Source organism: Mangifera indica, chromosome 4 (assembly GCF_011075055.1).
Source record: "Mangifera indica cultivar Alphonso chromosome 4, CATAS_Mindica_2.1, whole genome shotgun sequence".
Taxonomy (NCBI): Eukaryota; Viridiplantae; Streptophyta; class Magnoliopsida; order Sapindales; family Anacardiaceae; genus Mangifera; species Mangifera indica.
The window spans coordinates 2554655-2698833 of record NC_058140.1 but is presented as its reverse complement, the minus strand read 5'-3'; the positions used below and the strand labels follow the sequence as shown (position 1 = coordinate 2698833).

Below are 144179 nucleotides of genomic sequence, written 5' to 3'. Positions count from 1 at the left end.
AAGTATAATAAGATAAATGATATAATATAATAAGAGGAAAGTATAATAAAAAGAAGAGGAAAGTATAATAAGAGGAAAGTGTGAAGTATTGTTAGTTTTAACTTTTATTAATCTTACAATTTTCTCTTTAAAAGACCTTATAAGGGAGAGAGAGACACAATATATTTATATTAATAAAAAATCTTTCAACTCTTACTGATTATAAGATTTTTAGTATCAACACCGCCTTCCAATTAAGAGGTTTTGTTTCAATCTATATATAATAGTTAAACTACTTAAAGTCACGAGATATTATCTCTTTTGTTTTGTCATTAAAAAAACGTTTTGTGAGAAAAAGAAAAATAATAAATTTATATTAATCCAAAACCCGTTACTTGTATATGACATAGAATTTTTGTTATCAACATATATAATTAAAAAATTGGATATTATAACTTTTATTAGTAATGTGCCCGATTTTTCGGCTATGTACATTTTTAATATAATAAATCCTTGGGTGTGTTTGTTACTTTCTTCAAACTTTGAAGAGGAAAATTGTTGTAAACCCTCAAGAGCCATGCATTTGCTTTGTTTGTTCTTCAAGCCAATGTAAATTATTACTTTCTGTTAGAGATGAACAATCAACTGAATTGCCAATTAATTGGAAGTTCCTTCATGACTTCTTAGAAAATGATGGATTGACAATTAACAAGAGAAAATTAGTGGCAGCTTGTTATTTGTATTTCATCGGCCAAAATGACTTAAATGTCCTTGCATGGTTTGGAAACAACTGCAAGGAATAGTAAGTAGCTTTCAATAATCTTAGCTAGATCGCCATTAGCTTCACTGATTTGTGGTTCTTATCTTTATTAATTAAAGAGGGCACACAATATTAAAGAGGAGTGTCCTTCGGCATATTCAAATGGGCGCTAGATGAAGGAGCTGTAGGTGCCGAGTTTTAATCCAAGGATTTGACTTCTTTCAGAGCAGTCTACCATACTCAAATGGGCAATGGATCAACTATCGTTGAGCCTTTACAACTTTGATACCTATCTGATTACATAATAGTCTTTGTCTCTTACTCTATGAATAGTAGAATTGTACAAAATAAAGAGACATTTTTGTAACTTATATTGTTATTCTGCCAAAAATTTTCTATATTATTAGCAACATAGCAATGGAAGTAAGATTTGATTCATAAACTGAATCACTTCAAAAATCTCGTAACGTTTTTTATTCTTTACATAAGATTACACATTTATTTTATGTATCTTTGTTGATGAAACTTTTACCATCAATCAACGTAAATGATCAATCATTAATTAGATATTATATATTATTAGTCTTTGTGTATTTTAACAAAACAAATTGAAAAAAAAATTATAATTAAATTAATTTTTTTAAAACATGACTTACGTTATCACTTATACAGTCAAACTCTTCGTTAATCAAATTCATGAAAATAATAGCAAAGATTAGATCAGACAATAGTCAGGCAAGCAACATCAAATTTAGGATGTAAACTCATTTGATTTCTTATAGTTTTGCATTGAATTGTATATAATTAAATAGTGATTCATGATGGAAACCCTTCTAATTTTTTTCATAGTAATGAAAAACTTTTCTAACACTTTTTTTTTACTTTTTTGGATTTTGGTCAATAATTGTTTGACAATAAGCTTGTGAAAATTAATGATTAAAGAGACAAATATGGGATAACTCTGTTCTTCAAAAGATTGATTTTACGTTTAATATATTACATGAGAAGCCATATCATCAACAATTAAAGGCCAAAGCACTATTTCCCACCCAAAGTATGTGCATTTAGCAAGTTTCCCCCTATTAACTTTGAAAATATCATTTATCCACCCATGAGCTGTTAAAATTAACTAAGTCCGTTAGTTATATCATTTCCATTTTCTAAACTCTAAAAACTAATAATTTCTTCCAACCCAAGTTTTCAAAAATAACATTTTTCTCCTTAGGGTTTTTAATTTTTCAGATTCAAATTTCTGACACCGTTTCTTTCTCTCTGACGGCTCTCTTGGGCATGGTAGTCGACGAAGACGATTCGGCTTCGTTGACCATTATGCCCAAGAGAGCCATTGGAAGGAGGCCGCGCCAGAGAGGAAGAAACAGTGTCAAAATTTTGAATATGAAAAATTGAAAACCCTAGGGGGAAAAATGTTATTTTTGAAAACTTGGGTTGGGGGAAATTATTAGTTTTTAGGGTTTAAGGAGGGAAATAAAATCAAATTTAAGTTTTTTTTTATAACACAGACAAAATAACGATTTTGCCTTTGAAACCGTTAATTTTAACTACTCACAGGTGGATAAATGAGATTTTCAAAGTTAACAGAGAGAAACTTGAGAAAACAACATACCTTGGGTGGAAAATAGTCCTTTTTGGCCTCATTTAAATTGTATATTTGGAATGATGTAACTCTTAATTTAAATTATTAGTTATGAAATATGTCACAAAGTTTTTCTAATGGTAGGGTCAACTGAACCTAGCATTATTTGAACGTTCGGATGTCATGTCAAAACGTGTAATCTCAATCAATAAAACTATATATACATATTTTAGATATATAAATATATACACACTTATATGTATTATCATATAATTTGGTGATAATGAATAAAAGATAAAAGAACACTTAATAATGTGATAATACATATAAGTGTGTACATATTTATGTATCCAAAGTAAGTACACATAATATTACTTTATTATATGCACAAATAATGAACACACCCTTATGCACTCAATTGTATGATGACTTATTATTAGTGTACATAGTTTTTATGTATTTAATTAGGTAGATTGCATGCTACATAAGCAATAAAATTCAAATTTTATACTCAATTTGAAATTTAGAAAAATATGTTTGTAATTTTTATTAATTTCCCAATATAATTTTTGCATATAATCATATTTGAAATTGATTAATTTTCTTTTTTTTTTTTCTCATAAATAATGAAATTGACTAATTGTCCTAAATTTTAAATTATTATTTTTAAATAAAAGCATAACCATGCATATTTCTTCCCTTATCATGAACATGAATGGCTCTCATAATTAGAAAAATTAAGTTAAAAAAATAAAGTTCCCCGTTATTCACGATAAGGGCGAAGTTTAGAGGAAGAACTTTATTAATTGCTATCATTCAAACAGTATCCAAATAAAATCCCCATTCAATGCTACCGAATTAAAAATTGAGAGAACCCCAAAACACGCTTTGGTGGGCTCAAATAGCTATTAAATTAGGGTTCCATTTAATCTAAATCTAATTTAAATAATATTTAATCTAACCTCGGTTCTTATTTAATGAATTGATATTCACATTCGATTTAAAAATAATTTAATTATGAATTCGATTTAAATTAGTTTAAATTAAAATATTCAGATCAATAAGAATTTGGTTCGTTTTATAAAAATAAACTTAATCCTTAGTTTGAACTTCATGCAAGGGAGCTAAGGATTGACCAGAGAGCAACGCATAACCCTATCATATGCAGACTAGTTATATGGAAAAAGAACTATCTTGAGTAATGAATTAAATTCTTTTAGATAAATAAACTAACTTAATATTAATAACTAATATAAAAATCATTTCAAAAGTATTACATAACAAAGAAGATATATGCATTCACCGTATGTAAAACAATAGGTTAAAATGTAGAATCTCTGATGTAAAATGTGAGAATTCAGGTTTGACTCTATACTTCTGTAAATAAGTTTAAATTTACATACTAACACTTTCTTTTTTGTCCAATTATAGATTGTTAAACTAGTTTTTTTGAAATTATCAGTTTGATGGTTGGATTCTATCAAATGAGATTCTTCGTAAAAAAAAATCTTAATTATTTTTATACATACCCCAAATTTATTTCAATATCTTATTAAACACTTGTGGATTTTCTTTTATAAAACCGATCGGTGGGCTAGCAAATTAATTTTTTTTAAGTTTACTAATTTGATTGTTAGACTCTAGTAAATAAGATTATCTGTAAATATAAACAAAATGTCTAGATTGTTTTCACGTACGTGAATAAACTCAAATTTATTTTAATATTTTATCAAAAAATTACATATTTCTTTTATGAGATTTAAGAAAAAAACATTAATACACTTATATCTCTATCATACATTATATATATATATATATATATATATATATATAGAAGAATAAAAAGTTTGATAAAAACTTGCCCTTGAGCCCTATTGGTAAGGAGTAAGGACAAAACAAGGCCACCTTTTACCGTTTAGATTGATTGGCTCTTAGCTTTGATATTGAAATTGGGTCACCACGTCAGCCATGAAAGAGATTTTTTAAATTTAGGTCTTCATTAAATCGGTCTATTAAACTTTTTGGGACAGTATGTGGCTGTAATCCTCATTCCAATCCACTGTGTTGTGACCCTCAAACACCCAATTTAATTTACGAGGAAGATACTTATTGGGAGGTTGAGAAGTTGAGTTTGTGAGTAGTTTAGGATAAGCCAGTTTTGTTTAGGGATTACGACTGTTTTCCATCTTTTTTTATTTTTAATAAATTTTTTTTTTTTGCAAATTGAATTTTAAAAATGACATTTTCTCATTTTTTTTCCTAGGTTTTATTCATAAAATTCATTATTTTTTAGGATAAACATATTAAAAGACAAAAATAGACTTTATTATTATTTCCACAGTTTAATAAAGTTAAATAACATTTTGTCATCAAAACTTTATTAAATATATTTTCACCCCTAGCTTATATTAATTTTAGGATTAACAGTAATAATAAATAAATTTATAATTTAAAAACATTAGAATCGTACAATTTTTGTGTGATTCACGTGAAATTTCATCAAGAATGTGGGACTACGATGAGAATCGATAATCCTGATGCAATTTTAACAGTAATTCAAATGTAGTCGATGTAATTGTTAGTTTTAAACTGATCAGAGTTAAGTTAAAGTTTTGATTTATTTTTCAAATGAAAATAGAGATTTAAGATAGTTTTTTAAGTTAGTAAAAAAAAAAAATTACAATTTGTTAATATTATAATATTTTATATTTTACAAATTGACGAATATGTCTTTTAACTGTTAAAATTTACGTTTGAATTTTGATTAAAGTGGGAAAATGTCATTTTTAATTTGTTCAAAATTAACTAATTTTTCATACAAATTAACACTACTTTCAATATATGTTAATAATTAAAATAGAAATATATATACATTGATTCTCTAATGAGGATGTGTGCAATTTTAAAAGTTGAAGTATAATATTGTAGCTAATAGATTCTTATCATCAATAAATTCTAAAAGATAAATTTTTTTTAGTTAAAATATTTATATGGAAAACTGTAATTTTCTTTTTTTAATATTTAGTGAAGCAAGAAAAAATAAAATTTAAAACAAATATCATATTAGCAAATAAGTCAAAATGTTATAAATATGACAAAGACTTAAACCCAAATATTATCTTTACAAATTATAATAATTTATTAGTTTTGTTAACCCTTTAAGTCAATTAATTACTTTTTTTAAGTGACGTAGAAATAAATTTGATTAAAAAAAAGTTTTACACTGTATACACATACACGCCCGCCTGTGTGTGTATATATATATATATGAAAAACGAAAGGGAGAGTTCAAAACGAAGCTTACCCCAATTAGGATATCTCAATCTCAATGAAAAATGTCATAGGTAACAGCTGAAAAAGAAAAACAATCACATGAGTAATCAAATTGAACCAGTAACTTTTAGGTAGTGATGATTTTGATATGAAAAAATCATTTTGCAAATAGTAAGCATCAGGAGATGAGGTATGGCCAGACACTTGTTCATTTGTTGAAACAAACAAAAAAAATTAGTTGAAGAAGACAATTACTTAATACAAAAAATCATGTGTATCCGTTCGGTTGTACATATTTAATTGAAGAAGATAATATAATTAATACATATTTAATTATATTATCATATATTCAATTAAATATTTAAAACGGATTGTACGTAATCTTGTAAAGCATGCGGCATGACAAGAACATGTATTTGGACTCACCGACAACTTCATTTAGAGCTCATTTTTTATGATGATCACCAAATTCGACACATAAAAAAAGATATTATTATGGATAAGCTTGATTTTCCAGTCGCTAAGGCCGAAGCTTCACGAGCCATTTCGTGAGTGTTTGGGAATTAGAGTTCGACTAAGAAGGTTTCATTCAATGATCAAGACTGTTCTTTGATTTGGAAGATTGATTAATTATAATTCATGGGAAACTTATAAAAACTTGATTAGAAATTTAACTTCTATGCATACTTTAGAATAAGAATATCGATTAGAGTATATTCAAACCGAATCAAATTTTAATAAAGATTAATTCAAGTTTGAAATATAAAACTTTAAACTCAAGTTTAAATTCATCCAGTTTAAATAGTAAACATTGAAAAAGAAGAAAAAGAGAAAAAAATTCAATTTTTTTCGAGTTTCTTTTTTAGTATTTGAATCAAATGTTCTTATCAAATCCGATCCAATCTTCAATTATTTATATCCCAAATAAAGTCAAAATTTTATATTATTATAGTTTGTAATACCGGCTGATAACTAAGATAATTAAATTGTGTTCTTGTCAAATTAAAAATTCCAAGAGAATTAGCACACCAAATAAATTTTAAAAAATTTAAAAAGGGAAACAAGAAGTCAATAACTTCAAATTTTGGCAATAGTTTTGGATTAAAAAAGACCAAATAATATTTCGCCCACAATATTTGATGAAATGACAAATTTTTACATTTTATGTTTTAGAAAACCGAATTCTTAATTTACCTCTTTTAGTAAACTTTGTTTTATTTTCTTGAAAATGATTGATTTACTTTTTTATTGAAGTTATTAAATTATTATTAACATTTAATATAAATATCAAATTAGTAAAACTGTATTACTTAAACTCTTAAAAATATCATAACTCTTACCATTCTGATTAGTAAAAATTGTATGACAATTGAAAATACGAAATTTTAAACCTTAAAAGTTGGGAATTTCAGCCAACCTTAAGTTAAAAAATAGTTGTTTTGGAAAATTTAAAAAAAAAAAAAAAAAAGGAAGAAGGTTAATGTAAAGCCATGACTCCAACCCCAAGAACGAAGTAATGACAGCCACCCAAAGTGGTGCAAGAAAAATAGGTCATTTTGTTGTTTATAGCTGACCAATATTAAGTCATTCCACAAGTGCAGAAGACTTATGGGCGTCATTGTTGAATCCTAATCCTGTAGCTAATGATATATCTATTTACACATTGGAAATAAATTCGTATGTGCCCACAAATCCAATGGCGTGCAATAGCCGGCTTAATCTAAAACCTGTAGCTAATGTCATTCAAAATCAACAGACACAGCTGTTCTCCGATTCCTTTGTAGAAAAATGTAAAACTTCGCCGTCTATTGTCAATTATCTATAATTAATTAAAAGAGGTCCAAACTTTAAAATATTTCGAAATCCAGCACACCATGATATTCATACGTACCTTAAAGTCGCACCCGTTTTAGAATCCTTTGAACAAATGGTTTTGTTTTTAAAAGACAACTGGCGAGAAAACGAGAGATGATGACTAGGGGTGGATGCTGACATGGGTCGAATTCAGTCACTCTTTCGCTCGAGTTAACTCGATGTAAACCGTATCGTTTTATTCAAATAATATATAAAATTATTTATTTGAATTATATGTTTAAATTAAATTGAATCATAAATTTGAACGATGAATTCGAATTAATCCAAACTATGAATTCAAACTATCAATTCAAGTTATAAACTCAAGTTTAATTCAATTTAAAAAATAAGTCAAATCTTTTAACTTAGATTCAATTTAAATTTGAATAAAATAAATTCAAACATAACTAAATCGAATTGAGTTAGCTTTCGAGACTGAAGTTTATTGATATAAAAATCTTGCTCTTATTTATATATAAAATTATATATATAATATTATTATTAGTAATATATATTAGTCCACTACATGTAAACTTAAACAACACGGGGAAGATTCTTATTTCAAGCAAGCATCATGCATTGGCCCAAGAGTGTTGAAAAAAAAAAAAAACCCTAATGTGTGCCAAATATGTATATTTTTTAAATAATCAAAATTTTATTTATATTTTTTGAATAAATAAATTTAAAATATAATAATTGAACTTATAATTATTATATAATCAAATGAAAATTTCATAAATGTAATAAAATTATAGTCCATATTTTGGCTTTAAAAATTTTAATGCCCCACCTATATTAATAACCTTGAATTCGTGTCCCAACGATCTTTGAAACACCATCTACCGTCTAAAAATAAAATAGTAGTACCACAAAAGTACACCAAATGTGCGGCCTATATAAACACCCTTTTCTTTTGGCCATCTTTTCATGTTCATAACAAAGTTGATATCAGAGCTTCAAGTTTTGCTCTAATGGATATTCGATTCCTCCCAATCTTTATTTCTTTTTTCCTATTTTCTTCTCTGAAACTTGTGCCTGCAATCACAATAACTTCTTGCAGCAAAACCCCATATCCCAAAACATGCGACTACTACATGGAGAATAATTTCTTAGCCACCCTCAAGCTCGACCAAACCAAATTATCCTTTCACAACTTGATCCTCAAGGTCACCTTGGACCAATCCGTTAAAGCTCACGAGCACATTTCATCAATGAACTTAAGCTCTTTCAACAAGCTAGCCAAATTGGCTTGGAAGGATTGTTTGGAGCTCTATGAAGATACAGTCGACAATCTAAACCGTTCGATGAGCTCTTCAAATCCTGTTGATTCCGTAACATGGCTAAGCGCCGCCATTGCAAATCAACAGACGTGCGAAAACGGGTTTACTGATTTTAACTTGGGGCATTATCTTGAATCATTACCATTGATGTTGACTAACTTCTCCCAATTGGTTAGCAATTCCTTGGCAGTGACTCAATCCACTGTCCAATCGGACACAACTGTGAAAGTTGGCGGTCGACGCTTGCTTGTGGATGAATTTCCGTCATGGCTTTCCGCGGCTGACAGGAAACTGTTGCAATCAGCCCCACCGAAAGGTGACATTGTGGTGGCGCAAGATGGAACCGGTGAATATAAGACCATTTCTGAGGCTGTGGCAGCTGCAGCTAAGAGAGGTGGCGGGAGACGAATGGTGATCTATGTTAAAAAAGGAATTTACAGAGAAAATGTGGAGATTAAAAGAACAGTGAAAAATATAATGTTATTGGGAGATGGAATTGATGCTACAATTGTTACTGCTAGTAAGAATGCCAATGGGGGCACCACAACTTTTCGCTCGGCCACTTTTGGTAAGCTCTTTATAATAGAAGATAACATATACTAATATTCATGATGATATAATTAAATAATTTTGAAATTAAAAAATTAAATTAAATTACACTTCATTGATAAGTATATTATTAAAAATTAAAAATTTATTTAATTTTAATAAATAATTATTAAAATCCTAAAAAAGATATTTATAATGATCAAATATTATTTCTTCTTTTCTTTGCAGTGATACGTAAGATTTCGCATGATATTTTATAATAATAACAAGAATAAGATAGGGATGAACATATTATTATCAAATTATTAAACTTGCACCCTTTCTTCACATCATGCTGTCGATATTTTGGCAACGATAAAGCAAACATTATTTTCATAATGATAATCTAATAATTATTTTATTATTAACTCATTCTGATTTTCAAATTCTTGTAGCTGTTACTGGAGAAGGCTTCATAGCTAAAGGCGTGACTTTTGAGAATACAGCAGGACCTCAGAACCATCAAGCTGTGGCTCTCCGGTCAGGCTCCGACTTCTCTGTCTTTTATGGTTGCAGCTTCAAAGGCTACCAGGACACTTTATATGTCTATGCTAAACGACAATTCTATCGCAACTGCGACGTTTATGGAACCCAAGACTTCATATTCGGCGACGCTGTGGTGGTGCTTCAAAACTGCAATATTTACATCAGAAAAAGCAACCAGAAGAACACTGTCACAGCGCAGGGAAGAAAAGATCCAAACGAAAACACGGGTATAATTATTCACAACTCTCGTATCACAGGTGAAGGCTCCGGTGAAAACTACCTGGGTCGACCGTGGAAACAGTATTCTCGAACAGTGATCATGAAATCTACGATCGACAGTTTGATTAATCCCGCCGGTTGGTTGCCGTGGAGCGGCAGTTTTGCTTTGAACACTCTTTATTATGGAGAGTATATGAACACTGGAGGTGGGGCAAGTACTAGTGGGAGAGTGAAGTGGCCAGGCTATCATGTGATAACTAGCCCAACGGAGGCCGGAAAGTTCACCGTGGGGAGCTTTTTAGCTGGGAATTCGTGGCTTCCGTCCACCGGAGTACCGTACGATGCTGGTTTATGAAGCAGGAAATAATGCAAAAATGGGAAAGATCAAGAATTTGTTAATAAAAACAATACGCCAAATGTGCGTATTAATTTATAGAATATTATTATATGTATAATTTTTATATACAAATAATAATATATCATCATGTGATTAAATAATTAAAAATTGAAAATAAAATAATATTTAATTATATGATGATATATCATTATTTATATATAAAATTATGTATATAATTTTATTGTTTGATTGAAAGCAAAATCATGTTAAGTTGTCAACTTGTACGTACTCTTAATTGTAATAATAATACAAGTCGTGGTACGTTGTTTCATTTTAGCTCCTTCAATCAAAATTTAATCAGAATGTTGCAATTGAAAGAGAAAGGAAAACTTACCTAAAAATTAAAAAAAGAAAAGAAAGGATAAAAATCAAAATGAAAGTAATATTATATATATAAATAAATTATATAATATTTTATGTATAATTTGATGTTTTAGTATTTGATTAAATTATTTTAAAATAAGAAAAAAAATAAAAAATCATATCGTCAAATCATAATTTACCATATTAAATTTTACAAAAAAAGTTATATAATTTTGTTAGTAGATAAAAATTGTACAATTTGATTGTACACATAGTTTTATTCCTTTTATAGTAACATCCCAAAACTCGAAGTAGCATAATGGGAAAACTTATTTTTAGAGGAGAGCAATGCTATGTAGACCCTTTTTTATATGTAATTTATATACACATATGATATATCATTATGTGATTAGATGTTATTTTATCTTTGTTTTAAAATTACTTAATCACATGACGATATATTATCTGTAATATGAATTATATACTAAAAATAGATACACATAATTTTATTATTTATATTGTAATTATAATAAGTATAAATGTTGACGTGTCATCTTTATTTATACAAATTTTTAATACATGTAATATTACTTAAATATAATAATAGAAAAATCAAATGTATATTGGCCTTCTGGAAATTAATAATCTATTTAATAATATAATATTATGATTTAAATTGTTGACCTTGTAATCGTATTAACATTATAAAATTATGTGTATAATTTTATTTATAAATAATAATATATTCTTATATAATTAAATATTATTTTATCTCTAATTTTAAATTACTTAATTATATCATAATACATTATTATTTATATATAAATTATTTATGCATATGACACTTCTCTTAACATTATTATTACACTTTATTGAAAGGTACACGCCAACGAGAATTGCATGCATCAAGCACTCTTCATGCATTAATTAATCACAACTAAGTTGTGATAATCCATTGGTGATGGACTTGACAAGGCTAAGAAAAAAGGGTCATGAAATTGCAAGCCAAACTAATTCATGTTTTAGTGTACAGAAGTGACATAAACGGTGTAAAGGACAATAAAAATTGGACGTATGGGTAGAGTTGGAGGCATCATGAAAATTGGAGGCACGGGAAATAAAGATTAATAAGTCCTAAATAGTCAATTCGTTGTTGATTAAATGGCAAGTTGTGGTTATACAGCAGGTGGCTGGCTAGATTCTGGAATGCCATGTAAAATACTTGAATTAAAAAACCGATACTTACCAATCAAAGTCGCCGCCAGACGCTGACTGCCCTTCAATCGGCCTGCACCACTCCTATTCCTTTCCACACCGTTCTACCAAAGGCTCAAATAGACTTTTTCTTATATTTGACACCAGGTTTGATCGAGCTCTATGTCCACTTCACTGTTCTGGACCATGCCAGCTATATTTTGAAAACAAGAGCATCCTTCAACCGCACACCTTAAAGTGTCCTTAATTGAAGACCATTTAAAACAACTGGCTTCCACTAGAAAAATAGAATGCCGTCCACATCGTTAAAACTGAGCATTAATTTCATGTATAACAATTAAGTAACCAAAGAGAAAATATATGAATAAAGCACATTCAAATTATTTGGAACAACAAAACTTTTGATCAGGAAATGATCTGAGTCACAACACTCTTCATCTGTTTATAATGAGGCAGCAGCAAAACCACAAACAACAAATATAACAGATATAACTGGGTAATGAACAAGTATGAGTTTCGGTTAAGTTTCCGATTGTTCTGCACCTGAAATCGACACAAACAGAATTTTTATTGTAACTGGAGATGACTTTCAAACTTCTTGTGTATGTTAACACTCTGCATTTATGTAATAACAGTAGGTGCCGAGCGGCCGGTGAATTCCTGCATCTTGGATAGTTTTAAAGCAACCTCCACCTGTAATGCCATCAAATCTTTTAAGTTGGCTTGATGATTGAATCTGAAAAATGTCTGGTCACATCGAGAAAGGAAAAGTAATCTTACCAGAGGAGCAAGTGCCTCTTGAGAATCTCTCCCAGTTTTTGAAGGATCCTCCTCGTATTGTTCGATATAGACACGGATAGTTGCACCTTCGGAGCCAGTTCCTGAGAGGCGGAAAACCTGCACAACAGTATCCAGATGGATAAGAAAGAAGGCATACTTCATTCCAGTTCTAAGAAGTTTAATCCTCTACAAACAATTTCAAGAAGAAATTCTCCCAATGGTTACGGTATTTGCATGATATTTGTAACAGTGAGAAATGGATTGAAATCAAATCGGCAGTTCTTAAGAACAATTCCTTCAGGAAACCTCCATTTCACAGTGAAATCAAATCAACTGAGGTTTTGTAAACCCAAATTCTATTTGGTTTCATTTTTTGTAGCATCCCAAAATTTAAGATCCTGATAGATAAGTTTTGCTTTGCTGAGGTTATTTAATTAGCAATGAAGAGTATAAGGCAGTCCACTTACCAATCGTGATCCATCCTCAAACAAGTATCGGATACCCTGGTGCTTTGAGATGGAACCATCAACAGGATCTTTGTATTCAAATTCATCAGCACTGGCAACATTTGACACATCTGATCGTATCCCCTTCACAAGTCTGAATGAAAGACAGTTTAAGCGCTTCAGAAGAAACACGCAAATGTCACCAACAAAAATATTGTGCTACATAGTTGTAACTTTCATTGCTAATTTAAGGATTCTGACAAGATCAGATATTTTAGGATTGTTTTGAGGATTATCTATAAAAAATTTGTAACATCCTACTGACCATGATCAAAATTACATTTATTCTTTAAGGATTACACTGAGTCACATACATCTAGAACTAGAAGTTAGAACCAATTTAGAAAGTTTAGAATTCACTATAGGCATAAAATTTTGAAATTTAAAAGTCACCCAGATTGAACAGATGACCATTCATGAGAAAAAAAAAATTATACTAAATTAATATTCATCATACAAAAGAGTTATTGCTTTCAAAGATGTACTTATTAACGTCAGGAATGGAAGATTGCAATTTAACCAAATGTGCCATTAATTCCTTTGCTGCACCTGCATCCACATTCTTCAGCAACAATTTGAGTAAATTAGATAATAATGAAGATATTGATAGCAGATGATAACCTAAACTGAAGAAATTATATCATACCTCATAGTCATATCGAGTATAATAGTGGCGACCATAAGTTTCCCAATGCTTGCGAACTATATTTTCAACAGTCACAAGCTTATCCCCATTGAGGTTTTCCTTGTTCTTATAAGCAAGTATGGATAGCCAGGCTAGAACAGCCCAGATTCCATCTTTCTCACGTATATGGTCAGAGCCTGTTCACAAATGTTCCAAAATAAACAGCTTTATTCAAGTATCTAGTGATTTTATATTTAAATTGTTTTTGCTACTTAAATTTAAAAAGGAAAAAGGCCAACCACTAACCAGTTCCAAAACTTTCTTCTCCACATATTGAACATAATCCAGCATCCATCAAATTACCAAAAAATTTCCACCCAGTAGGTACCTGGTACATATAAATGTTCAAATTATGTGCCTTCCAATACATGCAAAATTCATTAAAAAATCTTGTAACACATGATACCTCAAAAAACTTCAAATTCAAGTGCTTGGCTACAACATCGAGGGCAGCTGATGTTGGCATGCTCCTGCAAATAGCAAACCAAAATACAATTTTAGATATAAGCAAAAACACAAAGTGGCTTAGCAAAAATAAATAAATAAATAAAAACACCACAGAATACATCAGACAATGAAATGCCAAGACAGTCCAAGACAGAATCAGGAAGTTCAGGGATGGAACATAGCTTAGTTTGAGAGAAGGCAAGTAACTAGTTTCTAAACAAGTTCAGAACACAGAAAATGCAAGTTACACTGCCCTACAATGCACAAAGATGTCAAAAACTTTTAGTACATAACCGACCATATCACAGAAACTTAATTCATTTTCCAAAGTTTTTATGAAATTAACTGGTTTCTCATACATAAAACTTGCATTCTCAAAATCACAGAAAGTGTACTAGTGAATATAAATATCAGTGTGCATAAACATTAACTATGATGATACATTAAAATAAGCTAAGAATATAGATGTCAGCACTCAGTATGCATAAACGTTCAGTGAATAAAAGATTCAAAAGTTACCAAAAATTTCAGAGAAATAACGAAACCTAAAGTCCCATCATCAAGAAGTCATTTGTTATGCAATTCTCTGTGCCCAATACTTTTATCACAAGCCTCTTAAGAGTATAATTGTTTTCCTTAAGTAGTGAGACCTATCACCAATAATAAGAATTTGAAATAAATAAAAAAATACTCTGTATTTTTTTATCCTAGATGATTCACTAAATATTGCATTGATTGAGAATCACTGCTCTAAACAGATAGAGATCAACACAGCACATGCACAAATGAATACAAACCGATACAAAAGAATCTAAGCAGAACAATATCAAACCTGGCAACTCCCTTCAAACCAGCAGAAAAATAGGGTATGGATTCAACTGCATTTGCAGCAATGATGGCAACTGAATCTGAGGGAGTAACAAAAAACCTAGCAAAGATTTTTTTTACATGTTTTAGTGGTAAATTACCATTAAAGTGAACTCTCTCACAAAGAAACCAAGTGAAAACGCTACCTTTTACCAAGGACCATGTTACGATCTGCATCACCATCAGCAGCAGCACCAAATTCTGGTGGATCTTGAGAGGGAGTTTTGCCCAGGCCCATACGAGCAACCAATTCCTTGGCATAAGTCAAATTTGGATCTGGATGCCCACCACCAAAGTCCTCCTGTTTATTATGAGGCAATGCATAAAAATAAGATCATAAATAAATAGGTGAGAGCTGATAAAATATCAATGTAATTATCTGACAAAGAACTTTACTAGACCTTGGGTACACAGTTTAATAATGAACTTTCTTTTGCACCAAGCTCTTCCACAAAAATACGTTTTGCATAGGCACCAGCAACTCCATGAAGTGCATCATAGCTTTAAATGACAGTCAAAGAAGTTTCAGCATTTAAGAGATAGTGAAATAAATATATCAGAAAAAGAATATTATGCACCATAGACACAATTGAGAGGATTCATACCAGAATGTAAATTTAGGGGATGAAAGCAGCTTCTTAATAGACTCAAAATCAAATATTGACCTGGAAAGGTGTTTTAAAAAGAAGATAAATACAACAAAAATAATAGACACTTTGCAAAGTTCTCACAATAATATTGTAGAACTACAATAAAAGAAATGCAAACGTACTGCAATGGATCAATATGACCAATATCAAATTAATTATATCAACAAGAGCAAAATAATATACAACTTCAATATAGACTTAAAAGGAGGCAACATGCAAGAGTACATTCTTTCCAACAAAACAAGGTTTATAAAAATGATAATGTCAATCACAAGTTTTTTAAGGTAATATATAATTTTAAATAAGTATATCTAGTTTCAAATAGCGATGCCTCAATCTTGTCACAATCCCATTAGAAAAGTAAGATCCTGCTGATTTATATAATCAGTAAAAAGCTATGTATCACAAACACATTTGATTTCAGAATTTGTGTTTTGCATAGGGAGAAATTCAACATAAATATTAACCAAACAAGAGCTAAATAAATTGGAAAGAAGTCAACCTAAAACATATACTTTCTGTCATTATTCTAATGGAGCGTTGTATATCAGTAGAGGGTCAGGCAGTCCAGTGAACATTCTTTTTCCTCACTAATTCGAGAGCATGAGCGTATGCTCATTAATTCTCTTATCAAGTAGTAAATATTTTACAGTTGGCAGAAATCAAATCAAGTCTCCTATTTTATGCTCTGTAGCACCACAGCAACCAAATATTATCAGGTAAGAAAAGACTAGATCAGAGAGTGTAAGTGAGAAATATTATTTAAAAATGGTTCCCAGTTCAGAAAAAGACAAGACATGTAAATATTTGATGTAAACAAACAACTTACTTCATCAATTTCACATAATCACTGGCTGAATCGAAAACCTCAACATCAAATTGTCCCTCAGGTCCTCCAAAGCTGGTTACACCTATGGCTGAGATATTTACCTGGGATGGATGCATACAGAAGATTTTAACAAAGAAACAAATCTGAAAGAAACACTAAAGACAAAGAACTACAGATGGGGTAAAGGGAATAAATTGTGACAGGAGTGGAGTCATACATCTGGTAAATCTTCAGCAACCAAGTACTCCTTAATTGTTTTTGTATTCTCAAAGATCTTGTCAGTGATTCCCTCAGGAGCAGGTCCACCATTTTCCATGTTGTATTTAATACCAAAATCCTGCAATATAAACAAAATTTAAAAAGAATCAAATGATTAGAATCCAAGCATATAGCAAACAAAATGTTCAAACACTTTAATACATTAATGTCTATAGTAATTTTATATTATCCAAATGAAATATCATATAATAATTCTCTTAATTCACCTATCTCAATTGTAAAGAGGACTTGGGTATATTGTCTATTTATATTATTATTTCCAACATGTCTGGTCCATTTCATTCATCCAGTACATTTGAAGTGAGACAGGGCAACAAGTGACCAATGTTGACTTTTATTCTACACAAAAGAGTAATATGGAAACAAAAAATAGAAAAATAAAAAAGCTTAACTGACCTCAAGAGGACCACCTGGATTGTGACTTGCAGTCAGTATAAATGCCCCTGTTGCCTTGCATCCCTGATATTGAAACTTAGAAGTCAACTTACTGTCATTAAACATTTTCAAACAGGTTTGCAAGAAAAACAAAAATTGAAAGATGAATGAAAGAAAATAGATTAATGTTGAACTTCAGAGCACTATAACTCACATCAGCCCCAACCCTTTCGCGTATTACAGCTGATACAGCAGGAGTTGAAAGCAATCCATTTTGACCAACCCACACTCGCCGTACTCCATTTGCAGCTGACATTTTAATTATAATCTGTAAATCAGATAAACAGGTTAGAAATACTGAGCATGAAGTTCTCATTAGAAATCAAGGAAAAAACTATAAGCCAGAGAAATGAGTATAATTAGCACAACCACCCATCCATAATAAATACCAACAAAGCAAAATCTAAGCATAGAAAAATTCTTGATTGCAGTAGCATAGACCATAATGCTTCACTTAGGTTGCAAGAAATGCTTTTTTTTGTAATAACACATATTCTCCAGCAGCTCAAGTTAACAAATATCACCATCTACATCTTTGTCTAGTGGTGGATATAGAACACCCTTAACAACAACACAAGAACCATATTCAAAAGTAAACATTTTGCAAACTAACTGCTCACGGAAAATAAAGTAATAAACAAACTGGTGATTGAAGGACACTTTGAATCTGATTTTATTCAAGAACAAGAAAATATATTACACCTCTTTCTAGTACTAGACACTTTCCATGATTGAAGCACTTAATGTCTAACACAAAGTGTTAGTAGAACAGTTAAATATCATGTTTTTTGATTCGCAGGTAAGCTCAGCCATCACTTCACTTTGTCAAAGGCGTTTCCATATGGTCAAAAGTTTTTTTTTTTCCATCACTTATTTTGTGATGCAAGGCTACAGAAACAAAAGCACTTCCACAGAACCATCATTTGGTAATTTGAGAAGTGTTAACAAGTGATCTTGCAAGAAGTACTACCAAACAAAAGCCCATCATGTAAAGCCCTCCCAACCGCACCCTTAGGGTCAGTTAGCCTTCTACTACATCCAAAAGTGTTTTTCATTGACCAATTACATATAGGGTTGGATTCAAGCCAAGTCTTTTTTAGCTTAAAACGAGCTTGAATTCAAGTTCAAGTTTTAGAGGTGTTTGCCTGGCCAAGCTTGCGAGCCTATAAAATTTCAATAAAATCGACTAAAATGACATCGTTTTGACCAATTTGTATCAAAACAACGTCGTTTTAGTTTTTTTTGGCTCGGCTACAATACTGAGCCAAGCTTAAAGCTCAATTCGAGCTTGAATTTGAGCTCAACTCCCCTTAAGCAAGCAAAACAAAAACAACTTTGAGACAAGCTCAGCTCAGCTTGAATCTAGCCCTAATTACATGTCACTTAATTTCAAAAATAATAAAAACACCATCAAAGATAAAATTGTATTGGATTGCATTGCATCACATGATTGAGTAGAGAGAGAGGAAAACAGGCACTACAAGGATAATCCAAAAACAAACAACAAACCAAAAGGAAATGGAATTTCAAATGCTGTGTCTGTTTTGACATAAGATGTACAGGTACCTGAATGGCATCCTTTGAGTAATATCTGCCATCACCAGAAACAACAAGTGTAGCACCTATACACATGAACAATAGCTTACTAGTTATCATCATTCACTGAAATAACATATAATCAGTTTATCTGAATGCACATACACATAATTATACACATATTCAAAATGAAGAAGTGATAATAATGAATGGTGACATTATTTATAAATCAAAAACTAGATACTGAAGTACAATCTTCTAAAGAAGCAGATAATATATTCTCTAAATTGAGTAATTTACAAAGAATAACATACAAAAATATCAAAGAACCATTACACTTAATGATGCATTTCTGGAACTGGAATACACAACTAATTGTACATTATCATTAGGCTAACATAAGCATTTTTGTTAAGAAAAAAGAACAGAGCAAAAGAAGAAAAAAGTGATCAGTGTTAAATGCCCAGCCTGAGCCTGACTTCCAGGTCTAGGCTTCCTTATTCAGACTATAGATCTGTACACACACAAACATACATACATGCATGCATACATACATACATATACATAGCACAATGAGAAATTTGAACATGAACAGAAAAACAAGAATCTTAATTAAGAATTGAAAGCCCATTCAGGATAGAAACTCTACCTTTAACTTTTGCTGGTGTAAGGGCATTGAATGTACATTGAACAAAATTTTGCAGGTAATTTGGTTGCATAAACACTTTCACCTAAAACATCCGGCCAACATAATAAGAAATTATGCAATTAAAATATCCATGTAATTGGGCCACATAAACACTTTCACCTATACATCCAGCCAACACAAGAAAAAGCAATCTTAACGACCACAGGCATTTTACAGAGAACACTCTTGGAAAAGAAATAGGCTACAACAAAAATAATTCAGCTGTATTATCTCTATATATAAACTAATCACGTTGGTTCCTTTAATATATAATGTTAAATAGTATGATCCAGGGACACCAGTAAAGACACTATCCCCGAGTATCTCAGTCTAATGCATCAATGCGTTTCAAAATGCATCAGATAAAATCAGATTCTTAACTTTTTATGACTCTCAGCAATCAATGATCACCATCACGATCACGCATAGCAACAAGATCCAGTACAACAATTAAAGAAAAAAATCTAGCTAAGTGACAATTTTTTATTTTCAATCTTTAACTTAAAATTCTTGCTCCGTCAACAGTTAAAACCTATAACATCTTTATGTTACTGGTCAAACCTATCAAATGCGATAATTAATCACTAAATTTCATTATATAAGTGATATCTCTACGCTTAAATGATTCGGTCCACTGTCAGATCTACATCAATCAGGAGTCATAATGTAACACTTAGAACTCTTCAACTTCAAGCAAGCTAACTTCAAAGAATGTTATATTAAAATAAAAACAGACGAGATTTGATTCAATTCGAACTAAACAGAACCGATCACCGAAAAGCATATTTAACGATTTGATGATGATGATCAAAAAAAGAACAAGATCCGATACGAAATCGAGAGTCGAAAAGAAAAAAAGAGAACTAACCTTCTTGCGGAGGCCAGAAGTGCCAGGCTTCTGGCCTTCGATAGGCGAAGTATCCTTGCGGATGACTTTAAAGTTCACCATTTTTGTCCAGAGAATCTGAGACTCTTAGAGAAGTTCGCAACAGAAGTATGAAGATGGCATCTATGGGCGAGGGGGTTTTATAGGGAAAAAAAAAAGGATTATCAATGCAAGGTGGCAAGATTAGAGGAGGACGCGTGTGAGAGATAAAATGAAGAAAAAAGAGAAAGAGACGGAGCAAGAATAGGATTGCAAACATGAGATCGGCAGATTAAAAGGGCACGTAGAGTGTAAGAATTTGTATAAGAGAAAAATTTAACGATTCCTGCGGATATGGATCTTCGTGCACTCGAGTCATTTGTTCACTTGGGATTGGATTCCAACTTAGTCCATAATACCGCCTGCTTTAAGTTCTGTTTAAATATTAAATTATGGCCGAAGGATTTATTCCCATCCCCAGTATACTAAATCCTAAAGTTTTGAAAAGTGGCATTTTCTCTCAAATCTAGTTTTTTTACTCTTTTTTTCTCTAACCGCCGATAACTTTCTCTTCTTTCTCTACTACAAACAAACAAAAATCTACAAATCGAGACATTGATAATGATGAACGACAACAAAGAATGAAAATGATGAATATTCATCTTCGTTAAATCGGTATCGGATGACGTCAATTAGCTTCATTTTTTATTGATTTGGTTTCAACAGGAGATGAGTTAAAAATAGAAGCTTCGTTTGAAGCCAATTCTCTTCGTTCAATAAGATTTGATAAAGACAAAGATTCATTACCTTCATTCTTTGCCCTAGTTCATTGGTCATCAGTGTCTCGATTTGTAAGTTTTCCTTCATCAATGGCAAAGAAAAAAGAGTAAATTGTCGATAATTGAAGGAAGAAAAAGGAAAAAACCCTAAGTTTATGGGGGAAATGACCACTTTTTAAAAGTTGGAAACTTTAGATGTGGGGAATGTGATATTTTTAAACTCATGGAGGAAAATATAATAAAACTTTGATTTTTTTAATAAATGATAATTTTACCTTTAACCTTAATTAATATTTTTAACAGAAAATAACACATAGGTGGGTGTTTAGGTTTTTAAAAGTTAGATAATAGAATTTTGAGATTTCACTATACCTTGAATAAGAACAAGTCTTTTGGTTTTAAATTATTAGTTTGAGTTCGAATTTATTCAAATAGATTATCAATTAGATAAATAATATTATTGATAGGATAAATAAATCATCGATGGGTTAAATAGAATCACTAATTGAATTGAACAACATCACAAGAGGCGAGATTAGAGCTAAACTCAAGATAAGCTATTAAGCTGAAACTTCAATTCAAACTGAGCTGAACATCATATTAAGAAGGGTTAATTTGATTCGAATCTAACCCTATTAATACTGTTGAAATTGATACAATATTGTAAAATTAATAGTAGTATGCAAATTGAATCAACACCATTTTAAATTAAATTCAGAAGAATAAATTATAACTTTTTGCACTATATGATTTAACCAAAAAAAAGTTTTCGTAATTCAATAACATTAATATTTTTTTTTTACCAATATCAAACTTCGTTAACTTAAAAGAATTTTCATACCGTATAAAGAAGTTAAATTTGTTAATGCTCATTATATTGTTTATATGTGAAATAAACATATTATCTATACGTAGGTTGATTAAAGATACAGGTAGAAATTATTTTGTATATTCAAAATTAGGTATATATAATGCTAGTTTTTTTCTTAATTTGCCCCAAACAAAATCTATTATAATAACAATGGGTGTTTAAAACTGAATTGAATTTTTAGTTTAGAGAAAATCATAAATCAAAACAAAATCGATGCTAATTAATCAAACTGAATTTTAAGTTAATCAGTTTTGAACTGAATTTTATAGGATTATCCAATTTTATTTTTTTTTTCAAATTTTTGAAAATATGTTTAATACTTTGTCATTTCTTATTTAATTTTTTAAAAATTAGTTTGGTTCGGTTAACCAATTTTAAAAAATAGAAGAATTGACACCAAATTGAAAAATTGGTTTTTTTTTATATTCTTAAACCAGTGTTCGAATAATTTTTTTTTTAATAACTTATTTTTTGATTTAATTTTTTATTTAAAAATCTGTTCGATCCAGTTATCAAACACATTTGAACACTCCTAATAGTATCAATTCTCTAAATATTCATATTAGTTCAAGATTATATTAAAAATTGTTAACTCTGCACATACTTACATAGGTCTTCTATAACGTTGATAACACATTATATTCTTTTAATTTGTATAATGTCTTAAACATTAGTTATTTTAATTAATTATCATATATATATATATATATATATATATATATATATATATATATATATATATATATATGTTTATAACAAATTTAATATTTTATTATTGATAAATTAAGTCTCAAATGGATAATTTGAATAATAAAAGTTTGAGATTTTAAATATGAGAGCAAAAATTTAAATCCTTTTAGTGCAATAGTGTTGGGGCCTAAACATATATTGGCCTTTCTTTTGCATCTTTGTATATTTATCTGATTTGACTTGGAATTTTTAGTGAATAATAATACTATATCAATAAATAAAAGTAAAAATCGTATCACATAAACGATAAACATATATTTTTATGTTAATTAACATGAATAAATTAGTAAAAATATTTGTAAATATAATTTTATTTTTTATTGAAAGAAAAAATATAATTGATTCATTATATTTACCGGAGTTTTTTATTTAGTATTTATGAGACTAATCAGGTTTTATTTTTTTAATATGATTGATTGAATTCTAAAAGGATAATTTAACTAAAGTAAAGTTTTCTCGTTTGAACGAAAAAGGGCTCATGACCGTATCTTGGCCCTGACTTAGGATCAAAGGAAGGCTACTAAAGAGTTAAAGATGTGGTATTTAGAGATACTCTTAGCTTTTTTGCAACTTTGTATGCACATCTTTTTTCCCTTGCAATTTTTAGTGAAAAATAATATTATATTAATAAATAAAAAGTAAAAAATCATATCACATCAATATTTATTTTTTTATTAATTAATATAAATAAATTAATAAAAACATTTATATATATAATTGTTATTCTTTATTTCTTTATTCAAATAATTATTATTCAAAATATTTTTAACCAAAAAAATTGAAAGGTAAGTAATTTTTCCTTCATAGTTTTTTATTTGGTATTTGTATTTTCGATGTATCAATAATTGAATTAGTTGCAACTGAAATTTTGGTGAGTTCTTTTTTAAAATTTATTGTTACTACTAAATGAGTTATACGTATATATTTTTTTATATAAATACGTATATATTTATATGTGTTATCACATAATTGAATGTTATTTTATTTTTAATTTAAAATCTTCTAATCATATAATAACATATATAAGTGTATATACATTTATGTACCTAAAATTGATATATATAATTTTATCGTTATTAAATATATATTTAACAAAAAAATTTTAATGGATTTTTGAATTGAAGGAGGAAAAAACATTTAATATTATGTGCACTTATAATTATACTAATTTGAATACCAAGGTTAATATTAAAATAAAAAATTATAATGAGTACAGGTTTGGACATTCTTGATAATATATGATTATGTAACTATGGGGGCGTTTGGTTGGGAGATTTTAAGATTACCTTGATAATCTATCTTTTATTCCCTTGTTTGGTTTGTCAATAATAAAATATTACAGTAATATTCTATTACCAATGCTGATGTGGTAGGTAATATAGGTGGTAATCTGATTACCACATTTACCTTAGGTATTTAAAGATTACTGAGGTAATCTTGAGTTTATTATAATTATATTATTATTTATTAATTTTTTTAGATAAAAATAAATTTATTTTTAATTAATATGACAAATAATTTTAAAATAATTATATTTAAGGGCATTTAAGTAAAATAATTTACTAGTAATCTTTTATTACTTTTAACCAAACACAATAATTATTTATACTTATCAAATTTTATCAAACATAGTAATCATTTATACCCAGTAATCTTTTAAGTAATCTATCTTCAAGGTAATCTTTCTATTTTGGTAATAAAACATTACCCAAACCAAACACCCCCTAAGTATTATTTTATCTTTGATTCAAAATATTTAAATCACATGATAACACGTTATCATTAGTACTCAAACCAAAAAAAGATATGCCTTAGAAAGCAATTAATTAATGTTATATGCAATATTAATTTGTGTATTACTGATGATGTATTATCATATGATTAAGTATTATTTTATCTCTATTTCAAAATCACACAATCACCTCAAATATTATAACCGAAAACTAATGTTTTTTTTTCATATATTGCCATTAGGATAGTAATATAATATTAGAAAAATATTTCTATTATCTAACAAAATCTAATTGGCAATAAAGGCTTACTCTTCTGGGGCGTTTGGTTTGGATTTTTTAAGATTACCTTGGTAATCTATCTTTTATTTCCTTATTTAGTTTGTCAGTAATAAAATATTACAGTAATATTCTATTACCAATGTTGACGTGACAGGTAATATAGATAGTAATCTAATTACCATCTTTATCTTAGATATTTAAAGATTACCGAGATAATCTTGATTTTTTATAATTATATTATTACTTATGAATTTTTTTAGACAAAAATAAATTTATTTTTAATTAATATGACAAATAATTTAAAAATAATTTAAAAATAATTATATTCAAGGGCATTTAAGTAAAATAATTTACTAATAATCTTTTATTACCTTTAACCAAACACAATAATTATTTATACCTATCAAATTTTATCAAACATAGTAATCATTTATACTCAATAATCTTCTAAGTAATCTATCTTCAAGATAATTTTTCTATTTTGATAATAAAACATTACCCAAACCAAACACCCCCTTTCAGGTGTGTTTGGTTTAAATAATCTTTTATTATTGAAAATGAAAAATAATCACAAAGATAGATTATTTGAAAAATTATTAGGTATAAATTTATTATTATGTTTGATAAAGTTTATATATATAAATAATTATTATGTTTAGTTGAAAGAAATAAAAAATACTAATATATTATTTATTTATTATATGAAATATTAATAAGTATAAAAATATTTTGTATATTACTTATTAGTTTAATTGAAAATTAAAAACTTTTCTATCATAAAAATTTAATAAATGAAGATAAAATAGTGATAAAATTAAGATTATTTCGGTAATATTTTAAAATTGAAAAACTTATTCCTACACAAGGTTTAGCACAAATCTAAACTTATATTTACTAATTTTTGAAAGTTCAAATACCCTCTCGTCTGTAAATTTTGGTTGTTACTATCAGAGGTAAAACTGTTATTTAGAGAATTTATTTGAAAAATATAAAAATTATCTCCTTTTTCCCACCTTAATTTTGAAAACTAATAGTTTCTCATAATTTTTTTAAGTTTAAAAACTAACAATTTTCCCCCAAGTCTAGGGTTTCAACATATAATATTTTTCCTATTTAAGTTGCCCCAACCTTCTGAAAAATTTCATTTTTACCCTCTCTTTAGCTTCAACTTCTAGATCACCGTTAGTGTTCTTCTCCCTCCATCTTTGGCATCCAAGATGAAGCCACAGGGGCATCCCCTTCACCTTCTTCCATTTTATCTTCCGTCCAATGCAAAATCCAATCGAAATTTAGCGAGATGTCAATGACGACATTCTTTTGCCTCTGTCTCCTTTCATTTCAACGAATCGGAGGAAGAAGATGTCACACTATCATCAACCACAGAAGGAGAGGTTGATGACGATGCAAAATTTGTTGACAAATCCAAAATGAACAAAACCCTGATAGCTTTGTGTTCAACCCTCGTCATCCATCTGTTGATTCGGGAGTGAGAGAGAGCCTACAGAATGAAAAACAACACCAAAAAGTGAAAGACAACCAGAGAAGAGAAAAGGGAGAAATGTGAGTTTTGTAAACTTGAAAAAAAAATTAAAACAAACTGGGGAGAATTATTAGTTTTCAAAATTAAGGTGAAAAAAATAAGATAATTTTTATATTCTTTAAATAAATTCTCTAAATGATGATTTTACCATTGACAATAATAATCAAAATTAATAGAAGAGTGAGTATTCAGATTTTTGAAAGTTAATAAGTATGAGTTTGAGTTGAGTTTGAGTTTGTACTTAACCATGGGTAGGAGTAAGTTTTTCAGTCATATTTTAATATAAAAATTATGACTATCAGAGGTAAAACTGTTATTTAGAGAATTTATTTGAAAAATATAAAAATTATCTCCTTTTTCCCACCTTAATTTTGAAAACTAATAGTTTCTCATAATTTTTTTAAGTTTAAAAACTAACAATTTTCCCCCAAGTCTAGGGTTTCAACATATAATATTTTTCCTATTTAAGTTGCCCCAACCTTCTGAAAAATTTCATTTTTACCCTCTCTTTAGCTTCAACTTCTAGATCACCGTTAGTGTTCTTCTCCCTCCATCTTTGGCATCCAAGATGAAGCCACAGGGGCATCCCCTTCACCTTCTTCCATTTTATCTTCCGTCCAATGCAAAATCCAATCGAAATTTAGCGAGATGTCAATGACGACATTCTTTTGCCTCTGTCTCCTTTCATTTCAACGAATCGGAGGAAGAAGATGTCACACTATCATCAACCACAGAAGGAGAGGTTGATGACGATGCAAAATTTGTTGACAAATCCAAAATGAACAAAACCCTGATAGCTTTGTGTTCAACCCTCGTCATCCATCTGTTGATTCGGGAGTGAGAGAGAGCCTACAGAATGAAAAACAACACCAAAAAGTGAAAGACAACCAGAGAAGAGAAAAGGGAGAAATGTGAGTTTTGTAAACTTGAAAAAAAAATTAAAACAAACTGGGGAGAATTATTAGTTTTCAAAATTAAGGTGAAAAAAATAAGATAATTTTTATATTCTTTAAATAAATTCTCTAAATGATGATTTTACCGTTGACAATAATAATCAAAATTAATAGAAGAGTGAGTATTCAGATTTTTGAAAGTTAATAAGTATGAGTTTGAGTTGAGTTTGAGTTTGTACTTAACCATGGGTAGGAGTAAGTTTTTCAGTCATATTTTAATACTTAAAGTAAAATAATAATATATCCTGTATTACTTATTATATCATCATTAATAATAAAAAATTATCAGAATCTTTTTTCACTTTACAAATCAAACAAGCCAATGAATGTAATAAAAGATGATAACTCTAATCAAATGCACCCTTTAAGTAATGTAAATAATTAAAACGTAAATAAATGCCAACAGCCATTTATTATAAATAATAAAAATAATAAAGTGTCTGTCATAATCAGTAATGTTATCGAGTCAATTCAGTTTTATGAATTTTAAATAAATAAATAAGAAGTTGCCTTACAACCTTAATAAAGCAGCATTCCCCCATAATTAAATACAAGACTTCATATGTCTATCTTATAAAATAAAGAAAAAAGTTGCCCTTAAGAATGAAATGGGCTTTGGATTCCTCTAATGAACTGTGCCTTTAGCTAGCCTCCACTAATCTAGTCTTACCAACAAACAAATTGTTTAAAAATTTAACTCATACTTTTAGGGAAAAAATTATTTTAAAATAGTAATATTATATATACTAATAATATTTAATTAGATAATGATATATCATCTTTTATACTGGTGTTTTTTATACATTGTTAATGTATAAAAAAATATTGAATTTCAAAAGTAAATGTTTAAAATCACACACACACACACACACATATATATATATAAATCTGGGTATCGATAATTATATGTCATCAACTGATTAGATAATTATGAATTAGAGATAATATAATACTCAATTATTTAGTATCAAATTAATACTTATTATATGGGAAATTATATTAAATACCCATTTTACCCTTTTATTAAGCAAAAATGCCCTAATTTTTTTAAAATACCAAAATTACCCTTCATCACATCTATATAAATCATCTCACCCTCACTCTCACTCTCACTCTCATTACATACACTTCTTATATCACTTAAACACTCACTCTCACTTTCATTTTTACTTAATATCGATTACTACGAGTTCGTTCGGTAGGAAGAAGTTTATATTTCTGAATTCAAGTAAAAAAAATCAATTCGTGAAAAAAAGTATTTATATGAGTCTTAACTCAAAACTTAATTTTATTTGTTAAATCTAGTTTGTATGTCATGTAAAGAGGGCATTTGGATATTCGATAATAATTTAGGGATTAAAAAAATGTTAGAAAAATATGAGGGCATTTTGATATTATACAATATATAAAGGATTTCAATAACATGTTAAGAATAAATAGATATATTGAAATACCCTAAAATGTCAACAATAAAAAAATCACTCGAAAATCTAAAAAAACATATTTGAATTTCAAAAACTACACGTTCAAATAGCTTAGAAATGAGAAAACCGAAAAATCAATCTGAAATTTCATAATTACATCATAAAACGTGTCTAGAAAAGCACAAAACTAAAGAGATAGATGTCAATTTGAAAACTACATATTAAAAAAGTCTAGCCCGGTCACAAACAAGCTCAAAATCATGAAAACCGAAAATCCTAAATTTGGTAAAACAAAAAAACTGCATAATACACACAGAAACAGTTTTATTTGGGCCTCCAAATTTGTATATTATAGGCCCCGTAACTCCTCCTGGATCAAAAGTTATAGTTGTGCAAAGTTTATCTCCTACAGGTCCTATAGTTTAAAAAAAATTAATTTCCACTCAACCCATGATTTTCACTGTTCAGTGTAAAATTTCTCATGGACCCTCATGGATCTCCCCCCCTTCCCCTAAAATTTTGAAAACGCTAAATTTTTCCCCTACCCCATGAGCGCCCGTGAGAGATTATCGTAACACTAACAGATCTAACCCATTTTTTGGTCAAAAATCATCATTTCAACCTCTAATTTCAACACAAATCAAATCTACACATCCAATAACACAAAACCCCTCAAGAAATTCAATAAAACAACCAAAAATCAAAACATTTTATGCATTGTTTAAAATCAGAACCCTAAACATTCAAACCTCAAAATCTCCCTCAAATCTCAATACTCCTAACAATAAATTGATTCAAAAAAGAAGTGGGATGATGTACTATCCTTATTTGTCATTTTTTATTGTCGAAAAACATGAAAAGGCGACAGAAAAGACCAAAACCCGTTGTGCCCGTGGGAGATCTGAATTTCTTTCTGAATTTGAATAGTAAATCCATGGGAAATGTGGGGTTTATGGATAAGGGTAGTTTAGTCATTTTCCAAATTGAGGGCATTTTTGCTTAATCCAAAGTTTTGGATAATTTCACTTAACACCCTTTCTTTTTAGACATTTATTATAATTTCTTTATTATAAATATGAATATCATTATTTATCTACGATAATGAGATTTTTTAACTTGAATTTTTTGTTTTATTTTTTTAACTTAAATTTTCAATTTAGTTTTGATACAATCTAAATGGTGTAAGCATTATTGAGGTTGCAAATAAAACAACTACTTCCAATTTTTTCCTCTCATCCATTAGATTGCAAAAGATCAAGTATTTGTAATTTGTATTTCAGTTTTAGTAAAAGAAAAAAATCTTGTCCTATACATATTGTCACGGCTCGATGTAAAATCATCTTGACATAGGAAGCGATATGAGAAGAACATACAAGATTTATTGGTTTCATGTTAAGACCATGGTAGGCAGTTGCTCCATAAGATGGGAGTGCAAAAATAGAGCAATATGCATTATTGAAGAAAATATTAGGCCATCTTTACACAAATCGTTCAAAAGTTAGAATTGCTCTCCTGGTGTAATGATCATAAGGCATAAAAAAACTACTTACCCTAAATCCGCAATGAGTGTATGCGTGCAAGGCTAAATCGGGGAGAGTGGTTATTTAGGAGTATTGCATGGGCAATTTTGATGTGTTAGACCTTTAAACCTGCAACAATTAGGACTGGACTCGAATCGAGTCTGTTTGAGCTCGATTCGAATGAATTCGAAACGAGCTAGCCCTATACGAGCTCGAGCTCGAGCTATTTACTAAATTTTTCAATTAAAAATTTTAAAACAAAACGAAGTTGTTTTAATCAATATATACTAAAACGACATCAATTTAATAACAAAAAACAAGTCGAATGAAATTCAAACAGAGTTCGAGTTTGACTTTTATGAGCCGATTTCGAGTTTAACTTTCACGAGCTCGAACTCGAGCTAAGCTATATGTAAATTGAGCTGAGCTCGAGCTTGAGCTCAGTTCGGCTTGAATCTAGCGCTAACAACAATACATGAGACCTCTAAACCATGGTAGTCAAATTTTATATCTTATTGTGTATCAAAAATTAAATTTTTGGTATCGTATATCAAGTATCATTTTGTATTGTATTGTATAATATTGTTTTTAAAAGATAAAATAATAAAATATTAATGAAATAATAAAAAAATCTATTTGACTTATCATTATTCTGGAAAAAATCACAAACACCTTTGAAAATTTAAAATTTCTTATATTTACCTTACTAAATTATCATTTTCTTTAAAAAGTGTATATATTTATACGATATGTGTATTGTATCATATTAATTTAAAACACTCTATGATTTGTATTATTTTCTCTCTATATCATATCGTATTATAAAATACGTATCATATATTATAGGATATTGATAACTATACTCTAAAACCGAAGCAATATATAATAAAATCAGAAATATTAATTGATGCAAACTGCCAAATGTAAAAATTAATTATTTATTGGAATTAGTCAACAGTTTGAGGTCTTTAATGTCATCACATGGGAAGTTAGTGCTGATTTAAAACTCGAATTTTTAACCAATCATTGAAAGGTCAAAGGAAATGTCTCATTCACATTTCAGTTAAAGAGAATAAACTTTGCTTAAATACTTTAAGTTTTAGCTATTTATCAATTTATGGAGAGTAACAAGAATTTATAACTAATAAAATTATGTATATATATTTTTTATATATAATTTAAATATACAGATAATATATCATTACATGATTGAATGATTTTAAATTAAAGATAAAATAATATCTAATCACATGATGATATATCATTTATATACTCTAATTATGTATATATATAACAGTGCTCTTTTATAATTGTATGTCTTGTTTTACTGGTAAAATTTACATTTTCACCCTTTACTAACTTAGCTAAATAATGGATTTTAAAATTTTAACAAATTTATTAGTTATATTTTAATCATATTTACATCTTAGAAAGAGAATATTATCAGTTTATGTCGGAGATTAGTTGGTGCACCTTCACTCATTCTCATTTAATATAAATTAACATGTAATTAATTATACACTTTTACGTGTGATAATTTGATTTGTTTATTTTAAATTAAAAAATAAAGATATATTTGATTACACGATAATACTCATTAATAGATATTATCGGGGTTGTTTTAACTTTTTTTTTTATTATTTATAAGTGCAATCATATAATTATTTATTTTTTCTTTTAATGAAATATACATATATATAATAATTTAACATATTTTTTTAGAGAATGGACATTTAAGTAGTAAAATGATTAAAATGAGTTGTTACGCAATGGCACGGATGACAATAAGAGTGAATTTGATGTGAATTATCCGAGTTCAAAATAATATTTAGCTTGGTTCGAAACCTTTCACTATGTTGTGTTGTTACAATGGAAAACTAGTTGAAAATTTTGTTCCTTTCTTTTTAAAGATATTTTTTCTCCACTACTGCGTGAACAAATCAAACTCGATTTTAAATTGGTTATTTTATATTCAAGTTAAGGCTCCAACCAACTTTTATTTGAATTTTGCTCAATTTGAATCCATCTTAAAGCTATACAACTAAAAACAAACAACTCTCAAAGGGTGGCTTTCTAAGGTGGAGATTTTGAGTTCAAATCTCTTTAACAATATATTAAAATAAAATTTTTTATTTACCTAATTTAATAATTACGACTCTAGTTAAGTTATTAGACCTAAAATTTGACTTATTTAGTATGATTAATCTTATCTCAAAAGAACAATTTCACTCAAGTGATATTCCTCGTTATCGAAAAAGAAACTAACAATAAACATTGTTTGGATGGAATAAATCCGAAAAGTCGTGGCCAAATATTTTAGACATGCATAATAATGACATTTGAAAATAATCTTATGATTCTTATCCATTTATTATAAGGCCAAATGACTTATTCCCACCCAAGGTATGGTGAAATCTCAAACTCTTACTTTTTAATTTTCAAAAACCCAAACACTCACCCACAATCAAATTTTCGTTAAAAATTTTAGTTAAAGTTAAGAATAAAACTGTTATTTAGCAAAAAAATAAAAATTTTATCACATTTTCCTCTCTCATATTTAAAAACTTACATTTTCCCCCATCCCAAAATTTGAAAAGTGACAAAAACCCTCCTATGGTTTGTTCCTATTCCTCTGACACCAATTTCTCTTTCTCCGACCGTCGGTCATTCTCCATTTCCCCTTTATCTCTCCTTCAATCTCTCTCCCTTGCCTCTCTGACCATCTTCAATTGAAGATGAAGACATGTTGTCTTTGTCTCTTTGACAAAGACTTGTCGTTTTCGTCTAAGAGACGAAGACGGCAGGAGAGACAAAAGAGAGACCAGAGGAGAGATAAGAGAGAAAGGAAGACGATCGACGATCAGGGAAGGAGAAATCGATGTCGGAGGAAGAAGAACAAACCCTAAAAGATTTTTATCACTTTTCAAACTTTGGGTTGAGAGAAAATGTAAGTTATTAAATATAAAGAAAAATGTGATGAAACTTTTATTTTTTTGCTAAATAATAATTTTATTCTTAACCTTAACCAAAATTTTTAACAAAAATTTAGTTATAGGTGAGTATTTAAGTTTTTAAAAGTTAAAGGGTATAAATTTAACATTTTATTATACTTTAGGTGGGAATAAGTCTTTTGGCCTTGTTATGAAACCCACTACAAAATAAATCAAACAATTCATACGGTATTAGAATACGGATACGGTACAATATAACACTGTACAATCACCTGCGATTATTATAGTATCCCCCCGTACCAACTCCGTACGTACCAAATTTATCTTCAGCTTGAGTACTAAATGCAAATTTGAACCAGAAAACTGGCCAAAACTGCGCCCCTCTCAGCCAAGCTTTTCAAATTGAATGAATTCAAATTTAATTTAATTTAAAAAAAAACTGAGTTCTCTTTGAATTAGTTTGAATTTAACTTATTTAAATTTAACTTAAATATTAAATTAAAATCCAAATTAAAAACAACAAAAAAATTTTATTTTATATATATTAATTTAAATAATATCATTTTAATTAACTTAAATCAAATTTATAAGCTTCACAAATCAAATATTCTTTAAATTTAAACTTAATAATATTCTTTAAATAAATTTTTTCAAATTTTTTTATCTTAAACAAATTCAATTCATATTCAGCCATCCAAAAACAAAAAAAAAAACTAACCCGGTGGAAAACGTGTTCGCACTGCCGTACAAATTAAATACCCTCAAAAGGTTCTTCAGAATTTTTTAACAAAGAAAAAGCTACTCTGCAGCACCACCCTTTTTTTATTTAAAAAAACAAAAAGCAAAAGTTAAAAAAAAATAATAAAGAAAGAAAGCTACTCAAGAGGAAAAGACGAAAAAGCCTAAACAGCCGCTGAACAATTTTTACATGCGAATTACGGTCACATTACATAAATTAAAATTTAATTAAATATTAATTGAAGATAAACACCAATTAGTAGAAACTAAACTACCACACTAAACACCCTAAACGTCTCTCTCTCTATCACTCGCTTGCTTATTAACTTTTTTTTTTCTGTCAGCCGGCCACCGGCGCCACTGCCGGTTTCACCTTCGGCGGCCGTCCTCTGCCTCTGGGTGCGCCGGTGGTGTTCGGCGCGGCTGAGGGCGTCGCAGCGGGAGTTGTCTTGGCCTTCTTTGGAGGTCTTCCACGTGGCCTTCCGCTCCCGGTTGAGCTCTTCTTTTTAGGTGGAGCTGGTGGAGCGAAGGGATCTCTTGGCTTGGGTGGACGTCCACGTGGCCTGGGTGGGGAAATTACGGTGCCAGGTGGCAACGGGGTCTTCGGCTTCGGCGGACGACCTCGGCCCCGCTTAGGCGGCGCGTTTGGGTCCGGCTTCATGTAGTTGTTCTTCACCATAACAAGCTGGCCGCTTTCTTTCAACTTGTTTAGGTGATGAGAGAGCAGTGTAGAGTGAGCCGCTGACAGATCCGAGTATGCTAACTCCATTTGCTTCGAGATCGCCGCTTTAGACGAGCCGGTCTTCTCATTCAACGCCTCAATTGCAGCCATAATCATCTAATGTGAACAAATATTGAAAATTACTACCACCACTTAAAAAAATACCCAATTATCTCAAATGAAACCAAAAAAGTGTGTAAATTTATTATACCTCTGGATACTGCGCCAGAGAAGACGGTTGTTGCTGCGGCGGCGGCTGTATAATCGGCTGTTGTTGCGACGGAAGCGGGTTGATGGAATCTTCAGTGGAAGCCATAAGGGTGCCTTGAGAGTGAGACTGTTTGGTGTAAGTTGAAGAAGGGTAAAGTGTGGGGATTTAAAAGTTTGAAGAAGTGCTTGGATCACTAATCCAACGGCTGGGGATAATATTTTATGAAGCAATCTGACGGCTTCTGTTAGTTTAAAGTATTTTCACACGGATTGATGACGTGGCCTCGGACACACATGGAATTTGCGGGTTTGGTCATGCTGATTTGACGCTTTTGGACATGTTTTTGAATTGATCCCTTATCGCTAGCTTTCAAAATTTTTTTCAGAAATGTTTCCGTGTCAAGAAGCAGTGTGAGATCTTCGTCGTGGCGTTTTCTTATTGGGTTGTTGAGAAGAAGAGAAAATTTGGTGTGTTTGATGAACGGTTAAGATAAAGCCACGTTGTGAACGCATGTGGGCTGTGGATCATCTGATTTTCGAATTTAAGGAACCCAGATCCAGCATCCAAGTGCGGAAATAGTGGGGTCCATGCTTGGACAGTGTAAGCTGACGAACTACTAAGAGCTATGATCACATGTGACTGAGGCTTACTTACGAAACTACCATGTAGGAGCGTGGAGAGCCTACAAGGCATTGAATAGTTAGTCAGCTCGGAGTTGACTTTTTACAATAGTACGGTAGGCTTCATTGTACGCCATCACAGCTCTCTGCCTGAAATTCAAAGGTCTCCGACCGTACAAGTATTTGTATCTCGACGATGTTCTGTCGATAGACATGTATTGACTTGTGGGCGCTAATAAATCCAGCTGTAAAATTCGAAGGCCTTCCAGGATTGGGGTCTTTTTCATTTTGAAAATTTGAGATCAGTTTAATGGAGATCTATTGACATGGTCAATTATTGCGCTGGATTGAAACCAAAATATCCGTCATAGATAGGTGTGGATTCAAACCGGACAGACTCGAGTTCAACTCATTATTCAAATTGAATAAGTTGAGCTTGAGCTCTAAAAAAATTTGTTTGTTAAACTGAGTAAAGTTAAAGTCGAATTGAGAAAAACTTGAGCTAGTGAGTCAAGTATGAACTTAAACCAACTCAAGCTCCTCTTTACTCGTAAGAATCGAGCTCCAACTTAATGAACTCTCTTCAAATATATCTTGAGTTTGACTTAATTTGAGAAAAATCAACTATAAACAAGTAGAACAATATCGCTTTGATAAGTAATCAGTCAAGATGACATTATTTTAGCTTTCAAATTAAACTTGACCGCATAACACCCCTAGGCTCAAGCTAGCCTAAGAGAAGCTTGTTTTAAACTTGATTAACCAAAGCTTATAATCAAGTTTAAGTAAACTCAAATCAAATCCAAACTTAACCTTTGAGTTTCTAAATCCTTCACCAGTCAAACTTCTCAATTTTTCAACTCAATTAAATTTCACTATTTTTTTCCCGATAAAAGATTTATTCATTCATTTGGACACTCATCTTCTATACAAAATAAATATAAATCACAATTCAATGAAACAATTAAGAGTCTTAAAGCTATTGCTTTATGAACTATATATTTCCTCATTTTCATTTCAATAAAACTATATATATTAATAATGAGTATTAATTTGTGTATTCACAATTATATGTCATCATGTGATTATGTTTAATCACACAGTGACATGTCATAGTTAATACACAGATTAATACTAATTATTAATATATACAGTTTACCATTTTCGTCTACAAAATACTACATAAAAAAAAATAAATAACACTATTCACAAAAAGAAATGAGCAAAATCTCCTATATTGCTAAGCCTAGCCCTCCATCGGTCGTTTTCCATGAGGGTCTTTTATGGAGCTTCTTGTATGCGTAGACGTTGAAGCAGTAGCTGTATGGGAATAGCTTGAATCATACGAACCTGAATGAGAAGAACTTCTGGTTTCACCACCAGATGACAACAATGCAGCTGGTCTGCGAGCTCTTCTGTATCTTGAGCCAGGTACCCCGGGCCTCGTTGGTTCATCTAGATTGCCAGGTCCTGGTTTCTTCGATAGCATCACCACAACACGTCCCATTTCTGGTCGTAATTGTGGATCACCTTGTGTGCACAGCAATGCTATTTGTATGCACAATGCTATTTGGTCAGCAGCTTGTGATTCTGCTAATACCGCGTCAACAATCTCCAAGCTCCGGCCTTTCTTGTAGAGTTTGTAAGTCTGCAATGACCAAAATACTGCAAAACTAAGACATAAAGACAATGAACCGTAATTGAAGCCACTTATGTCATATTGAATAGAATATGAAGTTCATCTGGTCAAAATATTGCACGAGTGATGACGAGGCATTTCAAAATGCAGCATTCTCAGCTTCAACATACAATTTTTTAGGCCAAGTCCATGATTTTTACAACCAATTTAACCTAGCTAAAATCTTACCCAATCAAGTAGATTTTGTGCATCCACATCCAAATTGAAGTTTGAATTCCTCTCAGCACTGATTAACTCCAAAACGACAACCCCAAAGCTGAACACGTCAGCCTTAACTGATAAATGTCCATGCATGACATACTCTGGTGCCATATATCCACTATATTCAAACATTTGAGAGTTAAAAAAACGACCCCATATTAAACTAATACCAATAAGTCAAACTTAGACTCTAGTTTACACAAAATTATATTCAATGCTTGACAACATACTTGGTACCAGCCACACGGGTGTTAACATGTGTTTCGTCCTCGGGAAAGAGGCGGGCCATGCCAAAATCAGCAATCTTTGGTGTCCACTTTTCATCAAGTAATATGTTGCTGGCTTTTATATCTCTATGGATGATGTGTTTGTGTGCATCTTCGTGAAGGTAAAGCAATCCCCGAGCAACTCCAGTGATAATGTCAAACCTTCGCTTCCAGTCAAGCTCTTTACGTCTATTGGATTCTGTATATAGAGATCATCACATCAGAATCAATATGACTATATAGCAAATCAATCCATTGTATTGGAGCCTATAAAAGTAACAAGTAAAATGACCGTAACTATTTTGTTTTAGTGGCTTTATCCCTTGAACCACAATGTTTCGGCTAGAATCAGTGAAAGAGTTGAAAAGTTCAGACATTTCATTGCTTGGGGCATACACATCCAAATTTTAACTTTACAGAGAGACAAGTCAAAGTCTTCTGAAATATCTCTCAGAAACTTTCAAACAAGGGAAAAAGGTTTTAGATGACAAAATAGGAAATAAATAAATATTTACAAATAGATTTTGATGGCATTGGTCAAGATTTTTTGGTACATGGAATAAACATAAGAAAGCGCTTCAAGGTATCACTGACAACTAGAAAGATGGAAGTACTCAAGCTGGAATGAACTGGGTTAATGCCATCACAATTAATCATGCGAAAAAATTTTCATTCGACGGGAGTTTTGAAGAAATTATACATTTCTAAAGGCCAAAACTGGTTATCCACCCTAAATTACACAAATCAAGTTATTAAGAAATTGAATTCCAAGATTAGAAAATAAATGTAGTAATCAAGATATTAAAACTGCGCATAACACCATAACTAAGCTTTAGATCGTCACATCTAGTTGGGTAAATAAGCATAAGTTCTGTTAAAAAACATTCTAAAATGGCAAAATATAGGAATCTCATCATGGCAAAGTATAGCTTCCTACATCTATCCCAAAACTTTAACCAAAAAAAAAGTTATTGACTTAATAGCAGAATGCTCATTTGCAACTTTATAGGAAAATTTTAAGATACAAACATTCAAGGCTTTCTTGGAATTTTCATCTGTTGTAAGGTTTTATTATACTTAATCATTCACAATTTTTACATAATTGCATCTAAGACTCATCATAATCTAGCAAAATATATGAATTTCAAAAACTAGCTGAATATACTAGCTTAATTCAGAGATGATATAGGATCTAATCTGAGGACATTTTTTAGTACTATTTTTTAGAAATCTTATTAACCTTGATTCATTTTTGAAGAACATCAAAACAAACCCTACAAAGATTTTCTGTAGTCTGCATTAACATCAGTAGGAAGTATTAAGGAGTGCTCAGTTACTCAATGGAAATATCTAATTTCTATTTAATACGAAATCCAACCCCTCTAGATAGATGTTAGGTTAGGACTGAGTCGGCATCGTGGCACAACACAAACGCAGAGAGGAAAACAAGTCAGAACCACTTGGAAAAGGGAGGACACGTGGAAGATGAAATATTGGGTAGTAAGAGGAGTAATAGAATAAAATGGGAATATGAGGCTTAGAGGAGGGGGATTGTTTTCTGAGGATTTTGGGCAGCTTCGACTGATTGGGGGAGAAAGTTTAGCCTCTCGAAGGCCAACTGACTCTGGGAGAGATTTCGGTCTCTCAAACAGCTGGATTAGGGAGTGTCTTTGCTATTTTCTTTCTCTGTAACTTGTGGTGATTCTTAAACACAGCCACAATCAATATGAACTTCGATTATTTCCTTAATATTTCTATTGTTGACTTTGTTGAAATTGTTTGAAGATTTTTAATTGCTGAGTTTCCTAACAAAAGATAAGTGCAGAATACTTACTGAATAGAATCTTGTCGAGACTTTCATTTGCGATATATTCATAAACCAATAGCTTCTCAGTGCCATGGACACAATAACCCAATAGATTAACAATATTCCGATGCTGCACACGAGCCAGCAACTTTGCCTCATTCTCAAATTCCTTCTTCCCTTGAGTTGATCTAGCAGACAGTTTCTTAACTGCAATCTCTCGACCATCATCTAGCTTCCCCTGTAAAGAAAAATCACATAAACTTTTAATGCCTAATTTAATAACCAAGAAAACAATTAAAATCTACCTCTTGAAGATCACAATAGTGGAACATTCATAAATGAGATGTAAATACAAACAAAGAAAAAATCAAATGCACTAGCTGCTCATTTAGCTTCCGACACCAAAATTTTTGAAAAATCAAACGATTCTTTTTAAACAAGATGAGTAATGCCAACATTAACACCAAAGAAAAAATTATTAAATTGTTACTAGAATCATTTCTACCATTAAGCTTAAATATTCATCAATCCTTATACCTTGTTTCAGCTCTTGATGTGATGAAAAAGAGAAAATAAGGGAAAAAAAACTTCTAAAATGGGTCTATGTGAAAACTTCTTAGGTAAAGTTATTCCTTTCCAGAAGGCATATCTAGACTTTTCAAATCTAAATTCTCAAAATAATTCATAAGCGAAAAAGCACTTCAACTGCAAAGAAAGAAATCCATGAGAACAATTAAAAAACTGTAAAAACTAGAGGCTGAACAGGAAATGTAAAATTCACAATTGCTTCCAGCAATTTTTCTCAGCAGCCAAAAATAACTTGAAATTCCAAGCAAGTACTAAAAGAGCAGAACTTTTGACCTTGAAAACAGGTCCAAAACCTCCCTCACCAAGCTTGTGATTAGGATGAAAATTTTTGGTAGCAGAAACTAAAGTTTCATAAGAAAAGTTCCTCTGTTCCTTTTGAGCAATCTTCCCCAAGTCCTCTTCATTCTGTTCAGCTACTCAAATCACACAATTCAAGAACAAAAAAAATTAATCATAAAAACACATCAATCATAAGATATATCTGAAGAAATGAAGTGGGATGATTGACTTTTCTTCATTACCTTTACGAGAGCCGAAATTGAACTTCATTAGATTCTGAAAGAACTTCTTGGGTTTGGACATGGAGAAGCTCTGCTCATATAAACTCGAAAAAAGAGCCTATGCTTTCTTCAAATCTGGGAAATAATTAAGAACTGTTGAAAAAGTCAAAAATGGAGGAGGATGTTGATTGTTGTGTTTTTTTTTTTTTGGTTTTGTGATTTTTTTTTCCTATATTTTGATTTATCTGAAGGCAGAATTTGCTCGGAAAATTTGCAGTGTTGACCTTCCCGGGGCCATCGTTGACTATTGGGTTTCGTGTTCTAGTTTCGTACATCCGGTGAGAACATAGAAAGTGCATGTACCCACCTAAAGTTTATAATTTTTATTATTTTACAATAAAAACCCCTTTTATATATTTTTCCTCAAAGATTTAATATTTTATAGGTGTAGGAACTTAAAATTCAATTCTTATAATTCTAACTTTTGAAAACCTTAGTTGTCATTAGCTTAGCACCGATCCCTTTCATTATATCTTTGATCGTGTTTAATCTATTGGCTTTAATCAAAATGTTTAATAAGTTTATTGTATCTAGATATAGATAGAGATATCAATTAGATTAGGTAAATGTAAGATCCGATTATTCCTCCCTAAAAATTTAGTTTCAATATAAACAAAATTTGGGTCTTAAAAGAGCTTGAACAAAACAATTTGTCCACTAAATTATCGAGTTTAGGCTTAAACAGAAATTATTCAGACACAAGGCTTGATAGGTTAAAAAATTTATTATAGAAAATGTTGTATGTGTTAAATTTTCAAACTTACGAGTGTTTTTACAAACTTTTAAAGTTACGAAAATGGTTTGAAATAGGCCTTAAGCCCAAAAGAATTGATGAACAGGGCCTAACAAAAAATTTGAGGCCCAAAGCCTAGACCCGAAATATTTTTATAAACTTGAATTTGAATAAATTGAATCTGATTTAGTATGCATGATTAACAACCTGACTGCATCATGAATGACTTGGAGATATCGTTGATGATTGATGTTTCTTTTTAGGATTCATGGAGAAGTTGGGCAAACAAGTCTAAGATTGACTCATTGGTGAAGATCTTATCAATCTATTCGATGTTGGCATTGGAGTTGAGGGTGTTGTTGGATTTGGCCATTGTGCCGAGGGCAGTGGCATAGCTTCCACTATTATGGCTAAAATTTTGATATTGAGCAAGCTGTGGGCACAGGCTGGAGACCTTGATGATGGATGGGTCTCCTCAAAAAGGTGGCTTGCAAAAAGTAGGTCAAAGTTAATAGCTTGTCAAGGTAAAGGGTGGCAGATTGATCTCACCAAAAGTGGTGGTGGCGGTTGACCAGACAACCTAAGAAGAAAGGATGGGAGTGAAAAAAAAAATGATGTTAAGCAAAACAATTTGATATCCAAAAGGATTTAAAAAAAAAAATTAATTTAAGATGATATAATAATTTTGACAAATAAAATAATTAGAAATAGCACATAATTTTAACTTTCTAATACTGTGTCAAGTCCTTTTTTGTTAATAAAATTAGTTTTGGATGAAAAAATATAATTTATATAGGTGGGTGAAAAAGTGGTTTTGTCAAACTTTACGTAGCAAAATACTGATCACTTTTTGGGAAATACCTTGTTAATAAATTCCTAAATTATTTAGGTATGATTTGTGTTCTTGTATTATTTGTGTTTTCATATTATTCGTGTATTAAACATGTTTTAAAGAATTTTTGAACTAAAAAAATATTGAACACGTATTTTACGTCTTTCCAATTTGAACATTAATTATATGTCATATATTTGTAGTATTTTTGAATTTTTTACTAAACTTAAAATATAAAATTATTTTTTCTATTTTTAATTATTTACAAAAATGTCACTATCATTTAAAAAAACCCTAATAACATTTCTTTCTTAATTCTCAATTATAATTTTGTATTTTCCTCCCTTATAACTTATACAAAGATTTACTCTGATTTGAGTTTAGAATTCAAACTGATTAGTTTGTTTATTTTTTTAATTGATTAGTATATTACTTATTATACAAAAAATTTTGATTATGTATTATATTATATTATGTTTAATAGTTAATTAATTTTTTTACATTTTAATTGTGATATTAATTTTTCAATACGAGATTCGTAAAAAGTACTAAAATTATTATGATATTACCGTATTTTTATAAACATATTATTGACAATGTGCCGTATTAAATTTATATATATACGTTTCATACTTTTTTTATATAAAAATTTTAGAAACCTTTTTTAAAACGTGTTTTTCATTATTTATTATATTATATCTATATAATTCGTATATGATTTTTTCCATTCTCATAATTACTAACTAGGGGGAAATATAGGTCACCCCTATAATATAATTATTGAAATAACAGAAAAATCCAAATGTTTCATTGGCAATGAGATTCTGCTACGACAATGAAAGGCATAAATTTTGTGGAGTAACTTGTACTATTCACCATTAGATATCAACATTATTTCTAAATAATTTCCAACTAAACAAATATGTAAAATTCACACATCAATCCTAGAACAAAAACTTAGTGAATGTAAACCCATTTGTTGATAGACTAGTTTGAATTTTAATAATTTGATATTAAGACGATGGATAATCGAATGGTTTTTTTTTTTTTTTGTAAAAAGGCTATCAGTTTATGAATATTTAAATATATAAAAATTATTTGAAAAATAAATAAATATTAAAAGGCTTTTTAGGCCTGTATAGTTTTTTTTTAATTTTTATAACTAGATAAATTTATCTGAATTAGTTAAAAGAATAAAATTTAAGATATAATAATCAAATCTATAATTATTATATTGAATAAATAAAGATTTTACTTTGATAAAGGTTTAAATTTAAATCTTTTTTTTTTAAATTACAGTGCTTTACGGGTCAATTTTGCTTGTTGTCGTTAACTATATTGTCAAATTTTGAAATGTTTGGAGGAAAAAAATTTTACCTACCAAACATTGGGTAGATAATGAAATTTTGTATTTAGTAAGTTGATAACACCACAGGAAGAGCCCATGCGTCAAAGCTCTTATCTAATGCGGTGTAGTGATGACGTCATTGCTTCGGTGGACCGGAGAAATAAATAATGTGAAAGGAAGAAATGTGGCAATTATTTCAATTTTCAACCTTAACAAAACAAAAAAAAGAAAACAGTTCTTTTTAATTGTGAACGTGATGATGACAAAAATCACCGCGAAGCATGATGGTTGAATGGCAGGATGAGAAAATAAAATGTTGTTCTTTTGTTTGTATGCAGAACGAGTCAATCCTGTAAGTAATGTTACCGTATAATTTGAGTATATAATTAAGTATTATTTTATTTTTAATTTAAAATTATTTAATTATATAATAATATATTATTTATATATTTAAATTATATATATATAATTATATTGATTAAGTAATTATAAATATGAATATAAACTATATTCATATCTTTATACATTGAAGTAAAATGTTTAAATAAATTTTGTTTGTCGTATTATCCTATAAAAATATAAGATAAAAAAGGAATGTCACTAACCAAATTATGGAATCAACTCATCCTTCATATTATTTTTAGATAAAAAGATTTTTGCTTGCATTTTTAGTTAATTTGTATGTAGATAATTTGTCCAATTACAAATGACATTAGCGCAACATTATAAGAGAAACTTTTTTTGTTTTGTCTTTGTTATGAAAATGATAGAGAATTACTGTCCTTTCCTATTGAGGATACTTCCTTTCCCATCCTCGTTGGAAAAGTTCTCCTCTCCGTCTTTTTCTCATTCACATAAAAAAATAATAAAATATTTACTAGATATTAGAACATATTCATAATAATTTAAATTTTTTTAATGATAATTCAATATTTAAGAATTAAGGAGTCATATAAGGAGTAAACAAGTTTGAAATATATTTATCTTCATCTTCACTTTCTTTTTGATTGTCAGAATTTTAGTTGTTTTTATTTTCATCTTTATTCTTATTGAAAAATCTCTTATTTATTTAGAGAGAAAACTCAGTTTGAAAAATTGAATTGTTACCGTATATCTAATCACTATATATTGGCACCCCATATTTTTGCAACCTTCCATTATTGCCTTTTCTCCATAGATTGTTAATCTCTCACCGGCCGCCAACATCCTCCATCTTTCGACAAACATCATAATTCTCTTCTCCTGCAATTGAACTTGTGTTTGGCAAAGTCACGCATGTTAGTAGTTCTTCTTCTTTGATTTTACAAACACTCTTCTTTTTCACTTTGAACGAATGAAGCCCTTTGTTGGGCATGAACAAACGAAGGTTATCATCCAAATCGAAGAGAACTGGTTGGACATAAACGAACGAAGGTCATCAACACTTGTTCTTCTTTCTTCAATTTGAATGAAAGAAGCCCTTCATTGGACACAAATGAACCAAGAAGAACAAGTGATGACACGCGTAACTTCACCGGAGAAGAGAATTGGGATGCTGGTCAGAGACGAAAGATGCTGGTCACCGAAGAGAGATCGATAATTTATGGAGAAGAGGCAACTGTGAAAGGTTGCAAACATATGGGGTGCAAAAACATGTGAGGATGAGTTGTTAACTCTAAAATATTAAAATCCTAATAACCATAAATGGTGGGGGTGAAAAGTAACTTTTTAAAATTAAGTTAGAGATAAAATTATTAATTTTTAAAACTAAAATGAGAAATTGAAATAAATTATTTTTTCTCTCAACGAGATCTCAAAATAATGATTTTTTTTAACAATAACAATAAAATTTAATATATAAATAGATATTTAAATTTTTAAAAAATAATATATAAATTTTTTTTTTAAAAAGTAAACTTTAGATAAGAATAAATCGTTTAACCTTTTCAAAATATCTAATTAATTTCGTTGGACACGGTTCAAGAAGACTTCTTCTTTTGACTCACCAAATATGAATGCACCAAAGTTCGGATAAATATAAAATAACATAATTGTTTCTCTAGATTATACTTTAATTATTATTTGACCAAGCGAACTGACATTTATTTAAAAATTGTTTGGATAAATCCAAACGTCATTGACACCTTTTGTTCACACTAAGATATTATATATATATATATATATATTTTATTTAATTTATTTTCATAACCATAACATAAAAAATAAATTTATAATTAGTTAAACATAAAATATGATAAAAATTTTGTTAAAATTTGATAAAAGAAAATTATGGCAAAAAATTATAATATTTATAATTAATAAAATCAATAGTAAAATATTTTTAGTATAATATTATATAATAATAAATTAATATTGTTACATAATTGAATAATTTTTAAAGGCTTTTTGTCTTGCTAGGCGAAATGTCACAATGATTCTATAGATGATTGATGTTTAACAACCTCTCCACTGGCTAGTTCTAAAATTTATTTTATAAATTATAAATTATATTATTTATTTCATAAAATTTTTTTATAAAAAAATAGAATTTATGTTAATTGTAGGGTGTTTTTAGTCTATCTATTCAAAAGCAGCTTTGAATTTTAAAGCTAAAATTTACAACTTTTCGCAATCCTTTAAAGCACTTTTTAAATTAATTCACCAAAACACTTTTTGGGTTTTAAATTATGAAATAATTAATATGGGTCAAGTTAGGGCTACCCCCAATCCAACCTTTATTTAATGGGCCTAATAGCTTTTTTATATATATAAATAATATATTTAAATTTATATATAAATAATAATATATTATCATATAATAAAATAATTTTAAATTAAAAATAAATTAATATTAAATCATTTATTGACATGTGATTATTTGTATACAAGTTTGTATATTATTATTCGGGTGAAAATCTTATCATTTGTACGTAAGTTTTGCATCGTGCGATCGTATCTCTCTTTAATCAAGTTTGTAAATATGATACATGAGAAATAACTAGCTGTATAAATTACACGTAACGTCTAATCACATCATTTATCCAAAAAATAACTCAAAATATGAATAGAAACTTTTCATCTAAAAAGATCGAGAAATGCAAATTTTGGTTATTCCACAGCTCGCACTATATTTTTTCAATTTTTATATCTTGCCAAGTCGTTGCTACTATCATAACACTATCTTCTTTGTTATTAATTACTACAACCATAATTCATTGAAAACTGCCATGGCATTAAATGTTTATGTAAACGAAATAATAATAATTAGAGATATTGAACTATCACAATCTTCTTAGGGAGTAGATGAAAATTTTTAATTTTCCGACTGAAGGCAACCGACTTGTATCTTGTAACACAAAAGAGTCTGACTTTGAACGCTAATAAAAATTTATTTACATAGATTTTTGTTTTAATTCATAAATGATGAGCTTCGTAATTTTTTGTTGATCTGAACAGTTTTATGGTGATATGGACAATCACAACCAACAAAAATACCAAATTAACCCTTTTCCTCAAATTGATTTTCACGAAAACCGTAAAACCAACCTAAAATAAATAAAACCTATACAAAATAAGCAAAATTCAACGAGAATTAATTTGTTAAGTGTTTTGATACATAATAGAGAAGTGGTCGAAAAGACATAATGTGCAATATCTATATCATCACGCAAATTGTCCATATCATCATATAAAATATACACATCAATGCACCAAAATGATTGTATCAATGTTTTTAACGGAAAAAAACATTATTTTTATTTGACATATTGGAAGCTAGGTGATAGTTTGATATTTTAATAAAAAATAGTGAAAGTTAATTTGATTTCTTCAAAAAGGAAATATTAAAATTACATTTTTTTCAATTTAAAGAAAAAAAAGATAAATCTCTTCAATAAAAAAATATTGATAATTTGATATCTTGAAATATTGATCATATATATAATCTAACATACATTAGACACCATCTTGTTTATGATGTATTCCTTTTTATATATTAATATATATTGAGATGGTGAAACCTTTCGTGTCTATTTAGTAAATTCGTGTATTATGCGTGTTTGATATATTTTACTATTTTAAATACGAGCAATTATATATTCGAACAAAAAATGTACAAAACGTGTATTTTATATACTTTTTGTACTAAACCTATATTAAACATCTAAATTATACGTTGTCATATTTTTTTATTTTTTCTTTGATGAATAATAAAACAATATCGTTTTACAAGATATAAAAAAAAATCATTTTACATAAAATATATAAAACCAAATCCAAACAATAACAAGTTGCATCCTTTTTGTTTCAAAATAAAAAATCTCTAACAATTTCATGTTCTTTCTTTTTTTATTTATATTTCTCATTATCAACTTATCATTCAAAACAACATTTTGCATAAGTAGTCTAATCAAGGTAAGAAACTTATTACTTTGTCAAATATATACTGGAATACTCTTACAATGATAAGTTTTGACCTTCATTATTTTGGTTATAAAGAAAACTTGAACGTGATAATAATGGTTTGATAATTTTTTTTTTATCTCAATATATTATTTGGCATTAGATCCCAAATCCATAAATGAAAAAAATTTAAATATAGATGCCTAATTAATCTCATTTTGTAACCTAATCATTAAGAGTAAACAAGTTTGAAATATATTTATCTTCATCTCTACCTTATTTTCAATTTTCAGGATTTTAGTTGTTCTTATCTTCATCTTCATTTTTGGTGAAAAATCTCTTATTTATTTAAAGAGAAAGCTTAGTTAGAAAAATTAAATTGTTACCCGTATATCTAATTACTACATATTGGTCACTTCTTTGGTGGATTTATCCAACAATTTTTTTAACGAAAATTTTAACCGTACAAAAGAATGATTCTAGGGTTCTTTTGTCACAACATTCACAATTGCTTATGTGTCGGAAAATTTCATCACATTGGCTATGATTCAAAGATTCATTAGTTTGTTCAAGGGAAATAATAATTAAAAAATAGAAGTAAAATTTTGTTTCTCCACTTGTGGGTCCAATTTTGTATGACAATCATAATGTTTAAAGTATTTAAAAATTCATATATTAAGAATTCATATCTTAAGATTATAAATTTAGAAAAAAAAAGTCAAAGAAGAGTAGAATTAGATTTTTTTTCTTTTTTCAAAAGGTCCAATGTACTTTTTCCTATCCAAAAGTTTTTTTACCTATTATTTTTTTAAAATTTAAATACTTACTTATCTATTAAATTTTATTATTATTATTAGAAATAAAATTATTATTTTGAAATTTTATTTAAAGAAAAAATAATTTATTCTAATTTTCTACTTTAATTTTGAAAACTAACAATTTTTCTCTTAACTTAATTTTAAAAAGTTATTTTTTCATCCCTATCATCTAAGGTTCCTAGAGTTTTAATATTTTAGGATTAACAACTCACCCCCACATATTTTTCCCTTTCACAATCACCACCCCATATTTTTGCAACCTTCCCATTTGCCTCTTCTCCATAGACTGTTAATCTCTCACGGGCTGCTAACATCCTCCATCTTTCGACAAGCATCCCAGTTCTCTTCTCCTGTAGTCAAGCTTGTGTTTGGCAAAAGTCACGCATGTTAGTAGTTCTCCTTCTGCGATTTTACAAAACTCTTCTTCTTCACTTTGAACGAATGAAGTCCTTTGTCAGGCACGAACAAATGACGGTCATCATTCAAATCGAAGAGAACTGGGTTGGACATAAACAAATGAAGGGCATCAACACTTGTTCTTCTTTCTTCGATTTGAATGAAAGAAACCCTTCATTGGACACAAATGAACCAAGAAGAACAAGTGATGACACATGCAACTTCACCGAAGAGGAGAATTGGGATGCTGGTCAGAGACAAAAGATGTTGGCCGCCGAAGAGAGATCGATAATCTATGGAGAAAAGGCAACTGTCAAAGGTTGCAAAAATATGGGGCAACAACTATGAGGTGGAAAAATATGTGGGGATGAGTTGTTAACTCTAAAATATTAAAATCCTAAGAACCTTAAATGGTGGGACTGAAAAGTAACTTTTTAAAATTAAGATAGATAGAAAATTATTAGTTTTTAAAACTAAGGTAGGAAATTAAAATAAATTATTTTTAAAAAAATAAAATCTCAAAATAATGATTTTTTTTCTAATAATAACAATAAAATTTAACATATAAGTGAATATTTAAATTTTTGAAAGATAATATATAAAAATTTAAAAAAGGAAAAAACTTTTGGTAGGAATAAATCCTTTGGCCTTTTCAAAATATTTAATTAATTTCATTGGACACGGTTCAAGAAGACTTCTTCTTTTGACCCACCAATTATGAATGGACCAAAATTGGGATAAATATAAAATAACATAATTGTTTCTTTAGGCTATACTTTAATTATAATTTGACCAAGAGAACTGATATTTATTTAAAAATTGTTTGGATAAATCCAAATGTTATTGACACCTTTTGTTCACCCTAAGATATTACATTTTTTTTTTATTTTTACTTAATTTATTTTCATAACCATAACATAAAAAATAAAATTATAATTAGTTAAATATAAAAAATGATAAAAATTCTGTTAAAATTTTATAAAAGAAAATTATGGCAAAAAATTATAATATTTAAATTAATAAAATCAATCACAAAATGTTTTTAGTGTAATATTATGTAATAATAAGTTAATATTATTACATAATTGAATAATTTTTAAAGTTTTTTGTCTTGTTACGGCGAAATGTCATGGTGATTCTATGGATGATTGATGCTTGACAATCTTTCCACCAACTAGTATAAATTTTAAATTATATTATTTATTTCATAAAAAAATTTTATAAAGAAGAGAATTTATGTTAATTTTAGGGTATTTTTAGTCTATCTATTCAAAAGCAGCTTTTGAATTTTAAAGCTAAAATTTACTACTTTAAAGCACTTTTTAAATTAATTCATCAAAACATTTTTTGGGTTTTAAGTTATGAAACAATTAATATGGGAAAAGTTTGGTTACCCCCAAACTAACCTTTATTTAATGGGCCCCAGAGCGTTTTCTCTATTAATTGTGTTGTTGCGGAGGTGAAAATAATAAAATTATATATAAAAATAATAATATATTATCATGTGATAAAATAATTTTAAATTAAAGATAAATTAATATAAAATCACTTAATAATATATAATTATCTGTACACAAGTTTATACATATATTATTCAAGTGAAAATCTTATCGTCTCTACGCAAGTTTTGTATTGTGCAGTCATACATTCCTTTAATCAAGTTCATGAATGTGACGCATGAGAAATAGCAAGTTGTATGAATTACACATAACATCCAAACACATCATTACCCAAAAAAAAAAAGGCTCAAAATATGAATAGAAACTTTTCCCCTGAAAAAATTGAGAAAGAAAGATTTTGGTAATTCCACAATTCGCACTATATCTTTTTCAATTTTTATATCTTGCAAATTCGTACTTACTAGCATGACACTATTTTCTTCATTATTAATTACTACAACCATAATTCATTGAAAATTCCCATCGCATTAAAAGTTTATATAAATGAAATAATAATAATTGGAAACACCGAACTATCATAATTTTCTTAGTGAATGAATCAAAATTTTTAATTTTCCTATTAAAGGCAACAAACTTGTATCTTATAACACAAAAGAGTCTAACTTTTAACGCTAATAAAAATTTAATTACATAGATTTTTGTTTTAATTCATAAATGGTGAACTCCATGTTTTTTTGTTGATATGAACAATTTTAGGGTGATGTGGGCAATCACAACCAACAAAAATACCAAATTAACCCTTTCCCTCAAATTGATTTTCACAAAAACCACGAACCCAACCTAAAATAAATAAAATCTATACAAAATAAATAAAATCCAACTAGAATTAATTTGTTAAGTGTTTTGATACATAATAGAGAAGTTATCGAAAAGACATAATGTGCAGTATCTATATCATCACGCAAATTGTCCATGTCATCATATAAAATATATACATCAATGCACCAAAATGATTACTTCGATGTTTTTAACGGGAAAAACATTATTTTTGCTTAAGGTATTGGAAGCTAGGTGATAATTCAACACTTTCAATAGAAAATAGTAAAAGTTAATTTGATCTCTTCAAAAAGAAAATCTGAAAGTTATGTTTTTTTAATTTAAAAAAAATGGTAAATCTCTTCAATAAAAAAATGTTGATAGTTTGATATCTTGAAATATTGATCTTATATATAATCTAACATACATTAGACATCGTCTTGTTGATAATATATTCCTTTTTTATATATTAACATTTGACATGGTGAAACCTTTCAAATCTAGTTAGTAAATTCGTATATTATATGTGTTTGATGTATTTTATCGTTTTAAATACGATCAATTGTATTTTTGAACAAAAAAACTAGAAAACATGTATTTTATATATTTTTATACTAAACCTATATTAAACGTTCAAATTATACGTTGTTATTTTTTTTTTTGAGAAATGATAAAACAATATCATTTTACAAGATACAAAATAACATCATTTTACATAAAATATATAAAACCAAACCCAAACAATAACAAGTTGCATTCTTTTGTTTCAAAATAAAAAATCCCTTACAATTTCATGTTCTTTCTTTTTTATTTATATTTCTCACCATCAGTTTATCATTCAAAACAACATTTTCCTTAAGTAATCTGCTCAAGGTAAGAAACTTATTACTTTGTCAGATATATACTGAAATACTCTTGCAATGATAAGTTTTGACCTTCGTTATATTGGTTATAAAGAAAACTTGAAGGTGATAATAATGCTCTGATAAATTTTTTTTTTTTTAATCTCAATATATTATTTAGCATTAGAGCCCATATCCATAAATGAAAAAATTTTAAATATACATGCCTAATTAATCCTATTTTGTAACACAATCATTCAAACTTGAAGTTTTTTCAGTTAGGACAAATGATATAAGACGAGACAAAAATTTTAGAGGTATAATATAATTTCTTTAGATTTTTTAACATAGGATTTTGGGTTTTTATTTTATTAATCTTTACTTTTGAAGTGGATTTTTTTGTGTTACTGAGAATGATATCTATATTACTTTTTAGCTGATTTGACTATAAATGATAAAAGTAATATATAAATAATCTGTTCTTGTTATATCTCTTCTTATAAAATTAAAAAAATCAAGTATTGTACATATTTAATTAACTATATTGTCTATTTAAAAGACTATAATTGAATCTTGAATATGAATTGTTGTGTTTCAAAATATTGATATTATAATTTGAAATTCGATTATGTTGTTATGTTAGGTTTAATGACCAATAAATAATTTGATTTGAAATGATATGTTGATTTTAATCATATGTTCTATGAAAAGTGTTAAAATTAGGATTGATATTGTCGTATTTCTTAAAACAAATTTTTGACATTGTGTCATAATAAACTAGTATATGTACACATTTCATATATTTCTCTTATATGAATTTTATGATCGTATTTTATAAATGTATTTTTCACAAATCATTGTACCAGATACATATAATTTTTATACCTTTTTTTTTTCATTCTTATATATACTAACTAGACTTTCACATGAGTTTTTCTTAATAATAATACGGAGATTTATATAAAGTTTTCATAAGAGTAATATTACATGTACAGATAAATCTTATAATTTATCAATACAATTTGATGCGATCACATTTAATTAAATAATTTTAAAATAAAAATAAATAAACAATCACATATTATCATCTTGGTTTATATAAATATGTTAGTCACCTCAATTTATATAAATGTGTGAACAAGAAGCATTAATATTAGCTGTAAAGCCTTCTCCCTTGTTTCTAGGGCAATGTCCTTGTATTGATTGAAGGAGAGATGGATGGTCCTCTCCGTTAACTCCATAAAATGGGCATCATTTATTGTCCCCGCACTGGCCTACCTATCCATCATCCTCCATGTTACTGAATTTAAGAGGTCCTTTCGGCTTAGACTCATTGCCTTTATATCGTGGTCCACTTATTTCTCCTTGTATTGGCATTTCAATTTTTTGTTTTTATTATACAATTCCTACGAGAAGAGATCCTAGTTTTGAGCCATGACTTGTGGGTATAAACGTTGAGACATCTATTTAGATAATTATAAATTAAAAATGAATAATATTTAATTACATAATAATACGTAAGTATTAATATTTATAATTAGTGTTAGTCTTATTTTTTAATAAATTAAAAATTCTCTTTTGTGTTACATTTAAATGATTGAGAAAATCTTTAAAGAAGTTTTTAAGATTAATTAAATAAATTTTAAATAGTATTATACGTATAAATAATGATATATCATCATATAATTGAATAATTTTAAATTAAAAATAAAATAATACTCAATCATATGATAATATATTATTATTTATATTTAAAATTATATATATTGTTTATTGATAAATTTTTAATTGAATAAACTCGACCAAACAAGAAATATAGGATGCCCTAATTACTTGGGCTTCTTGGTTTTAAATACAAACAAAAGCAAGCTTCACAAGGCTAGGACCAATCTGGCTGGCCCGCGGAAGGAATGTGTTGAAATACGATTTCCCAACTAAAAACTGACCAGAAAAATTTTATATCTTAATTTCATGAATTAAGCTTAAGTGAAAATTATTTATTTATGTCCATCTTTTTTTTTAATGGAGAATTCCACTTGACGGAATCTGACCTCTTCTTTCAATCGGAGCTTGTCTACCATGCTAGTCAACTTTGAAAACACTAGCCCGGAAACCCATTGCCGTGACGTTTTACTCCAAAATGGGTAACTCATAAGTTACCACCCTTTTGGGGTAAAGTCTAAATTAGCCCAACAACTTACTATCGGAGTCTCCCATTTTAATACAAACATATAAAAAAAATGTTAGTATCGGTATTCAAGCCTATTTATGAAGTGTTAAGTCCTCTGGCTTCACATTGCCTTAATCAATTATTCTGCTTGTGGTTTGTTATGTATTTTCTTATTAGAAACTCAGATGATCACTTTTTTTCCTTTTTTGAAAGTATTAAAAGAAATTAAAGATAAATTTTGTGTTGTTTGTAACCTAATTGAAATGGGAAATAGTATTATGATTAAGATAATAATATTTTACCTTAAAAGATAGTTTGAGTGATAAAAAAAGAAAATTCATACATAAAAGAGTATGAGTTCAAGATTACTCTGACGATTGTGAGATTGGTTATTAAAAAACCCGAGGTTTGTCCTGCTCAATGTAGTTGGGTCTGTCACATTCAGCCCATTATGGTGGTCCAGTTAGGGTGGATTCCTCATTTAAACAAAATAAAAGATAAAAATATTCTAACATTTTGAATGAGGTTTTTTGAATTTTATTTTATAATTTTTGACTTTTTTTTTTCTGCAGAGGTATGTGAATTTTATACGATTTTGAAGTATCCCTTCCCTTGTAAGTTGTAACTTGGAACACTGAATTAATATATAAAATAACATGGTATTAATTTCTTTGAAGTAACTTTACAATAGGAAAATATTTATTTATTTTATAGAAAAATAGTTGGAACTGAATCATCAAATTCTTGAAAATGAAACCATTTTTAGCTTCAAAGTATAATGGGAGTAAAGCATTTTGTAAGGTAAGAGGCTCACTTCACCTTACCTAACGCATCCTCCGTATGTTTATAAATTGTATTTCACTTTTTGTTTTTAAATTTACAAATTTAAACAGATTAAAGTGCCTATTTTGTTGAGGTCGAAAGAGGTTTTATTATTTTATTCTCTCAAAATTAGTATTTTAAAATCTTATCAGTATAATCGATCAAACTTATTGGTTAGTCCAATCCAAGTCAATGTTCAAAGCTCAATTGTTTATTAAGCCTAATTGACTTGTGGGTGAACCATGCGAATCATATTAGGTTGTATCGATCTGTAAAATCTAAAATTTGTTAGGATATTATGTAAACCTTGCAATTAGTCAAACTAGAACCAAATTCAATTGACAAAGAATATGCACCACATATCAAAGCATAATTCCGGTTGGTTAAATATTGTTCATAAGTATATTTAATCTGTCATCGGCTAGAGTAATGAGGACCTGAACCGACCCTTGAGTTAAATTAATGTTTAAAAAACATTAATAAAAAGCTTTTTGAAATGAAAATTTCTTATTTGTTGCTTAGTTACCTTACCAAGGAGACATAAAATAAGTTTTCAAATATATTTTTTAAAATTCATTTAAGGTATTGGAATGAAACAATATATCTCTTTACTAGTTTGGAAAATTGCCTAAATTATTTTCCATTTTCAAAAGCAAAATAGAATTTTTTTTCATAAAATCTATCGTAATAAACTCTACTACTTCCACACTGTCACAGGCCAATCGCCCCTATAAGACTCATGTTCAGCAATTAAACAAACTCGCAGGTCGCGACAATAAAGCCAATTTAACAGTAAATGTTTTCATGTTAACTTATAAAACACACAAAAATCTATTGCTTATTTTACTCTAAAATTCCAAAATATTATGTGAGACGAATGCTTTGTTGGGTGTCAATTGTTTGCGCACGGCTAGCTGTTTTGTCTTACTTGTGTGCACCATGTTTGGCTTATCAGAAAATTGGATTTTGCTGAGAAAATTATTCGTTTGGGACAAATTTTAGAACCCTCTGAGAAATTTGTTCATATTAATTTTGCTGTAACATGATCCAGTAATTCCATATGGGTAAGAACAACTATATCGCATGTGAAGGTTGATGAATATTATATGTTAAACACAGTTTAGGTTAATGACACTGAAGAAACGATTAGTTATGTGATTAGTGATTTAAATCATATCACTTGTATATAAGTTGAGCTCAATGTCGAAAGAAGTGTTTTAACTTAAAAACAACAGAAAGAGTGGGACAATATTTTCACATGATTTCCTCAACATGTTATTTCAATTTGGCCAAAGGACTATTTCCCACCAAAGTTTTGGTGAAATGGCAAGTATATATCCGTGAAAATTGAAAAACCTAAATACTTATTCAAGTTTTAGTCTATTAGGATACACTCACAAATTTTCTGTTAGGATTAAAAGATAAAATTGTTATTTTATCAATAATATTAAAATAATTAAAATTATATTTCATTTTCTCTTTTAGTTTCAAAAATTAACAATTTTACCCATGAATTAAGTTTTAAAAAATTTACTTTTTCTCCTAGGATACCAACTTGAAATTCAACTACTTTCTCCGACAAACGGCAACCTAACAATGGACGAACAATACAAAGTCATCCAAAAGACGACCATTAGATGACCATCGTTGTCCAAAGATGACGAGCGTCGTCCAGATATAAAGACACTTCATTGTCCAGATATTATTAATAATATAACAGTAAATGTAATTTTCTAAGTAGTTCAACATAAGCTAGCTTCTCAATAACAGTGGACACAATCCAATCTCTTGATTTAATGTGATTACTTTTGTTGGAAAAAACATGTCAAATTTTGTAAATCCAAATACTATAAATTGCATACACGAATTTGATGAATCTGTCATTAGATGATCAGCAATGTAATTATTAATTATCCACAACACGATTTGCCTTTGTCCCTCATTTCTAGATTCTATGATGAACAGTGCATTTGGGTCTACTATGTATTTTGCATAATTTGGGAGGAAGAAAAATTTGCATGCTAACCCTTTGTGCTATGGTGTAACTTAAAAGCTGGTAGTTTGGGGACATTAGATACATGTCCAACTAGCCTTCAATTGTTTGCATAACCACTCCCAACTCCCATTCAACTATCATGGGTAGTTATGCAATATGGGTTGGGTCGACTTGTTATGGGTGAACCCAAACTTAATATTTTCCATGTCAATTTCCCATCATCATGGGATTGTGCCATGGTCTCCTATTTTAATAGTATAATGTGATCATATACTTTCATTTGAATGTTTAGATGTATTGTACTAGGGTTTTAATAAATTCAAGTATGTAATTACGCATCAACCCTATCACTTATCCTATAAATTCAGGATTAGAATGTGGTTTTAGGATGACAATTTACAAACACTATCCTTACTTTGCCAATTAAATATCAAAGAAAACTAATAATATAACAACAAATATAAGTTTATGAGTAGTTTGATATAAACTTATCAATAGCATGTCGAACCACTTTAAAATTGCACTATTTCCATTATCATTTTACTATTCTTAATTGTTTGCATGGAATTGCTTATTATAGATTGATATACCTCTATTTGAGGTAATTCTTTGGATGAACAATTAAGTAGTGAATTTGAACAATAATAATAGCTTCATTATTAATTACCTGTTTTAATAACTTAATAAACAAAGTCAAAAATTTTAAATACGTGAATCCACCAACACCAAAGATTTCATTATAAAAAATAGTAAGACTGAATTTGACAATTTGGTAGATTGAAATTTGTGTAGCTTAAATGTTAATTAATGTATTTTAAAAACACACCCGCATTAGTTTAAAAATCCAAACACCTACTCATGATCCAATTATTGATAAATTTTTCTATTAGAGATAAAGTTTACTTTCAACGGTTTTCTGACATCTATCTCTAGTCATCAGTGACTCCCTTTTAACCTAAAGTTATTGTTGTCCCTCCCAAACCTCTTGTCATCTGGAATTGTTTGGATGACGAAGACGTCGTCTAAATGACACTTCATCTGGGTTTGTTTGATCCAAAAGATTTCAAATGATAGGAGGCTTTCGGGAGAGACAATGACAACTTTGGGTTTAAAGGGGGATCGTCGGTGGTCGGAGATAGTTGTTGAAAATAAATCATAGATTTTGGGGAGAAAATGTTACTTTTTAAAGTTAGAAACCTTTAGACTAAGATGAAATTGTTAATTTTTAAAAGCTAAGAGAGGAAATATAGTTAATTTTATAATTTTTTAACATAAATGGTGAAATAGAAATTTTATCTCTATCTCAAATAGAAAAATTTAACAACAATTAACTCATAAGTGGATATTTGAGTTTTTGAATTACTGTTAATATACTTTTAAGATTAGGTTAAAACTTGAGTGAGAAGTAGTCCTTTCCCCTTCAAATGGTTTGAAAGTGTTTGGTGGGAGGGGCCAAATGTTGGTTAATTAATTAACGTAACAGTATAATTAATTAATTAATTAATTAATGCAATTAAGAGAATCTAGTCATTAATCCCAAGCCATTCCCAGAACTTTGCTTGAAATAATTTTTTAAGAAAAGCAATAATTTGGTACATGAACATGGTGACATCTTTACATTCATAAACAAATTGAAAGATGCCTAACCTTAATTAACTTAAACACTATTTAATCATAATTATATTTATAATTAATCACCCGCCGAAAGTTAGTTAAAAATGGTACATAATAATTATAAAAGATAAGAATACAATTATTTGATTAATTAAATAAGTAATTAAGGCTGCCTTCATCAAATTATGTAATAATATATGCACGTGGAAAGAATTAATTAGGGTTTTGGGTATGTTAGTGGCATAATTAAAGCAAGATTGTGACCAATTTTGATTATGTGTGACATTATGAGTGCCACCATTAATGGCCTTTAATTCACTAGGAGTAAAATAAGCTTATGAAGTACGATATAAGATCAGTCCTTGATGATGATAATCAGGTAGCCTACAGTCACATGGTTAGGGTTAGACTCAAGTTGGTTGGCTTGGTTAGAGAAAGCTCAACTCAAGTTCGTATAGATTAAGATTGAATTGAGTGTGAGTTATGATTTTTGTCTTGCATAGAAATTGAGTTGAATTGAAGTTAGAAGAAAGTTTAGTTCAATGAAACTTGTAAGTCAATCATTTGGTTTAATTCAAGATTGATCATAGCTCGAATTAAACCAAACTGTAAATTATTAATAAAACAATATCGTTTTGATCATGATCTAAACAATATTGTTCGATATTGTTTAAACAATAGGAAAAACAATGCCATTTTAACACTTAAAAATGATGTGGTTCCAATCATTATTAAAACAAGTTACAAACTTGAGCCACAACAAGAAGTCATGAATACGAGCCAAGCTTTAAGCTTCTTACTTTCGTAAATCCCAACTCAACAAACTCAAACTAAGTTCAAGCCACAACATTATCATCCGAGCCGAACTCAAGTTAACTCATGTTCGGGTTTGACTTAACTCGTATCAAGGCTTACACATGGTATGTAATATGTTAATTGTGTGCATAATAAAAGTAGGGCTAAATCCGATCCATGTCAACCCTAAACAAAGCCCAATTTGAGATTAGTTTGAATCCAAAAGAATAAATTTGATAACAATTCAGACTCAACAAATTGAGACTCAAACTTATTTAAAAATAATTTAATTTAATTTTATATTTGATCTAAATTAACTTGTACTCAAATATTTAAATTTGTTCAAACTTAATTTGTTTGATACAAAATCGAATTAAAACTCAAGCATCTTAAATCGAATTCAACCTTCAATATCTATGAATAATACAAATATATAATAATAATTAATAATGAATTGATTTGGATGTGATTATACTTCAGTACATGGCATGAAATTGAGGTTACATACAATAATAATAATTTGAAAGAAAAAGGTAGGAGATAAAAATAATTACTAGATCCTCACAATGCCCTCACACAATACAATCAGTCTAGTCTAAATCAATAAAATTATATGTACATAATTTTAAATATATAAATGAGTATATAAATAATATGTCATCTTATGATTGAGTAATTTTAAATCAATGTAAGGGTGAATATGAACCGAGTCTAGCCTAAACACCTCTTAGCTTGAGTACGGTTTGAATTCGTTGAGCCAATATTAAGGATAGTTCAAATTTGGATCAATTTATAGCTCAAATATGTGACTTAAATTCGTGGCTTATTGACAAAACAACATCATTTAACAATTATTTAACATAATTTGAATTAAGTCACGAGTCAAGTTTAAACTAAATTACGCTATTTATCTAGCTTACAAGTTGAATCTCTTAACTAAAATTCAATTCATATTCGAAGTAAACAAATTTGAATTAAACCAAATTGAGCAAAACCGACTTTCAAGCTCGAGCCAGTTCTGTTTGGATCTAGTCATACACTAAATAAGATATCATTTGTGTATATATTTATGTATTTATAAATATGTATGTATAACATTACTCAGTTTAAATATCACACTTCAAGATTATGAGCTAAGTGAGCTTTTGACTAAGGAACTCAAAACTCTAGACTCAACAAAAATAAATAAAACTCAAAACCTATCCTTGTGAGAATAAATTACAATTTTGACTATTTGGTTATCGTGTGAATTGACTAAGTTGCTTGAGCTCGTATCTATGAGTGTAATTGTGTTGAGTAATATTCAACTTGACTTCAACTAGATTACCTTAATGGTAAGCTCAAGCTCACCAAGTTGGTGATATCTCGGCTTGAACTTGGTTAAGAAATTACATTTAATCCTCTTAATTTTTAACAAATTCTTTTAATCTTATAACTTATATATTTACTAGTTATCCTTATAGAAAGTAAAATTTTAGAAGTGTAAATATCACATTTAAAATTATTTAAAGTATTTTAATATTTTACTTGAATTGAATTGTGAGCTCGGACACTCACTGAGCCTATCAATATTAAATTCAAGCTTGACTCGTTTACACCCTTATTTGTATTGTTATTCAATTTAGTTTAGCTCGAACACTTCTATATCATCAGTAAAACTCATCTTATTAACGATTTTTTATTCTTTTTTTTAATAAATTATTCACCATATAAGTAAATCGAGTTCAATCAACTCAAACTAATCCTTATTAAGTTTAACCCTATTCGAATTCAACCCAATTTGGCTAACCTTACTGCTATTTTTTTTTTCAAAGCTTTGTCTTAGCAAAGAAATGAAGCTACTTTTGCTTGTTTGTGTCCATGCTTGCACTGTTAGGCCAACCGACAAATTTGTCTCATTGCAATTATTTTGTAATGCTTAACTTTTGTTGGTTTCTACCAACCAACAGTTGCTTTATTTTTGCTTAAAGCAACATACATCCTAATTACAATTTTTGAATCACTCTCATTTTTTTATTTACTTCCATCTTTATCGTACAAATAATATTATATATATTTAATTTTAAATATATAATTAAATAATTAAATGATAAATTATCATATAATTAAATAATTTTAAATATTTGATTGAATATTCAAATCTAAATACATATAATTTTATTATTATAAAAAAAACCATAAAAAACACTCGCTTTATCTACTTACAGAAGGATGGATGGATACATTTAGTATACAAAATAATAAAAAAAGAACAAAACCCCCTTGTGAAATAAAAAAAGAAAAGACCAAAATAAAAAAAAGGTCCGCTAATTCCCTAACTGTCTAATAATAAACTAACCCTAATTTTGCCTGGCAATCTGGAATCTTTGTTGGATCATTGAGCCCAGGCCTCTCTCTTAGCTCACAAACAAATACAAATTGACAGCTTGGTTGCCTTCAGAAGCTCACTTCCCTACACAGACATGACACTCATCATTCACTTTTTTTCCCTTAAAAAAGGTGCATGATGAGCTCAACCCACCAAAAATTTGGGTCCACTTTTGACACCAAAACCAATAAAATAAAAAATAAAAAACGGGTAGACCTTGAAATTTCAATTGTTGTCCACCAAGATAAGATCATCAGGCTGATCTTCTGATTTGAACAATCTGCATTTTTTTAACACAGAATTTTAATGAACATGTAACATGTATATGTGAGTTAAATTTTGAGAGTAAGAAGCAAAAATCAATAGGCGTAATACCTGTAACTTTTTGGATGAAGTTCTGTTTTTATGAATTGACATTTTCGATGTTCCTTGCTCGATGCTCGACGCTTCTGAGATCGCGAAGATGTTGTAGGATTTCTTGGAGAAGAATTACTCCTTTGTCTCCTTTTCTCAAGGAGGTGATGCAATGCTTGAGGAACTCTCTATCAGCTTCAAGGGCTTGCAGCCTTTCATAGACATAATCGACTTCTTCCTCGAGTGCATTTCTCTTGCAGTCGAGTTCGAATTTTGTGATAGATGAGTTCTGTGATGCGACAGAATTGAATTCGAGCTCATGTCCATTCAGAATTCCATCTTCAGTTTCTGTACCAATTGCATCAAAAAGAGGAAGCAGTCTCTTAGCCTTTGCGCCCAAAATTTTCCTTCCTTGGTAGTGAAGTTTCCCATTCATTTCTTTAAAATAGCCATTTGCTAGCCCATTAGTTTCACCTTCAAAATCATAATCCTCAGTGTAGCCATTGCCATTCTCTTTGTGTAAGTGATCAGCTGATTTTATATGCTCGAAAATTCGCTCCTCTTCATCGTTTAATACGAACAATTTCTCTTCCAAAACCTTGAGTTGCTCTAGAATGGATAGCCTTTCTTCCTCAAAATTAGCCAATGACGTCTCCAAATATAGAACTGCATCAGCAGGAGTTTTCTGGTTGCTGCTTTCTTGGTTGTTTTCCGGGCTTTCTTCTTCCCTCGCCTCGTGATTCAAATCGACAGATAGACTGTCACTATCCTCGCCATTGCTGCAAGAAGCAGAGGAAGTTCTGCTCCTTCGCAACATCATCATCCTCTCTTTCGCCTCGTATTCCTGAACCTTCTTTCGATATAATTCCAGCTCTTTTTCTACCTCCGCCTTCTCCCTTTCCCTCTTTATCATAAGTTCATTCAAAAGCTGCAATGCTTCCTGGTCATACTCTGATTGTTCCTCCATCATTCTTTGATATTGCAAAGCTTCCATCTGCATTGCCGCTTTCTCTTCCTGAAGCCTATTTATCATCGCCATCGTCTGGTTTGTTGCCACTGCTGAAGCACTCCTCTCTTCTTCTAATTCTGCATATAAGGCATTCAACGCCTTTCGTTCCGCTCTCAATGTTGATTTTAGACCCTCTACTGTCATCACTCCATCTCCAGAATCAATATCACTGAGAACACTTCCCCCATCCAAGGACTCTTCTGCTCCCGATTCTCTTCGATCAAGTAGTAAGAATTTCTTCTGCAATCGATGAAGACTATCAACAGAACTTGGGGTATCAGGAACTTTCTCTTCTTCAATCTTGATAACCTCCAAAGATTTCGAAAAATTATCGATTGTTGCCTCTTCACTTCCCTCAATTTTTATGGTCTTGAACCCTACATTACCATCTTCAACTTGCTTAAAATCTAAAATTAAATCAATCACATTAGAAGATCAACTGCAACAACAAATTTATTATAAAAGGGTAAAATACTTACCATTTTCATCATCATCTACATGCAATTCTGAAGAACTAGCAAAATGGCCTTGCTCATTTTGAATATCATCAATTGGTTCATGTTCAGGAATCTCTGTCCCGATCGAGATTTCGCCATTGATTTCTTCGCTTTGCATTTGAAACACATCATCAGAAACTGCATATACATCAACAAAGAATTCCTAAAATTGCATACTAGTTTCATCATTCAAAAGTTAAAATAAGAATTCCACCAAATAAAACTCATAATGTACCTTGGTTAAAATCTCCTCCTGCTGTTTCCTCTCTTGCTTCAGCAGCTTCTTGAGCATCAACAGACGGAGTCTGAGGCGTTTGTGCTACGTGCTCATCTTCGATCAAATCTCCAACTTCTGCTTGAATAAATGAAGACCACTCATTCTCATCCTCTTCTTCCACTGGTTCAAGCACCATAGCCTTTGTTTGTTCTTCACTTTCATGGGCTGAAAGTGAAGCCATTGCCTCTTCTGAACTGACCCTTTTCTTCATATTCTCCGTGGCAAACTCAACTTCAGCTTCAGCCTCAAAATCATTCATAGTAAAATCCAAAATAACATCTTCATTTTGACCATTTCCCTCACCTTCCTCCCTCAATTTGTATCCACTTTTCACTTCAGCTGTCGCCGGATCCATCAATTCAACTGGAATCAAATGGCAATCCTCTCCATCTATGTAAAACTCTAAATGCTTGGTCACAATTTCAGGAGTTGCTTCTTTTTTACTCTCATCACAAGATGGATCCTCCATTGAAGCATTCAAAGCTTCCTCCTTTAAAGAAGAAGACTCTTGTTCTTTCTCTATAACAGCATCCACTTTATCCTCTTCATTACGTGAAAATATCTCCTCGGTCACCAATTCTCTTCCCTCAATTAAAATTCCCATATCTTCAGCAATTTTCTGAACCTCTTCAAGCTGGTTAGCCAAAGAATCTGATCTACTTTGATCAAAATGACCATCATCTCCACCTTCTTCAATCAAATTTTCCTTTTTGGGATAATCCAAGACTTCCCAAGAAGGCTTAAACAACTCATATGGGGAATAAAACTTTCTCTCCAATTTGACTCCACAGCAAGAACATTTGGCCTCCACCTCACCATTTTGAGCACCATCTTCACCGTTTTGAACCATTCCAATCTTCTTCATCCATGGAAAGAAAGCATAATCCTTTAAGAACTCATGATGCGACGATGACGAACAATCCTCACACATATCTTTTGATTCAGACAGAGTATGATGATTTGAACAGAACCCCAGCTTGGAAATCTCTTTAGCATGATCATCACATACAAGATCTCTATAAGAATCTCTTTTCTTTGAAGATTCAAACATGTGATCGAGCCTCGAACACCAAACACAGGGCTTTTTAAGGCCAAAATACTCTGCATACTTGATGATTAGATAAGAAAATAGAGAATTTAAAAGAAGGAGAACGATCAAAGTCCATTCAAGAACTGCATAGACTAGAATAAGCGTAATCTTGTTGGTGTTTCTATGCAACATGGTTGCAAATTTGTTGGCCGCCATTGATACTTGCTCTGTTGGTTGAGATATATACAAAAACAGAGTAAAAACAGAATGAAACAGAGCAACCTGCAGGCAGCTATCTAAAATGAAAAAGATGAAGATCTAAAACTGATGAAAACCAGAAACAAAAAATGGGATTTTGAGAAAAGATGAAGAGAGATTAATGGAAGATGAAAGAGAGAAGGAGAGGTTTTAATTAGACTGAGAAAAGGTGGCTTGAATGGGAATGACAGCCAAAGAAGACTCAAAAGTTTTATACAGAAAATGTTAAAATTAAAGTGTTTATTCTTTAATTTATTTTTTTTCTTGTATCACAAGATCAACTCGTTTAACAAGTAAAAGATTATTTTTATAAAAAAAGGAAAATGCATATTTATTTTTAATTCCCTTTAAACTCTAGTATAATTTTGATTAATACAATTATTAAAAATGATTTTTAAAACAATAAAATTATAAATATATACTTTTGATACATAATCTAGATACATATATGATGTATCATTATATAATTGAATGATTTTGAATTAAAAGATAAAGTTACACCCAATCATATAATAACATATCATCTGTTTTTCCAAATTATATACTAAAAAATGTATGTATAATATTTTATTTTACTTTCCTTCAAAATATTTATACTTTTTAAAGATTTTTTATACATTTCTTTTTAAAACATTGACATTTTAACTTTAAAATAGTCATAAGAGTGAATTTGAACCAAATCAAGTTTGAAACAAGGTCAATTTAAACTTAACTTGAGTTGGTAATGAATTTGCTAGAAAAGACGTCGAAAAACATCAGAAAAGAATAATAATTGTCAAAAATGAAAAAGAGGAAGAATCATTCAAAAAAAATAAAAATCGTTAGAGAAGATGAAACTATCAATAACTCGTCTTAATTGAGTCTCAACTAAAACTTAAGTTACGATGAAAAAAAAAAGAATTGTTAGAAAATAAGAAAAGTTGTTAGAAAAATGAATTTATGGACAACTTGTTTTAATCGAACCTCAAATCAAACTTAAGTTATGATTATTCTATAATGAATTTGATTCATTTAAACTGAATATCGAGTTGAACTTGAATCAACTCTCAATTCTACCACTAGTCTCTCGTGCAAAAGTTCTAAGCTAGAGGTATTTTACATGGGAAACTTGAGGTTCCGATTTGAAGTTAAAATATAAGAATTCTTTTCGGCAACAATTATATTAAAATCGAGGGTTCTTTTGTTTTTATGGAGAGAGTCATTTGGGTTACAGAGAAAATCCTGAAACTTGAGGGGTCCAGTTGATTTTTTACTTGCTGTGGTGGCCCACAAAGCAAGTGAAAAAGAGTTAGGTGGACCACACTCAAACTGAAGTATGGGACCCATTTGAGGATGCCAGATGCCCTTCCTCATCATGCAAGTCTGTTTCTCTTCAAGCTTTTTCACACCTGGATTTTTTTTTTTTACCTATAAAATAATAATATATGCATAATTAATAAACATAATTTTATATATAAATAAAAATATATTATTATATAATTAAAATTATTTTATCATTAATTTAAAATCATCTAATTATATAATAATATATTATTATTTATATATAAAATTATATTCATTAGTTATATGTATAATTTTATTAATAAAATAGTTTAATAATTTTATATTTATATATTAAAATCTCATCGTGTGTGTATATATATATAGGAAATTAAAATTTTTAGCACTTTTAAATCCATTTATACAAATTTACAACACATTTTATTACCTAAATACTTATATCACAAAATCTAGCGGAAAACAAGTATTCTCAGTTCTCCGGACACCTATTTTGTAATCTCATTTCGCACTCAATTGGAGAACTTTGCTAAAATGATAATAACATAATTATGAATATAAGTTATAAAGTAATAAATCAAAATACGGTAAAAATTTTCTATGTGTCATATCCACTCTATATTATATTTAGTTTTCATCATATCGGATAACAAAATTGACTAATAGATCTTTCCGCTATTACCAAAATTTATCTTGCACAAAACTTTATATTACGTTTATTAGTTGGTGACAAAAAATCGTATTAACATTACATAATATTTATGTATGAAACATTTTTTAATAACATTATTCAACAAAAAATTGACAGCTCTTGTTGAAAATTATTTCACAATATTTTTTTACAATAAATCACTTTAAATGTTTATTTCAAGTTTCGATTAAATTCACAAAAAATTTCAAATAGAGATTCACCGTAAAAATAATGTAAAAATTTGAAATTCATAATGTCATCGATTAGTCATAAGTATTAAATTAACCCAAAAAAACACTCTCTAAAATTTTATTAATTTATTTTATTGGTTGTTTGAACGATATTAATTCTTAATATCTATAATGATTTTCAGAAATGATTAACTGTCTCATATAAGATGTTTTTATATTTTTTACGACAATTATTTTTGGTAATTTTAAGAGAGTTTTTATTTATTTTTAACAATTTTTAAAACTATTGAAACTCTTTGAGACTCAATATTTTTTTACGGTAGATGAAATTAACCCATATATATAATGAGAAATTATTAATTAATATTTTTTAATATACAACCAAAAAAAAAAGTTTTTAAAAGTAACAAATTGTTATAAAATGAGATTCAATTTGGGTGACTCCTTTCATGAAAGAAGATGAAAAAGATTGAGAGATAGAGTGCTTTACAAAAGTCTTAATTTGGTTGGAATCAGAATGGGGCCATGGCTGCACCGCCAAAAATTTAGTCACAAATTCAACTTTCTAATTATCATTTTAATGAATACTTCTATTCAAATTCACATTGCTTCTTGAACACCTAGGGTTAGCGGGTTAGTAAAACAGGTTGACTATTAGAATTTTTAAGAAAAAACTCTGGGTTTGGTCTTTTGTTATATTTGTAAAATCGTGATTTAAATTACTTTTAAGAAAAAAAATCATATTGCTTTTGATTTATTGTTTCGCCAAACTTTTTTTTTTTAAATAATTATGAGTGTATAAGAAAAACATATAATTATATAATGAAAAATCCATTAATCATCCAGTAGTATATCATGATTAAGCATACCGTCTACACGTAAGTTTATTCAAAATACAAATAAGAATTAATATTATCCGAAAATAGCATAAAGAATAGGTTTTAATAGTCTCGCAATTTATTAAACAACATTCCACTTCTATCTCATACTTTCATTCGATAATATTTCTTACAAAATAGTATAGTCAATAATTTTTTTTAACAATATAATTATATGTACAATTTTTATGCATAATTTTATATATAAATAACGATGTATCATCATGTAATTAAGTGTTGTCTTATTTTTAATTTTTAACTATCTAATCATATGATAATATGTTGTTATTTGTATATAAAAATTATGCATATAATATTACTCTTCTTTATATTTATAAAATCAATATGTTAAAATCTAGATGTATTTACTTATGTAATTACCTGGTAAAAATCATACCATTACTCAACCAAATTTCTTTCAAAAGTTAATATATGACAATAAATGTAGATTTTTTATCAGTAAGCCGAACAACTTTAAAAATATTACTTAAATTTTATAATTTAAATAAAATTATATCTCTAATTTTAGATAGATATTTATCATCAACAATATAAAAAGTAAATGAAAATTATTATATAATATTCATAGAAAAGTAATTGTTTAGAATAAAATATTGTAGCCACATTTTGAATTGAATATATCTTTCCAAGTAATTTTAATTATAATCCCTTTTAAATCCGCTCCTAAAACTTAAAAAAATAAAAAAAAATGTATAATTGGTATTTTGCCCATCTTTTATAATCTCCATCTATTGAGAAGGGGCCTAATGTTGATTATTTTGCCCCACTAGCTTTGAATAAGCTGATGATCCATCCAAAGTTGATTGTATAATTTTGTATCGTTTCCCTCCTCTAATTACTTTTAACTATGGCCATAAAAATTAATTTAAAAAGAAATATGAGTTAAAAGATAACACTTTTTTTATGAAATTTTGTGACTATTTTTTCTTTTTGGATGGCTAATGATAAGTAACACCAAACCTGAAGGACATTGTTCCATTTGGTGGGAGAGAGTTTGTCAGCGTCGCATAATTATGAGATGAGCTTATGCACTAGGTGGTATGACCCTAGGTGAAACCATAGTTGGGCCGAGGTATGACAACATGTATAATTACTCATGTAAATATGTATATACACAATAAAAAAATGTTTGATATAATAAATAACGTGTGTCGATACATACACATAGGCAAACACGGACACACAGATAGACATGGGTGTAAGGAGTGTGCGCACCATCAAAAGCAATACTTCTAAATGATTTTGAGAGACTTGGGAAAAAGTTCATTTTTATCGTGATTAGGTCAAAAATACCAAGAGTGGACTTCCATGGGGTTGCCATTAAATCTGAAATTTGTGTGTTTCCAACTTTCCGCACGAATTTGCATTCCCATTAGAAGTTCAAAATGTCTAATCTACGGCGCGACTTGGAATATTAATTAATAATATATAAAAAAAAATAACGAATACGCTCCTGGATTTTTATTAATAAACAAATAAATTGCTTTAGGCCATATCGAACAGGCTCTTGGACCGTTAACAAAAATTAAATAAATAATTTAGTTGGTCAAAATTTTCTGGAACGGTCCAATATCATGTGGCAAAGAACCCATTGAATTTTAAATTGATGAAAGTTTGGTCTAAAATTATGAGCCAAAAGGACCCCTTTGGGACATTAATAATTAATTGGCATACTTAAGAAGAAATCTCAAACTATTGACAAAAATTTTTTGTATTTTATCTTTGCCTGGGGTAGCTGAGCACTGCTCAAATCAATTACTTAGCTTAAATGAGTTGGTCTTAAACGAAAGTTTTGATTTAATAATTTAGATAAATTTTAATTCGTTTGTTTATTTAATAATATTGTATATCCTATTAGTGATACAATTCACCCGTTCAACGACATTACTTATCCCTCATTACAATTTTTTTATGACATTATGCTTAATTCAACGCAAATTTGTCTCAGACTTAACTTAACTTAAATCAAATTTATTCTAATTTATTCTAATTTTTGCTAATCTCAAATAGTAATACTATATGTATATACTTTGATATACAATTTGAATACACAGATTAAATATCATTATATTATTGAGTATTATTTATCTTTAATTTAGAATATATACACATAGTTTTATTAGATCCAAAATTATACTCTTTATGCCTTTATTTTAAGTTTCCATTTGCATCGTTTAAACGCATAGTTTAGCGAAGAAGTTGGATCAACAAGCACCAAACTCTATATAAAAGAACAAAATTATTGTAAAACTCTCAAATACTCTTGAATATTGTATATGAATATTAGGAAAATCTAAAATGGATTGTCGCACTCTATTTCTTTAATAAAAAGATGAGATTTATACTATATGTTAGAATTTCAAATATAAGGTTCAAACTTTTAATATAAGTTTTATATTACTTTGGATTTTCAATTTTAATAAATAACTTTTAAGATGTAATTCTTCTAAAATTTATATTTTTTTATATTTGAGTTACAGGTGCGTCATATGTGTAAAACTTTTTTTCATTAAATTGCTCTACACAAATCATTAATAACCCAACAATAAGATTGTTATGCCTAAGTCTCTCCATAATCCTAACGTGATTTTAGGAGGCTTGATTGTGATTAGGATATCACTTATTTGAGATGTCTTTGTCACTTAACTCTCATTAGAGCATCATTAAGTTTGAACATTAATTCTTCTAGTAAAATTATGTGTGTTAGATCCTAGGGGTTAGCCAAATTAGTAGAGCTATAAGGAAAAAAAAGTCTGGGTTTGAATTGTATTAATCCCATGACAATCAATACAAATTATTGGATCCGGGTCCACCTATAATGGGTCAACCCGATCCGGTTTAATATAACTGTCATGGGCAGTTATGAAGGAGAGTTAGAGGGCAGTTGGACATATATAAATTGTCCAAACTGCCTCCTCATAAGAAGTAACGCAATTATTATTAAAAAGGAACATCTCTCCTCTCTTCTCCTGCCAAAGCAATGTACAACAAATTCGTCTCCCAATTGGAAAAGCAATACGTGAGCAAATGATGTCATAGAAATAGACTAACGTCAACACCTCGTGTTATATTTGAAGAAACTTCATCAAAAATTGAAACGGATACGCAAATTCGTATTTACAGATTTCACAGATTTTGATCCTAACATGTTTAATTATTTCCAATACAAATTAATACGTACTTTAATGGAATAATTTTATTTATCTTGACCCATCCATGCAAAACATTAAGAAAGACCAAATAATTAACAATGAATATTTAAACTCAAACGTAATAAATTAAAATAAGATATGGAATGTTAAATATTCTCTAGATTTCAGTGCTTAACATGATTTTTGTATTATAATTAAAAAAGAAGAAGAAGAAGAAGATGGAGCGTAAAATGGAGGGTTGTTTATTAGGTACAAAGACCCCAAGAAAAAGGCACATTTTATTATATTAGGATATAGGTGTAACTCAAGCATCATGCATTGTCAATAATAATATCATTTGATAATTCAATTAAATTATATATATATATAATTTTTTTTATATAATTTAAATACATAGATGATATATTATCATATGATTAATAATTCTGAATAAAAGATAAAATAATACTCAATCACATAATAACATGTCATCTGTATACATAAATTGTATACTAAAAATATGTATATATAACATTACTCTTAATAATATTTTTAACAATGAAACTATGTGTATCTACTTTGAATACGGATAATAACATTTTTTCTAGAAATAGAACGAAGAATTAATCTTAATAGTTCTACAATTTGCTCTACTACATTCATTCTTTATCTTCTATTTTAATGAGATGATAATTATCTTATATTTTCATGGGATAACATGCTAAACAAATTTCTTTACATGTTTATGATACGGATGTATCAACTATCAATTATAGTATTACGCAATAGTATTTTCTTCTAATCCTATAAATAGTAGGATTACACTGAAGAAAGAGAATGATAAATTGTATTCTCGTATTATTACTGATAGAAAAAAAACAAGTCAATTCTGTAAATCAAAATACTATTAAAATGCATACTTGGATTTGATTCCTCTCCTTGTATTTTGAATTGAATACGATCATAGACATGTTTGGATTAGTTATTTTTACAACATAGTGAGTTTTTATTTACTGTAGTTTATGTGTAATTGGTTTTGTAGCCCAAAATACTAGGAAGAAGAAAATTATTTTTTATTTTCTGGTTTTTGCGTATTGGAGAGGAGGGAATACAGTTTTGGATATATATATATATATATATATATATATATATATATATATATATATATATATATATATATATATTTGATCGATAAACTAGAACACTTTCAAAACTTGCTTTGTTCCTACTTAAATTTTACGTGTTATTGGGGGATTTTTGTCATCAAAAGTTTCTGACTTTAACTTTTCAATTGGGATAAGCATTAGAGATGGTTGAAGTGTCTAAATCTTTGGGACATTGGCCCTCAAAATCCAGTGAGTTTCAATTTTCAAATAGGTGGTGCACCAAATCGTCATTTTCTTTTTTTTTTTAAGTTTCAGGGATTTTGCATTAATTATAAAAAGGGGGTCTTTGAATTTACAACAAAAATGAATCACTGTAAGTTGTAATATAGATATATTTTAATAAAAAAATTAATTATAAAAGGCATTAAAATTATTATACGGAAAAATGTTCCCAATTTATTAAGGCCAAAAGACTTATCCCAACCCAAGGTTTCATCCATTCTCAAACTTCCACCTGTAAAATTTTAATAACTTAAATACTTATTCTTCTGTTTAAATTTTTAGTTAAGGTTAAAGTTAAAAATATTAAAATAAAAAACTAAAATTTTATTACAATTTCCTTTTTTAGTTTAAAAAGCTAACAATTTTTTCTCATAAAGTTTGAAAATTTTCTTTTTCCCCTAAGGATTTATTCTCTTCCTCTGACCATCTTCGTTTCAAACAACACACAAATTCGTGAGACATTGCACAAATCTGTGTAACATCATTCAATTATTTTAATCAGATTTTAGGTGGTTTTTGCACTGAAAAACCATTGGAGAGGGAGAGAGGGCGCCGATGGTGGGGTTGATGACACAATGGAGTGAATCTCCTAGAAGAACAATCATCAAAAAGAGATAATACTTTTTTTTTAGTGTAAATATAATATTTTAAATTTTGAGGAGGCGACTGTTAATCATAAAATATGGAAACCCTAGATGCTGGGAGTGAAAAAGTAACTTTTAAAACTAAATTAAGAAAAATTATTAGTTTTCAAAAATAAGGTTGGTAAAGTGGATAATTTTTTTGTTAAAGAAAATTAATAAATGACGTTTTTATTTTTAACACTAACTATAAAATTTAATAGAAATGGTGCATATTTAAACTTTAAAAACTTTATCAGTAAAAATTTGAAAATACACTAAACCTTGGGTAGTAATAAATCTTTTGGCCATTTATTAATTGATATAAGATATTATTGTGTAACACATCATTTTATTATAGTAATAATTTGTCTAATTTGATAAATATTTATCTCATACTTTTTCTCATAAGCAATTACAAAATATCACAAAAGGGCGTCATTAACTTAAAAATATATAATTTTGAGAGATACTATGAATATAATCCATTAGTAAGAACGGCTATAAATAAATTAATATATTATCATATAATTGAATAATTTAATTATTTATTTTATATTTAATTAAAAATAACTCAATTATATCAATTTATTTATATATACTAATACTTAATATAAGAAACATTACTGTACAATTTTTTCGTTTAAAGATTATTAAAACCAAAAAAAAAAAAATCTAGTCCCAACATAATTACTTTTTATAGATTTTACTCAAGTTGGTAGTATGATAGTCGAATCGTATATTATATTTTGTATCAAAAATTTAATTTTTTCATATCTTGTATCACATATTGTATGATTTAACTTTTTAAAATAAAAATTAAAAAAATTCTAATTATCACATTATCATTTTAGAAAATATCACAAACAATCTCTGAAATTCTAAAATTTTTCAAGTACACCCATGCTACCTCATCAATAATCACTGCTCTAAAAAAAGTAATACTTTGTATCGGTAATATATATTGTATCGTAGGATAAGTATTGTATTGTACAATATATTCATTGTATTGATAATTTTTTATACACTTTATGATATATATTATTTTTTACTTTTATCGTATTATATAATACACTTCGGATATAATAATATACTGATAACTATAATTGGTAGATGAAGAAAATTAAAAAACTAGTCAAACATGTTTGATACAAAATTTATAGAGAAGTTTTCATTTTCCGAAAAGCAAATATTATGATAAATCATTATTTACTATAGGTATAAAACTAACTAATTTGTCATTAAGGTTGGATTCGAGTCGAGTCGAGCTCAAGCTCAGCTCGGTTTATATATAGCAGAGTTCAAGTTCGAGCTCGAGCTCATTGAACTCGTGAAAGTCCAGTTTGAACTCGGTTCAAATTTAGCTCGGCTCATTTCGAGCTCAAGTTTTTAACTATTTTATTATCAAAACGACGTCGTTTTAATACATATTGGTTAAAACGATGTCTTTTGATATCAAAATTTTTAATTGAAAAATTTGACGAGTAGCCCTTAAAGCTCAATCGAGCCTATATAAGGCTGGCTCGTTCGAGCCGAGCTAGAGCTCCAACGGGCTCGGCTCAAATCCAACCCTATTTGTCATAATTTGATTTAGTTTTTTTCTTTTTTCTTGGTAAAGAGGAATCCCACCGAGCAACCTTACAATCAAATAATTAGATAAATCAAGAATTTGATCTGAATATGTTAACAAAGGAGATTTAAATTTATACTTTTTATACATAAAATCTCTTCTTTTGTCATTTAAGTTACCTTTGAAAGTTTGATTGAGTTATTTTAAATTAAACATAAATCAATAATTATATTATTTAATCACATAATAATATATCAACTAGTAATATATGTTTGTTATCACACTTAGTGTTACTCAACATAATTAAAACAACATACTCCTTTTAAAAAACTTAGGATTCCATGATTAAGCTTTAATTGATTTATGAAACCCCACAAACATATACTAATTAAAAAAATATTTAAAAAGAAAATATTTAAAAATGAAAAAAAATGTTAAAAAGAGAATTAATGCAAATGGAGATTTGTGAATGCAATGATGAAGATTTGAGAGCATTTGAAGAGCTATGGGTTGTGGGGACATTGGGCCCTCTAATTTTTTTTTTTTTTTTTTTGGGTTAAGTTCTAATTTTCTTTTTCTTTTTAGCCTTACTCTTCTTTTGCTTTTTGTACACCCATCTCCCTATGGTTTGGCTTTTGGATAATCTAGATATTTTATCTTTCTCTTATGAAGATAAACAAATAATATTAATAAATGAAAAATGAAAAAAAGAAAATAGAAGAATATTTGCTATTTTTTCATTTTGTAATTTGGAAATTAATAAGAAATTTTTCTTTAATGTCATGCAATAATAAGAAAAAGACTATGATTATCAAGGGTTAGATGAATGACCAATACTAAGAGTATAATCGAATCGAATCGAATTGAATAGTATGTGGTTTGAGCTTGATGTAATTGTCTTAAGGGAGAACTTGAGTTCGAGCTCATTAAATTGATAAAATCTTAGTTCAAGACAGAAATGGATTACTCAAGCTCGGTTTGAAAAGTTATTTTAAGTATTTAATTTTTAAAATATTGCATTAATCCCCTTAATTTGAGTATTGATCAATTACCCTCTATTTAAAGCCTATAAACAAAATTTTAAGGATATAAATGTAATATTAGAATCAATTAGAGATTAATTGATATTATATTCAAATTATTTTATTAGTTCACAAGCTCACTAAGTCAACCAATATCATACTCAAGTATGAGCTCAACTGAACCTAATATTAGATAAATTGAGTTACTTGGTGCTTATAAACGACTCAGTTTGTTTACACCCCTAATCGATACCTATAGTATACTCTTATTAATATATTTTGAAAATCATTTAGTTTGAAGGGGGCTGCTATTGTGAAATTGGGTTTGGATAGTTAAAAAAAAAACACATACACACACACGCATGTGCGTGTATATATATATAGTCGAGATGTATTGTTAAAGAATTATTATTATAATATTTTATTATCTATATTATTTAATTTCAACTTATTTGATTTAAAGTAAAATTTATCTATGAAAAACAAGGTAAAAAAATTTAAAAATATGCTTTTGGTTAAATATTTTTATAATCTAAAATATAATCTTACAAGCTAGTTTAAAATCTATAAAAAAAAAGCAATACTTCTTTTTCTTTTTAGCCCATAAATCACTAAGCCAATAAAATTTTTTTTTCTTTTAAATAAAAAAATAAAAAATAATAAAGCCGCAAACACTAACATGTTTTGATGTAAAGCAAGAGGACAAAATTGGAGAACCAATCCTATTTTGAAGCATGCATAAGAGTAACATGATGAAAACAGTTTCCTCAATGAGAAACATTTCATGATAACTCCCAAGCATGCAAAAAAATGAAGCACGTGTGTTGCAAATCTCCACGCTTCAATGGGGAGAGGTTAATTGCTTGCCTTTTTAGCCAAGGGTAAATTTTTAAGCCAAAAATTGAACTGCTCTCTCTAAATTGATAGACACTATTCATCTATCGACGACATTGTTCACCTAATTGACGCCTGATAATCATTCGATGATACTATATATTAATTTAAATTTATTCGAATTTGAGTTTAAATTAGATATTATGACTTTGATCAAAACTTAAATCGACCCAAACTTAACTTAAGTTTGATAAAATTCACATCTAAAAGTGTCAAAATATATTTAGCCTATAAGTATAAAGATTGAAACTTATATTGTACAAAACCAATTAGTTTATATTAAACTTCAATCCACCACACTAATGTATCATTTACTTATATTATTTTTATTAAATGTAGGACTTTAGTTTCTAACACGTTATCTCAAGTCAATCACTATAAACTATTAGGAACTTTATGTTATTAGACCCACTTTCCAACACTCTCCCTCAAATGCAACCATTATAGACTGTTAAGAATTTTAGGTTGTTAAACCCACTCAGTTGGTATCAAAATCACTTTAAACTATTAGGTTTGGATCACTTTAGACTGTTAGATTTATCTATTTAGTTTTATGTTATGATACCATGACGAAAATATTGGGTTTATAAGTATAATGATTGAAACTTATATTACATAAAACCAATTGACTTATGTTAAACTATAATCTATCACACTTATATATCACTCACTTAAATTATTTTTATTAAATGTGAGACTTTAGTTTTCAACAAAAAAGAAGCAATATATTTATTCTATTTGGGATACTATTATCTCATAATTTTTTCCCCTTGGCTTGAATAGTATTTAGAATATGACAAAGCTTATGCAAATCTCATCTTTAAAAGTATTTAGAAACATTGAACTAAACATTCAAACAAACAGATAAAAATAGGCAGCCAACCGATGAAGAAATAAAGACATTCAAAGGGAAAATAGGTATCCAATTCCAACTAAACCCAAAGCCGAAAAGTGGCCGGACTTTGACCGGGTCTAGGTTTTGGTTTGGCTGCTCAGAGTTAAATACATATATATCTAAACCTTATAACCAAACTTGTGGCGTAAGATTGCATCCTAAGTGTTGGAACTGAGATTCCAATCCCAATATTTGACTCAGACCAGTCAATAAGGTCCGGTGAAAATACGATCTGATTTTTTAAAACATTGCTGGTATATGCAGCTTTTGGTTGTTTACCAGAAATGGTATCCAATGGAATTATGGGCTCTGAAGCACTCAGAGAATCCAATTAATCTTTTAAACCTTGGCTGAAAAGGAGAGATACTTGCACATAAAAATTGAAGTGACAAAATCTACCTTAGTAAAATTAATAATTGAATTAGCATTTGGTTTGACAAAAAGACCATTGATTTTTTAATAGGTTTAAAAAATTATCAATAATATATATTCATGATAATTCTAAAATTGCATCAACTAATTATTGTTACATCTTTTACTATTCACTTGACAAATTTTACAACCCACACACGTCATCAACTCAGGCCGAAAATTATCAATTTTATGCAACCAAAAAGCCCCCCTTCAAGCCAATCACTCACCTGCAAATATTACCAAAAACAACTGCACTGAGGAAAATTACTACACATTTCAAAAGTTGCAGAGTGTCATTACAAAAGGCCTGGTGTGCCGAAAGGATTGGTCGTTTGTGGATGAGCGGCGGGATTCATGGGAAATGTCCCAAAGCCGGTGTCACCAAATGGGTTTGCCGGGGTCATCATCAAATGTTGTTGTGGCTGCACCTGAGGCTGGAAGGTTGGTTGGTATGGTCCAAAGGGATTGGTCTGAGGCTGAGGCATTGCTGCCATTTGAACTGATGGAGGAGGAGCAATGGTGTTCGACATGGAAAATGGATCCTGTACCTCGAATGGATTTGGGGCAGGAGCTCCATAGATGGGCCGTTGGGCTCTATATGCCGCTTCATCGTACAAACTGTTCAATGTGAGGGAGTCCAGCCCACCAGCCTAGCATTCAGGTTCAACTATTGTTTCATATGGCTATAGAACCTTAATTGCAACAGATTAACAGATACATGATAAAACCACAGGAAGGCCATACCAATTGCCTATCAGTAGCTGCAGAAATGTCGGTACTTGGTGTGGTCACCAGGGCAAGCTCCCACCCAGTAGGATCAAAATCTTTTGGTTGACTGGCATGAGAATTGAATGTTGGAGCATTAGCACCTGCAGAAAGAGGATGCCACTTGATGAACATAGAAAGCAACAAAAATTGCATAAAGCACAAAGGATGCCACTCGATGAACATAAAAAGCAACAAAAATAGCATTACCAGGTTCAGATGGAACTATGGCTAGAGCTAGGGCATTACTTTCCTCCATTGCAGATGCACTGGGTGTGGCATAGCGCAATCCCTGAACCCACAGAATGGGTAAACATAATGGAAGGTGATAGAGCGAATGAATTCTGAGAACAAAAACAATGATTTGACAACCAAGTATCAATTACCAGAAGATCTGCAGAATCCATGTTGTTCTGAGGAGGAGGAGGTGGTGGAGTAGGAGGTGTAACGTCCTCACTAGAGACAGCAACATCATCCACAGGTTGAGGCTCAGGTTCATCACTAGGTATATTTGCATCTTCTGAAGGACCTTCATCAGGTCTGTATGTTAACAGCTGTAAGAAAAATATGTTAGTACGATAGGGAACATTCTTCTTATTACAATACTCAAGGAATATATGCAGTAGCGCTAAGAACTATGTTGAGTTTGTATCCTGTTATATTAGAAAGGGTGTCAAAGCATATTAGGATAGAATATATTTTTAGAGATTTGATTTGATTTGATTAGAGATTTGATTTAATTTATTTCCTTTTATACCTTCTCTGTAATTATATATATTGTAACGTTATGTACTCTGAATAAAATAAGAAAACAATATTCTCAAGTCATATGGTATCAGAGCCTACTTTACGCATTTAAAATTTTTTTTCCGACGTTCTCAACTTAGTTTCCGACGAATCCAAGTCCTTTCTCCATTGTTTCTTCGATCACTGTGCTTCTGTCATTTTCCGGTGATCATGCTTATACCAGTGTGATCAAGATTCTCTCGTCGACACATCCGTCAAAACAACATCATTGTTCGCTGTTCCACGCGTCGCTTGATCTCTCAGTATCTTCCGACACTGATCTCCTGTTCCGACGATAATGCGACGACACCACCTCTTCCGTTGAACTCAAACGACGCCAATGAGTCCATTTGTGGTGACTTTGCAGTCATCCAACACTGGAATTTGCTGCATGCGCCAGTCGTTTATCCTCTTGAAACGTGATCTTCGATCTACCGTTCTGGCACATGTGGAACTACACCGCCGCCGATCGACTCAGTAGAAGCCAGTGGTCAGTTTTGTTGAAGACTCACCTCCACTGGTTGCTCCACGCATTGCCGGTGACGTCACCGAATAGTTCCTCTGTTTACGCATTTCGAAGGCTTTGTTTCACGATTCAACAGTCTTATAATCAGTTTGTGCGCCTCAGTTTCTCCAAATCTTCACTTTTCTCCAGAAAGCTTCTTCTGTTCTCTGATTCGTGATTCACCATGTCCATTGAAAACTCCAAACCAAGTGAGTGTGGTAGTCATGGAAATCAACCAAAATGCAGTTATTGTAACAAATGAGGTCACATCAAAGACAAATGTTATAAGCTTCATGGTTGTCCTCCTCAAACTGCTAATATTGTTCAAACTTTTGATTCTCCTATTGACTCCTCTGAAGTGCAGTCTCTACCATCTTTGACACTCATAGGTGCTAATCTTGAAGATTATCTCCAATATTAGAGAGCAAAACAATCTTCATTTTTTGTTGCTTCGATTGCTCATTCGGGTAATTCAACTGTATGCCTCACTCACTCTTCTTCTTCCGAGTCATGGGTCCTTGATTCCGGTGCCTCTGATCACATCTCTGATAACCCCCGTCTACTTTCTCATTTTACTAAGTCTACTTCCTTACCTACTATAACATTAGCTAATGGATCTATCGTTACTATCAAAGCAGTAGATTGTGCTCATCCTCTTCCACTCTTGCCTTTGGAGTCTGTCTTTTACCTCCCTGACTGTCCATTTAATCTTTTTTCTGTTAGCAAACTTACTCGTTCCGTAAAGACCAAAAGACTATTTCCCACCCATGGGTTGTTAAAAAAAAGGGATTCAAGGGCGAAATCGTCATTTTATTTGTAATATTAAAAATAAATTAAAATTTAATCCTCTTTTCCCCCCTAACCCCTAAAAACTAACCATTTTTTCCTAGGCCAAGTTTTGAAAAATAGCATCCCCCCCCCCCCCAGGGTTTAGTTTTCAATCCCCAACGCCAAATTTGGCGTCATCGCCGACGGTGAAGCCTTCCTGACACATCACCATGCTCCGATGACCTCTCTTCTCTCCTCTGGAACGCCGATCGGCCCAGATCAGCGTCAGAAAGGCTTTGTCTTCAGTGATGGCATCGGGGATTGAAAACTAAACCCTAAGGGGGGGAATGCTATTTTTCGAAACTTGGCCTAGGGGAAAATGGTTAGTTTTTAGGGGTTAGGGGGGGAAAAAGAGATAAAATTTTAAAGGATTAGGGTTCCGTTAAATTTAACTGCTCATGGGTGGGTATTTGGCATTTTCAAGGTTAAAAGGGGAAAACTTGAGAATGCAACATACCTTGGGTGGGAAATAGTCCTTTGGCCTTCCCTAAATTGTACAATTACCTTTACTAATGACTTTGTTTTTATACATGATCACAATATAGGCCAAATGATTGGTGGCACAAGACGTGAGTCACAGGCCTCTACCGACTAAATCCACCTGATTCTGTAGCATGTGTCATCACTGAGTCTCCAACGCTTCTTCACAATCGTTTGGGTGACCTTTGTTTATCAAAACTACAATAGATAGTCCCTGGTTTGTCACATTTATCGTCTTTTAATTACGAGTCTTGTCAACTTGGAAAACATACTTATATATCCTTTCCAAGACGTGTCAATAATCGGGCTACATCACCTTTTGAATTAGTCCATTCCAATGTATAGGGTCCTAATCGAGTCGTGTCTGTTTTAGGTTTTCAATATTTTGTTACATTTATTGATGATTATTCGTGTTACACTTGGTTATTTTTAATGAAGAATAGATCTAAATTATTTTCTATCTTTGAATCCTTTTGTGTTAAAGTTGAAACACAATTCTCTATTACTATTCGTACATTACGCAGTGACAATGTTAGTGAATATTTTTCCGCTCTCTTTACTAAATTTCTGGTATCTAAAAGCATTCTACATCAATCCTTTTGTGCTCATACTCCGCAACAAAATGGAATTATCGAACGTAAAAATCAGCATCTTATTGAAATTGCCCGTATTTTACTCATATATAGTCATGCACCATTTCGTTTCTGGGCTGATGTTTTTATTGCTTGTTTCTTGATTAATAGAATGTCTTCTTCAGTCTTGCAGGATTAAATACCTCACTCTATTTTATATCCTGATCAATCATTGTTTCCTCTTCAACCTCATGTCTTTGGATGTACGTGTTTTGTTCATGACTTATCTCCTGGTCGAGATAAATTGTCTGCTCGTTCCATTAAATGTGTTTTTCTTGGATACTCGCGTGTTCAGAAAGGTTATCGATATTATTCTTCTACTATACGTCGCTACTACCTTTCTGCAGATGTTACATTTTTTGAGTATTCTCTTTATTTTTCGTCTCCTTCTCAACTAGACAAGTCTCCTATTACAGAAGTTCTTCCTGTGTCCTACATTGTTCCCTTAATAGATTCACACTCTTCGACTAACCAATCTCCGACTAGTGCAGATCTTACACCCACTAGTCATTCTACAGGTGATGGTCTTGCTTCTCCTTTAGGTGAGACAGTCTCTTTAGACCCAGTGCACTCGCTTCCTACTCCAGAATCCTCTGTCCCTGCGGTCTTACCTCCTGATTATCAATTTCCCATCGCTATTCACAAAGGTATGCGCTTGACTCATAATCCTCATCCCATCTATAATTTTCTGAGTTATCATCGTTTATCTTCACCATACTATATTTTTGTGTCCAATTTATCCTCTGTATCTATCCGTACTACTGTTCATAAGGCATTATCTGATCCCGGAAGGCGACAAGCAATGGTGGATGAGATGTCTGTTCTACATGCTAATAATACTTGGGAACTAGTTTCTTTGCCTCCTGGTCACTCAACGGTTGGATGTCGGTGGATCTATACTATTAAAGTTCTATACTATTAAAGTTGATCTTGATGGTCAGGTTGACAAATTGAAAGCGCAATTGGTTGCTAAAGGATACACTCAGACATATGCTCTTGATTATTATGAGACTTTCTCTCCGGTTGCTAAAATGTCTTCTATTCGCCTAGTTTTCTTTATAGATGCCATTTGCCATTGGCCTTTGCATCAGTTAGATATCAAGAATGTCTTTCTTCATGGTGAACTACAAGAAGAAATTTATATGGAGCAACCTCCTGGTTTTGTTACTCAGGGGGAGTCTGAATTGGTTTGTAAACTCCGTCATTCTCTATATAGCTTAAAACAATCTCCTCGCGCTTGGTTTGGTCGGTTTAGTACTGTTATTCAAAAATTTGGCATGTACGAAGTGAATCTAATCATTCAGTATTCTATAGACATACTCCACACGGCAAATGTATCTATCTAGTGATCTATATTGATGATATTGTTATTACAAGAAGTGATCAGAAGGGTATTAAGCAATTAAAGAAGCATTTGTTTAGTCATTTTCAAACCAAAGATTTGGGTCCACTCAGATACTTTTTTGGTATAGAAGTCGCCCAGTCTAAATATGACATTGTCATCTCTCAAAGAAAATATGTATTGGATATTCTAAAGGAAACAGGGATGTTAGATTGCAAACCTATAGACTCTCCCACGGACCCTACTACTAAGCTCTTACCTAGATAGGGGGAGCCACTTACAGATCCTAGGAGATATCGAAGACTTGTTGGAAAACTTAATTATCTCACCATCACACAACCAAATATTTCTTTTGCAGTTAGTGTGGTAAGTCAATTTCTTCAGTCTCCATGTGACAGTCATTGGGATGCAGTTATTCGGATCTTGAGGTACATTAAGAGGACGTCTGGAAAAGGATTGTTATACGAGAATAAAGGACATACTCAGATCGTTGGGTATTCAGATGTTCACTAGGCAGGTTCTCCATCTAACAAACGTTCTACTTCTGGTATTGTATATTAGTTGGAGGAAATCTAGTATCATGGAAAAGTAAAAAACAAGATATTGTTGCCAGATTTAGTGCAAAAGCAGAATATCGTGCTATGGCCTTAGTCACTTGTGAGCTTATCTGGTTGAAGCAGTTGATCCAAGAATTAAAGTTTACAGAAATATCACAAATGTTATTATTTAGTGATAATCAGGCTGCTCTTCACATTTCCTCGAATTCTGTATTTCATGAAAGAACAAAACATATAGAAATCGATTATCATTTTATGAGAGAAAAGATTTTGTCCGATTATATCTCTACAAGTCATGTCAGTTCAAATGATCAACTAGCGGATATACTTACTAAATCTCTTCGAGGGTCTTGAATTAATTTCATTTGTAACAAGCTTGGTGCATATGATTTATATGCTTCAGCTTGAGGGGAGTGTTGAGTTGTATCCTGTTATATTAGGAAGGTTATCAAAACATATTAGGATAGAATATATTTTTAAGGATTTGATTAGATTAGAGATTTGATTTGATTTGATTTATTTTCTTTTATACTTTCTCTGTAATTGTATATATTGTAACGTTCTATATTCTGGATAAAATAAGAAAACAATATTCTCAAGTCATAAACTAAAATGAGTTAATGGTACTACTTATCAAATTCACTGTTTGTCACCCAGAATCAATGCATCACTTTCACATTGCAAAACTGTCAGAAGAAACTCTCATGTTATCCTAATTTTCCATACTCATAACCCGTCTCAAATAGACTTTTTCCATTTCCCACGCTCTTCATCCTCCTCAAATCTCACTTCAGCCATGATCTTACTTGACATGTTTCTTAACAGGACATGTATTCAACTATAAAGTATGGTCCACTAGTACAAGTCCTTTAGCTTCAATCACATTTAAATTCTGAAAAAGAAGTCCATTTCATCCTTCCAAACTCTAATTCTATGCATCATTTCGTCCATTCTTCAATAGATATTAAAAACTTGGGAAAACTGTTCTGACACTCACATTATGCTGCCTTTCTATGAAACTCTAGTTTGTTATTAAAAATGATAATGGCCCTAAATATAGATAGTAAAATAAACAAAAAAGGGAATTGAGTTCGTAAACATTATGTTATCCACATTATTAAATTTTTACTGACCAATGGCTCACTTGGAACAGTAACCACCCGGGGTGCCTCCCTTATGTACTCTTCCATAGTTGTAAGAAAAGATTGCGGTGGCTGGAAAAGGCAAAAAAGAATTAACATAAGTTTATTGATACAAAGATAAGAATCGAAGCAAACTAAAGTGTCCCATTATGATTACACCATCAATACCTCTCTCAGAATAGGAAACTGGAAATTCCTAGCAAGTTCCAAACCTTTGCAAACTTCATAGAAACTAGAAAGACTTCCAGCCTGCAGCCAAATGGCTATGAACTTAATAAGTATAACTGATAACATAAAATTAATATCTGAATGCATAAGAAAGCTATCAACTATATATTCAACTTAATGTTAAGATTACACAAAAGAAATGCAAAACAGAACCTGCTGGCCAGCTCGTTTGTAGATTTCAAGGGCTTTCATAGCTTCATGTCTTGGCATCTCAAAGAACTGCAAGGAAATCAAAACTTACACCAAAGACCCAAAAAAAAAAAAAGCATAATAACATCTAGCTAAAACAAAACAATTGTCACTTGATTTGCCAATCCAAATTACCTTATCAACAAGATTGATGATTCCATCATTAATAGCACAATAAATTTTAAAGCTCTCTTTTAGTACCTGAAAATTGTAAATTGACCAGGTCAAAATAAATTAGAATAACATTCGTAATCAGTTATGCAATTTTTTATGTCACATCTTCTAACATGAAGAATATTTATGTTTGCTATTCTTTATGCTTATATTGATTAATGATTTAATGAAAACAAAAAAGCACATCACAGCAAATGCTAGTGAAAACGACAATTTTGTCATCTAACAGAACCTAATTCACACAAGTACCACAATCTTTATTATCCACATATTGGAAGCATTAGTTTAGTTCATACATCACACATGTAATACCCTCGCTCTCTTTTCTTTTCCCCAAAAACTTCTGTTTTCCTTTTTCAGATTTTGTTTTAAATAGGTTTTTAAGATTTGGCCAGGAAAAGGTACAAAGAATTTAAATCTGCAATAATCTTTCAATCAATTAGTGTACAGGTCAATATCTTTGTCCCACAAGGGATGACCTTTTATCTTTGGAACACAGTGGTGTACAAAAACATAAAGGTACAGGATTGGTATAGAGGCAAAACTAAAGTTAATTGAAAAAAAAAAAAAAAGAAGAAGAAATAGATAGCATTCATACCAGAGCAAGAGCATACTGTATAACATAATTATTAAGTGCTGAACCTTCTGGCTGCAAAGACAAGAGAGGCATCATCATTTAATTATTCAAAAATGCTAAACTGAGCAAAAAATAGCAGAATGAAGATGTATCTTAACCACAAAGATTTATATCCATGTGCTGCCAGACTCATAATATAAGTAAGAAATGCCCCAAATGAACAAAGATTTTAAAAGAAAAAATTGCCATATTCATGAGTATGAGAGAAAAATAGTTCAAAAATGATTTGAAGGAAGTACCAAGCAACCAACAAGACGATGCAACAATTGCTGCAAAGCAGGCAACTGCTCCAATAGTTCTTCACCGTCCAAGTCCCTGGTTCTGCTGTAACCCTATCCATTGAAGAAGAGAAAAATTGACTAACATGATGAACAAACAAATGCCAGAATATTGCAGCTCAACATACTTGCAATTTAAACAGATACAAAAAACTGCCAATTTGAGCCCATTGGTTGGCATATTTAAAAATGGGTCAATTTGTATCTTAATTTATATCTAACCGTGTTTATCTTTTTACAATAATTATCAAGATTGTCCCAAAACTATTACCGAAACATTTCAACAGATTTCGATCAAATGCATTTCATAAAATTCTTGTGCCCCTTGGTTTCCATTAAAAAAACTGTATTCAAATTATATATCTAATATCCAACTTAAGATTTATTATAGTTTTGATAACTCATAATAAAAAAACCAATTTTGACCCAGACAATAACAAAACACAACAGCAAATTATATCATAAACAATAATATTGGTCAAAGGTTTAACTGACTCAGAACTTCACTTGCACATTTCTTTTTTATTAAAGCTAATACTATGTTTGAATAAAAACTAGGAGTGAGGGCAAGAAAGCAATAAGAGAAGGAAATGTGAAGTATCCTGGTAAAAAAAATATATATGTAGAAAATAAGTGGGAAGAGGATAAATTTATTTGTTAAATCTTAAAGGCTTAATTTTCTTTAGTAGCTGCAGTAGGATAGGGTATTTATTCAACCATAAATTTATGAGAACCTTCTACACGGAATACCCTACTTATTGGCTTACATATTAACTATCTCAATAACATAATAACAAGCTACTCTCACTTTAGTCCACAATGAAGTCACAGGAATTCATGTTCTACTACAAAGGAGACCTTAAATTGTGCAAGGTTCTAGCTAACAAACACAGAACTGCAGTTCTCACAAATTAGAACAAATACATTCAAGTATATCATTTGCCACGTTACAGTAACATCCAAATTGTAATTCATCTTGGGTTTGTGAACAATCAAATACATTTCTCCGTTTCAAAGAAAAAATGACTACATCAAACTTCATCAACAGCAATCAAATTCTACAAAATTGCCACTAAGAATGTAATTCTAGCAACAAAAAACAAGATTTACAGATGTGAGAAAAATTATACAATACAGAAAACTGACAACTAACAACAGATACTAAATCAACAGTTAAACAGTTAAGCAAAAATCAAATTCCTCAATACTAATTTACTAACTCTCCATTTTCTGTTTTTTCCCAGATACATGTTATCATAATTTTTGTTCACTTGTGATTTCCCATTTTAACAAAATGATGCAACCATTAAGGGAATGTACCTTATCCTCCCCTTGGGCAGGTTTTGGAAGACGTTCAGCTTCAATGTCATACTTTAGAACCCTAAAACATTCAAGTCGTTCCTCCAAAAATAGTGCATATGTACGCACCCACGCAGAGCAATCCCAGGCTGAACATAAATTAAATGTTAATTCAAGAATTCTCATCTTTATAAATTAGCCGAACACACCACACATATATTTTGGTTCATTTATATGGTGTTGGCAGATCCAACAGACAAAAGATAGTAATGAGAGCCAAGATAAGTGAAACAGCAAGATAGGGGTATCAAAATTTACCAATTGGACTCGAATCATCTTTGAAATTAGAAAGTTGGAGAATACGTCCTCTCTGTTGGAAATTCAGTAGTTCTTCTCGAAAAGTAGGATCACCCTCCCTCAATGCCCTATGGATAACTATCAATGTCTTTAATGCAACCTGTTGAATAACACGAAACAAACACAGATTACTACAGATAGTAACATAAGCATTTCTTTTCCACATTAGAAGGATACTACTTGCAGAAAAAATAATTATAGTGTCAATTCAATATATTGAATCACTTTATAGAAAATTCATGACATACAACTCATAATGCAAACAAGCATATGAAAGAAATTAAGTCCATTAAACTTCTGATGCAAATATGGCATAGGGTACCCTGTAAAAATGACCATCTTCAAAGGGCCAATGGACACTCCAATCCTAAAAATTCTAGCAATCTGTTTTCACATTCCCATGACAATGCAAGATAAACAAAATCCCTGATTGACTAAAAAAAAAGAACCATATGCATCTCTTTGTTCATTAGGGGCAAGAGAAGTAAAAAGAAATCACCAAATAGCTTTTATAGGAACCTTTTTTATATGATTAATTAGTCTTTCATAAAAGTAATCCAAATAAGTGCTGGCAGAAATGTGGGACATCAACCATGACAGAACCCTCCAGGGATGCACCAACTTAGCCACAGGTGAAATCTATTAAGCAACATAATCAGATCAGGTCAAGTCCCACTTGCACTAGAACTAGGAAAGGAGCATGGTAAGTGACAGGGCTCCTCCTTGTCACCTTTAGATCAAAGGAAATACTTTTAATGCATTTCCTCTTAGAGGTTAATTGTTTTTACTTCAACCAAATAGCTAATAAACCACACATAACCAAAAAGGCTTATCAAGAATAATACATGTAGCTTCAATAATTTGAATCTTTGCAAGTATCACAAAATCTCTTATATAGTCTCATGTTTAACAGTTTTCTCTAATGACTGATTAAAATGCATTAATCACTCATATATTCTTTCACAACCATAAACTTAGTAATAAAGGAAACCAAAGTATCACACCAAAGCTAAATAAATTTACAAACTAAGTTACTAATATCACAAGATTTATGATCAATACGTTAATGCAACAAAGCTTTATCATAAGAAATTCTGACCTCCGTGTTTAGTTAAATTAGATACAGGTAACAGTATAATAACGTACGTTGCTGTCTACAATTATCTTCTTAACATATCCCATAAGCATACATAGGTGCAGGAAAGTTAAAACAGATAAATATGAAATAATGAACAGATCTACACAAACCAAATTTATACAATAAACTACAAAAAAAATGTAATAACCATATAAATGTTAAAATCAATCAAAATCAATACCGTCCAATTACGAGTCTTGGCCAATCGACGTGCAAGCGCATGAATGCAATAAGCAACATCTGCTCGAGGCCGAATTGCTGATGTGGCAAGCAAGATTTCTGCAAAGAATTTCACAATTATATATAAAACTTTTCACCAAATCCTCAATCATCCCGTAAAAAATAATGAAAAACAAAATTAGATCCACAAAAAATAAATTAAAATTACAACTAAATTACTTACTCCTAAGGTGTCGCTCTTTGGGAGGACACTCGACGTGGTTGGTAGCTTTGACTATGGCCACATCCATATCCTAATTATAGCAAAAAATTTTAAATAAAATCAAATCGGATCTAACGACTGTGTGAGCGAGTGAGAGAAAGTAAGAGACGGTGATTAAAACGGTACCGCATAGTCGCTGTTAACATGAGCGAGACCGACTTTGGTGGAGTCTTTGAGAGCGCCATAGGCCTTTCGCCAAGTCTGCAGCGTTCCCATTCGAAGGAGACGGCGTCGTTTAGAGCACGGAGATCGGCTTCTTGTTCAGTTATTACGCGTTCTTGAGGCCTGGATTCTCTCGAAGCGTATATTTAGATTCTGTTTTTGCAGAAAGGAAAGAGAAAGACATAGAAGAGAACAATTTGATCAAGATTTCCAAGAAATGTGCTCCCTCTTATGTTAACTCATTTTATTTATTTATTATAAATTATTTATGAACTGGTTGGCATTAGGCGGCCCCTTTTTGTACACGTCATCATCATTTTTCTAGTTTCGGATTTTACCCCTGCAGTAAACATTTAAAAAATATTTTATTTATAAATTCAATTTAAGATTTTATTTTAATAGCAGAAAAAAAAACATATTAATTAAAATAAAAAAATTTACGTCTGAACATTTTCAGAGATATTTTTAATGAATTTATTTTTTAAATAAATTTAATATTTATTTTAATAATATTTTTATCTTTGGTAATTATGTTTTTTCTTATTTTTTTATAATGTTTTTTTTTACTACATACTCTAGTATCATCATACTAATTATAAGTTTGATAACTTATAAATCAAAATATTTATAAATTTATTTTAAAATAGATCAATTTTTAGTTTGATTGTTGATATGTCTAAATCAGAATTAAAAGTAAAACAGATGAGAATAAAGTGCATGTGAGAGTCTCACTCGCACTCGCACTTTATTCACATTTATTTTTGTTTTTCATTCCAATCTAAACATATCAATAATCAAATTAAAAATCGATTTATTTTAAAACAAATTTATAAATGTTTCGATTTATAAATTACTAAATTTACAATTAATATAATGATATTGAAGTATATTATCAAAGAAAAAGTATAACAATAAATGTATTATTGGAATAAATATTGAGTTTGATTAAAAAAATAAATTTATTAAAAATTTTATCTACAAAAGTTTAAGTGTAAATTTTTTTACCTATTTTAATTAAAATTTAATTATAATTAAGCAAATAAAACTATTCAAAAACTATAAATTTTTTAATTAAAATTTTATATTTTAATTTTAGGAAGAGATTAAATTATTAATTAACTACAAGTAAATAAGATTTTTATTTAGGGGCATTTGGATTTGGTTTATTTTTTTTACCAAAATTCAAAAATTACAATGAAAATAAATGCATTATCCTGAACTTATTAGGTATTTGATACAAATAAATAAATATAAATAATTATTATATTTGATTAAATGTAATAAAAGAATATTACTATATTATTTTACTTAAATGTCTTTGAGTATAATTATTCTAAAATATTTTTTATGTTATTTATTATATTAATTAAAAATAAAATTATTTTTATTCAAAAATTAATAAATAAGAATATAATTATAATAAAATAAAAATTATCTAGATAATATTTTATTATTTAAAATATAGGTGGTAATCAGACCTTATATTATTTTTCATATAATCATTTGTAATAAGATATTATTAAAATCTTTTATCACTTATAAACTAAATAAAATAATATAAATAATAACAAATAAATTATCAAAGTAATTTTCATTTATCTTGAACTAAACACTTCCCTCAGGTAACTTAAAGTATTTTAATTATATGTAATCTTTGATTGCAAAAAATAAAATATTACTACAAAAATAAATTAATATCAAGATTATTGAATATAATTATTATTATGTTTAATAAAAAAATTATAAATATAAATAATTATTATATTTAATTAAATATAATAAAAAATTACTAAAATATTATTTTACTAAAATTTCTTTGGATATAATTATTCAAATATATTTTTCAAGTTATTTTTATATTAATTAAAAAATGAGAGTATTTTAATTTTAAAAAATTAATAAATAAAAATAAAGTTATAACAAAATCAATGTTCCTTCAATAATTTTTTAATAATTAAGATAAAAATGGTAATATCAACATTAATAATAAAAAATTATATAAATATTTAATTATCTGATAAATCAAATAAGATAATATCATTAATAAAAATATATTAGCAGAATAATATTTATTACCGCAAATCAAAGGGTCCTTCAGAAGAAGAATATCAAAAGATCAATGTTAACCTCCAAGGGATGGTTTATTTGGCAAAAAAAAAGATTTCATGTATAAAAGAATATAAATTTAAATCTTCTTTGATAACATATTAAGATCAAACTCTTAGGTGTTATAGGGTTAGTCACTAAACTCAGAGTTTATCTTATTTAGTATAGTTGGTTCGGTCTCCAATAGAGTTTCTTGTTATAAAAAAAAATCAATGTAATTTGAATGTATTTGTATATAATTAAGTATATAAATAATATATATATATGCGCTTTAAATTATATAATAATATATCATTTATATATAAATTTTAACTTAAACTTGACTCGAATTAAAAAATATCAGCTCGAGATTGGCTTCCAATAAAAATACCTTTTTACTTAAATAGAATTCACCAAATCAGTACAAATTAATTAGTTGACAAGTAGTGAGTACATAGAAGGATGATGCGCTTGTAGGCCAAAAGTGCTATGAGGGCAGTGAACTACTGTGTGAGGATTCTGGAGTTCTCTTTTTTTTAATTTTAGGCCAAAAGACTTATTTTATGTGAGATTTTAAAAATCTAAATATTTATTTATAACTTATTAAACTTAACAAAATATATTAATTCTAGGGGTAAAAATGTTATTGAATTAATGATATTAAAAAATTATATTATTTTTCCTTTTAATTTGAAAAACTAACAATAACTTCTTAAAATTAAGTTTTAAAAAGTTATATTTTCCCTTTAAGGTTTCAAATTTTTAGCAAAACTTCTCTCTCTCTGGCAATCGACACCCTTCGACCCTTTTTTCTCCCTTCTTTTGAACTTGTCTTTACTAGATAAGACAAGTCTTCATTTGGAAGAAGACAAACTGTCTTCATCCAGACGAATCGATGAAAATGTTGATTCATTTTCATCGTTTGGAATCGATGAAGACAAATTGTCTTCATGCATGATGGCTCTTCATTGTCTTCTGTTGTTGACTCATAATGATAGAAGAACGACGAAGAATCGTCATGCACAAAGACGAATCAGCTATTCATTTTCATGTATGATGAAGTCACACCAATGGAATTCTAATTCAAGAGAGAGCACATCTAGAGAGAGTTTGGTGGGCTGAAGAAGGCAGCCAGAAGCGATTCCAATGGCAAAAAAGTTGGGTTTTGAAAAATAAACCTAGGGGTTTTGAAAAAGTTAGAGTTTAAACCAACTTAGATTAAATTTAAAGTAAAATTATTACCAAACCGAGTTTAAACCTTAAATCATCAATCTCAAACTGATTATTTTGAACTTAACCTTTGCTTTGTTTCAAATTTGATCCAGATTGAATTCGATCGTAATTGAGATTTGAGGTTAAGGTGATATATTATGGTCATTTCATTTATTTTTTTTGGGACCAAAAAGGCATAAATTTCTATCTCTTTTAGCGATGTATCAAAATCAAATTTTTGATTTAACTAATTTAGTGGTTGTAGGATAAGTCATTAGACTCAGAGTTTATCTTCGGTTTTGAAAATGATAATTCGATTTAAATAGAGTTTCTCATTACAAAAAAGTTGGTGGAATATTGGTGGGAATTCTTTAATTAAAAGGGTATAGTCAATGGATTATGAATTCTAGAGATCAAATATCTAACTTTTTACTAAATACTTATTAAGATTATTCAATGTAATGAATTCAAACCAACCCAATTTAAACAAAGGTCAACTAAAATTTGACCCAAAGTTAACCAATCACAAAGACATTTATATCAATAATAAACGATATTATCAAAGTAATTATTCTATCCTTTTAACCAAATCATATTGTCTCGTATTAAATAACAAATTTATACTATTTTAGGGTCCATTCGGACAATTTCAATACTCACTAATACAATTAACCTCCTATCATATCAGAATCATAATGTCAGTTTATCAAATCGCATATTTCCCCGCTTTAAAAAATAATTGTACATGAATTTTTAAAATAATTTTAAAAGTGTAAATGCAAGATTTTTATATCCGTGAGCTCATGAACTCTTCAAGCCGACCAACATCAACTCAAATTCAGCTCGATACGAATAGTTCATGAGCTTCTCACCGGATTGCAGCCCTATTTACAACTTCACGAAGACTAAGGTTTCTATTTATTATCAAAAATATTGATGAATTCTAATACATCAACTCATAAAAATGGTGTTACATAATGAGGCAAAATAGATTTACATAATCCTACAGTGTCTCAGCAACAAGTACTATATTTTGTTTCATCAAATGGGTAAATTCCTGAGCAATCGAAGAGCTCTTGTCCACTGTGGTCTCTGTGAAAGAACAATTCTCCTCAAGACTGGGACTGCACCAGCAGCTATAATGGCTGAATGATTTTCACTGTGCATGCTCAGATTATACAGTATTGCTATGCCTGCTTCAACAGCTCTATCACTCCCTCCTTCTATCAGCTTCACCAACGGAAATATTCCACCCTCTGATGCAATGGCTCGAGTTGAATCCACCACCCCTTCATATATTATTCTGCTCAGTTCTACGACTGCAGCTTCCTGGACATCCGGTGAGAGAGAGGATTTCATCTGCTCGATGAGTCTTGGAATCGTCTCATAAAGTGTTACCTCCATGTTGATTGGATTTTCGTAGTCGATGTAGGGACCAGACAGAGAGCTCAGTTTAACTAAACAAGCAGCAACCCAGTCTTTGTAGTGAAGGGGGATATCTGACTTGAGGATTCTGCGTAGCAGTTCAGTGAAATGAGAGGAGTTTATTGTTCCGGAAAATTGCTTGGAATCAAGCAATTTTGCCAGTAGCCGTGATGCAGCAGATATTGTAAGACCAGCTTCTTCAATTTCAAGGGCATATTTTTCGGGTTGCTGAGCCTCAACATCAGATTCTAAATCTGCAGAAAATAAAACATTTATTCATCTGAAAAAGGTGGGAAGAAAAATATTAATCCAGACCAGTTGAGATGGCATTTAAACTAGGCTTGTGGAAAACTCTGCAAATGCAGGAATATTCAAGATACAAGATATGCAGATCCTATTTATTTCTATTACACGCTTGTGTCGACTTTAGCATGAACTTATCTGATATTTTCAACACAATCAAAGTATCCAACAAATGCAAAAAATTGTGCCGATAAGCAACAGAGGAGGAGGGTTTACAACATTGAGGAACCATCGCTCCCATATTCAACTGTAGCATGCACACTCACATACAAGGCTAAATTTTATTATCACATGGATCTAACTGTAGGCAAATATGTTATGTTAATACCATGGGGAGATTTTTTGAGTTAAACACAAGCTATGATAACATAATGGGGACTTAGCAATCATAAGCTTAAGTTTAAATAAGGATTCAAGATAGATTTGAACTTCAACATACAGATATGGGGTAATTAGCCTTTATAGAAATAGTGTCATTATTCCTCATACCTTCCAAAACTTTTTGTTGGAAAATGGCATCTAGACCAGATTCAATATCCACCGAATTGATTGTGTCCATGCTTGGGTCAATAATTGTTACAAACTCAAGGATAGAAGCTGCCTTCCTCTGTAAAATAGGGCTTGAGGTCTTCAGAATGTCAACCAGGCGACTGATGAAGACCGAGTCCAACACTTCTTTCCTATAATGGTTTACAACATTATCAGCACCAAACTTCACCGTGCAGGCTTTAGAATTTATCACTAAACTCAGATACAAGTAAAAATCACAGGTCAAACAGAAAACTCACTTTCAAGCATGCAACAGAAAAGGAAAGGTAACCAAAAGAGGAAGGAGATGGGGTAAATAAAAATAAAATAAAAACCTTGTATTGGTATTTGATGCTATTTCAGCTGTGGTTCCAGATCCTGTAGAAGCATCTAAATCCTTTTGTGATCCATCAACTGATCCATCATAAAACTGGGATGCATCAACATACTGGGTAAGTCATCAAAACGCTAAAAGCATTTATGATATGTGGTAAGAAAGTGCCCACTAACCTTTGATTTTAATTCTTTACTTGGGTCTAAGATACGACCAAGTATGTCCAAGGTCTGCATTGCAGCAAAAATCCGCATCATCATCAACACAAAATCAGATTTCTTATTGAAAATTTTATGAGCCAACTAAAATAACCATAGGACCTTTTCCATCAATCTTTCAGAGATGTCTGAGCACTTTAGAGTATTAACCAAAGGACAAATAACACCTTCAGCTTCAATAACATGGCAAACACCATGACTGCATCAAGAAAGTGAAAAAAAAAAATTATTTTCAACCATGATATGTCAAGCAAATAAAAGATAATAATTATTTATTGATTATTAAAACATGAAGATAAACTCATAACAAAATGCAGAAATGCAGTCAAGCATATATGTCAAACATGATAGAAGGATAGATCCTAATGTAGAAGGCATTTCCAACATGCAAAAACAGAAGGAAAAAAAAAAACAAGAAGCTAGATGTTGTATCATTGTCATTCGTCAATGCCCAAGGTGGAATCCATCACCATTACATGACAATACAACAGATATCAAGATTGGCAACTTCACATAAAAATTTTAAGTCAGTCTTTTGATACAATCCACCCAAGGAACTTCCTTAAGCAAGAATAGCATTAGCAATAGGCAAGAATCTAAATTTGTGTAGCTAATTCATGATGGATCAACCAACAGCAAATGCAGGAACCAGAAACACCTCTCTCTCTGTTTCTCACTCTCTCGCATGGCGACCTCTACGCTGAGAGAGAAATCTTGCACCAGTAACTTAGACAATACAATAAAAAACACTGATTCACAAATCTGACACAAGAATTTTGAGACAAGCACAGGAGGCCATTAATTGACTGGCAAGTAAATTTACCGAATTAACAATCAACTAATGATTTTTAATAAAATTTAAAAAAAAAAAGACTACTATCTGGCTTTCTTATAAGAACTCTCATTTGAAATTAAAAAATGTTAGCTGGCAACGTCAAGTTTGGTGTTTGGAAAACAAACTTGAATAAAGGAAAATTCATATACCTGACAGACAATCTCTCCAAAGCACGTGTTGCGGCCAATCTGATAGCATCATTATTATGGTTTAAATGCCCAACCAAAAGCTTGATAGCCCCAGCTTCCTTAAATGAAACCCGCATATGTTCATTAATAGATGCATCTGCAATCGACTCTGCAGCTCTTTGTATGGCTGCCTCATCTTCAAGCCCAAGAATCAAAACAAGTCGAGCCACACCATCCATCCATGGCAGAATTGTTACCTGCCGACCGGTAGGCAAATCAGATTGAGGTTTCCTTTCATCTTCCAACTCTATAGCCCCAATACGAGCAAGAAACTGTTGTTTTGCCCGTCCAACCACCGCATTCATCTTGGCTTCTTCAATGTCCACATTCTTGTCACTAACATTTAATCCAAGTAGTAATTCATTGGCACCATACCTGGAAGGGTCTTGTGAAGTCCGTTCAATCTCAGTACCATCTGGTAAACTAGGCCACGAATACAAACCAGGTCTGAAGGACTTATATGCAGCTGAACCAATCATAGGGACAGGAACCAGGCCTTCCTCTATAATAAGAATTCTATAGTATTCATCTTTAGAAAGTTCAATCAGTGCATTCCTTGCTGCCTTTCGTATGACTTTGAATTCTTCCACATCAGTTTTTAAGAGCTGTGCCTGTAGGAAGTATCCAAGATGATTAGCCTTTACTGTTACAGAAAATTTCAAATAGAAACATTCCAATATGTCTTCAGAAACTTTCTCTAGAAACTAATCCCAACTGAATCTGCTGGAGTAAACAGATTAACTTTTTGACACAACCAATTTTAGAGAAGCATATGCCTTAAAAGTCTTGAAACAAATCTACACATCATTTAAATCACACAAGGTGTCCAAATATGCCAGAACTGTATACTTTACATATTCCTCAGCTAGATGGAATACAATCCAAAATGAAAATTTTCATCCAAAAAAATAATAACAAATAAAAAGGATGTTGTAGTGGTTCATGAGTCTCAACCTCTGTTCTTCCTTTCATTTGTTGTTATTATTTTATTTTTAACAAATAACAAATGCTTTTGTTTTACTTGGTAAACACAAGTTAAACATCACTGAAGGTTGAAAGCACCAAATGAATAAACAATTTGATTAAACTTCTGATATCAATCAATACTGTCAACCAAACCTTACCAGTTTTGGAATAACACCTGCTTCAACCATTATGTTATGATTTGAGTGGCTCAATGCCAGATTTGCCAAAACCCCGCCAGCCGCTTCCTTTACGTTGATGTCCTCATCTTCCAGTGACTTAATAAGTAATGGCAAAATATCAGAATTTGCAATTTTCAATCTAAGTTTCTCATCAACAGATAAGTTCCACAAAGTACATATACTCTGCTCCTTCACCTGCAGAAATAAGTTCAGGATATGCCTCAATTTTCCACAACAAAGAAATATGAGAGAGAAATTCCAATGGCAAGGTACCTCTCCTATACCTCAGCAGTCAAGGAAGATCGACTCAACAATCCATTGATCTCTTCTACAGCTCCTCTTTCTGCTACAGAGTCTCTATATGAATTAATAGAAGATACTGATCGTAAAAGGCCTGCAGCTGCTTCACATGTAGCACTAGATTCTGACTTAAGAAGGTTAATGGTGAGATTTATGCAACCACTGAACTGCATGATAGTGTCAATGCACTTCTTTCCACCTAGAGAGTATTTCCATAGAGCCACTATTGCTTGTTCTCTGTCAAGTGGATCATTGTCCAGTCCAAGCATCCGGACAAACAAGGCAACATAACTGTCACCAAAAGTAGAAGAGCTATTGTTTATATCCTTTGTATCCTGAAATTGAAATGACAAGCTGCATCATTATGTGGCTAAAACTAATGAACACATGTCATCCTTGTTAGTATGCAATAGTCAATAAAAGCAGAAAATACTTCATATTGAAAAAGCCTCAACACCTTAGGGTTGAAAAATGATCCAAACAGTACTTTAGAAAGAAATCATTAACACCAAATGCCATTATGTTAATATGTTTGGGGATCTTTCTCAAAAAATCTTGCTCAATGAAAGAGAAAAGTTAATAAGTATGAACAGGAATCAATATTGAAAATCTTTACCAATTCAGCTATAATCTAATCTGCAGTTAGCAAGTACATTAAAACAAAATTCCAGGTAAAAAAACGAGGAACTACAGCTCACAATATAGCATCAAACAAGCCTATCTAGATTCTCAAAATAACCAAAGTGAGAGTTCATACAACCATAAAGTAAGTTCAAAGGATTCTAAACTGTTAGACCCATGGTGACTAAAGAGTACCAATGCAGGAACAAGGCTAGGGCACGAAATCATCAATCCATGTGGCTAGCAAAGAGTGGAGAGAGCAGGGAAGAATGTCTAGGCAGTTAGAGGAGAGATGAAATGAAGGTCGTGGTCGAATTGGGCAAGAGAAAAAAGGGAAAATTTTGGGAGATATTGAGAGAGAGTCTGGCCTCTCAAAAGATGAACAAATGTAGTGGTCCCCATAGGGTTGTTTTTGCTTTGTGTTTCTGCATTTTGTATAGAGAATCTGATATTTGCATCCACTGTAATTTCTGGATTGAATTAATATAAAGACAGTGTATTTCAATTGGTTCCACTGTCAATTCTTGTGTTTACAATTTGTTAGAATTGAATATTGTTAACATAAACCTTTCTTCGATCATGACCATTTGAAGTTAGGCAGGCTATTTACATTCCTGCTTCATTTTCACTATAGCTCAGCATACATCTACTATATTAGCAGTTTCCAGAAAGAAAAAAGGAACAATATAATGCAAGGACTTGTAAACATTTCTTTATATGTGCATCACAAGCAAGTAAGAACATCTATGATCTAACTTAATTCCCAAACCATTTTCCCACAAACCCCAATATCATCAAAGATTCAATCAGGTTCTCTCTAAAACCACAATCAAATTTTATAAGATACCGCATCAGACTTCTTAAATTTCTAGTCAAACTTATATTGCAATATCAAAGATAATTATAATAACAACTTGAGTTTTAATAATTAAAAAAACACCCTAAACGAAGAACCCATTATTACAACAATACTGAATCATCAATCTCTATCAACATTTTCAAGATTTTCCAAGTAAACAATATTTCCATGTAAATAACAATAAAAAATAAAAATCTATAGAAAAGAAAGCAAACACACCCAGATTGAAAAACTTACAACAGAAGAAGAGAGTTGGGGGTTTGAATCAGAGGCGCCATCACCATCACTACTACTACTACAATTGCAACCGCCGCTGGATAATAGTGTACGGAGAGACGAAGTTTTGGGCTTAAATAAAAATAAAGAATGGGGACCAAAGTGAAAAGAAGAAAAAGTTTTGGAGTGTCTTCTGATTCTGGGTACTGTTGCACTGGAGGAGGTGGTGATGTTCATTCTTCCAATTTCCATGTTACAATTCAGCGCCTTCATGTTGAAGTTGAACTGAGTAGCAGGAAGTGCTGCCGGACCCAACATTTTCTTGTCTTTCAAATGAGAAAAAATGGGAATCGTGACGGTTTTGAAAGAGGGTTTTGCAGACGAATTGGATTTTTTTCTGGCCTTTTGCAATGGCAGTAACTGGCTGGGCAGTCGGAATTTACTAGATTTTTGAAATTTTTGAAATTTAATAATTTCTTTTCATGAAAAATTCAATTTTAAAAAAAAATTATAATAACTAATATTATATGGAAGGGCAATATTATACATATATAATTTAAATATATAAATATATCAATTTTTAATTTTTAATTTTTTAATTAAATAATAATAAGTTATTTATATATTTAAATTGTATATTAAAAAAATATATATATATATATATAAACTTATTATACATGATACTTGATATTATATATATAAATGGATAAAAATTATATATTTTAAAATAAAAATCATGTCAATTCATTAACATAAAATATTATCTCTTTTAACATATAAATAAAAGAAGCAAAATTATATGAAGATAATATTTATTTAAGCAAAGTAGATTATTCGAATTTTTCTTATATTAATATGATAATAAATTAATAATATTACTTGATATAAAAATGATATTATTTATTAATTTTATGTTATATGTTAAGAGATTATTGAGTCGAATATTATAAATTATTACAAGAATAACAATTAATGAACGAATCTTTTTTATAAAAATTAATTTAATTAAAATAGAAGAAAAATTTTAATAAATATAAATCTAAATTGAATCAAATCTGAATAAAAATTTTAGAACAATTAATTTAAAATTCAATTCAATTTATTCAAATCGTAAAAAAAAAAAAGAACTATTGATAAACAAGTTTTAATGTTATGATGTCATTGCAATAAGAGGGTCAGATAATTTCAATTCGAATGTGACATGTTCAAGTTGAACATTAATCCAAATTCAAGCAACTCGGATAAAATCCACTCCTAATTTCTCTAATTAAATATATATTAAGCGAAAAAAATACGTAATTTCTTTAAATACTACACTCTAATTGAGGAGGTCCTTTTAGGCTCTTCTGTTTCTTTTAAGAGTTTGTTTTACAAAAGGAGAATTAATCATCCCAAAGATTCAAGACAACACCATAGAAAGAACACTCTTGCTGAAGGGGAAATTAGATAATATTGGCGCAGCAAATTGGCTGGCCTAGACATGACGGTGAGGCGTATCGGATCAAATCTAACATAACGTGTCATACCCCCAAATAATGTCATGTAAAAACCCATCAATTGATAGATCTTACAGGTTAGACAATTTACAAGTACAGTTAGACTTGTTATATGACTCAATCCCGTGGATCATACTTTTATGAGCCATTAGCAAGCCAACTCGCATACTTTAGCAGAAAATTTTAAATTTCTTCTATTTTGTTAATCTTTTGGTTGGTTATCGATATGACAACCAATTATAATAAACTAGCTTAGAGTGAGGGGTAAATTCAAACCCTACTTGAAAGACTCATCAACACCACTGTATTTAAACCCTTTCTTCAACGATTCTTTCCTTTCTTCAATGACTTTTTTTCTTCTTTAATAATTATTCTTTTAACGTCATTATTCGCTATTTAAATTGGCTAAAACTCAAACAGGCCATTTTTGAGCTAGACTCAAGTTAAACCATATTCAAACTCAATTCGACTTAAACCTACCTATATTTTACTGAAAAATGATAATGTTTATACTAATACAAAGAAACTGATCCATTAAATTTGAATTTACAGGCTAGAGCTATGGGCACCATTTTTCAACTTCGGGAAGTTTCCAAGGGATCCATCAATAAATTATCCATAGCTCCCAATCTGAAGTTCATGAAGAAATGAAGAACAATACTTGTACTATAAAAATCTAAAGTTTCACACTAGAGTTTGATTCAAACTGAACTTGTTTAAGTTTAAGTTTCATTTAAACAAACCTGAAACAAGCTAGACTTAAACAAACTAGAGCCCAAACCTGAGAATTCAATATTTTTGAAGTCGAACTCGAGCTTTAGTGGTGTTCAACTTGTAAAACTTGCGAATGTAAAAAATTTGATACAAATCGATTAAAACAACATCATTTCAACCAATACGCATTACAATAACGTTTTAATATCAAATCAAGACCAAAACTCGATTCAAACTCAAACACCTTTAAAATGAACTCAACAAGTTCAATCTCAAGCTTTGCTTCACTAAGCTTAGGTGCGTTCGAGCTCATCTCAAATCTAGCCCTATTTCATATCACAATAATTAATTGATCTTCCCTAAAGCATAAAAATCACATGAAATAGAGAGAGCTCAGAGACTGACACAACTGGGTAAAATTAAATTGTATGGAAAATTCAATTCTCAAGTAATTTCTAAATAAATCCCGCCATTAACTTAAATCATTCATATGACTAAAATCTACAAGCCCAAAAAAAAAAAAAAATGAAGTTATGGCTATCCATAATGGGAAAATCTTCTTCACCCTTATTTTCCAGGGAGATGCTGGCTTTTTTCCAAGAAATAATTTAAAGGCCTGTATTCTAAAACAGTATTCAAGTCATCAGCTCATTTCATATCCCTAAACAACAGTAAAATTTAAAGTTATTTCCCCTTTGGCTTACTTGGTCAGAAGCAGAAAGTTCGGAAAGAAGGGAAGATGCAAGTATTGGTAAGAAGAGAATGATACATTGCATCATGCTCAAATAGAGCCCAGGGAGTTGAAGAATACGGAAATCTTCTTCCAATCAGGGCACTCCATGTTCGGAGACATGAAGGTCACACCCACAGCCAATGCAACGGCAAGGAGGGCAACGCTTTTGAGACAAGCATGGCTGCTTGACAACTTTCCCAATATATGCTTACAGTACTTGTCTGAATTCTTGATGAGTGCCTGGTGTGCACTGTCAGCTCCACCAGCAATTGCATTCTCATTCTATAAGAAAAGAAATTTGATAATGAGCATTAGTTAAGTTGGCTAATTTTCTATTAGAATTTCGATTAAGCTTGTTGAGCAATTTTATATATACAAAAAAATAGTAAGGACCTACCTTCTGCCTAAAACTCTTGAGAGTTGTCTTCAAAGAGACAAAAGGTAAGAGCTTTGGGGATTGCTCCTTCCATTCACTAGAGAGCTTTTTCAGAACAGCGATGCTAGCTTCTAGATTATCCTGATAAACCTTGTCCTGTTTATATGCAGGTATGATAAAAAGAATATGTAAATTCTACATGGTAGAGCCCAAAAATGAAATGAAAAAGACCATCCTGAACAAAGAAAGATAAAAATTAGAACAGCTTACCCACTGCTTGTAGCAATCAGCATTTTGTGTCAAACACCATATGAAAATGCCAGCTGCTTCATTTGATAACTCAGGAGTGCCTGTAAAAAGAAGATTATTCTCAATATAAACTTCCCAACCTATCATTTTTTGATATCTTTTAGAAAATGTAATTCCGGTTTGCATACTTTCTCCAGCTAGTTTAACAGAAAAACTCTGTATCTGCTGTGAAACTTGTTTCATTGCTTTGCTTCCAGTGGCACCAGCTAGAGCCACCTCTCTAAGGGTGGGATATATTGCCTCAAACCTTTCTGTAGCCTACATGAGTCACCACATCCAAAGTGAAGTATGAGCACCAAATTAATTAAATAAAAAACCAGACTGTAAACACCATTGCTAATACACACCTTTACTCTAGCTGAAGACGTGGGGAATGTAAGTCGCAACAGTATCTCAAGGGCAAAAGGTGGCACCAAACGCTCCCCCTTTCTAACTGCTCCATTCACCAAAATTGTACAAGCCTTTGGGGTAGATAAGATTCTGCAATGAGAATATAAAATGTCATAAAGAGACAAGAATTTGTAGGAAGAAAATAATTGTAAATTTCTAAACTCTCTATACCTCTCCACTAGCTGCAAAATTATGTCCCTGGACAATGGATTGCAACTTTTGCTACCAACAACTGGCAGAAGATTATGTGCCCACGCATATAAACCCACAGCCAGATCCCCTTGTGAAGCCTAGACAACAAAATTTACGTAACTGGCTTAAGAAGCACATATATTGGGATAAGAATAACAACTAGCAGACTTCGTCTTCCAAGTAAATCCCTTTGCTATGCTGATACATTGTTGTTTTTCACTAACCTGTGTAATCATCCATATGGTAACTGGAAGTTTATCTTGTCCATGATACTTCTGACTGTCCCTCAATGTAGGTAGAACATTGATTAAGGCATCAGGTTTTCGTCGCAAAACCATTGCCAAAGCCACAAAAATTGCAACCTGTCATTTCATAAAACATTGTTTAAATACCAATCTAATGTGAAAATATTTTAAGATTTATTTGGAAGCTAGAGTTTGATTTATTCCAAAAAAACGATAACTTGGAACATATAGCTAGCAGAAACAGCTTAAAATCTCAAAAATCAAAGGGTCAGTTTTACAGCTTAAATCAAATTGACTTCTAATATAGAAAGGGAAGTCAGCATTCAAACAATAACAAAATCAAATCGGTCAACTCTATTTAATGGGAAAAAAAACAGTAACAATTCAAAGGCTATAACACAAAATCCTGACCCATCACAAAATAAAATTTTCCATTATGCACAGATGAACATATACTTTTACAAGAAAAAACAATAATAATAGCAGCAGATCAACTAATTTAAAAACGATCAAGTTCTCTTGGAGTAAACGATTTCAAAGCCAAAATTTTTTGAATCCTAGGCCGTTCATCTTTTGTTATAAATTATTATCATCTTGTGTGAGAATTATGGAGAATCAAAGACTCATAGTCACCTAGCTTGGGCCTCAATGGAAGGAGTTCACTTCCTTCATCCAAAATCAATGTGGTGTCTTACAACTACATTCAAAGTAATCAATGAAGTTACCAAAACTGATCAGCCCCATCCTCTAGCCCATCATCTAAAAGAGAAGGCTTAACAAAAATTGCACACTTCAAATCGTTAAAATGATCTAAATTGTAAATATCAAAACAATGATTATATCATCTAAATTGAAAAAACTGGAACACACCACATTCAAATTCAAGGCTTTAGAGCAAAAATGAAAGATCAGTACAGAAAGGTATGTTAATTAGTTATTAGAAATAGACCAACTTTGCGATGATCAATTGATATCTTTATCATTAACGTTGACAATCATAGACTGGTTCTAAAATACGGCAACTGTAGTCTTTCATTTGGCAGAAGCACTACCATCACAAGTATGACTATATCCACAGGCATCACAGCTACCACTAGATTTCTCATTTCATCTTTCAATATGCCTTTGGTGGACAAAAATCCTAGCCTGACAGACACATTCGATGACAAACTCACAGTTCTTACGATTATGGATCCAGTTTCTTGGGTTAGAATAGAAAAAACCGTTCAAAAGAAAAAAGGAATACTTTTCTCATATATTCTTAGGAGAGTATGTATAATTAATGGAATAAAAAAGAGAAATAAGCTCTTTGCAAACAAAATAACAATAATTATACACAAATCATTGGCACTGCAATTCTACTTAGCCATCCCTCATCAGGCTAACCAAGCCTTCTTGTCAGAAAGTTTTACCTGGGATTTTGATGATGCTTGTTGCACGACCTTCTTAGAACCCTTTCCACTAGCATGATGGGCATCCAGGTCTGCAAAAATGCCATCCAAAGACCACAATACAAAGGATGAAAGTGCTTCGGGGGATCGTTGGTTGATCCAATCAACTGATGTCTTATAAACAGCATCCGGAATATGAGAAACGGGTATCTGTTATATAAATCATATCAACCAATTTGGTAAAACAAACTAACAAAAAAGAGAGGAAAGGGAAGTACAACAGTTTCCTAACAGCCATGTAGAGTTACCAGACATTTTAATTAACTAATATAAATACATACCCAAAAAATCAACAGATGGCATTTATCAAACGAAAAATTACCGAGTTATGATACCAAAATAGCGGAAAATAATTTACCAGAGATGCAATTGAGCACACTTTTATCGTCAAATAATAAAAATAAAACACCCTAAAAATCAACAACCATGAAACTATAAACATATAATTAAAAAAAAATTAATAAAATGTGCCTCATGATAGCTCATTCCCCCCTAAACAATCTTCAATTTTACAAACACTTGATAGTCTGACATCACGACGTAAGCTTCACAAATCAAAATCGCGAAACTTACATCAGCAATCTTCGCCACGGTGCTCTCTTTGAAAAGCTTCACCCAAGGGAACTGAGACGCACTGACCGCCGAAAATGCCCTCCCAAAATAATCAGCAAATCTCATCATTTGTATCTCTTGCTGGGATTCATACGTGCCCTATTCAAACAATCCAATTAAAAAATCACCGGATCAAAACGAATCATAAACAAGACACGCACAATTCCCAAATCATTTCCCAACTTACCGTTATATCAACAAGAAACGCGGCGAGATCGGTCGCGTCAATCTTAGCCGCGGCTTCCGCCACAGTAATCTTAGGCTTCTTCGGCTTCTTTTGCTTCACCTTCTTAACCTCCTCGGCCTTGCCGTTCTCGGCGGCCTCCGTCTCACTCTCGTCATCGTCCTCATCATCAGATCGGTGCTTCGATCTCGTTTGAGGAGCGTGAACAACAGCCGCATTCGCTTGCTGAGCGCTGAACAAACGACGACGTCGTTCCTCGGCCTGCTGCTCGAGGTTACGGAACACATTACTCTTATCTTCATTAACGGCGCCGTTAGATCGAAGAGTTACGGCCGCCGGATCGGCGTTAGGTTTAGCGGTCTTGCGCTGGCGCTTGACGTAAGTGACCTTCTGCCAGCCGTGATCGTTGCTGCTGTTGTTAGTAGCGGAGTTGGCGATCTCAGGAGATTCGTTGACCTTTGAGTCGACAAGAGCCGGTTCCATGGCTGGCTTGGATTTTTATTTTGGCGAGTTTTGGGATTTTAATTTGATTACTGTTTCTTTTTTTTCGATAGAAAAAAGGAGAAAGACAGAGATGAGGAAAATGAGGTGGACGGGCTGGGAGGCTTTAAGATAGAGCGGGTACGGGCGTGGAGAAGGGTATTTATGGAAGTTGACTTTCCGATTTTGCCATTACTTGGGTGCGAAATTACAGGATTGCTGCTCATCTTATTAATAATTCTTCTTTTTTATTCTCCGAGTCTACCAAACAATGGATAATTTTAATGGTATGTATTATTCAGTTAAATTGAATCATTTGAAAGTTATAGTTTGATTTAATTTAGTATATAGAATGGTTTAGTTTGAATTGAAAACTTCCAAATTTAATTTCAATTATGGTTTAGATAATTTTTAAACTGAATCAAATTATAAATCGTATTTTTTAATATATGTATAAATGATTTTAATAAATTCAAATCATAATAATTGAATTGTGTATAGTATTATATATATTAAAAACCTAATTTTTTATATCATGTATTATCTCGTATCGTATAATACACTTAAAAAATAAAATAATAAAAAATTATAATTGATACGACATTATTTTGAAAAATATTACAATCATCTTTAATATTTAAAAATTTTTCATAAACATCCATAATGCACCATCATTTTCTCTAAAAAAGTGTATCAATTAATATCAATAATATGTATCATATTATATGATATATTTATTATATCGTATTAATTCAGTACATTTTATGATATGTATGATTTTTTATTTGTATCTATCGTATCATGTATCATAAGATATTGATAATTATTATTCAAACCATAATCCAAATCAGACCAAACTATAATTTTTCAATTTGGTTTGGTTTGGTTTAAAACTTAAAATAATTTAGTTTGGTTTGAAAATTTTTCAAATTGTTTTTTCAGTTTGATTTATAAAAACTTTCCAGTTGTATTAAATTAGATCGTACACACCTCCTAAACAATTTGGTTAAACTGCAAAACTCTCCGCAAATTTTTTTAATTATCCAAAATATAGTTATTATAAATTAAATTACTATAATTCATAGATATTTTTGAATTATTTAAAACATTTATTTTAATATTTAAGAAATTATTTCCAAAACACAAAATAATATTTGTCTTTATCGAATTATGTATCCTTTCTTCGGATTTATCATCCACATATTATCATTTAGGTGTAGATTCTATGAAAGATTAGTTTAAACTTGATCTATAATGTTAAATTCAAACTATCCGGATGATTAACATTAATATTAAGAAGAATTACAAAAACCGTAAGAGAAATAAAAATCAAAATTATCAAATAAAGAGTAATTGTTGAAAAAAATGTTTCAATAAAGAAGTGTAGACAAAGTGAACGTTTCATTAGTTTAATTGATTTAAGTCAAATATAAATTTGAGTCTTACCAATATTATCATGTAATTTTGTAGATTGTGTTAAGATTATCTTAATCCACTTAATTATACTAATAATTGACCTTGAAAATCAAATCAATGTAACAACAATGAAATACAGGGAAATCACCCCTCAACCCATAAAAGTTTCGTAAATAACATGGATACCCACAAGTTTCGTAAACTAACAATGTTACTCTTTGGTTATTCTTATGGTGTATTCGATTTGGATAATTTTTTATTACTAAATTAATAGATATAAATAATTAATGTATTTGATTTAAGGTAATAAAATAATATTAAGTTATTATTTTACTTAAATGTCTTTAAATATAATTATTTTAAAATATTTTTCCTATTACTTATTATATTAATTAAAAATGAAGGTATTTTTATTCTAAAAAATGTATAAGTAATAATATAATTATAATAAAATCAATATTATATTGATAATATTTTAATATTTAAGATGAAAATAGTAACAAATTACTAAAATTTTTTATTTTATATGTCATATCATTATCAGTAATTAATGTGTTTCCGTAGAAACGGATTTCATTACATATCTAGCTATATCTTTTCATATAATTATGCAATTATAATTTCCTTTTATCTTATGAATACTAGATTATAACAAGACAATGAGACAACGAATCATATTTTCATATTGTTACTTTGTCGAATTTTTCTAGAATAATCAATAACATAATAGTAAATATAGGTATTTAAGAGGTAAACCAAATCACTTTAAAAATCTCATAATTTCTTTATTTACTTATATAAAATTACACCACTAATTCTGTGTAACTCTCATTGGTGTAATTTTCGCCATCAACAATAATTAATATCAAATTAATATAAAAACCTTAAATAATCTCTATGTTCTCGTGGAATCTCCAAACAGGTAAAGAGACTTTTTGCCTTACAGTAAATTTTAAATGTCAATTGAATAGGGGTGTCATTGTTAGTTAATGGACTTTTTGTGCACTCAAAAACCATTTAAGAATCCTGGGGTGTCTAGGAAATTATCCATTTTATTTTCCCCTTTTGTTGATGGGCAAGACACGTGATGGTTAGGGGCTTTCAAAGCGGCGAGCCCTACGGCTTGCCAAATTATCCTTTCAAATGTCTTCCTAGTTCAATGGGATTTCATGTATATTTTCTTTCACAATTATCTTTTCAATCACGACTTATTGCCTACAGTATAAGCGGAATAATAAAGTGTTTCATCTACAGTATTTAATGAGAGATCATCATTTGCATTTGTAATATAGTTCCATTTAAGGGTATAAACGTAGAGATGATATATGAGATCTCATATTAATTTTGTGCTATATAAAGTTTACCTAGTTAATTATTTTGTGCCGATGCGGTTTTATACCTTTGATTTTGAGTCATTTGCGATATTTGTTTTAGGGTATGTATGCCCTTTATATCTTTATAGCAAATTTTTAGTTCTATATAATAATTATTTTTTGTAAAAAAAAAAAAAACAAGTAGAGGTGGTTTGGATGGATTAGATATAAGTCGGGTCAGATTTAGATTGTTGTCCAATTTGAATGAGTCAAACTCAAATTGAAGTTTAAATTGATTGATCTTGGCTCGAAATTGATGTCTTGATGATATCACCGTATCAGAGCTTGCTTCAATGACCATTCTTCTTTTTCTTTAGAGATATTCTTTTTTGAAAACTTTTCTTTTTCTCAAGAGAGTCTTTTTCTACTTCTTTAGTGTGATGGTTTCAATCTCAAACTATATATTTTGATTCAAGCTATGTTTGAACTAACCCGTGTTTAAGTTCTACTCAACTCAAATACACTTTTATCCTTAGTGATAGGGTCATATTCACATATCAACCACTCTATATTGAAGTTAGATTTAAATCAAATTAATTGGAATTCAAAAACAAATTAATTTTAAATAAGTCTAAAATGAAAAACATTAGTTACCGAACTTTAAGTCGGGTATATAAAAGTGCTTTTATCGAGAAAGATTATGATTCATCTATAACACGAAATGAAATTATACATTGGAAATATCCTTGATTAATATGTTTTATATTAGGCCAAACAACTATTTCCCACCCGAGTTATGCTATTTCTATAAATTTTCCTCCGTTAACTTTGAAAAACTCATTTACCTACCCATAAGTTGTTAAAAAAAACGTCAGGTTGACTGATTCAAGGACAAAATTGTTATTTTACCTGTAATATTAAAAATAAACTTTAATTTAATTTCTTTTTTACTCTCAACCCTAACAATTTTTCTCCAACCCAAGTTTTCAAAAACAACATTTCCCCCCCTAGGGTTTCCAAACTTTCGGATTGAATTTTCTGACAAAGACCGACGATCTCTAGGCGATGTCTCCTCCTCCCTGGAGTCTCTTCTTTCCAACCGTGCAGCGTCTTCCCCTCCTAGGCGTCATCGTCGACAAAGACGAATCGTCTTCACCTCTGACGAAGACAAATCGTCTTCGTTCAGAGATGAAGACGACATCTTCGTCAGAGACGAAGACTACGTGTCTTCGTCGTATTCAGAGACAAAGACGACATCTTCGTTAGAGACGAAGACGATTCGTCTTCGTCTTGATGAAGACGTCGTACAGAGTTGAAAGTGTACAACCGGAAGGAGGGGTTGTCAGAGAAGCAGAGTAGGTGTTTGGAGATTGCCAGTTATCGTCGAAAAAATTGGATCTGAAGGTTTGGAAACCCTAGGGGAGAAAAATGCAATTTTTGAAAACTTGGGTTAGGGAGAAACTTTAGTTTTTAAAGTTTAAGGGGGCAAAAAGAGATAAAATTTTAAGGGGTTAGAGTTTCGTTAATTTTAACTGCTCATGGGTGAGTATTTGATATTATCAAAGTTAATAGGAAGAAACTTGAGAATGCAGCATACATTGGGTGGGAAATAGTCCTTTGGCCTTTATATTAAGCAATCCTTTAATCAGTATCAATGTAATAGGCACGGAGGATATGAATTTCATTTGCGCGTTAGACACCAATGTGACGGCTGCCACATGTTTTGCGTTGCCATCCATAGAAGGGTCGCGGGGGAGAATTTACCACCGGCTGGCTACCCAAGCACCACTGTGCATGGTGTCCAGACAGACAAAAGCATCGGGATCATGAAAATTGGACAGACATAACATAGGCAGCCGATGATTGTCCTGACATCCATTCCTAGAAGGCCAAACTTCAAAGTGATACCCTCTAATGTTAAAAAATTTAAATACCCACTTATATAACAATTTTTTATTAAATTATTAGTTAAAATTAGAGATAAGATAGTTATTTATTAAAAAATTAAAATTTTAGCACATTTTTCTTTCACAAATTTAAAAACTTGCAATTTGCCCAACTAAAGTTTGAAAAATAATAATTTCTTTCTAAAATTTTTTTCTCTTTTCTTCGGTGAAGATCTATCGTCTCTGGTCATTGGCAATCCTCCCTTCTGTCTTATCTCTCTCTCTCCTAGCCTCTCTCTGACCACCGATAGATAGAAATCCAAACAATTTTCATTTGGAAGATGACGTTTGGGCAACATCTGAAAGATTTTCAAACGATTTCTGTCAATCAATGGTCGAAAAGAGGTCGAAAGGGAGACATAAGACGGAAAGGAAGATGGCCGACAATCAGAGATGGCAGATTGTTGCCGGAGAAAAGAGAAAAAAAACTCTAGAGAAGAAATTACCACTTTTCAAATTTAAAAAAAAAAAAATTTAAGAAAATTATGAGATTTTCAAATTGAGAAAGAAAAATATGATAGAAATTTAGTTTTTTAAATTTTTTATTAAATAATAATTTTACTCTAACCCAAACTAAAATTTTTAATAAAAATTATTTCATGAATAGATATTTAAACTTTTTAAAAGTAAAAGATATAACTTTGAAATTTCACTACACCTTACGTGGGAATAAATTTATTGGCCTTCTTAGAAATTACAAATTTCAGAACTAAAAACGGACATATCAACGCATTAATGTGACTTGCATGTTTCTAATGGTTTAAAAACAAACAAATAAATTGTGTCGGAAATATGGTTACCAGTATCATATATATTACATGGATTAAAAAAGACCAAAAGACTATTCCTCCACCACCACTCCCCACCCCTTAAAGAGTTAATACATTTCCCAAGTTACATCTATGGGATTAAAAAAATCAGAAGTTTTATCTATAGACTAACTTATGTTAAAAGAGGTAAAGATAAAATCATCATTTCATTAATAATATAAAAAAATATAAAATTTATTATGTTTTTTCCCCATAATTTTAGAAACTAATAACTTTATCTTTACTTAAAGTTTTTTAACTTTCAAAAATAGCATTCCCCCCTTAAAACCAAAAGATTATTTTTCAGACATTCTTTAGCCACCATCTTTGGCAACCGATGACAACACTTCAATCCATTATCTCATCAACCACCAAATTTTCACTGTCCAATGAAAGAAGAGGCGACGAAGATACATCTTCGTCCATTCGTTTGGAATCAATGAAGACCCATCTAGAAATGACAAAAACTTTGTCGATTCCAGAAAAATCGATGGAGTTGACAAAGATGGGTTTTTGTCAATTCTTTTGGAATCGACAAAGATGTTTTTTCAATGCATCATCTGGAAGCTTTGGAGGTAGTTGGTGAAATGGTGGGTTGAAGCTCTTTCTCTAGTGGTCAGAGAGCCTTTGAAAAATAAACCTTAGATTTTTGAGGAAAAATATTATTTTTGAAAAATAAAAATTTTTAGACATGAGTGAATTTGTTAGTTTTTAAAATTGTGGAGTGGAACATAATAAATTTTATATTTTTTTAATTATTATTAATAAAATAACGATTTTATTTTTAAATTGAGATTTGGGGGGGGGGGGGAGGCATAGTCCTTTGGCCGATAAAAAATTATAGGCCAAAATACTTGTTCCCACCAAGGTATATTAAAATCCCAAAATTGCATCCTTCAACTTTTTAAAATTTAAATACTCATCCATGAGTAAATTAATTAATGTTTATATCATTCTTATCCCTCCACACCTTCATGTCTTCACTATATAATTCATTAGATTTTTCTAAAAATATTCTCCAAATTATTATTAGAAATTAAATATAAAAAATTATATTTAAGCTAAAAATATAATTTAACTAATTATTTTTATTAGCTTAATAAAAAAATAAATTATAATATTTTTAAAAGCGATAATAAATGTAGTTATTTTAGTTTTTCACAAAATAATAATAGAGTTGTTAGTTTTCTAAATCTACGGAGAAAACTTAATGAAATTTATATTTTTGAATATTATTAATAAAATGACAATTTTACCCTTAATTTTAACAGAAGTTAACTCATAAGTGGAATTTTGAGTTTTTCAAACTCTATAAAAATATATTTGTTTTGACATTAAAACTTGGGTGGAAAATAATCCTTTAACCTATATATTGAATAAAAATTCGGTTAGACATATATAATTGATCGAAAAAATGATTAAAATAATTAATATCTCTATTTAAGAGTAACTCGTCATATTATAAATTCTAATAAATAAATAATTAATGGTTCACTCATCAGAGAAATTTTATTATTTAATTTAATATATTTATTTTTAAAATACTTCTCCAAGAAATTAATTATAAAGTACCATTTTTATAAGAAATCAACATGTTACTTTGCCCTTTCTCTATGCAATGAATTTTCTTCTTACATTTCATTTATTTTGAACCGGGTTGCTCAAATTCAATTAAAATCAATGTGGCTGAATAACTTTACTAGATTGTGACAATTCAACATTTTACAATTAATATTTTTGGTAGTTTGGACTGAGCCTGTGACTGTTCATAGGCTCGACCCACCATGAGTTGTACATGATTTGGGCCTACTAATGGACCCATGACAGGCTGGCTCGAGTTCCTTATTTAATTGAATATCTATCCACCCATTAGTATCTTTGAAATTGCTTATATAAATTTCAAAATCAATGGAATTTGAGGAATTTTTTTTTTATTTTAACTCTTTTTGAATTTATTTAAAAGTTGAGATTCCAAAACACCCTTATTCTGTTTTATATTTTTGTATACGAAAGCATTTGATGGTAAACACACATACACACACACATATATAAGCCAAAGGACTTATTCCTCTCCTCTCCCCCCGGTTTCCAAAGTATATTGTTTTTCTAAGTTTTCCTTTTTTGACTTTAAAATTTTATTTACCCACTTAGAGATGGTTAAAATTAACCGAAATCGTTAGTTATATCATTTCTCCCCCAAACTCTAAAAATTAATAATTTTTTTCAACCAAAATTTTTAAAAATAGTATTTTTTTTCCTCTAGGATTTTTAAACTTTCAATTCAATTTTCTGATGATGAAGAGCTTCTCTAGTAATCTCCAGGTAATGTCTCTTTTTCTTCGATGTATCCTCCCTCTAGCAGTTGTCCTTCTGACTGGGTGCAATATCATCTTCATCGACGAAGAGTCTTCATTGCTCATGAATACCTCATTTTTGTTTTTCCACAAAGACGACATCACACTGAGTTAGAAGGATGACTGTTGGAAGGAGGACGCATCGAAGAGGAAGAGATGTTGCCTAGAGATCATCAGAAAAGCTCTTTGTTGTCAAAAAATTGAACTGAAAGTTTGAAAACCTTAGGGGAAAGTGTTGTTTTGAAAAACTTAGATTGAGAGAAAATTGTTAGTTTTTAGGGTTTAGAAAAAAATAAAATTTAAATTTATTTTTAATATTACATATAAAATGATAATTTTATCCTTAAAACTAACAGACTTAACCAGGTAAATAGAATTTTCAAAATTAATAGAAGAAAACTTAGAAAAATAACATACTTTGGGTTGGAATAAGTCCTTAGGCCATATATATAAAATCAATTAATTAATATATTTATCTTAAATCAAACTTTTATTCAAGAGTAAAACGTGTCCAAAAGAACCCTAAAAAATGTTTCCTTCAATCTATTTTTTATTATTAATATATTATAAAATTATCTTGACTTTAACTATTAAAAAATTAATAAGATAGCCGTAATTTTATTATTATTATTAATTTTTTATAAATATTTTTATTTTTAACTAATAATAAATAACATCACAATAATTATCTAATTTTACTAATCATAGTATTAATTTTATATTAATGATAATATCTTATTGTTTAATAAGATAAATTTAAATTAAAAATTAAATAATATTTAATTATATTGTAATATATTATCACTTATACACGAATCAATAATCATTATAATTATGCATAATTTTATTAAAAATTAAACTTTTTTAATTTTGAGTAAAAAGAAAAATTAAACTCTTACCATTCAAGTATAAAGGTAAAGGTTAGATTTGATTAAATCAATTTGAGATTGAATCTGAATTATAATCAAACAAGTCAAAGTCAAATTAGTTCAAATATATAAATTCGAATTAAATCAAATTGAATATATAATTAAATTGTTTTGAAGCTGAATTTAAACCTTAACTTTTTAATTTCAAATTAAATCTTTTTTATATTAAGTTGAGTCTTGATCAAACTTAATTACTATGGAATCAAAGTTTAATTAGGGTATTTTATCAAGTAAACACTAAACACTCCTAGTCACATGGTGTCAATCTGGTGTGGAAAGGTGTATCTCTGCTTATTACACTACCCAATAAGAAAGGGACACCAAGATTTTTTCAGTAGAAGCTCTGATAAACCCTAAAGTTCAAGAAGACCGTTAAGAATTCAAGTGAGACGGAATTTCTGTTAATTTTTAATCCCTAATCTTGATCCTGAAGCTCAGTTTCGATATCATTGCGGTACTTTCGCTTTCTTTCTTCTGCAATTACAGTATCAAATATGTTCAATTTAATCTTCATTCGCTTGTTAGTTGATTGTTCTTCCATAATCAATCAGTTTTGTTAACAGAAATCTTATTGTATTATACGTTACGCTCTTATTCACCTGAACTCTTCCCACTCGCTTTCGGCCTCCTGATATGAAATGGAAAATGGTGGATTTGGTATTTATTTTTTTTGTTGTTGTTTTTGACAGAGTTGAAGTAACGAGATGCCTCGGAAGCCAAAAGGGCATCGCCGTTCGTTGAGACCTCAGCCGTTAACTTTCTCTCGGTTTGCTCGTTCGGTGGCCCAAGTGGCTTCAGTTCAAATGGTCAGGAGTCAAACACACAAAGCCAGAACCCATAGAGAGTCTTTTCCTAATTCAACCAGTAATTTTTATCCAACTGAAGCTTATTTTGAGTTATATGTTGCTATGTGCTTGAAATTATTATCATTATCATTATTAAATTGATTCGAACTTTTTTAGGTAATGGATTTTTTAATAAGAGTTTGATAGAAAAGAGTAATCACTCGGAGTCTTCTGAAGATGAGGGTTTTGATGTAAGGAGTTGTGTTTCCTGCAAGTTATTTGAAGTCAAAGTTAGTTAAATTTTGTTTATTTCGAAATTTGCTATTTCGTGTTGATTATGGTATGTTTCATTGTAGGGAGTTGTCCAAGCAGATTTCGTGTTCTTTGACCCAAAACCAGATGACTTCCATGGAGTGAAAATTTTGCTACAGACTTACCTTGATGATGCTCAATGGGATTTGAGTGGTTTTGTGGACTTGATATTGGGACAGACCATTGTAGGCACTATTGTTAAAACAGAGGGTGATGAAGACGATTCGCCTTTTTCAGTTGTTACTGCTCTTAGTTTAGGGAGATATAAGGCAAGCTTCTTGCACTCTTGTCTTATCCCTTTTTCTTCTTGAATGGTTCCAGTGGGTAAAATCCTGAGTGACTTTGTTCCATCTTTTAGAAGACATTAGGTTAGTATGTGTGGCACCATCAGTATTAGGAATTCCAAGTCCACATTTTTTGTAAATGAACAAATTATTTTCTGAAACCTGGGAGTGCCATGGATATGTAAACCATGCTGTCATTTCATATTTTTTCAAGCCTGTCAGATCTATACAGAAAGCTATACCTACTTTTTGTGGTTAGCTTATTCTTTTTTTTTTTTAATAGTTTGAATACGATTCTTTTTTTTCTGTTGCCCTAGCAAATAAAATATACATGCTTAAAATATGCCAATACTTTCTTGAAAAATTTCGGTTGTGGTGTCTCACTATGCTGTGACGGCATTGTGTGTTACATAATTTGAAACTGGCAGCTATTTACAACAGTTGTAGTGAGCTGATCATCGTATCTATTAGAAATCATTTGTGCTGGCTAAGAAACTGTAGATTTCATTCTTATCAGGATCATAAATGTATAATGGAGCTCAAGGAGTATCTGCTTAAAGTATGCAGGGAGAAGGATGTAATAAATGACTTGAGGTTACTATTGGGAGAGCAAGCAGATGACGTGGGTCTGTTGGTCTCACAGCGTGTGGTTAATCTTCCTCCTCAGCTTTTACCACCTATGTATGATGCTCTCTTTGATGAAGTCTCGTGGGCTACAGAAGATGAGGTTAGATGATTATACAGTGTGGACATTGAGCTTGTATAATAATGTTCTTTTTATCTGCTAGAAGGACTTTCTGTGCTTAACTTACTTTTTTTTCTCTTTTTGAAGCTGACAAAGGAGCTCCAAGATTCCTTCCGTTTTAAGTTTTATCTGCTAGTCTGTAAAATTTACAAGGTTGAAATGCCTTAGCATATTTCTGCTGCTCATTTATCTTTTACTATTTTGATCAATGGACGGGTTTAAGAATTCTTTCTTAAATTCTCTCTTTCTGTGTCTATGGATGAAAAATAGCAGCTCAAGAATGTGAGCCGGAAAAAGAAGCTAGGTAGTCGGAGTGATGAGGAGATGATATATATTAAGCCTGAAGATGAAATTTTTCACCAGGTATTGATTTTTTTAACCCTAGAATATCTTTTTTTTTTTCATTTCCTTTTATTTTTACCCAACCTTTTACGTATTAAGCCATGTCTTTAACTGCTATTTTGTTCATTCATTCATTTGATTGTTATGTCAAATACATTTCAGCTAAGCAGTTGGTCCTTCACTTTTCCTATGCGCGCTCAGCGGGTTGAAACTCAAGAGGCAAGTGAAATTGTTGTAAGACTATTTGGACTTTCATTGTGACAGAACTTTTGAAATGAATTAAAGACAATACTATTGATTAATCAGCATTACAATATTACATTTTGTGACTTCTGTCAAGATGTTGCTTTTCACCTTGTGTTGAGGTGTGTTTTTGTTGAATAATGTGTCATGTTTTTAGGTAGGCAAGTAGGAAAATTTTTCTGTGTTCTTCTCTATTGATATTGTTATACTCTTGTTCAATGGAATTGTTATTTCCAATGATAGTGATGTTATCTTTATTTTTGCTACTAATAACTCCCATAACATAAAAATTTCTAATATATGGTTTGAATAAATTTTGCAGCTGAAAAATTACCACTTAACAGGGCTAATGATGGTTGTAGATGCTGAAAAAATTTCTACATTCCAACATCAGTTGCAATCTTTAATTGACGAATCATGAGACCGAAAGGTGCAGAATTTTCTTTGTCTAAAGACATCCTTTTCTTTTCCTTAAGTTCTGCAAAACCTTCCAAATTTAGCGATTCATTTCAATTTTTTTGACAGGTGTTTTTTATTTTGTGAAATACATACAGTTGCAGACTTTGAACTTCCGGTTTCTTACAATTTTTCTTGATTTCCAGTGTAGTACTCCGTTCTATTATTTAACCCAATTTTTTCATCACTGCTACCAACCACCTGCTTTAGGATTACATTTTATCAGAATTGAAATTCGTTAACACTTCAAAATCTAAAAGCAGGAAAAATTTTGTTTCCATTTTTTTAATACCTTCTATGTCTTCCCTTTTTTATGATTTTCTTCTTGATAAAAAGTTACGAGTATCTAAATTTGTATGTATTGCTATTAACTGAATTTTTAAATGTTATCTTGGTGAACTGCCTTTGATTTATTTGGTAGAACTTTTGTGTGTGCTTCTTCCTTCATGTCTTTCTGTTTAACAAATATACAGTTTCTTTAATCCTTTAAAACTAGTTCTTTATAAGCCAGGGATTAGCAATGGATTTTTTTTAGAAGTACCAGCGAATTTTCATCATAACTGTTGTTGCTCTCCGTTATCCATACAAGGTTTGCAAACTCAGGTAAAAGTCTTATCTGTATAGTATATCATGTTCTTTTTTCTTCAAGATATTTATGTGCTTATCTTGTTTCTAGACTCCAGTTATTCATTATTTACCTCAAAAAAAGGTATCAGAAGAATTTATTGAACCATTATGAATAACCACTGTTGCACACCTGGACATTCTCTGATCACCCGCATGAAGCCCCACCTCTGCTTTAACCTTGGTGATGATTTGTGAAAATTTAGGTTGACATTTTTATGTATCGTTAATGTCTTGTAGGGCTTCATGGAAGTGATCAGAGGATACCTGGGTGAGCAATGGTGGCAATTCTTATAAGCATCATCTGAAGCAAGCTTGGTTAGTACTTCTGATACTTCTTTGATATAGGTGAATGCATGAATATATGCAGTCAAAACACAAGACGATTAACACATAAATGTCGTAAGAAAAAGAAACATGAATATGTGGATAATAGCTTTAATTTCAGTTAGCATACACGAATGGAGAGCTAGGCAACGAACATACAAGCCAACTTTGTGTATAAGTTCCCAATCTCTGATATTGTTGCAACAGAAATTTGTCTGTAAAAGTTAAGCTTCAACTTGTATTTAGAGCTGACTCAACCGATTTTCAACTTCCCCCATCCAGCTTGAAAATACCAGAAAAACATGGCGGATGATAATCTTTTCCAACGAATTTTTATTTTCCATGGTTCTGACGATTCTTTTTTTTGTTTTATCTATGGCAACTGTTCTTCTTCTTCTTCTTCTTCGGCAGTTTCTGGTAACTTCTTGTCAGTTCAAGTTGAACATTCTAGATTAAGTTGAGGGCAAGACGACTCCTGTTTAAGCTCAGTTCTGCTCCATTCCATCTGTAAATACAGAAGCCTGAATTTGCAGCCCGATGAAACCAACCCTCTAACTACTACAAATAGATATGCCGCCCAGTATATCACACAAATTTGCAAACTCGAACCACCAAGTGTGCACAAAAGCATAAATTATGGATTTTTGGAAACTACTTCACACAGATTTATGTGGCTTATTTTTTTGGGATTAAGCCGTTTTTGTTGTCTGCAACATCCTCATTTACTATTTTGCAGTTCATTCAAGAAGGAAGTTAAGTTGAAGCTCCATCTAAAGACCCACCTGCTGTGTTTGAGGACGTAACAGGTAAAATCTCTTCTTCGTTCATCTTCTGTTTATTTTATCAGATCGCCATATTTGAGATACTATATACACCGTTTATTGGCTGTGTTTCTTGTGCTTCCGAGTTGTATTTTTCCGGTATTATTAAATTATATATTTTTAAAATTTTAATCTATCAAGTCATTGTTTAGAAATATACAAAAAAGTTAAAGATTTTATTTTTATTTTTTTATAAAAAATCATATTCAAACGAATTACTTTGATTGCTTAAATATTAAATTTTTCAAATTTTGCCATGAAAACAATAATATAATAATTATAGAAACAGTAAAAAGATAAATGATTCATCATGTTAATTCATATGTCAATGGCACAATAAAACTGTAAATTAGTATGTATTATGGAGTATGGCAACACAATAAAATTGTGTATTAGTATGTATTGTATTACTATTAAAATAAGAACAATGTTATGCGAATTTATTTTTGAGTATATAAATGAGTATACATATGATGTGTGAGTATATGATTGGATGTTATTTTATCTTTAATTCAAAATCACTTGATCACTTGATGACACATCAAATGTGTACCTATTTGTATACTTAAAATTGATACGAATAGTATTAGTGTTAAAATAATAGCAAAAATCTCTCTCTTTATAAGTAGGGTTGGATTTAATTTGGATAAAACCCGAATAAAACTCAATTTGAAGTCTCCTCGAATTTAAAGAAGTTTGATTAAAATTGGTTTGAGATTTACAAGTTAAGGCTTAAACTCGACTTTAAATTAATTTTTATTTTAAATTTGATTTGAATTAAGTTAAACCCAAATATTTGAATTTGGTTCATTTATAAAAATGAGTGCAATTTGTTATTTGAATTTAGTTTGTTTTATCCGAACTTGAATTTGAGCTTAACTAGCTTAGATCGAATTTTCTGTAAATGAACAAATTATTTTCTGAAACCTGGGAGTGCCATGGATATGTAAACCATGCTGTCATTTCATATTTTTTCAAGCCTGTCAGATCTATACAGAAAGCTATACCTACTTTTTGTGGTTAGCTTATTCTTTTTTTTTTTTAATAGTTTGAATACGATTCTTTTTTTTCTGTTGCCCTAGCAAATAAAATATACATGCTTAAAATATGCCAATACTTTCTTGAAAAATTTCGGTTGTGGTGTCTCACTATGCTGTGACGGCATTGTGTGTTACATAATTTGAAACTGGCAGCTATTTACAACAGTTGTAGTGAGCTGATCATCGTATCTATTAGAAATCATTTGTGCTGGCTAAGAAACTGTAGATTTCATTCTTATCAGGATCATAAATGTATAATGGAGCTCAAGGAGTATCTGCTTAAAGTATGCAGGGAGAAGGATGTAATAAATGACTTGAGGTTACTATTGGGAGAGCAAGCAGATGACGTGGGTCTGTTGGTCTCACAGCGTGTGGTTAATCTTCCTCCTCAGCTTTTACCACCTATGTATGATGCTCTCTTTGATGAAGTCTCGTGGGCTACAGAAGATGAGGTTAGATGATTATACAGTGTGGACATTGAGCTTGTATAATAATGTTCTTTTTATCTGCTAGAAGGACTTTCTGTGCTTAACTTACTTTTTTTTCTCTTTTTGAAGCTGACAAAGGAGCTCCAAGATTCCTTCCGTTTTAAGTTTTATCTGCTAGTCTGTAAAATTTACAAGGTTGAAATGCCTTAGCATATTTCTGCTGCTCATTTATCTTTTACTATTTTGATCAATGGACGGGTTTAAGAATTCTTTCTTAAATTCTCTCTTTCTGTGTCTATGGATGAAAAATAGCAGCTCAAGAATGTGAGCCGGAAAAAGAAGCTAGGTAGTCGGAGTGATGAGGAGATGATATATATTAAGCCTGAAGATGAAATTTTTCACCAGGTATTGATTTTTTTAACCCTAGAATATCTTTTTTTTTTTCATTTCCTTTTATTTTTACCCAACCTTTTACGTATTAAGCCATGTCTTTAACTGCTATTTTGTTCATTCATTCATTTGATTGTTATGTCAAATACATTTCAGCTAAGCAGTTGGTCCTTCACTTTTCCTATGCGCGCTCAGCGGGTTGAAACTCAAGAGGCAAGTGAAATTGTTGTAAGACTATTTGGACTTTCATTGTGACAGAACTTTTGAAATGAATTAAAGACAATACTATTGATTAATCAGCATTACAATATTACATTTTGTGACTTCTGTCAAGATGTTGCTTTTCACCTTGTGTTGAGGTGTGTTTTTGTTGAATAATGTGTCATGTTTTTAGGTAGGCAAGTAGGAAAATTTTTCTGTGTTCTTCTCTATTGATATTGTTATACTCTTGTTCAATGGAATTGTTATTTCCAATGATAGTGATGTTATCTTTATTTTTGCTACTAATAACTCCCATAACATAAAAATTTCTAATATATGGTTTGAATAAATTTTGCAGCTGAAAAATTACCACTTAACAGGGCTAATGATGGTTGTAGATGCTGAAAAAATTTCTACATTCCAACATCAGTTGCAATCTTTAATTGACGAATCATGAGACCGAAAGGTGCAGAATTTTCTTTGTCTAAAGACATCCTTTTCTTTTCCTTAAGTTCTGCAAAACCTTCCAAATTTAGCGATTCATTTCAATTTTTTTGACAGGTGTTTTTTATTTTGTGAAATACATACAGTTGCAGACTTTGAACTTCCGGTTTCTTACAATTTTTCTTGATTTCCAGTGTAGTACTCCGTTCTATTATTTAACCCAATTTTTTCATCACTGCTACCAACCACCTGCTTTAGGATTACATTTTATCAGAATTGAAATTCGTTAACACTTCAAAATCTAAAAGCAGGAAAAATTTTGTTTCCATTTTTTTAATACCTTCTATGTCTTCCCTTTTTTATGATTTTCTTCTTGATAAAAAGTTACGAGTATCTAAATTTGTATGTATTGCTATTAACTGAATTTTTAAATGTTATCTTGGTGAACTGCCTTTGATTTATTTGGTAGAACTTTTGTGTGTGCTTCTTCCTTCATGTCTTTCTGTTTAACAAATATACAGTTTCTTTAATCCTTTAAAACTAGTTCTTTATAAGCCAGGGATTAGCAATGGATTTTTTTTAGAAGTACCAGCGAATTTTCATCATAACTGTTGTTGCTCTCCGTTATCCATACAAGGTTTGCAAACTCAGGTAAAAGTCTTATCTGTATAGTATATCATGTTCTTTTTTCTTCAAGATATTTATGTGCTTATCTTGTTTCTAGACTCCAGTTATTCATTATTTACCTCAAAAAAAGGTATCAGAAGAATTTATTGAACCATTATGAATAACCACTGTTGCACACCTGGACATTCTCTGATCACCCGCATGAAGCCCCACCTCTGCTTTAACCTTGGTGATGATTTGTGAAAATTTAGGTTGACATTTTTATGTATCGTTAATGTCTTGTAGGGCTTCATGGAAGTGATCAGAGGATACCTGGGTGAGCAATGGTGGCAATTCTTATAAGCATCATCTGAAGCAAGCTTGGTTAGTACTTCTGATACTTCTTTGATATAGGTGAATGCATGAATATATGCAGTCAAAACACAAGACGATTAACACATAAATGTCGTAAGAAAAAGAAACATGAATATGTGGATAATAGCTTTAATTTCAGTTAGCATACACGAATGGAGAGCTAGGCAACGAACATACAAGCCAACTTTGTGTATAAGTTCCCAATCTCTGATATTGTTGCAACAGAAATTTGTCTGTAAAAGTTAAGCTTCAACTTGTATTTAGAGCTGACTCAACCGATTTTCAACTTCCCCCATCCAGCTTGAAAATACCAGAAAAACATGGCGGATGATAATCTTTTCCAACGAATTTTTATTTTCCATGGTTCTGACGATTCTTTTTTTTGTTTTATCTATGGCAACTGTTCTTCTTCTTCTTCTTCTTCGGCAGTTTCTGGTAACTTCTTGTCAGTTCAAGTTGAACATTCTAGATTAAGTTGAGGGCAAGACGACTCCTGTTTAAGCTCAGTTCTGCTCCATTCCATCTGTAAATACAGAAGCCTGAATTTGCAGCCCGATGAAACCAACCCTCTAACTACTACAAATAGATATGCCGCCCAGTATATCACACAAATTTGCAAACTCGAACCACCAAGTGTGCACAAAAGCATAAATTATGGATTTTTGGAAACTACTTCACACAGATTTATGTGGCTTATTTTTTTGGGATTAAGCCGTTTTTGTTGTCTGCAACATCCTCATTTACTATTTTGCAGTTCATTCAAGAAGGAAGTTAAGTTGAAGCTCCATCTAAAGACCCACCTGCTGTGTTTGAGGACGTAACAGGTAAAATCTCTTCTTCGTTCATCTTCTGTTTATTTTATCAGATCGCCATATTTGAGATACTATATACACCGTTTATTGGCTGTGTTTCTTGTGCTTCCGAGTTGTATTTTTCCGGTATTATTAAATTATATATTTTTAAAATTTTAATCTATCAAGTCATTGTTTAGAAATATACAAAAAAGTTAAAGATTTTATTTTTATTTTTTTATAAAAAATCATATTCAAACGAATTACTTTGATTGCTTAAATATTAAATTTTTCAAATTTTGCCATGAAAACAATAATATAATAATTATAGAAACAGTAAAAAGATAAATGATTCATCATGTTAATTCATATGTCAATGGCACAATAAAACTGTAAATTAGTATGTATTATGGAGTATGGCAACACAATAAAATTGTGTATTAGTATGTATTGTATTACTATTAAAATAAGAACAATGTTATGCGAATTTATTTTTGAGTATATAAATGAGTATACATATGATGTGTGAGTATATGATTGGATGTTATTTTATCTTTAATTCAAAATCACTTGATCACTTGATGACACATCAAATGTGTACCTATTTGTATACTTAAAATTGATACGAATAGTATTAGTGTTAAAATAATAGCAAAAATCTCTCTCTTTATAAGTAGGGTTGGATTTAATTTGGATAAAACCCGAATAAAACTCAATTTGAAGTCTCCTCGAATTTAAAGAAGTTTGATTAAAATTGGTTTGAGATTTACAAGTTAAGGCTTAAACTCGACTTTAAATTAATTTTTATTTTAAATTTGATTTGAATTAAGTTAAACCCAAATATTTGAATTTGGTTCATTTATAAAAATGAGTGCAATTTGTTATTTGAATTTAGTTTGTTTTATCCGAACTTGAATTTGAGCTTAACTAGCTTAGATCGAATTTTACCGTAGTTACTATAACTTTTACTAAAACATAAAACATGCCTCTCAACAAATTGTAAACATATCAATTTTTTATTTAGGTAAACTTGAACTACAGTAATTAAATCTACAATCATTGCATTGGACACGTTGGAGTTTTGTTTTTTATAGCAACTCACTATTCAGTTCTAAGTTAATTGATTTAAGTTTTTTACATGAAAAATTATGTTATTCGAATCTTGATATTTTATAAAGGAGTTCTTTCGATTAATTACTCAAATTAACCCCCGTGTTTATTGTAAACATGTAGAATTTCCTAAGAAAAAGTAGTTCCTCATTTTTCTACAAAACTCAATGGATTATGGTCCCTCCCTGGGGGGCACAGCTGCCCGATAGTCATCAAACAGAACTTGCCTTCCCTTAAGGGGGGACCCTAAAACTTAAATATTTAAGGCAATTTTACTTCTCAAAGGCCTTCAATGGTGTCAACGCGATAAAAGCTTATGCAAAATTCACTGGGACAAGAGGCACATACTTTGGAGGTTTTGAAGGCTTCTGCGTTTAAAAAGTTTTGAATTAATGGGCCGGGCCACTGGCCGACATTATGGGTTATAAGCACGTGACATGGACCGAAATGTCTTTTTACCTTCTTTTTAAAAGTAATTTCAGGCTTTGCCATGTGAGAATTGAGCTTTTTATTATTTGATTGTCCAGTTTTTGATACCATAAGACTAGGGTTGTTTGTGTTTGAAAAGTTCCGCCTTTTAAGTAAATATTTATTTGAGAGACTGCAAGATTTGCAAATATGTTGGATTAGGTTCGTCTGGCTTTTGAACTCAAATTTGAGTTTAGACTGAATGAGTCAAATTTTAAGTTATTAATTAGATTTATTTTTATAACATAAATTGAATTTAAATTAATTTGAATATTTTAGTTTGAGTTGATGGTAATTGATTCATATATTGAAAATGAGGGTTAGATTCGAATTAAGTTTATTTCAATATAGTCAAGTTGAAACTCACTAAGCTCGTTTTAAAGATATTCGAGCTCAACTCATTTGAGAGGAGTCAAGTTTAAAACTTGATTTAATGCTAAAATGATATCATTTTTTATCGATTCATATCAAAAGTTTTAAAATCGCGAGCTTTATAAGCTAAACACCCGTAAAGCTCGAGCTTGAAAATATTAAATTCTCAAATTCAAATTCATTTTAGGTTCATTTAAGTCGAACTCAAGGTCAAACAAACTTAGATTAAATTCAACTCTATCGAAAACCTAATTTTTTATATCATGTATCATATTATATCATAAGATACAATTTTTTTAAATAAAAAATTGATAAAATAATTAAAAATTATAATTGTTACACCATTATGTTGGAAGATATCACAAACACCTCTACTATAGTGTCATTTCTCTAAATTGATGTATCGATTCATATCAGTAATATATATTATATTGTAGAATACTTATTTTAACGTACAATAAATCTATTATATTATAATAATTTAATACATCGTAAAATATATATCGTTTTTTATATATATTATATCGTAGAATATATATAGTGTATCATAAAATATTAATAACAAAATCTAATCTGATGTTAAATTGCGTTAAAGTTGAGTTTTAGTTTCACTTTATCATTTTTAAGTTAACTCTTTTGAATTTATATGAGAATCAAATCCATATACTTTTAAAACTAATTGTATAAAATAAAATATTATTATTATTATTATTTTGTTTAAGGAACAGTGTAGAAAATGTCAACGTATGTGGAAAAGTAGATGGATTTTAGTAGGCGATTGAGATCCCCACAATAGGACCGATCAAAACAGTATGGTTGAAATGGTTGATGATTATCCAAAATGGAATGATTTAATTTCACAATTTCAAACCGATTTGAATTTGCACATTCTAAAAAGGGAAATTGAAATTAACTGGCCAACCATCCTTACCCTCAAAATTGGTTGGTTACATTATCAAATCAATTTAGATAGAGTGTGAATGAGTTCATTTCTTAATTTCTAAATCCAATCATTTTTGCTTATCGAAGGCATTTATATCATCATTAAAATCAATCCATTCTTTGAAATTGTTACCACATCAATTTATGATATTAGAAAACATTATAAGAGAACAACTTGAAAGAAATTGCATAAACATGGAACCACGTTTTTCGCCTCTTCCTTTTTAAATAGGAAGAAATTCTCGGACGAGGATGAGAATTGTTAAAATTTTTGTATTTGAGAGTAGAATAAATATATCTCTTGTATGTCCCTTTCACGATTTATCTATTTTTCTATATATATTATAAATATTTAAATATTAAATTATTTTTAGAAGTTATAAGTTATACAAATATGTCATAATATTTAATACATATTTTATTATCTTTTTCACATAAATAGGGAGAGAAAAAAGAAAAAAAAACTCCCAGTAGAAAATGACGAGGATTCCTTATCATGAGGGATTAGGGCATTTAGTATGACATAGTCCCATTGTCAATTTTTCATTCCTATGCACAAATAAGAAGTATGCAAAATCATAATACAATTTTTTTATAACTGAGAAACCCCATCAGAATTGAATGGATCGATAAACTTTAAGACACAATGATCAGAATTATAATCACTATACTAAGTAAGTCATGGTTTCGTAAATATGATATAAATTTGAATCTATATTTTTTCTCTGAAAATTCTAGTGTTTCATAAATTTTACTTAATCCCTAGGGTCTATAGTGTCGTTTTTAGCAAGAAAATGATGATGATTGAAATTAGTGATGTGTAATCACGTGCACGCAATCAAGAAAACAAAGATAATTTTAAAGTAGTTCAACTCACTATTTAAAAGTTTACATCCACTAATATGTTATTGAATATTTTAATCAGAATTCGACTCGACATAATAATTATAAGCGTTTCCCTCGAGTCTCCCTTTACTCCTATAGAAGACAGAATGAAAGCTTAATTAAGTAAATTACATTGTAAAGAAAAATTTTAATTTGTCTAAACTGAAAATTACAGGTGACATTATCCGTTTAAATGGGGATAAAACAGTGTCTCATGATAGTAATAATTATCGTATACACCTTTTTTGTTTAATTGATGTTAACTTGACTCTAATCCTAATAAGTTATATGGTTAAGTAGGATTGCTTATTCAAGGGGGAATGCTTAATGTGAAAGCTCTCCTAATTCTTTAAGACTTTAAGAAAATTAAAGTCTTAAAGAATTAGGACTTTAATTTTCTTAGTGTTGTCTAATCAAATTATCCTTAGTGCGTAATAGTTAAAAGTTATGTCGAAGAGTGGACACAATCTGGTTCAGATTTTTACTTAGTTTGAGAGTGACATCTTATCAATATTTCTAACTATTTTACTCTTTTTTCTAACATTCGATTCAAACAATTATTTAATCTTGAGCGGGTATTTATTCGAGATTGACTTAGGTGAATTTGCCCTTATTTTGGGGTCTCAAATTAATTTTAAAATACTTCTCAAAATTACAACTTTTTATTTTTTTATTTTTATTCGTGATTTTATATTCGTGGTGATTTTTATTCATGATTATTATGGTATATAGGATAATTTCAAATTTTGTGTTTATTAATTTTATTAAAAATTATTTTTCTAAAATTAAATAATAGAAACCAGAAAAAAAAATGATTTTTAATGATAAAATCAAACAAGAACAACCCCCAAAAATTTTCAATAATTGTTTAATTTGTCAAATTTATATCTCTCTTTAAATAATTTTTTATTTTAATTATATTTTTCATTGTACTATTTATTATTATTATTATTTTTTAAATTATACTGTTAATTTAATTTTATAATTTTTTATATTTAATCCTGGTTTGGGCATTTTTGGGTTTTTATAAACTTTTTGTGGTGGGTAAATGTCAGCCTTTACTTTGAGGCGGTCGAGAAATATCTTGGAAGATGACTCATCAAGGCCAATGGTCAGGGGTCCCATGCCAGCAAGGGACCACCTTGTTCATTGAGGCAAGAGGAAACTGCCAGATCATTTAGCGCGTGTGTTAAACGCTTCCGTTAACGAGCGTACCATTTGGCATGATCCTCACTTTTATGGTTCTGTGCACAGCTCAGCAGTGCCAGCCTGCCAGATCACGTTCACAACTCCAATTACACACCCGCCAATGAGCGCGTGCCCTATTCAGTATTATTGTGAAAATATTTAAAAGTCTTACTTGCACAGTTACAGGTGATATAAAATAAACGGAGAAATGAAAATTAAGAAAAAACAATTTTATTATTTATCACATTATCCCCTATATTATTTATTATATTATTATTAATAATAAATTATTAAAATATTTTATTATTTAATAAGTTAAATAAAAATAATATTAATAATAAATAATAATAATTACATTTAATAAATATGATCTTACTCGGTAATGACTAAAAAAAAAAAAATCCCAATATTGGCAAGTTTAATGATACCTGTTAGGTCCGTTTCTGCACGGTTACGAAAACCTACGGTAGCCACAGGTGAGAGAAAAATGAGAAAGGCGCGTAAAAGGCACGGCCTCGAATGCCCGCTTGATTCTAGCCAGCAAAGGGGAATCTGAACACGTGTAAAGATCACATGGGTGGTAGTGGGCCCGATTCCTCAAATAGCCATCAGCAGTACTAGTAAAATAGTAAAGAGCTCATGTGAAAGCAGAAATGGGACCCTATCCACGTGTAATGATCACGTGGTGTCAGAACCATCTGCGTGCGGGCCTCCTGTTCTGCCTGCCGTTCATTTCCATGAAAAGAGAGACGGGGTGGGGCCACGTTCAGTAACACAGCGTCAGGTTATAGATAATTATTTTATTTTATTTTATTTTTACTCACCTCGAGGTCGTGTTATTAAAATATGTTGTATTTTAAATAAAAAACTTTAATTTTAACTTAATTTAAATTAAAAATATATTAAAAATTTTAAATTTGAACTTAAATCTTTAATATTTGGATTAATCCAAAATTATTTATTATTTTGATTTTTAAAATATTTTAATTTAATATTTATATAAAAATTACGTGCTAAAACTTACAAACTTTGGAACGGCATTGCGTTAGGTGTCGGCTTAAATTTTTATTTTACAGAAAAAAATATGGAAATTGTGAGGATTACAAGACGAAAAGCCGTTGCTAACGCCGTTAAGTCGTAGCAGCCTTTTTTTTTTTTTGATATTGTAGTTCTGACGCTGACTGACGGGTTGAGTGACTGACGTTGACGGCGGGTTCGTATTGTCAATTGGTCTCCTTCATGTAGGGCAGACCTGACATTTGATTAATCATATTAAATAGAAAATTTTCCACGCGCCTGCTTCAGGACGATTTTTTTATGCAATTTCTCTGTCACAAAATTTGATTCAATATTACCTGCATGTGATCGTAGTTTATCCTCAACAATAATTTTAATATAAAATAAAATTAAAAAATATTTGTTATTCTTATATATTTAGAAAAATGTCTCAGCCCTTGGAAATTTAAAAGGCAAAAATTGCAAATATATATTTAACAAAAAAAATTTATTTCAATTTTTATAGTAGTCCCAACTCTGATTTAATTCCAAAAGAAAGCAATGCATACCGTCTTTTATGGATATTATATCTTATTTACTCCAGATCGGATTCGAACAAAACCAAATTTGAAATTGATTCAAAATAAAAGGAGTTAGTTTGAGATCAATGAATTGAGATTCGAAAACAAGTTAATTTTAGATTTAATTTAAATTAGCTTGAAATTGAATTTTTAAATTGACTCAAAGTTTAAAGTTGAGTATGAATCATTCGAATTAAATTCAACTATAATTACAAGTTTTTTTAAATACATGAAAACATATTTTAAATTTTTAAATATTTATAAATTATTTAATCAATTTTTTTATTATTTTTAATCAAAATGGGATGTCAAAAACTGATATTTTATTATACATTTTGGCGATTTTACAAAAATCCCACATATAATAATTGAAAAAAAAGGGGAGGGGGGGACAACCAACCATTGTAGCCAACAATCTTAAAAAGGAAATGATTGACCTTTATAAGCTAAAAAAGGACTAAAAAAAGACCATAAATATGTAGAGGCTTTTAAGCCAAATTTGAGCAATAAAACTACACATCATAATCTTGAAGGGGGAAGGACTATTTTCCACCTAACTTTTGATACGTTTTCAAAATGTCATCCACGACAGATAAAAATTTACTTTTTTCATCCATGAGCCGTTAATATGGATGATATCTGTTTGCATTTTTACCCTTGTTAGATGAAATGATAAAAATACCCCTCAATTTAGTCTGAAAAATTCATCCCAAAATTGATGTGAGGGTCTTACCATTCACCCCCCTTAGGTTTTAGAAACTAACATTTCACCTTACCTAAAGTTTTTAAACTTTGAAAACTAACATTTTCACCCCCAAACCAAGGGTTTCCATATTTTTCAAAATACAACCGCCCCCCCATAACTTTCAAAACTAGCAGTTTCTACCCCCATTCTTCAACTTCATCTCCCGACATTGTCTTCGTCGTAGTCACCGACCTTCTTCTTCTCCTGATGCGACGACGGTGGTGCGATGAAGAGATCTTCATCTCCTCGTCGCACGGTGCGACGAAGAGGTCTCTCTTCATCACTCCACCCAGACGACGAAGGATCGCTCGTCGCGTCGTCCTTCGTTTGTTCTTTCAAATCTGGACGACACTTCGTCATCCAGATCTGGGAGATGAAGGGTCGTCCTTCATCGTTCTTTGTAGTCGGAGATGGGAGATCGATCAATTGCGTCGGTCATCGGTGGTGGCCGGAGAAGGAAGCAAACTCTAGGGGTAAAATCTAAACTTTGAGGATGGGTTAGTTATTTGTTTTTAAAACCTGGATGGGGGAACGGAAAAAAATTAAAGTTTTAAGGTTTTAAATAGTAAATGACGATTTTGCCCCTATCCCTAACTGAAAAATTGGACGACAGTTTGGTCATGGGTGGAAAAAGTAGATTTTCATCTACCGTGAATGACATTTTGAAAACGCATCAAAAGTTAGATAGGAAATAGTCCTTCTCCCTAATCTTGAATTAAGAATTTGTGTTTTGAAAATTTTAATACTTTTTTTTTCTAATTTTATTAATATTTAATTTAAAATAAATATATATTATAATTAAATAATTTTAAATAAAAATAAAATAATATTTAATTATATAATAATATAGATATATATTTATTTATTTATCTTTATATTTGAAATAGACCTATAACCTAAACTTGATTGATGGGATTGCTTCTTTGATAATGAGGATTGTGTTAAGTTGAAGGAAAATTTTATGTATTTATTGATATGAGAAATCGAACACGGCAAGCCTTCATTGATTGTATCTCCACTGTTCATCAGATTCTTTGAACTTGATTGTACGGAAAATAGGAAAAAATTGAACCAATGTTTTTGTTATTTGATTTATGTTCTTTCTCAATAATTTAACTCAAATTATTCAATTAGTTTTTTTTTTATAAAAATTTCTCTTTTGTTAAAAAAAATCAATTTAAATTTAACTCAAATTCAAAATATTTATGTCAAAATCAAACTTGACTTTTGACTAATAATCAATCACGTTGAAAATAAAATGTAAAAAAATAATAACTATATTTATAAAACTCGAAAAAAAAAAACCACTCTCCAAGTCAAACACTCTCCAAGCTTGAGCTTGATAATACAAAATGCTTAAACTTGAACTTGAGGTTGACAATCAAGTTTGAGCTAATTGGGTTCAAATTCATCTATCTTAGATTTTGCACCATTATAATCAAACAAATTAAAATTAATAAAAAATTTCAATGATAGGATATATTATTATGATTTTTCGACATTAAACTGATATCAACAATTTTAAATTCTGTGTAAGATAATGTACGATAATGATAGTTAGAATTGGTTAAAAAACTTTGTTATCAACCACAATAAGAACAATTAAAATTGCACGTGGATTGGATGCACAGATGTTTTGAAGTTGTTCAACCTGAGAATCTACAACCACAGTTATGTTATGAATGAGTCTGAGAAAGTATTTAGATATAGCATAAACGTAGCTTTACAAAGGATAAGTCTTGAAAACAACTCGACTTTAGAGATTGATTAAGGAAGATAACTGAATTTCTTTAAGGACAATTTCATACATTTTATGATAAAACTTATTTAATCTTAAGTGTCATATGTTAGTTGTGTGGAGCTAACGTCTGGTTTGCTATCTATGTATGTTACGTCTAACCTCTCTTACATGAGAGTTATTTCTCTGCTCTTACCCATTTTTGTTGTAGACAATCTTTCGTATTTATAAGATGAATCAAAAGGATCACAATCTTGCCCTTATTGTGGTAGAAAATTATTGTTTTTTATCGTGAGTGTGAAATACATATGAAACGTAGGTTAGTAAGATGTTTGCTTTGGGCGAGGGGCATCTATTCGTATATCGAGTTTCTTATGACTATTTTGATAACTAATCGCATCTTCAAGTGTCGTCTGATGAGTTCTGTCAAGATACTTCATTAATTTGCCATCTATGAATCACGATTAGATAAATATATTGAAGATCAAATGTGAAACATGCATCCGCTCTATTATTATTGTCAATAAGATGGGTGTATATACATGTGCCGAACAATGACATACCAAAAATGCATGATATGCATACATACCTAAAGTAGATATTAGAAAAAATAAATCATTTATCCATATTTAAAAAAATTACACATACACATATTTATTCAATCATAATATATTTAGTATAGACTAATATTATGTGTATTTATTTTGAATATACAAATAAATACGTAATCATATATATTATCATATAATTAAATATTATTTTATTTTTAATTCAGAAATATAGGTTTAAAAAAAAGCAGAAATTAGTATTATTATAGAGACAAAGTGTGAAGGCAAACGAAAAGAAATCAAAGCAATAAAAAGGAAAAGTAATTTACCACGATAAGTAAAGCGGTAAATGAATTGGGAAGATCTGAAATAATATATATATATACTTTTTTTATTATAATTTTTCTGCATCTTTATCTCTTCCTTCCAGCTGAAGCGAGTCGTAATTGTTCTCACTCACTGCCCATTTCTCAAACTCCAAACCCTTTCTCTTTCTCTCTCTCTCTCCTCCATTGAACCTCGTGCCTACATCACCCGCCCTTTTTTCAGCTCCTTCAATGCCCAGATTCTTTACCTTCACTTTCACAACAACCTAGCCAGAATTTTTTGTTTTCGTCTTCGTTTTATTTTCCATCATGAAGAGAGAACACAAACAACTCGACCCACCTGCCAATTCGGCTTCCGACTCAGGGAAAGCGAAGATGTGGGAGGATGACGTGGCGGCGGCGGCGGATGGAGGGATGGATGAGCTGTTGGCGGTTTTGGGTTACCACGTTAAGTCTTCAGACATGGCGGAAGTTGCTCAGAAACTTGAACAGCTTGAAGAAGCTATGTGTAGTGGTGATGGGTTTTCTCAACTCGCTTCGGATTCGGTTCATTATGATCCGTCGAATTTGTCCACGTGGCTCGAAGGGATGCTCTCGGAGTTCAGTCCGGATCCGGCTTCCGATCCGTCGACGCTCACTTCCATCGATTTTCCGAATCAGCAACGGATTTTCGAAGGAGCTTGTACTTCCGATTACGACCTCAAAGCGATTCCCGGCAAGGCTATGTATAATGACAATACTACCCCTGCTTCTTCATCCGTTTCCACAGCTAGAGATCACAAACGCTTGAAGACTGAGTTGTACTCGCCCGAGTCGACTCGTCCGGTTATCCTGGCTGATTCACAGGAGAACGGAATTCGACTCGTTCACACTTTAATGGCATGCGCGGAAGCTGTTCAGCAAAACAACCTCCCCATCGCTGAAGCCTTCGTCAAGAAGATTCGGTTTTTAGCGATTTCTCAAGCTGGCGCGATGGGGAAAGTCGCCACGTGCTTCGCAGACGCCATTGCGGGTCGAATCTACGGGCACTACCCGGAAAACCCCATAGATCATAACTTCGCGCAGCTGCTCGAAATGCACTTTTACGAGGCGTGCCCGTATTTGAAATTCGCTCATTTTACTGCGAATCAAGCAATTCTTGAAGCTTTTGAAGGTAAAAAACGAGTTCATGTTATTGATTTTTCTATGAATCAAGGGTTGCAGTGGCCGGCTTTAATGCAGGCTCTGGCTCTGCGACCAGGCGGGGCGCCCAAATTTCGACTCACCGGGATTGGCCCGCCCGCCCCGGATAATTCGGACCATTTGCAAGAAGTGGGGTGGAAGTTGGCCCAGTTGGCGGAAACTATTCAAGTTCAGTTTGAATACAGAGGTTTTGTAGCCAAAAGTTTGGCCGATCTTGATGCTTCCATGTTGGATCTTAGACCGAGTGAGGTTGACTCAGTTGCTGTCAACTCAGTGTTCGAGTTACACAGGCTCTTGGCCCGACCCGGTGCTATTGATAAAGTGCTTTCGGTGGTGAAAAATGTTAAGCCGGATATCTTCACCATCGTTGAGCAAGAAGCCAATCATAATGGTCGGATTTTCTTGGACCGTTTCACTGAGGCGTTGCATTATTATTCCACCATGTTTGATTCGTTGGAGGGCTCAGTGAGTGGCCCAGAGAAGGCCATGTCCGAGTTGTACTTGCAGAAGCAGATTTACGACGTAGTTGCTTACGAAGGAGTTAATCGAATCGAGCGACACGAAAACCTGGCTCAGTGGCGAACTCGGTTAGGCTCATCCGGATTTCTACCGGTTCACCTCGGCTCGAACGCGTTCAAGCAAGCTAGTATGTTGCTGGCGCTGTTCGCCGGCGGAGAAGGGTACAGAGTGGAGGAGAATAACGGTTCCTTGATGTTGGGTTGGTACACGAGGCCGCTCATCGCTACCTCCGCTTGGAAACTCGCTAACAAACCGGTTCGGTTTCACTGAGTCGACTCAACTCACTGGTTGACCCGTACTCGGGGTTAAAAACAGACAAGGCTCGTGGATTTGTCATTCTGAGCTGGGTTCCGCTATCAGAATGAGACCCCCACCACTGTCTCGTTCATTTTATTTTCTTCAAATTTCTTGCCTTTTTTTTAATTTTTAATTTTCCTTTTTTAGGTTTTCTCGTAATTGTAGGCCTCTTAATTTGGATGGAATTTTTGTATTTCTCTAGGGTGAAATTTAAAAAAAAGTTAATATTGTATTATATATGGGATATTATGAATATATTAACTTTATGGTGACAATAAAATATAGTTTTTTTTTTTTTTTACTAGTGATGCGCAATTAGCGGTAAATTTAAGTGAAACCTAGAAAAGGATAATTTTTAATTAATAATAAAATAATATTCAATAATACAATAATATATTATTAAATTATGTTTTAAAAGTGTATATATATATAATATTGCTTAAAATTTAATTTTATGACTTATATCGGAATATACCGTGCACATAATGTTAATTGTAAAATTACGATTAAATTTGATTTGAATTATTCAAACTCAAATTTAAGTTTTAAAATTGGGTTTATTTTCGTAAATAAATTTTACTAAGTTAATTCGAATATAAAATTAAATTATTTTCGAGTTAAATTTCAATCTCGAATCCACATGTTTAGATTAGGCTTCCTAAACAGATTAAAAAAAAGGGCTGGTGAATGGTGACGAGGATTTGACATTTAAAGAAAAAAAACTTAATGAATGAATGGAATTGAAGCACTATCTCATGTTAATCTATGCTCATTGGACAATCCAATTTTCATGCACTCATCGTTTCGTATCCGATGTTTGCATGATAGTCGAATTGATTGATTCAGGAGTTGAATTGTAAGTTAAAATGATTCATCCAATTCAACCGTTCTAGTCAATTCAATTTGATAGTTAAAACATATTTTAACTATGACTTAGATCGAAGTTAACCTTGACTTCTGATCGGATTAGGTTTTGAATTTCGGTTTAGGAATTAAAGGTAAATAGTATAATATTTGAATGGAGAGTAGGATATTGAGCTGACTCCCACTTTGAATTGATCACATCACAATCCAATTTAAGCTTTACTTTTTCTATTTACTAAAAGAATTTCAAAAGGAAGAGGAAATTTTATTTTATTTTATTATAAAGGAGGTGGTTTAATCTGAACGGAAGATTTTGTGGTAGAAGTTTCTATTGAAAATGGCTCCACGCGTTTTGGGCTCCACTTGTTGAAAATAATAATATTTATAATAATATTAAAAAATAATAAAAAGAACCAATAACTTTAAATAATTTGTAAAATAATAAAATATGAGTATCTATTTTTAATACATAATTTAATTATATAAATAATATATTATTATATGATTATATATTATTTTATTTTTAATTTAAAATTATTTAATCATATGATAATATATTAATTATATATACGAATTATATATAAAAAATAAGTATATATAATTTGATTGATAATAATATTGGAAGACATTTGTGTGAACGTTTAAGTTCGGTTTCAAAAGTGTGGAATCGAACTTTATTTTTTAATTTTACATTTGAGATTTTACGCTTAAATTGGTATTTAATAGTTGTAATAAATTTTATTATGTTTTGTCATTGAATTTACGATAAAATAGTCCTTTGAAAGAAGAGGGAAGTGATTTTCTTTACAATAAAATTACGTATATATATATTACAATAAAATTACAATAAAACTATATATATACACTTTGAATATATAAAATAGGTATGTAGATGATGTGTTATTATATAATTAGTTAATTTTGAATTAAAAATAAATTAATATTTAATTCAATATTAATATATTATCTATATATTTATTTTATATATTCGAAAAATATACACTAGCGTCACTCGAATTCAATTGGGTGGGTGGTTTTGCATGATTTGCATTAGGAAGCCAAGTCAAAATAAGAAAATATTATTAAGGGACAAGATAGTGACACTAATGGTTGCAACAAAGATAATAATAATCAAATTTATAAATAGAAAGAATTAAAAAAAATACTGAAACATCATAAAATACGCAAGCCTGGCCCACTTAAATTTGGATGTCGAACGGGTTAGATTCCATTCATATTGAATTTAAGTAAGACTTAATTAAAGATCAATTCAAAATATTAACAAATCATGAAATAATATATCAATATTTACAGTAGAGTTAAATCCGAATAGAGTTGACTTGATGTTTAACTCAATTTAGATAAACCCAAGTTAAAGTTTGACTTAAATCCATCGAATCTGACCATCATTCTTTTATGACAATATAAAACTGAAAGTCTTTATGATAATGTCATTGTTAATTTGAACTAGACTTTTTGATCTGAAACCAAGTTTGAATCGATTATATTCAAATGTGATTTGATTCGAATGTATTTTTAATTGCTAAAATATGTATGTAATATTACTTTTGAAAATTCAACTCAATTAAGAGTTGTGAGATGTTTCAACAGGCAACTTGAAATTATGGAAGACTAGAAAAAGTTGAAAAGAGTCAAGAAAGCACTTAGCACTAGGCAAAGTGTCACGAGGCCACCGTCTCAATAAGTTCAATTTTCTTCCTATTGGACCACCCAACATCTCTACACTTGGCTAAAAGCATATGATAAAGCTCGATAAGGCTTTTAAAAAAAAAAAAAAAAAAATCTTTTTCCTTTAATGCGTCCCCAATTCTATTCAATCTTTTCTTAGTCTCTGGGAATTTTGAGCTGACTCCCACTTCTATCCAATCACTATCACATCTATTAAAAAAACCCAACTTTGTGGTTGAATTGAAATTACTATTAAAATTTTAAATTATAATTTAAAAAATTAGTAAAACGGGTAAAAAATTATAATTTTTTTTTTAAAGTTTAAGTTTAACTTTTATCATGTTCGTAAAATTTTAATTTATCTGATCTATTAATTATGAGTTTGATTATTATGTTTCATATTTATCCATTCTCTCAATAAAGACAAGATTATTGATTTAAAAAAAAAAACTTATAAACTTATATTGAAAGCACCTTCAAAACAAATAATTCTGAATGTATTTACTTAGTATTTTCAGTAAAAAAAAATAAAATTAAAAGTTTGATTTATTATATATAAACTTCTAAAAATAAAAAAAATAAAGTTCAATTTTCTTCATTGAAAAGTATTAAAATAGAGAACTCAATAATGTCACCATTCTCCCTAGCGTCGGCACCCATGCATGAATAGTTGAATTGGGTTCATCTTTTCATGACATTTGAGAAAGACGTGAAATTGAGTCTGGTAAAATTTGATGGTGATATCATACTTATCCATTTCTTTATTGTTTCATTTATTTGGGAGGAAGCCAAGTCAAAGTAGAACTATAGGTTAATTTTATAGGTCAAGAAAAGTGACATTCTGATAATTAATGGGCAAAAATGAAACTTTAGACTAAAATTATATATTAAGTGGAAAATATGTGTGAGTGTGACCCACTTGTGACTTATAATCCATCTACATATTTTAAATTTGCTAAGCTCAAAATGTTTGATGGATGCATGCATAATTTAATAAAAAAATAAAAGTATTGATAGACTTGTTTTATAAATGGGTAATACTATTCATATTTATTTTTGAATATATAAATATATTTATATAATATATTATTATATAATTAAATATTATTTTATTTTTTATTTAAAATTATCTAATTATTTGATTATATATATCAAATGTGTATCTATTTGTGTATTTAAAGTTAATATACATAATTTTACTATTTATAAATTAGGGCTACAAATGTGAGAGTGAGTTGGATATGATTAGAATTGCTCAGCTTGAATTGAATAAATAAAATTTGAGTCAATTTAAATGTTTGAATTTGAATCGTTGAACCGAAAAATTTGAGCTTCAACTTGTTAATTTTGGAGCTTATTTTATTGGATTTAAATCGATTACGAGCTAAACTTTATTTAAACTTACCCTACATCAAATCTAGCACTAAAAGAGTGGAGGAGATTATGCTTACATTATACATGTCTTGGGTGGTGATTTGACTTAGGATTGGAGCCAAACTAAACTGCTTCGATCTTAAAAATTAACTCAACAGCTCGAGCTCATGAGTTGAAAATAGTTTGATTCATTCCAAACTTAACTCATAATTTAATTTAAATTATGTCAAATAATTATTTAAACGATATCCTCTTATCAATGAATTATAAATTTGAATTAAAAATTTAAATCAAATTAAATTATTTTTATTTAAATTAAACTAAATTATAATTTATTTTGGATCGATACATTGGAGCGGAACTCAATTCAAGCCAGTGATCATTCATGACAAGAAAAAAACGCCGATTGATGGACTACGACCTTGGGGATTGATGGGTCTCATTTTAACCACCTTAACAGCTGCAAGCGGCGGCCATTCAATTTGACCCCTTGGGTTGGGCGAGACAGGCCACCGTATACAATGGCTTTGGTGGGCACTCCCACATTTAAATCACACGGATACCATGAAAATCCACGTGTTGACGCACATGTATTATATTACATATTTTGAAAAATAAAATAAAATCTCACGATTTTTTAAAAATATTTTTAAATTTTAAATATTTACCTGTTATTCAATTTATGATAAATTTTTTAATTAATTATAATAATAAAATAGTTATTTTATCATTAATATTAAAATAAATAAAATTATATCTCATTTTTCCTCTTTAGTTTAAAAAACTAATAATTTTCTTTCACTTAAAATTTTAAAAAATTGTAATTTTCTCATATTAATGGTTACTTTCTTCTCTTTTCTTTTTTGATTGAGACCAGTCTTCATCTTATTCTTCTTCCTTGTCTACAGACAACGACACCTGATGAAGCCCTACGAAACCTCGACCAATAACGAATCAAAAACGAAAAAGTCGAATTGATGAAGCTTCTCCAAATCCTTGAGTGGCAATCAGTCTATTGGCCTTTTTATTAATATTAATATTTTTTTATGCATGAATAATGAAATTATATAATAATTAATATTTTATTAATTTATATATAAAAATTAATTTAATAATATATAATTAAGTGATATAATTATATATTTTTTTAATTTTAATATAATATAATAATATATTATTATTACGATTAATGACTAGATATAATAATTATGAATAGATTGTCAAAATCACTCGTGAGATGGATGCGAATTTTGGGAATATTTTATATATTATATATTCGGATAAAGTCTAAAAAAGCAACAGCTTGTTCTTTGACCACAGCTTCTCTCTCATTATTTAATTTATTTTGTAGAAATTCGGAGGACGCCGCCGTTTAATATGTCAAGTCTATTCAATTACTACGGCGTCTATTGGCTAATTTTTCTTTTTTAGTAAAAATTATGGAAGTGCCTACTAATAATAAAATTAAACAAAAATGAAATATCTTAAAATTAATAAAAAATTTAAAAGACTTAATATAAAATTTTAAAAATTATTTTAATATTTTATTATGTATATAAAATTTAAAAATTTTCAAAATCTAGAAAGGGCAACGAAATTTTGTATAAAGTCTTAAGAAGCAACAGCTTGTTCTTTCACCACAGCTTCTCTCTCATTATTTTGTAGAAATTCAAAGGACGACGTCGTTTAATTCGAACGGCGTCGTATTTGCAAATTTTTTTTTTTTCAGTAAAAACTTTGGAATTGTCTTGTCACATTATATTAACGCCACCAAATTTTGTGCACGTCGCATTTGATTTTGATGAGATTCTTTCTTTTTTATGTGGTGGTGGTTGCTTCAAGCACAGTTTAAGAATATGACATTTGAAACTAAAAGTTTAATTTAATAATTTTTAATAAAAATAAAAACGACACTTAATAATTATATTATTATTTTTACATCAAATTATATATATAATTTTATTATAAATTTTTTATATATTAATGGGTGACTAGCAATATAAATAAAATATAACAACAAAATATACTATCTATATACAAATAGATTTAAAATATAAGGATAATATTATACGTATTTATTTTGAACATATAAATATATATATTTATATATTTATACATGTCATTATATAATTAGATGTTATTTTATCTTTAATTTAAATGATCGAATCAATATACTTCTTATTTACTGTCACATATGTAAGCTATTCAATAGTTCTTACTTCTTGTTCTTTAAGGCCAAAGGGCTATTTTTCACCAGGGTTTAGTAAAAAAATAAATTATTATCCATTAACCAAAGTTTTTAAAATTGGATCGATGATTAAATTGATTATTCTACTAGTTTATGATTCGATCGATTTAATTTATTATCAAATTATAATGAATAAATTTTATTTAAAAAATTATAAAAAATAAAATCAATTAAGTGACTTACGCCTATAAAGATTAGAATATATTATTTTTAAGGAGTAATAATTATTCATTTGATTTTAATAAAACAATTAAAATGTC

At 30.2% G+C, this 144179-nt stretch overlaps 11 protein-coding genes across 31 annotated transcripts; 4 read left to right on the top strand and 7 right to left on the bottom strand.

Moving 5' to 3' along the window:
* Positions 1-8360: 8360 nt before the first annotated feature.
* Positions 8361-10701, top strand: LOC123214997 (pectinesterase). The gene is made up of 2 exons (XM_044635024.1): positions 8361-9308; positions 9724-10701. The coding sequence occupies exons 1-2, from the start codon at positions 8432-8434 to the stop codon at positions 10386-10388; spliced, it is 1542 nt and encodes a 513-aa protein (XP_044490959.1). The 5' UTR covers positions 8361-8431; the 3' UTR covers positions 10389-10701.
* A 1608-nt stretch (positions 10702-12309) lies between these two features.
* On the bottom strand, positions 12310-20671 carry LOC123214996 (phosphoglucomutase, cytoplasmic). 3 transcript variants are annotated; one of them, XM_044635020.1, is made up of 18 exons: positions 20519-20671; positions 19612-19693; positions 18993-19048; positions 17581-17694; positions 17388-17450; positions 16930-17049; positions 16713-16813; positions 15839-15898; positions 15635-15734; positions 15380-15534; positions 15199-15294; positions 14326-14389; positions 14166-14247; positions 13881-14056; positions 13692-13796; positions 13196-13351; positions 12729-12845; positions 12310-12641 (listed from the first exon to the last, which is right to left on the bottom strand). In XM_044635020.1, exons 1-18 carry the CDS (start codon positions 20597-20599, stop codon positions 12570-12572), a joined length of 1800 nt encoding a protein of 599 aa, XP_044490955.1. In that variant the 5' UTR covers positions 20600-20671; the 3' UTR covers positions 12310-12569. The 3 variants fall into 3 exon arrangements, with proteins under 3 accessions (XP_044490955.1, XP_044490956.1, XP_044490957.1); XM_044635021.1 differs by having other exon boundaries at positions 13196-13328; positions 13720-13796; XM_044635022.1 differs by having other exon boundaries at positions 19612-19770; positions 20519-20665.
* Positions 20672-34203: 13532 nt separating this feature from the next.
* Positions 34204-35140, bottom strand: LOC123213411 (HMG-Y-related protein B-like). The gene is made up of 2 exons (XM_044632843.1): positions 34986-35140; positions 34204-34891 (listed from the first exon to the last, which is right to left on the bottom strand). The coding sequence occupies exons 1-2, from the start codon at positions 35088-35090 to the stop codon at positions 34394-34396; spliced, it is 603 nt and encodes a 200-aa protein (XP_044488778.1). The 5' UTR covers positions 35091-35140; the 3' UTR covers positions 34204-34393.
* A 1451-nt stretch (positions 35141-36591) lies between these two features.
* Positions 36592-40925, bottom strand: LOC123212906 (putative receptor-like protein kinase At4g00960). The gene is made up of 6 exons (XM_044632144.1): positions 40688-40925; positions 40440-40579; positions 39606-39816; positions 37736-37970; positions 37473-37623; positions 36592-37253 (listed from the first exon to the last, which is right to left on the bottom strand). Exons 1-6 carry the CDS (start codon positions 40746-40748, stop codon positions 36852-36854), a joined length of 1200 nt encoding a protein of 399 aa, XP_044488079.1. The 5' UTR covers positions 40749-40925; the 3' UTR covers positions 36592-36851.
* A 20893-nt stretch (positions 40926-61818) lies between these two features.
* On the bottom strand, positions 61819-65674 carry LOC123212905 (myosin-binding protein 2). Of its 3 annotated transcripts, none has more exons than XM_044632140.1 (4): positions 64152-65674; positions 63899-64054; positions 62432-63826; positions 61819-62336 (listed from the first exon to the last, which is right to left on the bottom strand). In XM_044632140.1, the coding sequence occupies exons 1-3, from the start codon at positions 65437-65439 to the stop codon at positions 62460-62462; spliced, it is 2811 nt and encodes a 936-aa protein (XP_044488075.1). In that variant the 5' UTR covers positions 65440-65674; the 3' UTR covers positions 61819-62336; positions 62432-62459. The 3 variants fall into 3 exon arrangements, with proteins under 3 accessions (XP_044488075.1, XP_044488078.1, XP_044488076.1); XM_044632143.1 differs by having other exon boundaries at positions 63899-64021; XM_044632141.1 differs by having other exon boundaries at positions 62432-63796; positions 64152-65673.
* Positions 65675-78524: 12850 nt separating this feature from the next.
* On the bottom strand, positions 78525-90654 carry LOC123214472 (putative clathrin assembly protein At2g01600). 2 transcript variants are annotated; one of them, XM_044634246.1, is made up of 15 exons: positions 90380-90652; positions 90215-90284; positions 89993-90090; positions 88635-88773; positions 88338-88465; positions 86979-87071; positions 86701-86751; positions 86064-86129; positions 85893-85958; positions 85680-85760; positions 85503-85583; positions 79626-79793; positions 79450-79531; positions 79219-79343; positions 78525-79124 (listed from the first exon to the last, which is right to left on the bottom strand). In XM_044634246.1, the coding sequence occupies exons 1-15, from the start codon at positions 90467-90469 to the stop codon at positions 78771-78773; spliced, it is 1692 nt and encodes a 563-aa protein (XP_044490181.1). In that variant the 5' UTR covers positions 90470-90652; the 3' UTR covers positions 78525-78770. The 2 variants fall into 2 exon arrangements, with proteins under 2 accessions (XP_044490181.1, XP_044490182.1); XM_044634247.1 differs by having other exon boundaries at positions 78954-79141; positions 90380-90654.
* Positions 90655-94607: 3953 nt separating this feature from the next.
* LOC123213321 lies at positions 94608-101131 on the bottom strand. The gene is made up of 9 exons (XM_044632725.1): positions 100706-101131; positions 98973-99323; positions 98668-98883; positions 97505-98154; positions 96623-96719; positions 96479-96532; positions 96304-96398; positions 95930-96120; positions 94608-95391 (listed from the first exon to the last, which is right to left on the bottom strand). The coding sequence occupies exons 1-9, from the start codon at positions 101000-101002 to the stop codon at positions 94754-94756; spliced, it is 2589 nt and encodes an 862-aa protein (XP_044488660.1). The 5' UTR covers positions 101003-101131; the 3' UTR covers positions 94608-94753.
* Positions 101132-103295: 2164 nt separating this feature from the next.
* LOC123213320 lies at positions 103296-108001 on the bottom strand. Its single transcript, XM_044632724.1, has 10 exons — positions 107390-108001; positions 107164-107301; positions 106552-106740; positions 105119-105256; positions 104874-104992; positions 104660-104792; positions 104441-104570; positions 104274-104353; positions 104025-104159; positions 103296-103909 (listed from the first exon to the last, which is right to left on the bottom strand). Exons 1-10 carry the CDS (start codon positions 107867-107869, stop codon positions 103676-103678), a joined length of 1776 nt encoding a protein of 591 aa, XP_044488659.1. The 5' UTR covers positions 107870-108001; the 3' UTR covers positions 103296-103675.
* An 8934-nt stretch (positions 108002-116935) lies between these two features.
* LOC123214719 (protein BCCIP homolog) lies at positions 116936-121704 on the top strand. 16 transcript variants are annotated; one of them, XR_006501883.1, is made up of 12 exons: positions 116936-117087; positions 117323-117497; positions 117596-117669; positions 117775-117999; positions 118532-118741; positions 118847-118912; positions 119030-119122; positions 119264-119320; positions 119667-119774; positions 120312-120403; positions 120665-120742; positions 121488-121704. XR_006501883.1 is itself a non-coding variant. In XM_044634680.1 (10 exons), exons 2-9 carry the CDS (start codon positions 117338-117340, stop codon positions 119763-119765), a joined length of 984 nt encoding a protein of 327 aa, XP_044490615.1. In that variant the 5' UTR covers positions 116936-117087; positions 117323-117337; the 3' UTR covers positions 119766-119774; positions 121488-121704. The 16 variants fall into 16 exon arrangements, 2 of the variants coding, with proteins under 2 accessions (XP_044490615.1, XP_044490614.1); XR_006501882.1 differs by having other exon boundaries at positions 119870-120403; XR_006501878.1 differs by having other exon boundaries at positions 119264-119335; positions 120336-120403.
* On the top strand, positions 120698-126027 carry LOC123214721 (protein BCCIP homolog). The gene is made up of 9 exons (XM_044634681.1): positions 120698-120742; positions 121488-121557; positions 122855-123064; positions 123170-123235; positions 123356-123445; positions 123587-123643; positions 123990-124726; positions 124988-125065; positions 125811-126027. Exons 3-7 carry the CDS (start codon positions 122870-122872, stop codon positions 124086-124088), a joined length of 507 nt encoding a protein of 168 aa, XP_044490616.1. The 5' UTR covers positions 120698-120742; positions 121488-121557; positions 122855-122869; the 3' UTR covers positions 124089-124726; positions 124988-125065; positions 125811-126027.
* A 9797-nt stretch (positions 126028-135824) lies between these two features.
* LOC123214451 (DELLA protein GAIP-B-like) lies at positions 135825-137979 on the top strand. The gene has a single exon (XM_044634220.1). It carries the CDS (start codon positions 136056-136058, stop codon positions 137715-137717), a length of 1662 nt encoding a protein of 553 aa, XP_044490155.1. The 5' UTR covers positions 135825-136055; the 3' UTR covers positions 137718-137979.
* Positions 137980-144179: the final 6200 nt, after the last annotated feature.

Excerpts from the sequence above, each read along its gene's own strand:
- LOC123214472 (XM_044634246.1), bottom strand. The coding sequence starts at position 90,469 with ATGGGAACGCTGCAGACTTGGCGAAAGGCCTATGGCGCTCTCAAAGAC. Across the intron at positions 87,072-88,337 it reads CTGCCCAAGGGGAGGATAAG|GGTTACAGCAGAACCAGGGA; the intron begins GTACATTCCCTT and ends TTCAATGGATAG. Across the intron at positions 79,344-79,449 it reads CATAGTTCCATCTGAACCTG|GTGCTAATGCTCCAACATTC; the intron begins GTAATGCTATTT and ends CTCTTTCTGCAG.
- LOC123214997 (XM_044635024.1), top strand. The coding sequence starts at position 8,432 with ATGGATATTCGATTCCTCCCAATCTTTATTTCTTTTTTCCTATTTTCT. Across the intron at positions 9,309-9,723 it reads TTTTCGCTCGGCCACTTTTG|CTGTTACTGGAGAAGGCTTC; the intron begins GTAAGCTCTTTA and ends AAATTCTTGTAG.
- LOC123213321 (XM_044632725.1), bottom strand. The coding sequence starts at position 101,002 with ATGTTGGGTCCGGCAGCACTTCCTGCTACTCAGTTCAACTTCAACATG. Across the intron at positions 99,324-100,705 it reads CCCAACTCTCTTCTTCTGTT|GATACAAAGGATATAAACAA; the intron begins GTAAGTTTTTCA and ends TTTCAATTTCAG. Across the intron at positions 95,392-95,929 it reads CCAACAAAAAGTTTTGGAAG|ATTTAGAATCTGATGTTGAG; the intron begins GTATGAGGAATA and ends TATTTTCTGCAG.
- LOC123213411 (XM_044632843.1), bottom strand. The coding sequence starts at position 35,090 with ATGGCTTCCACTGAAGATTCCATCAACCCGCTTCCGTCGCAACAACAG. Across the intron at positions 34,892-34,985 it reads CTCTGGCGCAGTATCCAGAG|ATGATTATGGCTGCAATTGA; the intron begins GTATAATAAATT and ends TGTTCACATTAG.
- LOC123214451 (XM_044634220.1), top strand. The coding sequence starts at position 136,056 with ATGAAGAGAGAACACAAACAACTCGACCCACCTGCCAATTCGGCTTCC.
- LOC123212906 (XM_044632144.1), bottom strand. The coding sequence starts at position 40,748 with ATGTCCAAACCCAAGAAGTTCTTTCAGAATCTAATGAAGTTCAATTTC. Across the intron at positions 40,580-40,687 it reads CAATTTCGGCTCTCGTAAAG|CTGAACAGAATGAAGAGGAC; the intron begins GTAATGAAGAAA and ends TGATTTGAGTAG. Across the intron at positions 37,624-37,735 it reads ACCCGTGTGGCTGGTACCAA|TGGATATATGGCACCAGAGT; the intron begins GTATGTTGTCAA and ends GTTTGAATATAG.
- LOC123214719 (XM_044634679.1), top strand. The coding sequence starts at position 117,338 with ATGCCTCGGAAGCCAAAAGGGCATCGCCGTTCGTTGAGACCTCAGCCG. Across the intron at positions 117,670-117,774 it reads CTGAAGATGAGGGTTTTGAT|GGAGTTGTCCAAGCAGATTT; the intron begins GTAAGGAGTTGT and ends GTTTCATTGTAG. Across the intron at positions 118,913-119,029 it reads TAGTCTGTAAAATTTACAAG|CAGCTCAAGAATGTGAGCCG; the intron begins GTTGAAATGCCT and ends GATGAAAAATAG.
- LOC123212905 (XM_044632140.1), bottom strand. The coding sequence starts at position 65,439 with ATGGCGGCCAACAAATTTGCAACCATGTTGCATAGAAACACCAACAAG. Across the intron at positions 64,055-64,151 it reads AGGAGGAGATTTTAACCAAG|TTTCTGATGATGTGTTTCAA; the intron begins GTACATTATGAG and ends ATGTATATGCAG. Across the intron at positions 63,827-63,898 it reads TGTAGATGATGATGAAAATG|ATTTTAAGCAAGTTGAAGAT; the intron begins GTAAGTATTTTA and ends ATTTAATTTTAG.
- LOC123213320 (XM_044632724.1), bottom strand. The coding sequence starts at position 107,869 with ATGGAACCGGCTCTTGTCGACTCAAAGGTCAACGAATCTCCTGAGATC. Across the intron at positions 104,793-104,873 it reads ATTTTGCAGCTAGTGGAGAG|AATCTTATCTACCCCAAAGG; the intron begins GTATAGAGAGTT and ends TTCTCATTGCAG. Across the intron at positions 104,354-104,440 it reads TGTTAAACTAGCTGGAGAAA|GCACTCCTGAGTTATCAAAT; the intron begins GTATGCAAACCG and ends TTCTTTTTACAG.
- LOC123214996 (XM_044635020.1), bottom strand. The coding sequence starts at position 20,599 with ATGGTGAACTTTAAAGTCATCCGCAAGGATACTTCGCCTATCGAAGGC. Across the intron at positions 17,695-18,992 it reads ACTCAAAGGATGCCATTCAG|ATTATAATTAAAATGTCAGC; the intron begins GTACCTGTACAT and ends TCTGATTTACAG. Across the intron at positions 17,451-17,580 it reads GCGAAAGGGTTGGGGCTGAT|GGATGCAAGGCAACAGGGGC; the intron begins GTGAGTTATAGT and ends TTTCAATATCAG.
- LOC123214721 (XM_044634681.1), top strand. The coding sequence starts at position 122,870 with ATGGAGCTCAAGGAGTATCTGCTTAAAGTATGCAGGGAGAAGGATGTA. Across the intron at positions 123,236-123,355 it reads TAGTCTGTAAAATTTACAAG|CTCAAGAATGTGAGCCGGAA; the intron begins GTTGAAATGCCT and ends GAAAAATAGCAG. Across the intron at positions 123,446-123,586 it reads AAGATGAAATTTTTCACCAG|CTAAGCAGTTGGTCCTTCAC; the intron begins GTATTGATTTTT and ends AATACATTTCAG.